We start from the raw sequence: 121,988 nt of genomic DNA, 5'->3' as shown, positions 1-121,988 counted from the left end.
TTTTCATGCTAATGTTTTGGTTGATTTACCATGTGCCACTGATGATCTCAATTTTTGTAAGCATGCTATATTTGTTCTGACCTTACTGAAGAGGCCCTACGATTAGCAAGCAGAACGAAGTCATCTACCAAAGCAAAATGGTTTGTTTCATTGACTTTTAATTTCCATGATGGTTTATGGTATTTTGGTTGATATATATTCGGGTTGATCCCTGAAAGCTTAAATTGGTAATAAGATAAAGATATAATTGCATGAGTGATGTGCTAATTATTGTAGAGTATGTAAATACATTGATTACCATGTATCGGTTAAGTATGTCATGAATATGGATCCAATTATTATATATTTTGGCAATATGTATCTAAATGGGCATATGCTTATTGAATAAGAACTAATATTGTTTGCCATGAATTGCAATTGCATAAGTGCCAGCAATTGTTTGATCAAGCTAAGTATACGTAATTTTCTAAAGCCAATTATGCATATAGAAGTTCGCATTGCATGCGTAAAATTATCATGACACCAGTATCTAAATGGTATGTATATGATAGACATGCGGAGAAGCATATGTAAAAATGCATAAATTCAATTATTGTTTGAGACTATATTTTGTAAAAATAGTTTGGGTGTTTCGGCATTAGTACAAGAATAAGTCTATTGCTCTGTTTTTCATGGGTAATAAGCAAAATGGACATATGGCGTGTTTTTTATACAAGGATTGGGTGGTCATATATCGCTTTAAGCGTGAGATGATCCCATACAAGACACAAATATATGTATACTATGGCAGATAAGCAATAGTTATTTAGTACTTTTGTTGCTTATGGTCATAGTGATATTAACACGTAAGGAATATATACAATTTTGCTTTCATATCTCAGTATAGTCAATTGTATATGACTAGTTAATTTATGTAATTGATGCATAACCTGTGAATTGACTGAGAATGGCAGAAAGCATCCTGTGGCAAGAGCAAGAACAATATACAAATAAAATGAGGTTTGTAGTAATTATGTGACAATTCTCATTTGTATTTTATCTATTTATTTGAGAATTGTGGTTGGTCATGTGATTATAAATATGTTTATAAAGAAGTGGTGAACATATGAAGGCATAAGGTATGTATTTCATTCAGAGCATGTGACTAAATTGATAAGCATAAGTCTTCAAACTTGTATATAGTTTATTAGTTTTTCCCATGCCTAAAGAATTTAAACAATGCTTTAATCAGTCAATTTTTATGTGCCGTAAGGGGAGAAGAAAATAAATTATTCAAGGCTAATGTATGGCATGTATTGGAGATGTTTCTTTTGGAAGAAAAGAATTTTGGTAGTTCCTTTATTTAATTTGGTATTTACAAGGCTAATGCACGATTTTGATGCTAATGTTTTAGGAGCCTTGTACTACGGAAAGAAAGGTACAAAAGAAAAGGAACCCGTTTGACTTAAGAAAACGTTTGAGCAATTTAGTTTTTAAATTAAAGGAATGTATTGTTCTTTTGCATTACATAAAGTATTTCTATTTCAAGCAATTGACTCCATAATGATAAGTATTGACATTCTTGTGGTGGAATAAAACTTGTTCTATATGTGATTAATCTCTTTCAAGTATGCTGTCAGGTTTCTTGAGATTAATTTAATGTCAAAGGGAGTCATGAAGAAATTGGTGCCATTTGTTGGCAAGACTCGAAGCTCGAATCAGGTTATCATAATTTTGTCACTTACAATTAATTAATTCATGTGACATCTTGTATCGTTTCAGGGCGGAGTTGATCAATGCCATTTCAACTAAGCAAGCCGCAATGGCCTAGTTGACGATGAGACTATGTTTTTGAGTTACTTCGGTCAACTTTGCATCTTAATTAGAATAAAAGGAATAATCTTCTTGCCTACAGGTGTGGATTACTTCTTTTAGTTTAATTAAGATGGCATAGTATGGGTTTGATTTCACAGAAGTTGTGAAAACCTTCATCTTGCCTATAGGTGTTGAAGTTTTTCATGAAGGGACTTTTGTGACATAAAATCTAGTACTAGAAACTAGTTAATTTTCTTGCCTACAGGTGTAAATTAATTTAGTTTCATGAAGTTTATTGGGATAAAGTTCCATGCCATTAGTGACAAATATTTCCACAATGAGCCCCATAAAAGGTTGTGGTTTGAAGGCATGGAAATCGGTTGCATCATGATGTATTTTGTATCTCTTTATGAGACTTGTTGATGCAAAGTATTGGACCCATGAAGGTTAATCAATGATTGCTAAGGTACGCATTGTTTAAGTCTTATGCTTGTAAATCTTTTCAATTTGAATTATGATGTCGGTTTAGAGGATGAAATTTGACTACTAAATTTTCCTTTGGACATCGAAATTGAAATGATGTGAAATTGAATTTGTTATGGATGCATAAATTCATGATAGATGCACATAATTGTTTCTGGCAGATTGCGTGTCTTGATTTAAATCGAGTGAATGACACGTCTAATGGTCACCAAATGACCTGAATTTTGGATATGTTCAACATATAAATGTCTACTATGTGTCTGCAAATTTTCGTAATTTTTTGCCATGTATGTTAATTATGGTGAATTTACTAGTAACCCATGCTCGTATAGACAGTTTTTACTGGCAGATTGTGATGTTTTTTGAGACGTGACTTTAGACTACTATTTTGACCTAAAATGGCTTTGTATTTCTATTTTATGAAGATTAGTATGTCTATTTTGATCAATATAAATTTGGTAGCAATCAAGCGTATAAATTAATTATGATAAATTCTAAAGTAAGTGTAACTCATTGCTGAAATTCTGTTTTGACAACTTTATGTTGGTTGAGATGTCTATTTTATTATGTCTAAAATATAGAGAAATTTTCTTTAGGTACATCTTTGAAAGAGTGTTTGCCCAAGTGGGAGAATTAGTGAACGAAAATTGGGCTTCACACTCATTAACTTATTTGTAAGTATAAACTCTGAAAACTTAGTGGGAGTTGTTCTAAAATTTTGAGCACTAAGTGGACTTGCATGAATCTATTAAAGCATTATTCTATCTTCCATGAATTTGTGTTACTTGAATGTCTATAATATGTTTAAGTTGCACAAATGAATACTTGGTATATGCGTACATTTTCTATTACTTGCAATCATTTAGATTTCTCGATTGATCATATTGTTTTGGGGCTCATAAGGACTTAGCATAAATGTGGACTTATTAATACATATAAGATGGTTGTTGGATGCACATTTTTTGTGTAAACAGCAGTGAATGCTTTCATGCTTAGTTGTACCTTTCATTGGGGTAATATGCGTTCATTGACTAAGTAAGGCTATTCCCAAAGGCAGTATGATTTAAGTGACTTTTGATTTGCAAATTAAGTAACGATGTTGCAGATCAGTGGGAGTTTGAGTTTCGTGTTAGTAATGCCTTACATTTGCAGATGACCTATAAAGTATGTATAGAATCCATGTATTCATATTAATCTCCAGTTGGATTCATTAAGTCACATTTTTCGTGTGCTAGTCAATTATCTGATGAAATATATATCGGATATCAAGTTGTTATCAAATTGCATATTAAATGGCATGGCATGGTTTGTGCACTGCCTCAGTTGTGAGGATTTCCATCTTGCCCGCAGGTGTTGGAAATCACTATGAAAGTAACTGGTATGGTGCATAGATCAATGTCAAAACATATTAATTCATCTTGCTCACAAGTGTTGAATTAATTTGTTTTATGAAGTTTTGGGATATTTTACTTGGACATGTGCCTATTTGGTATTTTCAGTTGTGTTCGTTGGCTACAAACATTGTTTGTATTGTTACTTATCTAATGAAAGTAATGCATGACTGTTTTGGAGATGTATTCACACCTGCAGGTTATGGTTGTTTCATTAGATGAAGGATATTTGCATTGGCAAACTAAAGGCTTTGAAGAAGCATAAAGTGTAACCTGTGTGTTACAATAAGGTGGACCTGAGATGATATAAAGTAAGACATTTTGGTTAATTTAAAGTTTCATCTCTTGATCATAATTTGTGTTTCATGTAAATGTGGATCTTAGCATGAGTGATTATGAAGGTTCTGGGTTGTGTCAACCCTACAACCTTGTTAATTCCATGTTAAGAAATGCATTTGACAGAAACTGCATTAAGGACGAGATGTAATCACTGTTACATGGCCACTAAAGTGACATTAGTCTCCAATCTCAAGTATAAACGTGAATATTACATTTTGTAGACCAAGTGGGAGAATGTTGGATTTATCCAATATAAATCAACCTTTAAGTGGTCTACTACATGTAATAGGAATGTAATATTGGAGAATAATGTTAATTGTGATTTGATCTCTTAAAGATATCAATTCTATATAAGGTGTCTTATATTGGAAATAGGATTGATGGAATCCTTAATAATATATGATTATGATATTTTACTTGAGAGCCAAGAAAGGAGAGTTTTAGCTTTCCCTTATGGATGGAATCTAAGACTTTTTGGCTGATATATAAACACCGGTCCCTGCTAACCCTAGACACGACAACTAAGGCTTCCCATAGAGCATTGTCATAAAGCTAGGAGTTTACAGAAGAGTTGGTGTTTTCTGTTTGTCACGGCAAACATAAAGATTGGAGTTTTATCGATCACGTCTTACTTGCATGGCTACTGCATCTTCGATAACTACCATTGGAATCAGGTCAGTCACTCCTTCGTTTGTGTTTTAATTGTATAACCTAATAAGGCTAACATAAACGTCAGCAAAACTTCATTTTACTGCCAATACTGCAGCCGATGGACGACGTTGCTCCTCCAACGTTTTATCTCAGGTCACTGCTCCTCATAAGGAAAAAAGAGCTGTGTTAGCAACAAACGTCGGCGAGTGTGAATTGTTGTCAACCGTTTAACTCATTTCTATTTACTCATGGGATATTGCTCTACTTTAAAATGATCATCATACCTTTAGCTTTAGGTATATAATTTATCAGATTGGTATCCTTAAAAATAGAGATTTTTCCAAGTTACTAATAGTTTAGTCACTTCATTAACTATTTTGATGAGAAAGAAGACCCTGACCTAAAGGGGTCATTCTCTTATGAGTATTACTGATTCAGCGGCTATATTGTCAAGTTTTCTTGTAGTGTTGCAAGACTGCAGATATGATCGATAGTCTAGTGGCATGTGAATTAATTAATGAGTTGCTTACTAAAGAAAGAATATATATATATATATATATATATATATATATATATATTGTTGATGGTACTGCACAAATTCAAAACAAAGAACGAGGTTACCAGGAAAACAAATAGCGCAGACTTCTCTTGGGTGGAGTTGCGGACAATGTCGCTTTCTTTAAGACGTTTCGCAGCTCTGCCCAAGTTGTGCAAGTAGTCAAAAGGACCACAACGTCTCCAAGATAAAACAGCCCAGAAAACGCATATGTATAGACCTTCCTTTGCACTAAGGAAGATCCAAAGCTTTCACCACTCTTATACTCAAAGTGCTTCTAGTTTTTCTTAGAGTGGTTTACATAGCAGAAAACCCTAGTATTTATACACAATTGCAAGACTTTAACGTTGAAGTAGTTGAGCAGATGACGCTCACAAAATCCGGCCACAAAACAAGGGAGTAAAGCCCCTTTGTTGAGAAAGAATAGGTCTCCCAAATAAAAATAAAACCTTGCAGTTTAAGAAAAGATTTTCTCCTTAAAAATAGGAAACCAAAGTTAATAAAAAAACTAACTCTAATAAATTTAAATAAACATAAAATCCCAACAATCCCCCACTTGGTTATTTAAAGCTTGATCCTTGAGTATATCATCATAGAGTCGTGCATAAATAATGGTGTTATGTAACTTGAACCATTACATAGTGCCTAAGTTTCAGATCAACATGAGTAACACTTAGTTTTGGATTCAAACTCTGATAACAACGCACATACAACCCTTCTTAGGTGAAGCTCGAAGCCAGCACGATTCAGCCATGTGCTTGTATCCCAGTTTAGTGATAGTGCTAGAAGTTAGCCCCATAACTTCATGGTAGGAGGTGAAACTATCAAAGATACTCCTATAGCTAGGTATCCCACTTAACTAGAGTATAGTTTTCATTAAGAGTATTATAACTCATCATTTACATATGCTACAGGATTTCATGTCTCCACTCGAGTCTAACGACAACTTCTGTAATAAGTATGGCATGAATTCATATCACTCCATGACTTGTTATTACCTATTGAACCAATTTCTTGGAATCTCCAGTCCAAAGGTTAAGTTACCATCACAAGTGACTCAACTTAACAAGGGCTTTAACCCCATTCCATTAGAGGTTTTCCAAACTTTCTCTCGAGCTAATCCTTTCATCAAGGGATCAGCCAAGTTATCTTCACACCTTAAATGGTTTATTCTGGCAGTTTTTGTGGAAAGAAACCCTCTCATTGTGCTATGCTTTCAACGAATTTGTCGTCTCTTCCCATTATATTATTGATTTTCAACCTTTGCCATTGTTGATGTGCTATCATAATGAATAAGCAATGCATGAGTGGTTTTTCCCACAAAGGAATATCATATAAGAGATCTCTCAACCATCCTGCTTCTTCACTAGCTGTTGCTAATGCTATTATGTCATATTCCATCGTTGACTGAGCAAGAATGGTTTGTTTCTTAGACTTCCACGAAACTGCAGCCCTAGGTATGTTAAAAACATGGCCACTTGTAGCTTTAGAGTCCTCTGAAAGTGTATTCCAGTTTGCATCGCTATATCCTTCAAGAACAACGAGAAACTTTTCATAGCATAGACCAAAGTTAATGGTCCTCTTAAGGTATCTCATTACCTTTTCAATAGCACGCCAGTGCTCAACACTTGGATTGCTCATGAACCTGCACAAGACCCTCACTGCATAGGCTATGTCTGGCCTAGTGCAATTAGTTGCATGCCTTAGACTTCCGATGATGCTTGCATATTTAGTTTGTCTAACACTGTCTCCATCGTTCTTGAATAATTTCACACTAGGATCATATGGTGTACATGCAGGCTTACAATCAAAATAACTAAATCTTTTTCAAAATTTTCTCTATGTAATGTGATTGATCTAAAGAAAACCCTTTCTTAGTTTTATTAACCTTAATACCAAGAATAACACTTGCCTCTCCAAAGTCCTTCATATCAAAATTAACACATAACAGTGACTTGATTTCATTTACCACATGAATGTTAGAGCCTGTTGATGCACAAAATCGGAGGTCTTGGAACAACGTAAATCCGACCGTGAATCTGCAAGAAATGTAAATAACACAAGATGTATCGTGGTTCACCCTAAGGTTTGGGCTACGTCCACACTGATTAAGTATTTATCTAAGGGAGAGAGAGCTCTGAGAGTGAAAGCTTTGAGAGGGGGTGAGAGGGCCTAGGAATTGGCCTCTGAAAATGGCTTCCCCTAATTGTGAGGGTGAGGGGTCCTTTTATAGAATAAAGTCTCCTCACTTATTACATATTTGCTCATTCCTTTATCACATAATTACATTTAAGTCTCCCGAGTATTTGTACGAGGTCTAAATACGAGGCCCTAAATATGGTATAAACAGTAGTCCCCCAAGTCTTCAGTCAAGAAAGTCTTTTGGCTGGAGACTTGAAATTCGGTCCATGTGTGGGCCGAAGTAACTAGATGTTGTCTTGAACTGATGCTCGATATGAGGAGGTGCTCAATCTAAAATGATGCTCAACTAGAAGTAGCACACGCTGCGAGGCTGCTCGGCTCGTGGCTTATGTTGCCTTGGTTGGCTCGGCTTGTGGCGTTTGAAGGTGAAGGAGTCCCTTTTATAGAATAAGGGCTCACTCCTCAATACATGGATGATGGGCTAGAGTTGATGGTCTCTAATGATGGTAAGGGAGTCATTTTTATAGAATAAGGGCTCGCTCCTCAATACATAAGTGATGGGTTAGAAGTGATGCTTGCGGCGATGCGGTTGCTCAGCTGGCGGCGTTGCTCTCTAATGAAGGTGAGGGAGTCCCTTTTATAAAATAAGGGCTCATCCTCAGTACATGAATAATGGGTGCTCTCTAATGAAAGTGAGGGAGTCCCTTTTATAGAATAAAGGCTCGTTCCTTAGTACATAAATAATGGGCTAAGTCCCCCAAGTATTTTTCATAAGGCCCAGTTGAGGCCCAATATATGGTACATAATGTAGTCCCCCAAGTCTTCGGTCAATAGAGTCTGTTGGCTGGAGACTTCAAATTGAATCCATGTATGGGCCAAAGTGGCGGTTGTTCGGAGGCGGTATTTGTATACCCTGCACTGAAGCTTTGTAGGTGAAGCTTTGCAAGTGAAGTTTTGCAAGTGAAGCTTTGAAGCTAGAGCTCTGTAAATGAAGCTTTCGAAGCTGGAGCTTTGTAAATGAAGCTTTTGAAGCTAGGGCTTTTGTAAATGAAGCTTTTGAAGCTGATTGACATGAGTGATGCTCATGAATATTTATGTTGATTGATATGAGTGATGTTCATAGATGTTTTCATGAGTGATGGTCATGAATGTTAACATGAGTGATGGTCATGAATGTTGACATGAATGATGGTCATGAATGTTAATGTATGATTGTCATGAGTGATGCTCATGAATGTTTATGTATGAATGACATGAGTAATGCTCATGTATAATTTGGAGTACTGGGCGTACTTTTGATCACCTGGTTGGTGACATGAAGGAGAGTACGTGTTGTACATTTCATCACCTGGTTGGTGGCATGAATGGCTAGTTGCCAAATGATATTAGAGTATGGGTTGTACATTTCATCACCTGGTTGGTGGTAATAGCGGCAGGTTGCCGAATAATTTTGGAGTATTGGGTGTACTTTTGATCACTTGGTTGGTGATAATAGAAGCGGGTTGCCGAATAATTTTGGAGTACTAGGCGTACTTTTGATCACCTGGTTGGTGATAATAGAGGGTATGGCTCTTTTGGGCATATGGGCATTCGCACTCCACATAACATTGCAGCCCATTATTTTGGGCTTGCAGTTTTTTTTTTACTATTACCCTCTAATGGGGTTTATACAGATGTCTCCAAAAGATAAGAAAAATAATTTACATCATTCAAAAAATAAATCCGACCCTCTGCTCAATGGGTCACGCCTATAATGCCATCACCACCGCAATCAGTAAAAATCGAGTGCTCTTTGCTGGGACTCCTTGTTCTTGATAGGCCAATCGTCTCCCATCTAGAAGTAGTACCTCACTGGCACTAGGAGGATGTATTTGTACTTTCGTCACTGACCGGACCCAGCTGTCATTCTTGGTATTAACATTCACAGCTGTTAGTGCTTTCGGTGCACCTGACTGGCACCATTATTACTTGGGTAGGCATTGCTTTTTGCTTTCTCTCCTTTCCATTATTCTCATCCCTGGAAACTCATACTGCTTCGGTGAGGCCACGTGACCAGCTCCGTTCCCCGAGGCGATTATTCTTATACCGGTGCAAGTATGATACCGTCAGTTCTTCGCAGAGCTGCTTCAATGGTTATGGTCAGGAAAATCAGCAAACTTGTAGAAGGAGACCACCACGAGAATATGTGAATCCTAGTTACTCGACTCGGGTGAGTTTGGAATCGGTACCAGACTGGTGGGCCCGGAGAAGTTGTGTTGGCCGTGGATCAGCTCTCCTTACGAAAGGGACGATTGAGATGGAAGTGAGAGAGAGATACGCAGAAGTACTGCGAGAGTAGTGAAAAGCAGCAGCCATGGCGGTTGCAGCTTCACCTTCTTCATAGTTCTTAGTTCTTAAACATCTTTCCAGGACAGTGACTGAAAAGCTGCAACCATGTTACATCCCAAGTGGACCAAGATAGGAGAACAATGATGGTTATATTCAGATGACCCCAAACAGCTATGTTAATTCTTCCCTGAGGTCCATTGAGTATCAGAGCCGATTCATCAATTTGATCTTCAGGATCTCCGACGATACGCTTGACGTGACTCGCCGACGTAACGTCCATGAAAGGGTCGGTGGTGATGACGGGGAGCTTATCATCGACGGAGAAGTCGACATCCCTCGTCGGCGAGTCAAAATTGAACGTGAAAAGCTGTTGACCAGTCTAAACGTTCCACAGCTTGGCGGTCTGGTCGGCGCTGCCGATAATGAGGCAGGTGGAGTCTCTGGACAGTCTGGCGAGTCAGATCTCGGAGCAGCCGACGACCAACTTCATGTCGAACAGGTACGAGAAGTGCAAAAGATTTGGAAGTGCAACGGCTTCTCCTTCATCCACAACTTCTTTCTCTTCATCAGCCTCCGAAGCCTCAAGAACATCATTTGGCTCTCTTTCAACCACAAGTTCTTTGGGATTTTCCTCCAATCGAAGAAAATGGTTCACCGCTCGAATCTGGGGATGAAGGTGATGTAGAAGATGATGAAGAAGATGAATTTTATGAGAAGACGCCGGATGGTAATTTGATAAGTGGAATGTTCTCGAAGTTGGTTAACCTTAGCCCTAGTAGATCTCATGGTGAGAAAGTTGGCTTTAGAAGTGTGTCTGATGTGGGAAGGGAGGGGAATAAAAAGTTTGATCGCCAATCTTCATTTTGGTACTGATGAAGTAACATAGAGGGAAGGTTTTTTTTGTCTGAATCGGTAAGTATGGAGCGAGTTGGCTTGGCGTTTGGCGGCGGAGGCTGCTGCTGCTCTGAGTTCGTCGACAGCTAAATCGGTGAGTTCCATTTATCTGAGTCGTGGTTCGGAGCTCCAGGTCAGTGCTCGTACCATTTGATCGGACGACGGAGATTTATATGTGTACCCGGCTGCCTGACACTTGTACAACATCAAAACCATTGATGAAAACACAAGCAACAGTTTCAATCTTAGTGGTGGCTTCATGATTTGGTTCTCTGATTACATGGTTCTTGAGTTTCTGCAGATTCACAGTAGAGGTGAAAAAAAGAAAGAGAATCGACATAACTTTTCGTGTCGATTCCCACAAACGGCGCCAAATGTTGATGCACAAAACCGGAGGTCTTGGAACAATGTAAATCCGATCGTGAATCTGCAAGCAATGTAAATAACATAAGATGTATCATGGTTCACCCTAAGGTTTGGGCTACGTCCACACTGATTATGTATTTATCTGAGGGAGAGAGAGCTCTGAGAGTGAGAGCTTTGAGAGGGGGTGAGAGGGCCTAGGAATTGGCCTCTGAAAATGGCCTCCCCTAATTGTGAGGGTGAGGGGTCCTTTTATAGAATAAGGACTCCTCACTTATTACATATTAGCCCATTCCTTTATCACATAATTACATTTAAGTCCCCCAAGTATTTGTACGAGGCCTAAATACGAGGCCCTAAATATGGTATAAACAGAGCCAAAGATAAGTATGTCATCAATATATAAGCAAATTATAAAGAACAGATTATTCACAGATTTGGCATACATGCATTTATCACTTTCATTAATTTTGAAACCATTATTTATGAGTAAACTATCAAACTTAGCATGCCATTGTTTTGGTGCTTGTTTTAAGCCATAAAGTGACTTGTCTAATTTACAAACCTTATGCTTTTGGCCAGTTATTATAAAGCCATCAAGTTGATCCATATAAATCTTTTCCTCAAAACCATTATAAAAAAAACAGTTTTAACGTCCATTTGATGCACAACTAAATCAAATAATGAGGCTAATATAAACAAAACACGTATGGAAGTAATTCTAGTAACTGGTGAGAATGAATCAAAGATATCAACTTGTCTTGTTGTCTAAACCCTTTAGCTACTAACATAGCTTTAAACATGTCCACAATTCTATCAGCTTTTAGCTTCTTATTTAGTATCCATTTGCACCAAATGGTCTTGCATCGAGGGGGAAGATCAACCAAGTGCCAGGTTCTGTTGGATTCCAATGAATCCAATTCATCGTTTAAGGTTTCTTGCCATGAATCTGCATCCAAAGAAGTCAAGGCTTCTTTGAGTGATTTAGGATCTTCTTCCAGCATGTAAGCTTGAAGTTAGTCTCAAAATCTTTGGCCACTTTGGGCCTCTTACTCTTTCTTGGTTCAACGCTAGTTTCAACAGAATCATTAAAAGCATGGTTGCTCATTCCAGATAACCCAAAATTAGTGGAGGTTGAACCCCTACTATTGCTTGGCTTAAAAGGAAATTTATTTATATAAAAAAAAAAGTCAGCATCATTTGATTCAATAATAACATGATTTTTCAAGTCATAGAACCTATATGTTTTACTATTGAATGCATAGCCAATAAAACACATTCAAAAGCCCTAGTTGCTAACCTTGATCTCTTAATGTCAAGTTTGCATACATACGCTAAACAACCCCATGTTCTTAAGTAGGACACATTAGGTTTCTTATTCCTCCAAATTTCATGTGGTGAAGTTTTTGTTTTTGAAGAAGGAACCTTATCGAGAACATAACAGACAGTTAATAAGATTTCACCCCACCAATACGAAGCATTACCAGAATTAAGAAGCATAGCCATTGTTAATTCACAAATTGTCCTATTTTTTCTTTCGGCCTTACCATTCATCTGTGGAGTATAAGGTGCAATTGTTTCATGTATTATACCTAGATTTTTACAGTGTTCTATGAAAGCCACAGATTCATATTCGTCCCCTATCATTACGTAACCTTTTTATTCTTTTATTGAATTGATTCTCTATTTCAGCTAAGAACAGTTTGAACATGTCAAAAACTTCACTCTTATTTTTCATCAGGTAAACATAACAATAATTAGAGTGATCATCTATAAAAGTAATGAAATACTGTTTCCCATTTCTAGTAATTACCCCATCAAATTCACAAATATCAGTGTGGATTAGTTCAAGTAACTCTGTTTCTCTAAGTACTGAGTGACAAAACCCCTCTATCTTTAGCTTCAATGTTGGACTTAAAAAGCCCACGATCATAATAGACATGGCATGTATTACCAATGTCTACCCACCACCCCTCGGATCCATCAACTAGGTTGATCTAAAACACCATTGCAATGAGTTGACCCTCAATAAGGTTGGCTTGAGGAGCAACTCTTCGTTTGTTACGACAGTTGCAAGCAAGATGTTCAAGTTTGTCACAGTTGTAGCACAAAAATGGCTTAGTAGTTTCATCTATTGAAATGGGTACTTTTCTGGAGTTGTTTTGATAAGTGTTATGTACCTTCATAGGGTTTTTGTTACTAGAGCGATTCTTGGTAGCATTCTTCATATTCTAGTTGTTTGGTTTGAGTACAACAGTTGCATAGTTCTTCAACTGTGGTTTTTTATTGGTGTTGGAGATAACCAGAACTTCCTCTTTCATGTCCTGCTTCCTTGCCTCTTCCTCGATTCGAAGATGCATAATCAAGCTCTCTAGTGAAAACTCTTTTGTCTTGTGTTATAGATTCTTCTTGAATTCTTTCCAGCTTGGTGGCAGTTTGTCAATGATCACAGCAACCTGAAATTGTTCATCCAAGTTCATTCCCTCATACATGATCTCATGGGTAATCTTCTACAGCTCATGTGATTGGGCATCCACAGATTTGTCATCCATTATTTGGAACTTGAGATAACTGCTGACTGCAAACTTCTTTGCTCCAACATCTTTAGTATCATACTTATTTTAGAGAGCATTCCACAGTTCATTAGCAGAATTACAAGAATAATAGTAGTCATGAAGATCATCACATAAGCCATTTAATATGTAGTTTTTGCACAGAAAGTCATTTTCAGTCCAGGTTTGAAACAATTTAAATTGTTCAACAATTGGATGTTCAGGTAGTTGTGGCATCTTAGAGGTGCAGTTTGAGGCAATCTTCTTGGTGGTCAGGAAAAACATCTTTTGCCTCTAACGTTTGAAGCGAAGTCTTTCAAACTTGGTGGGTTTGTTCAAATCAGCAACAAAGGGATTGATTTTAGTGCCCATGGCAGATAAGTAACGTCTTAAAAATATTTATGGTACTACACATATTCAAAACAAATAACAAGGTTACCAGGAAAACAAATATTGCAGACTTCTCTTGGGTTGAGTCGCGGACAATGTCGCTTTCTTTAAGATGTTTCATGGCTCTGCCCAAGTTATGTAAGTAGTTAAAAGTACCACGACGTCCCTAGGATAAAACAACCCAGAAAACACCTATGTATAGGCCTTCCTTTGTTGTGACAACTTGTCCCGGGATTTACAGAACGAAAGGGTCAATTGGTAATTTCACTTGGGTTTTGGGATTTTTTTTTTGTTTAAAATATTATTTTTGGGTCTTATTTGGTGTGCCCAAGTGGGACCCATCGTTGATTTTGTCCCCCTAGCCCAACTCCTCATTTTCTCCCCTTCCCGTGCACACCATCTCTCTTTCTCGCGAATCCCTTAGCTCTTTTTTTCCCCCGAGCACCTACACATACACACACACACACACACACCAACTCATTATGGGACCTCCCTCACCTCTCTTGTCCATCTCCCTCATCTGGACACCCCAAGGACCGGTACAAATGCATGAGGGAGCTTCGGCAAGTTTTCATCACCCTTGACATGGGTAGGTCTTGAAAAACACTTCAAAGCTTTCCATTTTGGTTCTTATATTTCACTTCTAATCATATGTGTGTATTGTGGATGTTGAAACATCGAGAAATCAACTCAAACAAACTAAACCCAGTTTTCGACGAGTACCTGTGGCTTCCAGGGCATTTTTCGGCCAACTCCGACCACCACACGCCTTGAAATTGGTATAGATCTCTTCCTCTTCCCCTGGGCTTCATTTTGGTATATTGCATGACTATTTTTAGTTGAGTTTTAGGGTTGAACGGAGCTTGGGAAGTTCCGACTTTCTTCCCCTTCGAAACCGGTTGACTCGGCCTGAAACTGGGTCAAACCCGACCCGGGAGCACTAGTCCGACCCAAAGAATTAGGCCATGGAAGCTGGCTTAATTAACCAGCCTAACCCATTAACTCAAGAACCCTAACCAGGCCTACTTTTTAATTTAGCCCAAGCCCAAGAACCCTTGAACCCAAAGTCTAGGACCAAAGACCACCGGTCTACACCCAGGCCTCGCCCTTTGACCCAGCCCAGTTGACCGAACGGAATATTCTTGTGTTGACTTTTTGTTGACTTTTTCGAAATTTGCTTGGGACCCTTCTCAGGGTAATTCGACGTCCTGAATTCGTTTTTGATGTTCGTTTTCCCAAATTCAATCGTTTTAATAGAGTTTTATTAATTGGACCCTTTATGTGTTTATGGGCAATTATTTGTGGCGTTTCCATCTTCGCTAGTTTGCGTGGCTCTTCAGTAGCAAAGTATCTGTGAGTGGACCCCTTCTAAAATGCATGTTTTAATAGTACAAATGCATACATTAAAAGCGTGAATTTAATGATTACGTTTTATGAAATGTTTTATGAGGTTTTATGCTTACTGAGAATATTTTGGAATACCATATTTTATCGAAATGATGTTCTTTGTAGTATATATGATGGATGACTATATACTATTTATGAACATGCTTTTACACACTTATTTGTAGTATATATGATGAATGATTATATGCTATGAAGATGTTTTGAGATATATGTATCTATGTTTGGAAATACTATGTGCAATGATTTTGTGCGTATCTAGTGATCATTGTTCTGCCTACGGGCAAAAGAGATATATGGCTTAGGGAGACATACGTAGATTGTCACATCCCGGCCCGGGGTGGATCACTTCCCAGGCCTGCTCCACCACCGTAGCATGATATTGTCCGCTTTGGGCCCCGACTACGTCCTCACGGTTTTGTTTCTGGGAACTCACACGAGAACTTCCCAGTGGGTCACCCATCATGGGATTGCTCTCGCGCACTACTTGCTTAACTTCGGAGTTTCGATGGAACCCGAAGCCAGTGAACTCCTAAAAGGCCTAACTCTAGGTAAAGATGAGAATATACATATAAGGCTTACAGGATCCACTCCCCTGGACGATGTGGGATGTCACATAGATGGCTTCGGGCCGAGAGATATATGCACTGGCTTTAGGCCGAGAAATGTAGTGCCTGCGGGCAACTTGATACCACTAGTTAGCACACTATATAAGAGATATGTTTTATGAAGGTTTTATGGCATGCTAGGGTTTTCAGAAAAACCTATTACATATTATGCTATTGAGTTTTCATAAAACTTTGAGGGTTAGTATATTGATAATTGTTTTAGTATTATATATATCAACTTGGTCCACTCATGTTTGTTTTGCTTCCCCTTAAGACTTAGAATCAAGGCGTATAATCCGGGCGTCCAGGCACTTCCACATCGGCATCTTCAAGTCCTCTCGGTGTAAGACCCATCCTTTGTCCATTCAATTTTATATTATTTCTTTTTAGTATTCTCGATTAGTTGTATGCTCTAAACACGTTCCTTAATTGCATAATCATTGTATTTATTATTTCTTATGCATCCTAATATAGCTTCGTCACCTTCGATTGTCGGCTAGCATGTGCCTACCCTGGTGTTCGAGGAATATCAGGGTCAGGCGTGTCATTTGCACTAAGGAAGATCCAAATCTTTCACCACTCTTATCCTCAAAGTTCTTCTAGTTTTTCTCAGTGTGTTTTACATAGCAGAAAACCCTAGTATTTATCCATAATTGCAAGACTTTAACATTGAAGTAGTTGAGCAGATCACGCTCACAAAATCCAGCCACAAAACAAGGGAGTAAAGCCACTTTGTTGAGAAAGAATAGGTCTCCCAAATCAAAATAAAACCTTGCAGTTTAAGAAAAGATTTTCTCCATAAAAATAAGAAACCAAAGTTAATAAAAAAGTTAACTTTGATAAATTTAAATATGTTGTAGGCATAATTTACTGAACAATTATGGAGGCCAGAGAAAGAGGGAAGGTGCGGCATAGAGAGAAGAAGAGAGAGATGTGTGTAATTGTGGGTGTGTTCTATTCCACCTACTTAAGTAAATGGCGCATCAGGTCGTCAATGATGAAGCAAGTATAGTTGATGAAGTCTTCGGCACAATGAGCGAATGCGAGTCTCAAATCAAAGGAAGAATGCATAAAAAGTAAAACTCATAAAACCTCGCTATGGTAAAACCCAAGGTAGGAGAAAAACCCATAGTCTAAGGAGAAAAGTGAGAAGTTGTATTAAGTCAAAACTATACGTTTTTTTTACGCAAGTAGAAGAGCTCACAAGGGTATGATCAGCCCATGATGGGTGCCTCGCTAAAACCTAGTTAGGTAGCAAAAACCTAGTAGGAAAAATACTCCTAATCGTAGGTTAAGATCACGTAAGTATTCTTCTGGATACTCCCCTTGAGTTTGGCATAACTTCCAAATGAGAACTACAATCATTGCATATGAATAGTTAGGCATACCAATTCCTCGGATAAGCTTTTGAAAGGTTAACTTCGACAGTCACATCGTATAGAGGTCGGCAAGGTTGTATGGGATTAGCTTGCATGACTTCAATTTCCTGATGCTTTGCTGATGTAGATGTAGACACAATATGTCTTGGTGTTGACTTCGTTGATGTATCATGGCTTGGTCTGGTTAATACATGCGACATAATCTTCATGGATTGTCGTAGGGACTCAACGATGGATGAAAACACAGCAAGTACTTTGAATATGCTCAACAAGAACTTCTAACCATGTCTTACTTGTGGCATAGTGAAGTGAGGCGAGTCTTGGAACGATTCAAAGATTTTGCAACTAAGGTCATACCATGGACCTCCAAGATATTGCGATATCCCTAACAGTAAAGACATAACCATTTTAGGGATTTTGCCTTGTGCGGGTTTGATAAGTAACCTGTGTCAGCATAACAAACAAGGCAAACATCATTCCGAGGAACAGGGGGGTTGGATCCACTCGAGATATGTTAAGATTTGCCTATGTAGTACCTTCAAGGTACGTTTTTAATACCAATTCAGTGGTTGCGTGTAGGCGCGGTGCTGCATCTTTACCAAGATCAACAACGAATGATATGTCATGTCTAAATACAATGAGCTAAGTACAACGAGGCGCAAAGTTGAACTTTAGATATGGAATTTCAGATTCCAAAACCTCTTCAAGGGTCTCATTTGCATATAATGTATGGACGATCATAGGTATACACAAAGGTAACACATTCAGGGTGGCGTTCGACTGGTAGACCAAAATATCGTCAGAACAATGCTTCAACTTCGGGTTATCACATAAACGAGTTTTCCCAAGATCCTTCATCTCAAATTCCATCTTCAGGTGCGAGGCAGTTTTCTCAAGCTTTTCTGGAGTCTTAGTGAGATTCATATCAACGACATAAACTGTAACTCTAGCAATTTGGAAGAAGACTTAATAGTTTAACACGCAAGGGTATAATTCATGAGAAAAACTAACGAAAAGTCCAAAAAAAACTTCTCTTTTAACGAAAAACCATTTTTAAAGGTATAGTGAATAGTGCCAGTTAAAGGTTAAAATGTGGTTTTTCATTAAAAGTGAACAGTACCGGGAGTGTTTTGTTAAAAAATCCCTAATTCATATCCCTAACTGATCAAATAATCACTTAAATAAGTATACCACATCCATCGGATTGTAAGTGAACGCCTCAAACAAGTTAAGAGGGTGTTCTGTGGTTTTGGAACTATTTGAACCAGCCCATGTAATTCTTCGGCAACTTACATGTAAATCTCCGTATCTATATCCCTATGGAGAAACACTAACAACATTTCATAATGTTGCTATCAATCACAGGACGTTTTGAGAGAAACCTTGCACCGTAAGACATGCATCATATCGCATTATTTCATTCATCTTAATACGTTTCCTTTCCCACTTGTAACACAACAGGGTTATCTTAGGCAGTGTAGGGACAACAGGTCCAATACACACTTTGGTAAGGAATTTGATCTGGATTGTAACTTTAGTTGTCCAATCAGTTCTACGTTGTCACTTAATCAATGGAACACAGTTCGATATCGTCGCTTTTCAATTATGGCAGTAGCTACCATATAAGTGAAAACATCATCGATGATAATCTCATTTCAATTCCATTTTCTCATCCAAACTAGTATACTGGACCAAGAGCTTTTAAGTCTCGAGAGAAATCCAAATTAATCTCATGAAATGGAAATGATTTGAGACATCGATCAAGTTTAGATTCATTGTTGTGCCGTATCTTCCTTTTCTATGAAAGTGAATCATACGAACCGAATGATCTGTGTTGCTCCAGGCCAAGACAGATTGATTGGCTATCCATCGATGTACCAGACCGTCCAACAGGGGCGGCACACCCTCCAGGGATGTTGACTCGACATCTGTTAAGTACATTTATCCTTGCAGGCATGTTTGCCGCTGGTATATGATCTCGTCACTTTAGCTAGATCAGAGGAATGCGTGTAGAGCAACATTCTGAAAGCTAGAATTTATCGCACTTGCTTATCACACTTGTACGGTATGGGGATCGAGATGAGACATAGTGGGTAACGTCCACCTAAATTCGCGCTGTTCTACAGGAACGTTAACGTTCTTATCTCCCCCTAATAGTGGGAAGATTATCTCAATAAAATGACAACTTGCAAATGAGTGGTAAAAAGATCGCATGCAAGGGCTTGAAGAGAGCTAGTGTGAAGGAGAATCATGATCGACAAAAGATACACATCATTCGTTGAGGACCCATATTGGTACGTTGCGACAGCGCAACTTGGCACATGGAATGCTCACCCAAATGCGTAAATACGAAAATCGTCAGGTTCGTACCCAGTAACCAACTGTAACGTCATATAGGTTGGGTGGCAATGGGCCTCAAGGCAGACCAACATAACTGCGTACAAGGATTGCATAGCCCTAGGCATAAACCGAAAACTTGGTACGTTTACCAAAATTCGGACGATCATTTAAATTGCGTTTTATGATCACTAGGCGAGGCTCTTTGGGGTGAACATGGGAATTCAATGTTCAATTATAAACCCAAAATACATGCAATATTTATTGAAAACCGTCGATATAAACTCTCCGGCATTATCTAGTCTCTCGGACCTTAAAGGATAAGTAGGGTGGTGAACCCTTTATCGGCCATGAGGTTTAGCAGTAATGTTTGTGGACAAACATGTGACCAGTTTGTCGATCCATCAACCAAAACCATAAGTATTTATATGGTCCGCATTTTGGTTGGATTAGTCCATATATATTCCCTTGAATCCACTGTGAAAAAGTGGTGATTTCGTATCTTTGTGAGGCATAGAAAAGACAACCCATTGGCCCCAAATCAAAGCTTCAAGCCCATTTTTGGAGGTGGTGCAAAGATATTTCACTCTATTTTCTTCAGTGGTTTCATTTATGATCATTGTCATTGTTAAAGATGTGATTTAGGTGTAAAGTTAGTGTGCATAGTACACATTCATCCAGACAACTAACTTTCCCACATTCCTACCTAATCACATGTTTAATTGAATCGGTCACATGTATTAAGAAACATGATTCAATTCACTCATATTCGAGGACAATATCAATAAGATTATCCATAAGTATAACATACACCAAACTTGAATCTAGGAATATGGAAAAATGTTCACAAAGTAAATGGTTTACTAAGGGGATTTGGCTAACAAGGCCATCCATGTCAAAATTTTGCTTTTCCAACGATGTTTGGTGGAGCAAAATTAATCTCACATATTGACTACTAGAATGGTACTCCTCAACAACATTGGTAGGGGCATGAACAGGTGCATAACCAATGATCTATTTCATCGAGACGGAAATAGATCACGCTTCGGGCATGATGCCACACCTTGGCAGGCCCTGATTCTACCATATGTTTGTGGTAGTAATCAGATCCGAGAATTTGGTAACTTCCACTTTCTACACTACTGCTTCATGAGCAAGTTAGAAACATGGAAGGACGAGAAAAGTATTCTCCAATCAAAATTTGATCAGATTTATAAACTTCAGAATTGTACTCATTCATGAACGTAATCATGGTGTACTTCAAGCAATGTCTTTCATGATTAGACAGTCCGTAGAAGCGAGCCAAAGAGCCATGGAATCCTCAATCCAGAGGTATGTTCATTTGTAATGCTTTGAGCATAAGTCTTCGAATGAAGATCATGGTGGAGGCTTATTCAGCTCTTTTATGTCATTGTTGGCTTCAATGGTTTCTCAGCTTCTTGATAGTCAAATGGAGATTCATGTCTTATACCACACATAAAGTGGTTTCTATTAGAAATGTCTAAATAAGAGAAATCGAACTTATGACTATTCGACAATCCATTGAATTTGGAGGGAACGGGATTGTGATTGGTGTTATAGGAATGGATCATCCAGAAGCATCAAAGTTAGAACATTCAAGTTCTAAGACATGGTTTTCATGAAAAAACATCAGGTTTTCATGGGTGTATTGTTTTATGAAATCTTCGGGTTTCAAAGGCACTAAATTTGAAACTACATGTTCAATTTAGTTTATGAACGTTTAGTTCATAAAAGAGAGGTTCCTGCAAGAACACAGAATGCAATATACAACTAAGTGTAGTGGATTTGGGTTGCTTCAGGAACTCAAGTGTAAGTGCTTCGGGACTATGAAAGTATGTCAACAGTTCAAAGTATAAAAATAAATTATTGAATCGTTAATGTCCAAAGGTGATCTTCAGGTCAATAATTTTGGATTCATTATCAGATTAATGGAATGTATGTCACTTTTAATTAATTCAATAAATCAGGCCATACAGAGTCGATTGTAGAAGCAAAATAATATTAACATACATGTTAAAATTATTTAGGATGCTAAAATAATAGCTTTAGGTTGAAAAAAATTGCCCCAAAAATAATTGGGCTTGGGTTGGGTGCCTTGAGTAAAAGGCAGGGCCCTAAATGGCCTCGGGAGTGGGCTGCAGGCCACGGGGGTGAGAGAGAAACCCCAGCCGCAACTGGGTTTCAAGGTTAGGCCAAGGGGATGGCATGGGACAAGGCCCAGCAGATTTGTTGGCCTGTTAATGCACGGGGGCCAGCCACAGTGGGCTGGCATTATGCAGGGACCAAACCCATGTATATGGGTTGATACCGGAGCAGGCTATAAGCCTTGGTGGTGCGGGACAGTGGCCCAGCAAGCATGACAGCTTGCTGGCATAGGCCAAGAGCTAATGGGGGTCCAAAAAGGAAAGCTGCATGCTTCCTTGATGATTGGGGACTACGGGCCCGAGACAACCCAACCAGGCCAAAGGCCTAGGATGACCATCTGCTCTCAGCAAAGCTATTGTCAAGGTCCATGTGCATGCAGCAAATCCCAGAGGGCTGCTGCCCAGTTTGTGCTACAAGGGGTGGTGCCATACCATATCCAAATTCCCAAAAAAATTTCAACATAGGTAGGGTTTAAGAAACCCTAGAATTGCTTCTAATTTAAATTGATACTTTGACTCACATATTCCACATAACAATTTAATTGTGCGATGTATGAAACAAATATATATATTGACAAATATATAAACATATACAATATATATATCGGAAGGAAAATATAAACATAGGGGGGTTCATGCATCATGGGGAATGTTTTCATGCTTCAAGGTCGTTTCAAATATCTTACTTTATTTTAAGCGTACCTAATTGGCAGAAAACAACAAAATCCTTTGAATTTATAAAAAAATCTTTCTCGAAAAGCCGAAATTGCATCTCCAATGCGTTGTATCACGTTCAACATAGAAAAAAAATTAAATTGAATCAATAGCATGTAGATCAATTCAATAAAATAATTAAATTAATCACAAAAAGAATGATTAAAACGTAATACTCCCCTGATTGAAGATCAAACTCTCTTGTTAGCGCAACGTCAAGAGCGTGCTGATAACGTGTTGTATGCATAATTTACTGAACAATTATGGAGGCAAGAGAGAGAGGGAAGGTGCGGGAGAGAATAAGAAAGAGATGTGTAATTGTGGGTGTGTTCTATTCCACCCCATTGTGTCTTTATTTATAGTAGTAGGATAGGTAAAAACCTTTCCCTTTAGGAATATAAGAGATATTCCAAGATATACAAGGATTTACACAATCACATTCCTAATCTAATAGGATTGCAAGATATACAAGGATTTACACAATCACATTCCTAATCTAATAGGAATGCAACAAAATAAACATAAAATCCCAACAATATATGCATATGTATATAAGCATATAGTTACAAGCTAGGTCAAAGGGTTTGTGAGGTTTGTGAGGTTTGTGAGGTTGAAAGGCAAATTATACGTGCGTGATGGTCCTGATGGATGGGGGCCGGGAGACGTATAGCACATGAGCACCTCGCTGGGTTTCCACAAACGTATACAGACGGAAGGAAGGAGACAGAGACGCCTTCAATGATCAATGACCGAAAGTGCATGCATTGTTATTGCTATATATATTAATTTACTTTAATTTCCAAAAAATATAAGCCTGTTACCTCTGTGTTGTGCATGCAACTCTCTCTCTCTCTCTCTCTCTCTCTCTCTCTCTCTCTCTCTGTAGCTTTCACTCACTGTCTTGTTGAGTGGGCGCGATTGACTAGCGTATTGTCTTTTTCCACGAATGCATTTGCGTTTATGTTTATTAATAAATCTTGAAGATATATAGGTATATATATCAGGGCCATTATGCAAAAAAAAAAAGAAAAGAGAATAGGTGTGAAGCCTATTTCACATCGAATTTTAACGATTCGAGCTATTTATTTTGTAAGTCTCGATTCATAGATCATCTTTACAAAATCTCATTTCAATCTGAAATCATTTGCTTATTTAATTATCAAGATAAAATTTCATTGTTTTTTATATAACAAAGTATTTTTTAATTTCTTTGAACTTAATTAGATGCATGTCTTAAACATTTCCAATTTGGCTAATATTTTGCAAGAATGATCTATGAGGTGCAACTTGAAAAATAGATAGTTCGGAATTTCGGATCGTTAAAATTTGATGTGATGTGAACCCTACAACTAATCTTCATTTCAAAAAAAATATAAAGATCCATTTACATAAAAGGCCTATATATATATATATATGGAGCAGAAAAATAGGATAAACAGTAATGAAAGTGGGGTGTGCTGGGTGGGTGGCTCAGAATCAGATGATGAGAGATCAATAAATAACTATATATATATACATGGAGCAGGAAAATAGGATAAACAGTAATGAAGGTGGGGTGTGCTGGGTGGGTGGCTCAGAATCAGATGATGAGAGATCAATATATATATGGAGCAGGAAAATAGGAGAAACAGTGTTCTGGGTGGGTGGCTCAGAATCAGATGATGAGAGATCAAGAGAGAGCTAGTTAGAGATAGCCACCTTGTTGTGCCTTATACTGAATTTGACACACACATTTCCAACCCTATTATCTGACACCATCTTCCCCCTGTTCGGTGCACCACTTCTTTCCAACAGACAAATTTTGTGTGCTCCCTCAATCGTTCGCCGTTCTTCTATTTTAAATCAATTTATAGTATATAATTCTTTTTAAGTGGCTTATATTTAACGAGTTTGGATGTTTGAGCTCAAATTCAACTGTTAAATTTAACAATGTACGTTATATGTTGTTGTCCATCTTCATGGGCCATAATATATATGAGCAATTAATTTACTTTTTAAAAAGTAAAATAATAATTAATAAATATAAGACGTATTATAATATAAGTAGATTGAAAGCATACATCATGCTAGTGATTCATCATACAATTTTAAGAAATCAATTTTATTTAGGGTTTAATTTAGAAAATTTAAACAATCTATATATCAAAACCTTTGTTTACACATGGTGTTGGTAAGTACTGATCCATGGCTTGATGAGAATGAACTTCGTTGTCAATGATGCTGTAAGGCATACGAGAATATATTAGATATAATTCTTAGAGTTACAATTAATTATAGTACAAACCCAATTGCACAAAGCATGTGGGTTTCTTTCTGCCTAGATTTGCATTAAAGAAAGACTGAAGATCGTAGAGGATTAATAAATTAACCTCTTTTCCAAAGGATTAATTAAAAACTAATAACTAGAAAGTAAAAAGGGGATACAGAAATGAGGGAAACTGGGAAAGGCACAGGTGTTGAACCGAGACAGTAGAAGCCTTTGTGCTAGGGAACTTCTTGGTTCTTATTTGGTGGATTGTGAGTAGGTCTCCCGTCACACGCAGTAGAAACCCTAGTGGGGCATCTTTATTGGGTGATGGGCAGCAGCTACCTATAGTGTGTAAGCAATATAACATATATATCATAGCCACTTGATATAAATTTATATTTGTACATATGTGTGTGTGTGTACATCGATCATGGAGGCACATGACCAGTATACTGTTTCAGTAGCATCAAATTTAAAATACTCTGCTTTGCATGAGTTGGTAAAAACCCTAGCGCGCAGTACGTACGTATACTTAGCTAGACTGCTGCTTCTTGTTTAAATAACTAGTAAAAAAAACACTTTGCGCGACGTACGTATATTCGTCGTGCAAAGTCAAAAATCGTTGCGCAAGGGTTTGCGCGACGTAACCTTCGTCGCGCGCTAACCGTCGCGCCAAGGCAGTGACGCTAGGGTTTGCGCGACGAAGAAATAATATGCGTCGCGCAAAGTGACTTTGCGCAACGCACGGACTACATCGCGCAAAGTCACTTTGCGCGACGCACATCTACGTCGTGCAAAGTCACTTTGCGCGACGCAGACCTACGTCGTGCAAAGCTTCTTTGCGCGACGCACATCCTAGGGCGTGCGTCGCGCAAACCCTTTTTTTTATTTAGTGAAAAATATTCATTTTTTAATTTTTCTGAAAAATACTTTTTTTTAAATTTTTGATAAATATTGTAATTAAATTCTAAAGAACAATTAATTAACCAAGCAAATGTATTTAATTATAAAATATATGAAAATGTACATACAAGATGTCCGAACAAAAAGAAAAAAAAACTACAAGTGAACTAGGTTTAATACTTCAAGCTACTGGGTCTCGACAGGGCGAGGTGGCTCTGAGGTCAAAGGTGGAGCAAGATAAGGTGCTGGTAGCGAGATTTGGAGGCCGGACATCTATATGGCTTGTACAAGTTCTTGCACCCTCCCGCTGAAAAGGACAATTATCTCGAATAACAGCACCACAGCTACTAGCAACGCCACTATGCTGCTGTGAGGTAGCCGCTCCATAATGTCGCGGGTCATACGCAATCTTGATCTTGGAGTTGGTCTAACATACGCCCTGTAACTCCTTCAGCATTCGACTAAGCCCCCTGGTGTTTTTTTTAGTTGGCCAAAAATACTTAAATTGTGAAAACCCTAAGCTTAAATTTGTACAAAAAATTCGACTCTGGATGCCGAGGAAGTCTGATCAGAAGGCTCCGGGTCACGGCGACGTCGATGAGGCCGCCGTGCACTGAGCGACTCAACGGACACTGATGACGTCAATGAGACGGGCACCTGAGACGCCGTAGAAGTAGCCTCAACAAGGGGTGTAGGCTCCCTAATCAATGCAGCACTCACAGGTGGAGCAGTAGATGTTGATAATGCGGGAGGCACATTGGTCACACTCCAACGACGAGTGATCAACTGCGACATCTATACACTTTTTGAACCATAAAACTATAACATTAGAAACTATTCATTTCTTGACAAAGAAATAACATGAATATAAAAATAATAATAAAATAAAACTAACATGAGGAAATTAAAGTTACTTTTGCATATCCATGAGCCATTACAAAGAAATAATTGCAGCATTATGAAGTAATAGCTTTTGCTAAATTTGATCATTTACCCTTTAAGGAAAAACAAGTTAAATTTGCTATTTGCAAGCTAAATCCTTCATCTCATGCTCACGGAATTAATGATAGAATAAGCTTATGTACTCTTGGAAGAGAAAGTGAAATGAAAGACCTCTGTGTTTTTCTTTTTCCTAACATGAATTGCCAACAGACAACGACATAAACCATGAACAAATTATTCAACATACAACCTAATATTCTACAACCGGCCAATCACTCTTACCATACTATCCTTCCATCTGCAAGCATTTACATCTCCAATCACTCTTACCATACTTGTAAAAATGCCAAGAGGGCAAATGGGTCCGGAATTATAATCACATCAGCTAGGGTTTTGAAACAATAAAAGTGAATATATTCTTGCGCCAGGAAAACCAAATGTACAGAAACACATGTTGGACTTCATTACTCTTATCGTCCCTACCAATATCAGATCACTATCCAATGCTCAATTCACATCCAAATGTCCAATTTCCTCAAACAAAAAAAATATACGATTTAAGCAAATAACCTGCAAACAAGATTCACTTTAATCAATACCGAATTTCCTCAATCACCTAAACCTTCCTTCCTCCCTAGTCCAGCAAATATTTGTTAATTAAATATCTTTTGCAGTTTTCGGTTGAAGGGTTTTCGTTTTTTAGCCAGTAACAGATTAAGATTTACTGTCGCTGATTTACCTTTTATCACTTTGAAGTTCAAGTATGAGAGCTACATCAAGTCATCTAAAAAACTTTACAAAAACTGTGTAAAATGCAGAGAAACCCATGCTCCTGAATTCATACTTTTTACAGAGTAAAATGCCAGAGTCTAGAGTCTCAAACCTTTAAGCAGAAGACTGTTCCGACTTTGAATTGCTAACAAAGCAATCTGTTGAATCATTTGGACGAGGAAAGTGTTGGTAAATTGATCGAGAAACTACCATTTGAAAGAAAAACTACCATGTTGATTCAAAACCTACCCAATTAGTTAACATGTTGATTCAAAACCCACATATATAATCAACATAAGCAGACATGTATCGCTAAGCGGAAGCTGAATTAAAAAGGAAACAACCAGAGTAAAATTCCAAGAGGTATTTGGAACAAGAAGCAGAGATTGAAAATAGATATGCCACTAGGTCACCCAACAAAAAAATACGAACCACATAGAATCCTAATACATTATTATAACTACTGTATAGATACGCTAACATATGTGTGGATTTAGAACAAGAAGCAGGTTTTTGTGATTACATGCCTCTAAAAACAGTTTCACTCACTAGACATGCAAATTGACTAAAACTAGTTATCTATATATGTGTGCTCAGGTGTGCTCACATCACATAACAGCTGCAATGCAAACCAACTCATGGAGGCATGAAATTTCTCATGTATGACAGTAGAAGATGAATGATGCCAAGTTTATGATATGCAAGACAATCGACAATTTGTAGTTGAATGATTAGAAAGCTAAGTGAAAGAAGCATGTTTCTTACCGGTCTTCTTGGTAAACTTATAGCCTTTGCACTGACATAGGTACGTGGGGTGGGCACCAAGCGGTTCCTCAGGCATTCCATGTGTCTCCTGAGCCAACAAAAATGTACAAAAAAATTTGTATCAACACGAAATTAATACTCTATTTTTCCCATTGAAACAACAAACCTTAATTAGTTATCACACAACCATCAACAATGCTTACAATTCCCAAGTCATTGAAAATTCTTACATAGCATATTGCTTCTGTTACAAGCTTTATGCCTTCATCCCCTCTGCATCAAAGTAAATACCCAGAAAACTAAATGGGGACGTCACTGACTCAACCATATAAAAGAATACTATTATAGGCATAAAATATGCAAACGCTATGAAAATGCTATTAAAGGCATAAAATACTATTTGATAGCATTTTTAAGAAAAAAATGCTACAAATGAATGCTATTACCTATTAAAGAGGGTTCGTGGTGTAGTGATAAACACACAGTGGCTCAATTCGAACTCCCCAACGATGTCCCCGCCACCAATTCATTGGTGCCACGATGAGGGAAGTCATAACACCTACTCCTAAACTGTAGAAAACTTTCCAAAAATTCATGCAACGATTTATCACTAGCCACTGACAAGAATGGGGCAGCAGCAACACAAAAACAGTGAAAATATTATCAAGAAATTGATTATTCAGTGTGAAGTTTCTAGCTTTTGCAAGTCAAGATGTAAATGACATAGCAGTAATTTTACCTTGTCGCAGAAACCTTAGGTTTAACTTCAGCATGCCAGAGAGCTCTCTGTTAAGAAGATCCACCACTCTCCGTAACTCCAGGGCGTTCAATCCGCCTTCGTCGACGCCGAGCCCAGCCACCATCGCCTCATCCTGAGGCAAGTAATTTACAAAATTGCCACCATGAGCTCTACAGCGGGATAAGTTTCAGCATTGGATTGTGGCTTGGAGATTCGCGTGGCGGCCCGTCGTTTAGAACGAGAGGGAGAGAGACAACCGACAGAGTAGCGGTGGTGGTTGGATTCGAGATTGTGAAGAGGAAAGAGAGAGGGAGAGGATGAGCGAGAGGGAAGATTTGGGGTTCAAGATTTGGGGTTCACAGGAAAGAGAGAGGGAGAGATGAGCGAGAGGGAAGAGAAAGAGGGGGTTCAAGATTTGGGGTCCAAACATACTTTGCACGACGAAATTGTCTCCGTCGCGCAAGATTTCGTCGCGCAAACGTGTTTTTCTACTAGTGTAAACAAGCCATTCTAATTGATAGCTTGTTTGCAGTTTGACTTCCCACTTGAGGCAAAGGTTATTAGTAGCCAATTACGACATCTGTAATCTATCCTTTTCTTAATCACAAAGTTTCGCATCATAGAATGAAAAGTGCTCAATCGAATAACTAACCCATCAAGTTACTGTAAACATATTTACTGTTGCTATCTTATAGAACAAGAAAATTTAGGTTGCACAGCTTCATCGATTTATACGTCTTATTCTTACAACTATCAATCACAAACATATTGCTCATAAGATCAGTGATTACGGGAAATATGTGTATACATCCTACTCACTAAAGAGTGAAAGATGAGACTAATTGAGGGTTTATTCTCTGTAAGCTAATGAAGAGACTAAGATTTTATGCCTTGTTCAAAAACCAAGCATTGGATATAAGCCAAATTCATTGTCGTTCAACTCCTTAATCCTACAAGAAAATGCTATTTTATAAGTGAATTCTTTCTTCCTCCAACTACTGTATAATAGGTCCATTATGTTTTTTTTTTTTTTTTTTTTTTTGCATTATTTTTCTGACATATATCATTCAGAAGATAACATATAAAATTGTTGAAAGTTTTTTAGATTGACTTTTTCTTTATGGATGGCTTTGAAAAGTGCATATGGCAATAGCATTTTGTGGTAGTACTATTAACTTTTTTCATGTATTTTAAGATTTCAAATATACATATCGCCCACCCAACAACCAATATGTGAGAACCATCGCATTACGAGGAATAAAAGTGATATTTTCAATCCCATGATCACGAAAGGGCAACGAAACCAAAAAGGAAAAAATTACACAGAAGAAAAGAGGACAAAAACATCAACGCTATGGTACTCGTGGCAACACCCCAAATATGGGAAAGGAGCACAGAAAGCATTCAAAACTGTCACTTTTGCATATCACAAACTAATATGACCTTTCCTTTTGCCAAAAAGCCCTGCCAAAGATCACACTGAATTTCTAAAAAGGTATAAGCGACCGCAAAGCATTTCCTTTCCACCTACATGGTATTCATACCCTCGATCTTTTCTTTCCAATATAAACTGTGTAAGTTTACCTTTTAGTTTATATTATCATGCATTTTCCACCGCCAAAAAAATTCTAAATGAGCAGAAACAAGAACTATATCATTTTAAAAAACCCAAAATATAACATGGAGATAAAGAAGAAAGTTGGGGTTGGGTGAATAGATGGTCGGAAACAGACTGTAAGGGGGTGTATACCGGTTTGTGCCAATATTTTCCTTACGTAATACATTAAGGTTTAGGCAGGTAAGTTTAATTTAGCTAGATTTTTTCCTCTGTCCTAACGTAATATATCGTGGGATCGAAGAGACCATTAACGGAGTGTATACTCATTCGTGCTTCTGTCGTAAACCTTAAACTCTTATACATCACATGAAGAGAAAAATACATATACAAAAACATATACATACACACCGTTGCAGTAAGTTTTGGCTAGATTTGGCAGCTGAAACTTCAAATCATGAATAAGTATTATAAGTAGCGGCCAATCTTTGCACAATCGTTAGCTTGTTGTACATATACTATAAGTTTGCCAGAAAGGGAAAACATTAGTGCATGCCCATGTAGGATGTAACTCATCTCACTCTCAAAGAAATCGAAAAAGGGACAGAAAGAAGGAAAACCATATAATGTATATGAAGGAGTTGCAGATGGGTCTTTGTAAAGGCCAGCTACTTGTCTCACACGCACAGCTCACCTCCCATCTCTATGTATATGCATGTATTTAAAATCCATCTAAATTCTATAGCAACCATCTTTTTTTTTTATTTTTATTTTTTTTAAGTAGAAGAAGATAGATGAAGAAGACTATTTTATCATCTGCAAAAAGGAGCTAAATATAATTAAAAAAAATATGAATATTTTCAATTAGTTCATAAATTATATAGTTTGAACTTTCCATGCTTGGAAATTTTGTGGGATCGTAGTGTGCTGTAGTTTACCAAAATTGTCACACAAAAGATGCAAAAAACAGAACCACTTGGAAGAGACCCACACGCATGCCAAACCCCACGTGGGGGCATTTGTGCACATGGTCGTGAGACATTCTTGTCCAAAATCCACACCATTGCTGACCTTGCATACATTAAGCATTACTCATTCAAAAATGTGAACCGTACCCCTCAATCCTCATGGCCTTTTAATGAATTATTAAAGAGTGTTACAAAGATTAGTCGTCTACGTGCTCATAAGGGTAATCTAACAGTTAATAAGATGCTAGTGCACAAATATAACAGTTAAAAATGAACGACGGACGATAACACAACTCAATATATCTATATCTTATTCCATCAGCAAAACCGAGCACAACTCCTGCAAGACTGCTTATTTCAGCGTATAAGTTGGACTTGGACTGCTTTTAACAATCAAGGTCAAGACTGAAAGTCCATTTTGGAAGGAGGAAACAAGTGAACAAAAACTCCAATCTCTTTGGGACCCTCTACAATACTGTTTGTGTTTGACCTAATAAAACGGTCTCTGCATGAGGATTGTGCCATATTGTTGAGAATAATTAACCAGTTCTAAAAAGCCATATTGCAATATGGAGATACACATGGCAAATGGGGCCCTAGCCACGTGGAAAACTGGGTAGGCCAGAGGAAGAGCAAGGTTAATGATCTGCTTTCTTTTAAACACAGATATATGCTCTTTACTGAGTTCGGTTTTGTATAATTTCCTTGATTGATGCAAGAATGAAAGGCGTGCACTGAGCAACATTTAATTTCAAACCCTATTCGCATCAGTATAGATTGCTCTTGAGACTTAACTCGATTTAGTACCCCACAAACCGTATTGGTGGTCCAACTTAATTGGCATTGTGATTAACCTGTCTATTTAGGAGAATGTTCCACATCTTAATCATGAATAATCAAGCTATTATTTACTTTGATCAGATAGATTAAATAACTATAACCTTGAATAATTGTTGTGTACTAAATCGAATTGGTGTCAAATATAAAGTAATTAGTCAACTCAATCACTTCAATAATCTGTAATTAAGAAAAGAAAACATTATCTTAGGTTGACAAAATGGAAACAGAAATCCGAAAAGTTGATTTTCGAAACATGTAGGCGTACATCCACAAAGAATTGCAGAATGATGAGAATAGATTTGGTTCGATATGGGGGGTCAAGTTTTCTTGCACCAGTGACTTTGGAGGGAGATTTATATTTGATTGGACTGTTTTTAAGGAGAACTAATTAACTATATTAGTGCGTCCAAATCAATATTATTTTGGTTGAATTAATTAAAATCCCACCAATGCAAAAGGGTCGCCACTATCACCTCCATCAGAACATGGGAAATTAACAAAGTCAAAAACATGTTTCTTCACCTTTTTGAGTGACACTCGGTTTTACTTGTACAGGTTCTTCAACAAAGATCCTGCATGCTAATTTGTTTAGTTGTTAAACAGATGTTTTGTTTTTGTTACAAAGGAGGGTTTTGAACACTGAATTTTTAGCCTAGCTACGCTCATCACTGAGCTAACCCCAATGGCTGGAAAAACAGATGTTTTATTTGGTCTGAGGGCAGCACTTCAAAACCCCAGACTACAAATATCACATGGATGAAAGTTCAGAAGATTAAAAAAACAAATAACTTCACTCTATTTCATCACACCAGCACGAATGCTGATTCTTTTGGCCTGCAAAATGCCAGAAAGCTGCTTGAAAACCCCTTTCATTTGTATTAGAATTGAAATGCATAACCAGTACACTAGTATATGTCATAAGTCATCACGTCATAGAACAAGTACATATCGAGAAGTGGTCAAGATAAAATAACTCACGAGATACATTTGTGAATACTACATAGCAGTAGTTGATCAACAATAGTTACTTGAAGAGCAGCACCTTACAGGATTCTGCTATATAACCGGAGATATAATGTCCTATATCTTAGAATATCTTATGACCTAAAACACGACCTGTCTACATACGGTTCAAGAGTTAGACTATATAGCAAGTTAAAGTTAATGATAGCTAGGTTAAATGCTATGGAAAAAGAAATAGCAACTAAGGTCAATGGTGCTTGAGAGAAATGATTGCTAAATCCTCAAAAGTGATACTTAACATCAAATATACAGAGCGTGTGCGGCATCATCCCAAATTTTCAAGAGTGATTAGTGCTTAAGGAGCAGAATTAGGGGTGGGGTTATCATTATATGGAGAATCTAATCATGTCTAATCCATGTTTTTTTTATAAGAAACCCCAATTTTCCCCCACCCCAAGGACATTCCTAAGCTTAACTACCTGCACAGAGTGATGTGTTCCATGGTCTGGGCCCACAACTAAGTACAAAAACCCAGCCCATTCAATACAGAGCTCCTTTTGTTAGAAGACCCGGTCCGGTCCATAGGCCCATAACTTCAAAGTTGTGCGGTCTAAAATCGATTCTTTCATTAAACCCGTAAGTCCTTCGTTGTTCTTGGTCAGAGAGAAGGCTGGAACCTGGAAGCTGAGCGGCCATCAATGGCGGCCCAACCCAGGAGGAGGAAACCTGACGAACCATCGTCCTTCAGGTAATCAAATCAAACCCACATGCTGATTTATTCAATTCACATGTTTTAGTATTTTAAAATTTTGTTGTTTTATTGCTTCATTTATTTCTTGAATAGAGCTAGCTGGGGGCGGTGGGTGTAAATTAATCTGGTGGGATAATTTTGGTTCGGTGAAAAGATACAAAATTTAGAATTTTTTGCTGTCAAATAGTTGAAAGTAAGAAGGAAAGATATTATCTTTCTCAGAGATTAAGGCAAGAGGTTGATGACAATCCAGTGTAGCAGTAGGCAGTAGCGTCCTGTTCTTTGCAATTTGGATGTCTTTTTGTGAAACGACAACTAAAGAGGCGCCGTCTCCCTCAGCAAAACGGCAAAACCAACCGTTTTTACATCTTGAATTAGTTAACTAACTTAACTTTTAAGTTAGCAAGGCAATGCAGTTGCGGGTTAGGTCAGTTGATGGGCAGTCCGCCTGACTCAATTCATTCACTACCAAATTTTCTTCCTAGGTTAAAATAATTTCGAATGTTGCATTTTAAAAAAATAAAAATACTTATTCTATAACTACAAGCCTTTTTTTTTTTTAAACAAATAATTGAGCAATGAAAATGATGAATGCCCTTTGTGTTGAGATGAATGTCCATTAGTTATTTATTGGATAGTGATTTTCACTGCCGTTTTCTCCTCCTACGCTTTTTCCGTTGATTCTTCGTCTTGATTCTCCTTTGGTTTATTGAATCCAACTACTAGAAAAGAAACAATGGAGTGCATGGGGGAGAAAAGGGGAGTGATTTCATAAGTTTTAGACTAGTGGGGAAGAAATTGTTTACTTCTTAATTGGACTGACTGGTGTTGTGTATTCAAATATACAGTGGGATTAAAGTGCCTGCACCGGTCGAGAACAAGAGCAGAGTTGGAACGTCGGTAACAACAGTAAGAAAATTTTCCTCATAAATCTCATTTCCCATGTTTTTCCATAACTAGTCGATTTGAGGGGGAAAGGCTATATTGCTGTACGTATGTAGGTTCCAGAGTCTCAAAGTACAAGTGCCGGATTGAATTTGAGGATTGTGCAGGCCAAAAATGCGGCAGTTGCACAAGCGCAGAAAGATGGTGCGACCGGAAGCTATAGGATCTTTGATTCGCCCTTCAGGAATTATCTTGTTCGTGTAAAATCCCCACTGCCAAGGAACTAGCTGACTAGCTAGTTTCTTATGAAACCATAGGCACCCTAACTAATCGACTGATTGATTTTCTATGGGAAATGTGATCGCAATACATGTAGAATCTGTCACTATGATTCATGCATTTTGCAGGGTTTCATCACCAATTAAATATCATACTTTTGAGAGAATTTGCCCCGTAATCGGTTGTCTATACCTGATTGTGTCTATCTCTCTCATCGAGTCAGAGTTTCCTTGTCGTTTTTGCTCCTCCTGTTGCATTGTTTGTTCTTGTTCTCGAGGATAAGGGTGGTGCTGTCTTGCTTTTTCCACTGTTGCTTGTGCCTGTAACAAGAACCTTCCCAAAAGTAATTCATACTTACAAAACAAGGGTAGCTTTTGATTAACGACACATCACACATTTTGTTTTACGTGTTCTATTTTATAACAAATATGTATACGGTATACCAATTTGGTACAACTGGGGCATCCTATCGGGTCCTAAAAAGTGAAATATATTCGTTATAAAGAAGACAGTAAAAAAAATTAAGCTCTTTGGATAACATCAACGTAACATTCTATCGAATCGATCGAATCGAATAAAAAAATTATAAAAATCACTTCCCGTAAACGAAAAAAATACCCTACGTGCAGGCCTGTCCATGTGTCAGCTTGAATTTTGTCTTTGTTCTTCAATTGTAACAAATATTTTATTTGGTTAGGAACAAGTTGCGTATAAATGTAGGATAGGACCACTTTTTGGGATTCCATCTATTGATGGAACTCAAATGGAACCTCCAGATGAGGGACAGGACCAAATAGGGGTGGGGATCCAGTCACGAATTTTGGCCGGACCTAATAATCTGGCTATTGTTGTTCGCGGATTTGGATCCCATCAGGATTCAAATTGTGAAGTTCTTAGGGATATTTACATTTTAGCAATTCATCGTGTATTATGCGGTTAAAAATAATTTGATTTTTTTATTTAAAATTAAATACAAATAGTATATGACGAAAATTAGTCGCACGATGTGAACAGCTAGAACATGGATCCTCACAAAGTAGATCTGGAAAGAATCATCTTCCGTTCTTCGCAACCTTTTGCCCTAGACCTGAACTGGCTTAAAACTTAACGAGGGGCACTTGAATCTTAATGCTTTATTAACACCAACCCTTGTATTCTTGAGTAGGGTCACAAGATTTTTTTTCCTCCGCTTGCCATAGTTTGAAGATAATCTTAAATTCAATCTTATGTTTGTGAACGGAAAAAAACCTACCTCAATCATGATATCAAATATCTGGTTTCGTTTGATGTTTAAAATTGGATTAATATGACTAATTTGTGAATTCAATGCGTAATGAAGGTAGATGTGAATGAATTTTTCAACCTGAGAGAAGTAGAAGAAAGTTAAATGTGAAGGAAACCTATCCCTCTAATCCAACCGTTTTTTAAAGGAATTGAAATATAAGTTTTATCAACAAGTAATCAATCTTTTGCATTCAAGTTGGATACGTTTTTTTTATTCCTTTACATATCTTGAATCACTTCGTTTAATTGGTCGTGTTAATTAACAGAAAGAAAATCACTTATTATTACGATCTAATGCTATTCATCTTCACTTGTAAGTGAGAGCTTTGAGGTTTGATTATCGTCAAAAACGAATTTGAACCATATTATTGTTAACTTATTGTGATACTTTGGCCCATTTCTCTACTATAAAAATATCGTTTGTTCAAAAAGAAAAAAATTAGCAAAGAAGAGAATAGATCATCTAATCTAAAAATCAACTCAAAATATCAGATGTATGATTATGCTTTATACTTTAGGAAAACTAATGAAAAGGGTTTGAAAACTTTGAGTTTTAATGATAATGACAAAATAAAGGGTAAAGTGAATAGTACCAGGATTGACTTTTTAGTGTAAAAATGTGATTTTTCGTTAAAGTTAACAATACCGGGTGCTTTTCGTTAAAGTTTCCTTATACTTTACGTGGGGGTTATCAAATTTAATCCCTCAAGTTGAAGACAATAGACCCACGTAATGAGATGGCAGATCCTTACTTCATAAATATCTTCTTCTTTTTTCTTTTGGGTGCAGGTTTTTATTAGCGGTTGATTTCGTTGTAAGGTAAAGGGAAAGTCTACTTTCCTTATCTCTTAAACTCTTCCACCCTTTTTATAATCCCACACTTGTAAATATTTTCATTTCATAAAATTTAATATTTTGCAATAAAGATTTGATTCGAAAAAACTATATTCAAAGAGGAAGAGTCGAAGATAATATCTCTTTACTCAAAACAACTGTTAGGAAGTGATTTGTAGCGAAAACTATTTGTGAGAAGCACATGTATTTCAACCCTTAAAGATTATGGCCTTTTTATAATCACTTAAGAGGGGACAATTTAGAATCACTTTTAGAGAGAAACCACTCGTCAAAAACACATGTATTTCAACTCGTAAGTGATTTTGGCATCTCATAATCACTCAAGACGAGACAGAATATAATCACTCATTGAAAGAAAACAACTTGTCAAACACACATGTACTTCCACCTGTAAGTGATTATGTATTCTCAAAATCACTCGAGAGAAAATTATTTATTAAACACACATGTACTTCAATCTATAAGTGATTATAACATTATTAGAATCAAAGACATAAAAAATTGGGATACTTTGGATGCGGTCCCTAATCCTTAATATTCTTTGACTAAAACCTTAATGGTATTCAAAGTTTGATCAAAGTCCCTTGACTTTGTACATCTCATTATATTACAATTAATATTTATATTTTTATAGTTTTGACATTAATTGTTTGATATTTTATGAGATTTATAATCCTATAAATTTAAAATCCCTCATTATAATACTATTAAAAATGGTTACAATAAAAAATTCAAACATTTTAATTGAATAAATGGATAAAAAAACTATGCAAAAAATAAGAAATAATAAATGGCAAAAGAATGTATCCATAGTGTTAAAAAAAATTGGTACATTTTACAAAAAAATTGGTACAATTCACATAGAACAAAGTGGTACATTAATAAAGAAGAATGGGTACATTATAAATAAATTAGGGTACATATAAAAGATTAAAAAATTATGAGTACAAATGAATTTTTAAAAAATATAGGTGCTAAAAGAAATTAATACATGGGTACAAAATAAAACTAAAAAGAATATACTACAAATTTAAAAAAATGTTGCAAATTAAAAGTGGGTACAAACTAAAAATATAAATATATGATACAAAGTTTAGGCATAAAACATAAATATATATATGTAATTTTTCTATCATTGATTACATATACAATGTTACGTGACGGTATACATATGGGTACAAACACAAATAAAACTTTAAAAAATATGGGCAAAAAAAGAAACTAATATATGGGTACAAATTAAAAATGAAAAAAAAATTGGTACAAACTAAAAATAAAAATATATGATAAAAATTTAGCCATAAATATAAATATACTAATTGTAACATTTTTAACACTAAAGGAATCTATTTAAAAATAAAAATATTTTATTATTCAAATAATTAATGATGTTATTAATACCCAAAGATCTTGATAAAAAATTGAAAATGAATAGGATTTTAATCAATAAAGTAGAAAAAAGAAGGATGTGAACCTAATTTCTCCTAAAAAATTATTCTAGACGAGAAAACCATATTAACTCTAAAATTTAAACGATACAACTGAGCTACAAACCTCGAAGCTAGCATACTAATTTTTGTTTGGAGGAACAACATGTACATATATGCTTGAAGCATATTAGATTTTGGTTGGAAGGTAATAAAATCCCAACTTTAGGCATCGGAATCAGGGAGAACCTCACACTTAGCCTTCCCTAAACTGAGAACTCCAAAATCCCAAATCACATCAAGGAATCATGTTCGTCCATACAACACATCACCTTCGCACTCGACGCTGACAGGTCAATCTCGTAATTTTAACGCAAAACTATGCCCACTTTCCCTCCATTTCACTCCAAAAAAGACCGAAATTCATTTTTTACGCCGAAAATATCTTCTTATTTTCCGAGAAAGTGTGAGAAAAATATTACACAAAAGGCTAATTTTCCGAGAAAACAAACAGGGCCAAGAAAATCATAAAAGCATGCACGCACACTCTTTCTCATACAGCTTTGTTTTCCGAGAAATTAGGCTGCAGATTGGCATTCCTTGATTTGACAAATTTCCCTTCGTATCCCTCCCCGAAAGTCCGATCTAAAATTGTACTTTTAATTTTTCACTTCTTACTCTCTCTCTCTCTCACTACCCAAACTTTCTCACTCATGCAAGCACGAGAATTTCATTCGGCCCATCGATTCCTGACCTCAAAGTCGGATTCGGGAGACTTCGGATTGAAAAACCCATCAAAGATTTGGTAATTTGAGCGGCGGTGGTGATGGGGAAAGTGGCGGTGGGGGCGGCTGTGGTGTGCGCGGCGGCGGTATGTGCTGCGGCGGCGCTGATCGTGCGGCACCGCATGAAGAGCTCGGGAAGGTGGGCCCGGGCGATGGCGATTCTGAGGGAGTTGGAGGATAAGTGCGGGACCCCCATTGGGAAGCTGAGACAGGTGGCTGACGCCATGACTGTGGAAATGCACGCTGGCCTCGCATCCGAGGGCGGCAGCAAGCTGAAGATGCTCATCAGCTACGTCGATAACCTCCCCACTGGGTATTTTAGTCTATCTCACCCGCCCTTAATTTCTTATTTTTCGATTGGGATTGGAAAGACTCGTAATTTGAACTTCGATTGGATTGAAAAAAAATGTTTGGGTTCAATAATTTTGTTCTGTGGCAATTAGTCCTTTGTTCTGACTGGTTTACTTGTCCTTTTTTCTGTTAATTTTCTGATTAAAAGGGATAAAGATGGAATTTTTATCTCTGTTGTTTATGAGATGGGAACTCATTTATTGGGTTTGATTAATAAAATAAATACGAGTTGGTTATGTTGATGTTGAGTTAGTTTGGTTATTTGGTGGAAGTTATTAGTTGGTGTGTGTTTCTGAATTGGGTATAATCTTTCCTTGCGATGGTTATTTCTTATTTGTTGATGTTGTGCTCTTTTGATTTATTGTGGCAAAAAATTTTCTATCTTTAGTTGATTGTAGGAATTTTGCTTTTCCATGCAGCTCCCATTGATTTTTCGCTTCGAAATAATATTTGATCTAACTGTAGAGATTAAAGTTTGATTTGCTAAAAGCCTAAAATTGGCGGTTGTCCTTATCCCGTGTGTCCTTCAGATGGAGCTTTTATGGCTCTCTTATTAGTTTCCGTCTTTGGTATGTTCTTCACGGTATGTGGTGTGGGCTGCGCTATTTTAGTGGATTATAATGTTCTATATACTCAACGGATTAATGTGCTTCTAATCTTTTTAGAGTGTCATCTTATTGAAAAGAAATTGAGATACTATATTGCAAATGGAAAAAGAAGGGCAATTTAAAGTCGACAAGCTTAGAAAGAGTGTTATAAATGGGTAGATTATGTTCGTGATTTGGGTTCATAAACTGAGCTGAGCTGTATTTGGTGCCTTCCCCCCCCCCCCCCCCCCTCTCCTTATTTACCTTTTGGATTCATGGTAAACTCCCATTACTTTCATTCTTATCATTTCAGGGATGAGAATGGGCTGTTTTATGCACTGGACCTTGGTGGGACAAACTTCCGTGTTCTGCGTGTACGGCTTGGTGGGAAAGAAAAACGTGTTGTTAAACAAGAATTTGACGAAGTTTCCATTCCACCGCATTTGATGACTGGAACTTCAGAAGTTAGTATTTCTTCAAGCAATCTTACAAAACCTGCTTAGATTTGTTCAAACATGGCCGTAATTTATCATGACTTGGTTTCAGGGATTATTTGATTTTATTGCCGAAGCACTTGCAAAATTTGTTGCTACGGAAGGAGAAGGTTTGCATCCTGCACCCAGTAGACAAAGGGAGCTGGGTTTTACCTTTTCATTTCCCGTGTGGCAAACTTCAATTGCCTCAGGGACCCTTATTAAGTGGACAAAAGGCTTCAATATTGAGGATGCGGTACTTTTACATCTCTTGCTATATTGATTTTTATTTTGATAGTTAGTCATGTAAATCATGTCTGGAGGATACTGCGCCTGATACAATGGGCATTGGAGCTTTCGTTATGTTATCTTTTCTTGACATATGTTCTACAGATTACTTTATTTTCTGCCTACAGGTTACCCAATCAATGTGTTCCAATAATAACTTAATTTAGCAGCGCTGGAGTAATCTTTATCGTAGGGTGCCCCTTGTGACATTTTTTTACTGATATTTGTGCAGGTTGAGCAAGATGTGGTAGGAGAGCTGACCAAATCAATGGAAAAAATTGGACTTGATATGCGTGTTACAGCTTTGGTCAGTCCAGTTTGGTTTTTAATATCAGCAATTTGGATTTTCATGTTACGCTGCAAGGAGCTGAATTAAACCTTGGTTATTTATTATTGCTTATCATTTTGGACAATCCTAATTTGTCAGGCTGATGCAGGTAAATGATACAATTGGTACATTAGCAGGAGGTAGGTACCACAATCAGGATGTCATTGCTGCTGTGATATTGGGCACTGGAACAAATGCTGCTTATGTTGAAAGAGCGCATGCCATTCCAAAATGGCATGGTCTTCTACCTAAATCAGGAGAAATGGTTAGTATGTTATGAAAAATTCCTATCAAATTGTGGAACTATGGTTTGTTGCCTGGTTCTAAGGTTTGGTTCTATAGTTAGAACATACTAATTCTTTGTTTGTTTTCTTGAATAGGTTATCAACATGGAGTGGGGTAACTTTCGCTCATCACACCTTCCGCTGACAGAATACGATCAAGCACTTGATGCTGAGAGTTTAAACCCTGGAGAGCAAGTAACAACATTTTCCTTTACTTGTTTTTGCATATGTAGATGGCTTGATGGATATATCATATGGATTTAATTTTTGTTTGCAGATCTTCGAGAAGATCATTTCTGGCATGTATTTAGGGGAAATTGTGCGCAGAGTATTGCTCAAGATGGCTGAAGAAGCTGACTTTTTTGGTGATGTTGTCCCACCAAAACTGAAAATTCCATTCGTACTAAGGTATATTCTAACATCTTTTGTAGACTGACTGGTTTAAACCTTGTTAGCTCGAGGTATATCTATTGGATGTGTTTGTGTGTTGCCGAATTTTAAGAGGGTTTGCTTCTCAATGGTGCCTAGATTAAAACTTATTGCTACTGCCATTGTGGATTACATGCGAATGGTCGGTTTTTTTTTTATTCAAAACGAAATCTGTGTATGAAACAGTCTATCAAAAGGTTGATAATGCTAAATAAATTGTTTCACCTCTATATAGTTCCTACCACATTGTTTTTGCTTGGGTTGGCATTAATTTCGGAATAGTGTAGAGTTTTCTGAGTCTTTATGGTGTGGTTGTAATAATTGCAGGACTCCTGAAATGTCTGCCATACATCATGACTCATCTCCAGATCTGAAAGTGGTCGGGAGCAAACTCAAGGACATCCTCGAGGTACATTGCTCATGCTATATGATAACATGATCATTTTGTTATCCGGCTGTGCAAATTACTTTAATTTTTTCTTTTCCTCCTCATAATTCTTTTGGGTGGGTGGTTAGAAAAGTAAAAACAAGGAATGGTTGAAAGCATGATACCTTTCATTGAATCACATTTTCATAGAGTGAACGTGGTGCCATCATCTGTTTCTTTGTGGCGTCCTTAAACATGCACTCTTAAAAAAGAACGTTCATATTTTTCTCTATAAAATTTCAAGCCAATCTCTAGACAGGTGACATGAGTTTATGGCTGATTTTTCAATATTGTAGATCTCCAACACCTCTTTGAAAATGAGAAAGGTTGTTGTGGCGGTCTGCGACATAGTTGCCACTCGTGCGGCCCGCTTATCTGCTGCTGGGATGTTGGGAGTGCTTAAGAAGTTAGGTAGAGACACAGTTAAGGACGGAGAGAAGCAAAAATCGATGATTGCAATGGATGGTGGTTTGTATGAGCACTACACCGAATTCCGCACCAGCATGGAATGTACTCTCAAAGAGTTGTTGGGTGACGAAGTTGCTGAGCACATTTCTGTCGAGCACTCAAACGATGGCTCTGGAATTGGAGCTGCCCTCCTGGCAGCCTCTCACTCCCAGTACCTTGAGGTAGAGGAGTCATAAAATGGTCAAGACCAGGTAGATGAATGAAGTGTGACATTCTCAATTTTTGTATATTTTCGTTTACCCTATCTTCTTACTATTTCCTTCGGATCAATTTCAAGCTGTTCTCAGCTTATAGGTCGAGAGATCTTGCATCCCATCCATAATTTATGATCCTTTAGAGCTGGTAATTAGCTTAGGATCATAATAGGCAGTTGGAGTAGACAATCGGCTAAGCGTTCTCGCTGCAGCCCGTTGTTTCGCGCTGTGGAAGTTTAGGCGCGTTGTGTTGTTAATCAGTGTATAAGCTCATTTCTCCTGGATTACTTAAAAATAGGGGATGTAAACTGTGAGTAGTTACGTTTTGCGCAACATTCTCTCGTTCTCTATTGCAAATAAAACGTGTTTTACGGTTTCGTTTTTCAGTTCGAAACTTTCTACTATTTAAGATTTGAGATCATTCTACTGATAAATTGTCAAGTAGATTGGTCACCATTAATGAAATTTTGACTTCATATGATTGTTCTTACTGATTTTCGAGAATTTTCGCCACTCGTTATTATGCCCTTCTTGATGTTATGCATATGCAAATATACAGGGTAGTTTCGCCGCCTAGAGTATACTAGAGTGCAGCTCAGCATCCTTAACGATGCAGTGCTGCACTCTAGTATACATCTGATCAGTATGTCTATCTAATTCCTCTTATAGTATACATTCGATCAGCTTAAGACCGACGCGAAATGAAAGTTTTATTTCCCCTTTATTGGTTCCTCTTCGTGAATTCGACGAGGCATCAGACATTGGTCGCCAAACTACCATCATCATCTTCCAAGGTCCTCTCGCGCTTCGAGTTTTGGAGCAGAGGAGAGGCAACGTGCTCGGTCTTTTCTCTGCTGAGTACTGGACGGCTGCATAGGAGCAAGATTTGCAGAACCTCCTTCATGGAAGGCCTATCATCTGGAAGTCTCTCAGTGCAAATGAGGCCGAGTTTGAAAACGGAGCACATTTCGTCCAAGTGACAAGGTTCTTTGATGTCCTTGTCCAAAGCATCAGCGATAGCTTTGTTTTCTTGAACGTGACACCGTGCCCATTCAGCGAGGGCAGTGTGTTCATCGCCGTCATTGGCTTCCCTGCCGGTTGTCAACTCCAGAAGGATGACCCCGAAGCTATACACGTCGATCTTTTCATTCAATCGCATTGTGTGAGCATATTCTGCATTTAGGGTAAGGAAAACCAGTTTACTGCTAATGGAAATGAAGAAAAATAACACATACTTCTTTAGGCACTAAGGGCATGCTCCTTTTTGACAACCCAAAGAACTTCTAACTGCGTTCGGCAGAAAACTTGGAAGTTCTTCTGGGAAGCATTTTTTGGTCACGTGCTTCTTCAAAGCACTAGGGTTTTAGTAGAATTTTATGAGCAGAAGAGAAAACCACTTCTTGCAAAAGCACTTATAATAGAAGTGATTTCTAAAAGCGGTCTCAGACATGCCCTAACTTTAGCATTTGTGGGGTATAAGGTTTACCTGGAGCAATGTAGCCAAAGGAGCCAGCGACAGATGACATTATAGCAAGTTCTCCTTGCTTGACCAACATCTTGGCCAGACCAAAGTCTGCTATTTTTGCTTTGAAATCAGAGTCCAACAAAATGTTGCTTGATTTCACGTCGCGATGCACCACGGGCGGCACACAGTCGTGGTGCATATAGCTGAGGCCCTGAGCAGCGCCCACTGCAATCTGCAACCTCTCAGGCCAGTCGAGCGCGACATGATGGACTGACCTCGAGAGATTGGATGGCCTATTTCTCCTGTGCAGCCATAGATCCAGGCTCCGATTTTCTGAGTACTCGTAGACGAGAAGTTTTGAAGACTCGCTGGAAATGCAGCACATCAACTTCACTATGTTGGCATGTCGAATTGAGCTCAAGATATTGACTTCTGCAAGAAACTCTTTCTCAAGCTTCTTTTCTAAATTCTCATTCTTCCAAATCTTTTTCACAGCAACAACATCACCATTGCGATTCACAGGAACGCGATAAACTTTTCCTGACCCGCCACTTCCAATCAGATTACTTTCTGTGAGCTCCGATAGAATTTTTGACGCTGTGAAATTCAACCTCTGAAATGAGTTGAGCTTCCACTTAGAATCCAATCCACCGTTTCTCTTCCAGTAACTTCGGACCATGAAGAACGAGATGGAAATAGCCAACAAGCACAACAGTATGCCAAAAGATAAGATTAGCGCAAGAGATTTCGACATAAGTTTGCTGGACTTTTGGGATTCAGAATTGCACATGGGGAGCTTTGCTGAAGAGCTAGTTGTGCAGAGGCCTCGATTGTCCAAGAAGTTTGCTTCATACGCAGCATTTTCAAACTCAGTAGGGATCTTCCCGTAGAGGTGATTGGAAGAGAGATTGAATTGGTTGAGCTTCAGATGCCCGAGTTGAACTGGAATTTCGCCAGAAAGTTGGTTTGCTGAAAGGTCTAATACAGTAAGTCCCGGCAGAAGACCAAGTTTCTCAGGAATTGTTCCGGTGAGCTGATTTTGACTGAAATTAAGACTAGTGAGTGACTCCCACGATACAATATCCGATGGAAGGAAGCCGGTGAGCTGATTCTGATCAAGAGAAAGTGTCAATAAGCTAGAAAGCGCGGTTAATTCCTGAGGAATAGCACCACTAAAGCGGTTATTACCGCCGTCAAAAACCATCAAACCCCTCCAGGAAGACACCCCGATTGGAATGTTGCCCGAAAATCTGTTGTCTCTCATTTCCAACCGCGAAAGATTTGATGAAAGCTTCTCAGGAAGCTCACCAGTAAGCGAGTTGTTGCTTATCAGTATAGAAGTCAAGTTTGGTGCCGTCCACATGCCACTAGGAATGTTTCCAGACAGTAAATTATCATGAACCTTGACAGTCTTCAAACTGCTGCAATTTCCAAGAGAGCTTGGCAATTCTCCACTGAGATGATTCTCATAAGCTATAAGTGTTTCCAGCTTACCCCAATAGCACAAATTGTCTGGCAGTTTTCCGGTTAGCCTATTGGCACAAACTTCAAAAGCTTCAAGTTTTGAGTGCCTCCCAAACTCTGGAGGCAATATTCCTGACAAATTATTGTTGAAGATTTTGAAATGTACGAGGTTTGGCAGGCGGGCAATGCTCTTCGGAACTTCACCCGAAAAACCATTGAAAAACAAAGCCAATTCTGTTAATTTGGTAAGATTTCCATACTCTTCTGGTATTGTCCCTGTTAAATTGTTGTTAGAGAGATCAAGAATGCTCAAATTCAATGATTCGATCACTCGAGGAACCTCCCCAGAAAGCCCGTTCATGAAGAGATAGATTATACTTAAATTCTTCAACGAAAACAAACCGCTCGGAATCTCCCCACTCAAATTGTTGACTGCCAAATCCAGTTGTTCAAGTGCCTCCATCTCCCCGAGTGTCCCATGAAGCTCTCCGATCAAATTCGATTGCCGTATCCATAAAGTCTTGAGCTTTTTCAACTTGGTAAAATTGGAAGGCAAGTTCCAAGGCACAAGTTTTATATTGAAAGACATGTTCAGGTCTTTGAGATTTGACAAGTTACCTATTTCTGGTGGGACAGAGCCATTGAAGTGGTTCATGTACAGCTGAAGATTCTCGAGCTCTTGCAACCGCCCTATGGCGGGAGGAATATCACCGGAGAAGTTGTTTGCGGCGAGGATAAGTTGTTGAAGCCGGGGCAGGCTGTCGATGTCATCAGGAATGGGGCCTACAAAGCAGTTCTGAGACAGGTCCAAGTACTCTAGCTTGGAACACTTGTAGACAGCTTTTGGGAATGCTCCGGGGAGGTAGTTGTAGCTGAGATCAATGACTGTGAGGTTTTTGAGATCACAGATGAAGGATGGCACCGGTAGGGTTATGTTCTTGTTGTCAAGAAACAATTTGGTGACGGAGTTGTTGGTGCAGGAAATTTCAGGCCAGGAGCAGTGGGAAGAAGTGTTTGATTTTGATAGGATCCAATGGCTGAGAAATGGCGGAGAGTTTAAGTAGGACTTGAGTTTTAGGAGGACTGCTTGTTCTTGGTCTTGGAGGGATTGGGAGTTGGCATGGGGGGGGAGGAGGAGGAGAAGGAGGAGGAGGAAGTGGAGGTGGGTTTGGAGAGAAGACGTTGGGGTGTTTTGTTTAGTCATTTGGAGGGAGAGGGATTTCAGAAGTTCGGTTGTTCCCGCGGTTGTGTTGATGGCAAGTTAGTTAGAGCTCAGAGGATGTGATCATTTCCTTTTTAGGAGATACGAAACCCAATAGACATGTTAGAAATTGTGGATTTTTCAGACTGACTGCCGGGTCGCAAATGGTTTGGAATTCAAGCGGGGGACTTGGAAAACGATGGTCAATGAGAAAGTGTAGAAAACCCACCAATTCTTTTGGGGCAGGGGTGGTTGCAGTCTGACACGTAAGTTAATAGTATCTTAAGTAGTTCCTATTACTATTTTATAAAAAGAACACATTAAAACTATAAAAAAAAAAAAAAGTTTATGCTCACATGTCAAGCTGTAATTTGTCTGTAAAGAGAAATGATATTTTATATAAAAAGAACTCATTAAAACCACAAAGAGAAAAGTCTACGTGCACATATCAAATTGTAATTTATCCGTAAAGAGGAATGACTCTTACGTATAAATTAAGAAGTCGAATATTTTAGTTCCTGAATTAGGTTTTAGTTGTTTGACAAAAAAAAAAAAAATTAGGTTTTAGTTTTACAGTCGAGGGATCTGAGATATGAAGATAAGAAGCCCAACAAGTTGACTATTAGACATGGTATTACACCAAAGATGGACAAGAAGAACAAAAACCACATGCTTGCAATTTGCCGAAGTTTTAGACTGCAAGAAATTTTATTGTATAAATTGAATTCCCCTTGGTCCATTTGCCCAACGTGACGTACGTGAAAGGCAAGGAAAGAAGGCGGTGAAGTTTCCTGGCATCTGAATTCTGAAGCGTGAACGAACGCCTTTTGTTGAATGAAGACTTTATATATGAAATATATCTATTTCCTTGTGGAAGATTTGACCTATAAGTTAGAATTTTGATCCCATATTTCCTTCAGAAATTTATGACTAGGAAGGACAAAAACAGCACGTCTGGATTTCATTGATACAGAGCAAAGAGAAAAGAAAAAAAAAAAGTCAAATTCCACACAAAGAATAAGAAAAAAAAAGTTTTTATTACAAATAATCTCTGAAATTGACCCATCCAATCAAGATAGTCCATAAAATTGAAAATCAATCAATGTAATCTATAAACATCATTGCACAAATCAATGTGGTCATTCTGTCATAATTCGGTTAAAAATTCTGTTAAATAATGATGTAGCACATAAATGGATCAATTAAATTTAATTAAATATTATTATATGAATAAAGAATATTTAAATAATAATAAACAATTGTTATTTTTTATAATTAAAATCTTAAAAAATACAAAATAAAAAAAAGGAGGGGAGATGATTGAACACTGTTCATAATCTTCTTCCCCCCTCCCACCCTCCCACTATAGCCCCCATCCCACCCCCTCCCTCTCTCCCATGAAGTTGTGGGTATCTTTGGAGTGCTTGTTTCGGGCTTGCCGCCATCGTGAGGGAAGGCGGTAGCAGACTGTTCAAGCTCTCCAAGATCTGCAAAACGTGTTTGGTTTCGGTCACTGTCGTCTTCCCCGTTTTTTCACACCGCAGAAGAAAACATAGCAGCTGGGTTATTTTGTACCGCTGAAAATCTGTACACTTTCATATATTTCAAGACTTTATGTTTTTTTTTTTCCCACAACCCATTTCTCATACGCCTTAAACCAAAAACCCAGAAGAAAAAAATATAAACAGTAAACAAGGAGAGAATGAGAGAGATACCTGAAATAGAAGGACAACTGGGTTTGTTGAAGCAGCTTTGGAGCTCTCCATTTTTTTACTAATTGGGTGGTGGTTCTTCTTTTTTTTTAATTAAATTTTTTTGTTTTTATTATTTAAATATTTTTAATTCACATGATAATATTTAATTAAATTTGTGGGACTCATATATGTGCCAAATTAGCACATAATAGAATTTCTGATGGAATTGTGACGGAAGGATTACATTGATATGCGACACTCAATTTCAGGGATTACATTGATCGATTTTCAATTTTAGAGACCATTTTGATGAAGTTGGTCAATTTCAGGGATCATTAATGATAAAAATCCTAGGAAAAATTATATCCATCAACATTTCATTGATATAAACATGTGTCATCTGCAGGAAAACCCAAGGGTCTCAAGAGACCGCAATAAATAATCTAGGAATCACTTAATCACGAGCAACGAAGTTCACTCAATGTTGCTAATTGCGGATTCACTCACAAACCAAGCAAATGCTTGATTTTAGAATGAGGAAACACTCACTCACTTCAATTGCACAAAACAAAATATATTTTCATTCAATCAAGTCCACCTTAAACATACATGTGAAGTCCTTTAAATAGAGAGATTACAATATATATTGGTAGAATAAATACTTAATACTAAGATTATAGTTATTAGTCACCTGAAAAACATAACTTTGACAAATGAGAAGTCACAAACAATCTAATTTAATATAGGAACTATATGTATTATCGTGCACTGCATCATACTCCTCTTCAAAAAAAAGAAAAAAAAAACTTGTCCTCAAGTTTCCTTTGATTTTTTTTTTCTCGATCTTTTGGATGACCTTTCAAATCTTTCTACAACAGCCACATCAAAACGAGATCAGATAGGACTAATAATACGGATCCACTCGTTTGGCGCCCTCTCGTATTAAATTGGACCAAATTAATTTAGTTTGATCCACTTATTTCATACTGCATAAATCTGCCTAATAAAACCGTCCAAAAGGACGTATTATTAGTCGGTTCTCTTTCGTCTCTATCTTGTGTGAACTAGGTTCTCTCTCACCTTCCTTGCCATCCCATGTCGTCGCCATTCTCCTCGTCTCTTTCTCTCGCCGGCTCTGTTGTGCCCGTCTCATTCTCTCACCAATGTTTTTTTCCCTGTCACCTTCACTCTCCGTCTGGTTCCTTAGCTTCTTCTCCAACCCAACAACCTTTTTCTAGTAATCTCTCTCTCTCTTCTCGATCTGGAAATTTCAACAAATTTAATGCCCATTTTTATGAATCCTCTCGAACCATAATCTCTCTCTCCTCCCTCTCAATCTGGAAAATTCAATACATTTGGAAATCCTCAACAACTATAATTTAATAATCAAGTTATTCCGCATATGCTTCTTTTCCATATGAAGATTGGTAACGAACCAAATTGAGTGATTTCGTTTCCCTCTTTTGCTATGTGGTAATTAAACTCAAAATTAGTAGAGATTTCATCTGATTTTTTGGTTTCAAAGGATTAGAAGCCATAGAGATGATGGTGTGTAGTCAGTGGTGAGAAGCCCAATGGTGGCGGTGCTATTCAGTTTCTCTTTTTGTTTTGTTGTTGTTTTGTTTTTTGTTTTGATAATTATATTTGAATTCATATATGATATAATACCAAACATAATATAAATAATACAATAATTAGTCTGATACTGCACCAAACGCCTGATTAATTTAGTCAGTACTATCCGATGACTATTTATCATATTCGACTGAAATAGTGAGTACAGTCTGACTTGACAAACGAGGCCTTAAATTGCACTTCCACGTTATTCCCAAAGCAAGTAACCTTAATCCAACCTTGTTAATAGAAATTGACTTCAAATCGTGCACATGTGATTTCCAACTTATTTTCTGAGATGAGTAGTCTTGGAAGGATAATACAAACTCACAGGCAAATGAAGCAACTTTATTCTCCGAAGGTTTTCTTTTGATGTCCCGAGCAACAACATCTTCTAAGACCTACTCTCATTTTTGGAGTAAAACTCAAATTTTAGGTTCTAAACTTACCCCAACTTGCTCCAACTCTTAGGGCAAATATAAGTTAAAACTCATTTTTTGGTCAAATTTACCCCAGGATTCCCTCTGGGTTAGTGGGGCTAGCCCACTATATATGTATATTTTTTTTTAGTTTTATATTTATAAATTCATTAAATCCAACAGTTAAAATTTAATTTGATCAAATCCAACGGTAAAAAATATATATCTAATGGTCCAAATTTACATCTAATGGTTGAAGTAATTTAAAAAAATTATATTATGTGTTTCATATTCTTTCGTAGTGTTTTATGAGTTTCATGGTGTCAGTTTAGTGATTTTTCAATATTTATCAGAATCTAAATATTTTTAGGTTAAAATGTTCATAAAATTAAGTTAGAATAGTCTACATAATTTTTTTTTTAAAGTTACTTTAAGAAAAAAAAAATTATCCTAAATTAATTATTTAATAATCTCAGGCTAAAAATTTAGCTCATGGAGGAGAAAATCTGTTTCTGAGTTAAAACCTAAATTTTCTGGGACCCAAAGGTTGAAGATGATCTAAACATAATCGTCATACAAGTGCAAAGCTTTTACCTCTTTATGAAGTTGTACATGAAGACCTTCAACCACTGCAGTAATATCCTCGTCACTATCGTAAACCCCAAAGATTGGGGTGGAATCCCAATTGGCAAAATTATCGATTTCATCAATGCACTCAATATGTTCCATTTTCGTGCCAAACTCCATGCTCGAACATTCTTCAACCTCAAAACATATATCACAACAATTCACAAGAACCATTTGAACAAAGATCAAATTTTGGAAGATCAAGATTTAGGAAGTTGTTCCCTGAAAAATCCAAAGTAACCATGTCGTCTACTTCAGTTTGTAGTACATACCCAGACAACAACGACATGTTTTAGCAAAATGAGGATATTGTATTGTAGAAATAACAGATTGAAGAACCACTTGGAGATATGGAACTATACTAGAAGGGATTTTATATGATATATGACTTCAAGGTAATTGAATATTACTTACTGAACTCAAAATTTAGCCCAAAATAAAACTGACCAGATTCCGCACAGCGCTACCGCTCTGTGGTGTTTTGCTGATACTTGTTCACACAAAACTCCATTTGACACGTCGTTTATTGCGCTGAAAACAAAACTACCAAATCTTCTCAGTAATGTGAAACAGTCTAGATTATAAGTCACCAGAACTGACTTAGTTTTGATGACCAACATTGATGATGTGCGCAACCTCCACCAGGATTTCAGATAAAAATCCGAAAAACCCCACTATGATGCCCCTTGATGCAGGAAAACCCAAGGGTTTCAAGGAGAAGGGGATAAATACCCTGGGAATCAGTCAACCAGAGGCAACGGAGCTCGCTCGATGTTGCTAATCGTGGATTCACTCACACAACCATGTTAAATGCTTGATTTTTTTTAAGAAGGAAACACTCACTCATTGGAATATTATTTTAAGAAGGAAACGCTTGATTTCTTCACACTTACAATTAAATGTATGGACCCTTATATATAGTAATTACATTACTTACACACTAAGCAACTGACACTTAACAATCTTTAACAACCCTAACTGATTCTCAACAACCCTAACACCACTTATCAACTAATCTACTGCCAAGTGTCACCTTCCTGATTGTTGATAGACTGATCTCAACTGTCTATATCTTTACAAATTCCACACCAAAGTAAATTGCATTAGTGAATTAGCTGTTTATTGGAGTTTATGCCTTTATTTTGAAGTTGCCGGAGAAACTAATTGATCTTGTTAATGAGATGAAATCTGATGAGAAGAATTTTTGGGTGGCAAGACCAAATAAGACAGAAGAATTTTGCAATCCAATAACAAGCAAATATTTCAAATATCTTTTTTGTTTGGAGTGAACGATGCCAATTTCAAATGAAAAGGATCATGAAACAAATTTTGCGTAACCTAAGACACCTGGGCTTATCTTCGACCCACAACTTGAATTCGAGGACGAATTCTTTCCAAGCAAGGGAGCATGATGCAGTGCATTAAGGAAGTTGATTAATTAGGGCTCTTGATATTCGGGGATGGTCCCTTAAGTTTTTAAATCTAGTTAATAGTTAATACTCCTAGTAATCAAATGTTTGGAATATTGTTTTTAGTTATGTGGTTCGGTTGGGACTTGGTGATTATTATTTCCTATGTTGTTTTTAGCTAAGAGAATTCTTATAGCATCAAAGAATCCGAACCTTTGGCCGGTGTTCGGATTCTTACAGTATTTCCTAATTCGTGATTTCCTTATCCTTAGAGGATTTCTTTTACTGTAAACCACTTGTTTTCAATTATAATAATTACTTAATGCAAATCCTTGTTTGTATTGGGTAATACGTAGATATGGCAAATCAACCCATCGGGTTGTTAACGGGTACCCATTAAGCACCCTATCATCACGAATTAACAAATTACGGGGTTTCAAATTGTGAAATCACCTGACGTAGAGGAGAACTTCTAGAGTTCGGAGTCCGGACCACTAATTTCCTACATACCAAAACTTCGAAAAAAACTCTCATGGCTCATCTCCCCTGATTTGAGACCCAAGCCTACCTCATTTTTTAACCCAACGTCACTCTTTTCGTCTTGTCCGGCGTCTGAACCGAAGACTCTCTCGACATAAAGGGTCAAACCAACACTGTCTATTTAGCTTTACTTAAGAATTTTATATTAAGTTTAGAGTAAATTGTAGTTATGATCCTTTAATTTTAACTCAATTGGAGCAATGGTCCCTCAACTAAAAATACATTTCCAGTGGTCCCTCAACATCAAAACGTGCAGCTATGGTCCCTCAACTAAAAATTCATTACCATTGGTCCCTTAACTTTAATTTAACTGAAGAAATTGTCCCTTAACTTTAACTCAATTGTAGCAATAGTCATTCCAACATAGCTCGTTTTGACAAAATTTTTGACGTAGTTGACGAAAATGACTATAATTACACATTTTGATGAGTTGAGGGACCCTAATTATATAAATGGTTATTCCAACATAACTTATTTTGACAAAATTTTGACGAAATTGATGAAATTGATGAAAATGACTATAGCTACACATTTTGATAAGTTGAGGGACCAATGGTAATGGATTTTTAGTTGAGGGATCATTGCTCCAATTTGATTAAAGTTGAGGGACCATTGTTACAATTAACTCTTAAGTTTAAGATGTTATTTTAGTTTGTTTTTTCTTTTCTGAAAGTTTTAGATTTTGTTTATTCGTTTGATTTTATTTTCAGGTTTCCAAGTGAAATGAGGTTTCCTATTTCTCAAAGGATTCTGTTTTTGACTTGTATAAGGGCACCGGACACACTTGTTTTCACACCACGCATCATTTACTCTCACACCCTGAAGATTACCTACTTAATTATCAGATTGCGAAAAGTCCTAAAAGGATTACGAACGGCTACGATTAGAAGATTAGTTACCAAGTAAGGATTGTAGACGGACAAGATTAAAAGTTTTATTCTGTACGTTCTTCAAATATTAGGTTTTCCAGTGAGATTACGGTTTCCTTATCCTTATAGGATTTGGTTTTGAATTGTGTACTATAAATACAAGGGAGGCCGCTTTGGTTTCACACATTTCATCAATTAGTATCTGAGAAAGCAACATTCTTTGCACTCACTGTTTAGAGTCTCAGTTCCTTGGGTTGCAAGAAACTCGGAATTTCCTCCGTCAATTCATCCATTACAAGCACAAGGAGACGATACATCAGTAACTTCTTGCATGCAGTAGATATGGTTTCTGAAGACTGCATCAGCGATTCATCCAATGAAGAGTATGTCAGTGAATCCTCTGCAGATGATAGCAGTTCTTCTGAAGACCATAGCAGCAATCTTTCTGAAGACCATGTCAGTGATTCCGAATTCTATGGCGGAATTTATGAAGAACCTGGCAGTAATTTTAATTCCTTTGAGCAGCTTTACCGTTGTTATCCTGTTTCCTTCATCAACAAGGAACATCTGGAAAAGGGTGATAAAATCGTAATGCCGCCCTCAGCCCTCGACCGCCTAGTGTCAAATTTACAGGTCGATTACCCCATGTTGTTTGAACTCAGCAATCCTGGTAATTCTGGACGAGTTGCTCACTGTGGGGTGTCGGAATTTGTCGCTGATGAGGGCCTAATGTATTTACCATACTGGATGATGAAGAAGCTGCTTTTGCAAGAAGGCGATATTGTTCGGGTGAAAAACAAGAGCCTTGTGAAGGGAACATACATGAAGTTGCAGCCTCACGCCATGAATTTTCTTGACATATCAGACCCGAAAGCTGTTTTGGAGACTGCTTTGAGGAGATACTCGTGTTTAGCCACTGGTGACATTATCATGGTTCCTTATAACAATAAGGAGTACTACATTGACGTAATCGAGACAAATCCTTCCCCTGCAATCTGTATAATTGATACCGACTGCGAGGTTGATTTTGCCCCTCCACTTGATTATGTGGAGCCTCAAAAGCCAGCAGTGCCATCTACTCAGTCTAAGAAGAGACCGAGAGAAGCCGAAAGGGAAGAAGAACCACCTGAGAAGATTCCAAAATTCAGCCCCTTTACTGGTTCAGTAAGAAGATTGGATGGAAAACCGGCATTGGACCAACCAGTTGCACCGGTTTCCTCTCCCGGCATTCTCAAGCAGAACCAACTGGAGAGTGAGAATGGAACCAAAGGCTCTATGTTATCAACTTCTGTGTCAGCGCATCGACCTAAAGGAAAGCTTGTGTTTGGTACAAATGGTTTAAGTGCCAACCATCCCACGATTGAAACCCCAAAATTTGTCCCACAGAAGAGCAGCCAAGAGCAGTCTCAGAAGGCCGAAAAGCCAAAGTTGCAAGCATTCACAGGAAAGAAGTATACACTGCAAGGATGAAGTTTAGGAAGATGGCTATGGCTGAAAGCTTATGTAACAAGTAACATCCAGATAAAATTTGTTTCCCTTATTGTTTCTCTGTTTTTTTTTTTTTTTTTTTTGGTTGATTTTGATACGTAATATATAGTTTGGAAATTAATATAATTCAATCTACTTTATGAACATGTTTTATCGTATATACTTCGCTTTGGTGAAACACTGCAACTCATTGGCTAGTCTGAAATTCTATGCTTTGTAATAAACAAAAAGTTCTGCAAAAACGATAACGAAACAAACACACAAACGTTTCAATTTTGAAGGCTAAGCCCTTGATTCCAATCCTTGAATTTTACCATTGATAGACAACTATTTTCAGTTTAGGGAAAAAAAACACATAACCACAATCCAAAACAGAGTATTGATAACAGACGCCACCAGTACTATGGTCTTTTAGTACTAGTGGCGTTCCTCTTTACAAGCAGTATTACTCTTCGCTTGCAACTTTGTAAGGGAAAATATCTCAGATTCAACTACCTTGAAAGACGTGTTGAATACCAAATTATAGCCCGGACATTATGTGGCTTATAGGGAAGACAAGGAGTGCATTTTTGCTCAAACAACCCTCCATTAGTTACCGTTATATTAGTTTGGTTTAATTGATCTAAGACACGAATCTCAAAATTTAAACTAATGACAATCGGCCCGGGGGGGTCCCAGACTATACTAGGTTTTCAATCTTATTCCTTAAAACTCATTCAATGGTTCAGATTATGCCAACATGTATGTTTAGTAACTCAGATTGTGCTAACAAGTAACTTCTTTGTTTTAAACTCTGTACATCAAAAGACACTAGTCGCAATCCTTACACGTTATAACCGATTAAAGCATTCCTCATCACCATATTAGAACGGAACTGTGTAAAAGTCAAGACAAAGGATCTAAAAAGGGAGTGCAAAATTTTTCTTCCCCGTAATCAATAGCTAATTACCAACATTCCTTCAACAAATACCCAAATCCTTCTCAAAGTGGTTTATGCATAGAACCCCATGAGATTAGAATTTCATGTGAGATATGATTGTGATCACATGTATATGGATAAAAGTCTAGGTAAAATGTAACACCTAGAGAGAATTTTTTGCTTTCTCATTCCCCTAAGGATTTGAGTTTCCTTGTTCCCCAAGAAACTCTTTGTTTAATTATGCCTCGCGACAGGAGTAAAACCCATTAAAGCACTCTTCTCTTGTTTTTCAGGTAGTCCTTGTTCTCTCTCGTTTTTTCTTTGCATAAATTGCCATATCTTTTCTACTGTTTCATCAATATGGCCAGTACCTTAACCTCGACCAGTACTAGTTGCCCATCTGATCATTTAGGATGCGCAAGTGTTCCTCTAGATGTTCTCTTTGTGATTCTGAATAAGCTGTCAGAATACGTGGATCATGTTCGTGTTGCCGGCGTTTGCAAGGGATGGCGGTCTATTGCTAAACTCTATAACAACTCAACGCAGCGTTGGCATAGGGTGCTTCCTCCCATGCTACTGTTCCCTGAAAACTCCAAAGGAAAGAGTCGTAACATTCATAGCCGAACAAAGATGAGAGGAGTATTGTATGGCGTTTCGGAAGGAAAAACCTACGAGAATATTCAATTGTCGTTGCCTAGTCTTATTAGTAGGACGAAGACCAAGAGGTACTTTTTTGGCTGTGGTCATGGTTGGTTGGCCCAAGTAGAACATCGTCCTCAATGCCATATTACTCTCCTCAACCCTTTCAGAAAATTTGAGAGCGTTTCTCTCCCTCCCTTGGATATCGATGCTGGCAGTTTTGCGCCGCAAAAAGTAAAAAACATAAAGGTTATCTTGTCCGCAGTTCCCAACTTGAATCGAGACAATTATGTGGTTGTAGCATTCTCCATGTATGGGAAAAACAGGATTGCTTTCTTTGAAGGGGGACAAAAGGATTGGATACACGTTTGGGCCGTATAGGTTTATTGATGCTATCTTTTGCAAAGGTGATCTCTACGCAGTTGAATGTAGTGGAAGTACACGTCGTGTGTCAGTATTCAATGTCCAAAGCATCTTTGCTAAAAAGGCCAATTCGTGGCAAAAACCAATGGCACGCCTTGTAATTGAAACGCCAAGATTTTCTCACTTCGGATATCTTGTGGAATCAACCTTAGGAAACCTGTTCTATATTCAGAAACGTTGGCGTCCAGAAAATGGTAGGATTCCTCGCAATGACAACCGGCCGCCGGCCAAAGTGATGTCTAGGAAACAAGTATCGGTGACGAAGTTTTGTTCGTTGGTGACAACAAGACATCGGCATCTGTTTTAGCTTCAGATTTTCCTGGGTGTCAGCGGAACTCCACATACGATGCGGATGCTGTATTAAATTTTGCAGCAGGGCCCTTTCGTCGATATTCAGTAGTACCGTTTGATATGGGTATCTTCAAATTAGACGAGAAAGAGACCACTCTGGAATATAACTATAAAAAAAATCGTTGGAAGCCATACATACTTTGGTTAACCCCACCAGTTGAGGGACTCTGATATCTAATCAAGCTTCCAGTTTATCTTAATTGCAAGGATTAATTATAAACTTAGATTAAGGGGTGATTAAGTATTCTATTCTTTTTTATAGTTTATGTACTTTATGTTTCACATGTTTAACGTCTCTCAATAATTTGTAGTGTCAAAGGCAATATTTCTTTATTTTCTAGTTTATCTTATTTCAATTTTTATATGATTTCATTCATTATGTCAAAAGCTATGCTGCTCAGAGAAGCGTAAATGGAGGGGGAGGTTGGGAGCCAGAACTATATTGAACTCAACTTAAATATTATACATCCTTGTCATTCATGTGAGTCGAATTTGAGATGTCTTACTGACCAGTGAAGAGACTTATCACTAGACGTAGTTGTGATGTTGTATATGTAAAAAGGTACTTCTTATCCAACCACCAATTACAGCATTCTCTGATTATAGAACTGGACTGTGTAACAGTCAATATGGAAGATCAAATTGAAAAACAAATTTTACCTTCAAATCATTCAGAAAGTGGTTCAAATAGAATCCCATGAGATTAGGATTTCGTGTGATACGACTGTGTGAACGCCTAGGATTAAATCTTAGGTTACAAGTAACAGTTATAGACCATCTTTTGCTTTCATATTCCCCTGGGATTTAACTTCCCTTGTTCCCCAAGAAACTCTTTCGTTAAACACAATCTGCCCTGTGACTTGAGTACAATGCATTAAAAAGCATTATTCTCTTGTTTTTTTGGTTTTCTCTGGTTTTTTTTCTTTTCGTAAATTCTTTTTTATTTCATACTGTTTTAATCCACATGGCTGGTACATTGACCTCGAGCAGACTAGTTACCTTTCTGATTATGCAGACTGGGCAAGCCTTCCTCAAGAAGTTGTCTTTTTGATTCCGGATAAGGTGTTGGAACCCCCTCGACCAAGTTTATGTTGCTGCAGTTTGTAAGTAGTGGTGGTCTGTTGCAAAAGACCATAACAACTCAATGCAGCGTTGGCAGCCCAAGTTTGAAGTCGTTTCTCTCCCTCCCCTCCCTCGCTTGGGCAGCTTTCTGTCGAGAAAAAACGATAACACAAAGATAAAGGTTGTCTTGTCCGCTGTTCCCAATTTGGATCGAGACAATTTTGTGGTTGTAGCATTCTACATAAACGAGAAATCGAAGATTGCTTTCTTTAAGGGGGGGGGGGGGGCAAAAACATTGGAGTTGCAGCACTCTTAAGACTAGGTATATTGATGCTATATTTTACAAAGGTAAAGTCTACACCGTTGAATGTATTGGAGAGAGACATGTGGAAATTTTCCATGTCCAAAGTCATTATTTTGCAGGAGCAGATTCAATCTTAATAAGGAAATGAAAACCTAATTCTAAAGGACTAGGTCTAAAACCCAACCAATAAAAATAATTAACTATTTTCCCAACAGTCTAACCCACGTCTGCAGAATTACCAAGCATATATCTAAAGACACACAATTGCTTAATTTGTTATTAGAGAACCATTTCATACTATAAGCATTAGAGCAACTGAGCAAGAAATAAAAAACCAAAATTTCGACACAAAATCGAAGAAACATTTCATACTATATGCATTTGCAGAGTCATTATTTTGCAGGAGCAAATTCAAGTGACACATTATTCAGCCGCTCCACCGCCACAACAATCGCCTGAAATCCAAATTGCCCACGCCGTGAGCCTTCAGCGACAGATACAGCCGCTGAGCCAGGGCTAATCCGGGCAGAGCAAGTCCCACCTTCTGGCACTGCTTTAAGCAAATGCCCAAATCCTTCACGAAGCGGTTCACATAGAATCCCGGCTCAAAATCCCTCTTCAGAATCTGGCCGCCGTTCAAATCCAGTGACCTCGTGATCGCGCCAAGGAAAAGACCCACGTCGAGGCCGGACTTGTGGGCGGATTTGAAACAAAACGATTAATGTACCACAATAAAAATTTGAGCAGAAGACAAAGATGAATGTACCACACCATACAACCTGTTCCGAAACCAAGTCATTCGCATTCGAGTTTATATTAAGGCTAAGTAATTTCACATTAATGCAAACATGATCCTTAATTCTAACACAGGAACACCTAACTGTTTGAGTTTTCCCAACTTCTTTCGACGTTATGGTTGTGGCGAGCTTCGTGTCTCTACTATGTACTGCTCCTCAAGCACCTCAAAGCAAAAATGAAAAATCCATACCAGTCTTAGGCTGTTCATCCACTGAAAGAATGAAAAGACAGAACCACCAATTAATCAATGGCCAAAATTAAAGAATCATAGACTGCTGCCCTAATCATAGCATTGTCCAATGAAACATGCATCGGCAACTGGCAATGCCATGGGTAAAAAATACAAGTTCGAGCAGAACTCCAAATATTTGCACAACCATAGACCACAACGCAATACCAATTCAGCAACGTTGTATTCCAAATACAATCATGGACTACAATGCATACGAATTCAGCATTGTTCTATTCCAAATATTTGCACAATCATAGACTACAATGCATACTAATATGGCACGCACAACATTCAAATGTATCTGGCTTAGATTACGGAATAACACTAATGCTTGGAACAACGAAGCATAAACTATTTGGCTTAGTTCTCAAAGGAAGGGGATTTTCTTCTCTAAATTTGAATGATGCTATTCCCATCTACACTGTGAACCTTACGAACCTCAACGCAACAACTGGTTCCCAAAGCGTTCAATATCCATATAACGAGGGCAAATTTGTGTAAAATAGTCAAGTCTCAACGCATGAACACAAGAAATACAGAAAAGTGATGATCAAGCAGGCAAGCACCAAGGCTAGCATGCAAATCCTAAACATGAAAATTAGGTGAAAACAATCCAATGTATGCAAATTCTGAGCACTCCTAATCCACGAAATTATTACAAAAAATTATTTTGCATATCAAAAGCATCTCCAATACACAACCTAATCGGCAATTCAAGCAAGAAATCAAATTTGAATTTGAAAAGCATTATAATACAATCTAATCATCGTCCTCCCTAAATACCTTAACTTACCCGAATCCCTCAGTTCAATACCAACCACTCCTCCCTAAATACAATCTAATCATCATCCTTCTAATCCAAACCCCCTCCTTAATCCTTACCATAATCAGTAGATCAATCACTTAAACTCGAAGGTCGGCACTGGCGGTGCATCGAAACTCTCCAAAATCTTCGTCTCACTTCCACTTCTCTTAGCCTCAGGCTCCTTCCCCTTTTCGAACCATCCTCCAAACCAGGATCCTGAGCTCGAATTCGCCTCAGCGCCGCTGCCGACGGACGTTGCCATCTCCGGTGGGCCAGTCTGACCCGGAGCCCGGCCCATAGGAGGAAGCCCAGGCATACCGGCCATATTCGCCGGCTCTTCAATCACAACCGGCATCTGCTGCTGCTGGCTCATAAACTTATTAAGCATGATCCCAGCTCCTTCAATCAGCGCCAGGAGAACGCCACCGAAGGCAGCCGATCGGGCCGAGGCGCCAAGCCCCTGGCGCATCTGGAGGAAGCCACCGGTGGCGGCGCCGGCGATGATGGAGTTCCAGGGGTCCTCCTTCTGGCGGACGTAGACCATGGTGCAGTCGAAGGCGGAGAACAGGCCTCCCCAGACGGCGAAGCTTCCGCCGACGCGCGGCGCGTTCATCCGGACGGCCTGGGAGCCGCCTATGAACCGGGCGCCGGAGGGGGAGTTGTAGACGCCCTTGATGAAGTGGAAGGCGGAACCGCCGACAGCGCCCATGCCGAAGGCGCCGCCTATGTCGTCGAGGATGCGGTCGGGGCACGGTTCCCGGGATGTTTCTGGAGTTCCCATGATTGTGTCTAAAGGCGGTGGTGGGTTTTTCTCTGCTTCGAGCCTTCCAAGGGTTTTTGTTTGGAGAAGTCGAGAGATAGAGATCGAATTAAGAGGGCCTGTTTTCCTTATGGTTCTAGGTTTTTGTTTGGCTGTTTTGACGGAAATATCCTTGTGGAATATCGCGGGTCGTTTGGCTCGGTCGGGTTTTGGCTACGGGTGCAAGAAAATGTCAATCTGCCACGCAATGACTCATTTGGCCCTATGTTTCCATTTTTTTCATTTGCAAATTATTTATTTTCTCTTTGCTTCATAAAAAAAATAAAAAAATAAAAAAAAACATTACTCCCAACAAAAAAAACAAAAAAAACTGTTATTTGATTTATTTCTCTCCCAATAAATTAAATAAACCAAACGTAACAAAACCAAAAGAAAATGGTAAAAAATAACAGCTTAAGGGGCATTATAGTCCATCAAAATCCATGTCAGTCGGGTTCACTCGTAGGTCTAGGGCTACGACGTCGTTTGACAGCTTAAAGTATCTTATCTTCCAAGGCTGCCGTTTAACCTCCCCGCCATCCTCACTCTTCAGCAAAGCTTCACGGTGGTGGCTGGAACCGTTCAGCGATACGAAGTCGTTTGAACTGCGGAGAAGCTTCACAGTGAACCAAAAGGCTTCGACACTCTTCAGAAATCGTTTTTGAATCAGGTTTTTGCTCTTTCTCTGCATCCCCCTTTATGTTTTCGGATCGAGTTTTCTGAGTTTTTGAAATAAGAGAATACAATGTATGCGAATTTAGCAAAAGGCCAAGCATTTCCCTTGGCAATTAGGGTTTGTTCGTGGCCCAAATCGTTTCACACCTCAAAGTTTCAATCTTTACAAATCGGGTCTCGTCCAAAACCCCCAATAAACCTAAGGTCGATCAAACTCACAAAACCAACATGCGGGTTTGGTGAAAAAAATTGTGGGTTGTCACAATTGGTTCGTTTTTCAACCGGTTCGTATTGTGAGATTCCGGAAACTGGGCTTGTTACAAAACCCAGAAGTGTTTCTGGTGGGTTTAGGATTAGAAGTGGTACACAGAGTTGGTGTTTTGTAAGAGGTAGAGATTTTTCGAGTTGCTCGGGTCAGGGAGTTGATGGAGGGAGTGGTGTGGGTAGAGCTGGGAAAAGACTGCCATGGTTGCCGGCAGCAAAGGCTAGGGGAGCAAAAGGGTTGGAGAGAGGAACTACGGCGAAGACATCTGCTTCGTCTTGGGAGGAATCTGCTAAGAGGTTAGAGGAAGTTAGTGATAATGGTTCTTGGGGAGAAGCGGCAAAGAGATTAGATGGAGATAGTAGTGAGTCGTCTTGGGGAAAATCGGGAAATAGGTTAGAGGAAGAAACAAATTCGAAAACTGGCCGTGCTTCTTGGGATGTGTCAAGAAAAAATTACGTTCGGAAAAGTGGTCCATTGCAGTATGGGAGCAGAGAAGGTAGAACTGAAAGGGGAACTTCGGTAAAGGATCGTCAGAGTGATTACCGTGGGAGGGACAAAAGATTGGACGAAGCCAATACAGCAAAAAGTTATGTTAGGAAAAGTGGTACATCGGAGCAATGGGGTAGAGAAAGTAGGACTGGAAGGGGAAGTGTAGTAAAGGATCGTCAGAGTGATTACCGAGGGAGGGACAGAAGATTTGAGAAAGCTGATACAGAAGGAGATGTAGAAGAAGAAGGAGACGAACAAGAAGAAGAAATGGAGGCTGTTGATGATCCAAGGTGGGATCGTATTCAAAACAAGTTCAGTGGAATGGAAGATGTAAAACCTGGACGTGAGAGACCTGAGTTTCGAAGGTGGAATAGGCAGGAAGATTGGGGTAAGAAGACATGGAAAGAGGCTACTGAATCGTCCGTGCCTAGGATGATTGGCCAAAGTGTTTATGGCGTTGGTCCAGTTTTGGCTGCTTTGTCAGCTGGAAGAAGAGAATTTTATGCATTGTATGTTCAAGAAGGGATGGATTTGAGCAACAATAATAGGAAGAAGAAGGACAAGAAGGGCTTTGAGAGAATTTTAATGATGGCTGACAAGATTGGGTTAAACGTAAAGGATGTGTCCAAGCATGATCTTAATATGGCTACTGATAATCGACCTCATCAGGGTCTGGTTCTAGATGCTTCTCCGTTGGAGATGGTGAAAATTAACGAATTGGACCCCGTTTCAGTTGAGGAAGATAAGGGCTCTCTTTGGGTTGCTTTGGATGAGGTTACGGATCCTCAGAATGTGGGAGCAATCATCAGGTCCGCTTATTTCTTTGGAGCTTCTGGGGTGGTGTTATGTGCCAAGAATTCAGCTCCACTGAGTGGAGTGGTGAGCAAAGCAAGTGCAGGCTCACTTGAGTTAATGGAGTTGAGATACTGCAAAAATATGATGCAGTTCCTAACATCCTCAGCCGAAAATGGTTGGCGAGTTCTTGGAGGTTCTGTTTCTGCCAAGGCTATACCTTTGAACGAGGTTGCACCTAGTGTACCAACAATTCTTGTTCTGGGAAGTGAGGGCACTGGGTTGAGACCTTTGGTGGAAAGATCTTGCACTGATTTGATTAGAATCCCAGGGAATATTCCCGTGGAAATTACTGCTGGTGGATTTGATGATACTGAAACCGTGAAAGGGAATCATGTGTGCTCAGCTGAAGAGTTTCGATCATTTTTGGCCGTGGAGAGCTTAAATGTCAGCGTTGCAGCTGGTGTGCTGCTTCATCACTTAACGGGAAACAATAACAATGAGGATGTCCATGCGGTTAATCAGCAGACTGACGAACTTGACTGAGGTTCGTCATACACGTTGTAATTCATATTGGCACTTTTAAAGCTTTATCTAAAGTTGGGAGTAGGTTTACAGTTTTTATTTCCTTATCGCCTCTTAATCAGAAATGTGTGCCATAACAACTCTAATTTTTGGTGTTAAAATGAGTATCTTAAACGATTTGAGATCATTAAATTGTGCATCACAGTTCATACTACTGACATATGTGTGAAGTTTGGACGCTATTATTCACATTCGTTCATAGAAACTAGAAACAGCAACTAATTGTCTTCAAAGACTGCTGTCATGTTTTCTGCAACTTACCCTTATTCCCTTATCACAAAACACATACATTTCCCTCTAATCTGTGAGCGTGGTGTTCCAATGTTAATGAATGATTACCACAAATCTCACGATGATATGAATTATGGTTAGCTTGCAATTGTTACTCACTGCACTGCAGAATTGCCTGCATTTATAGCTACGTTTTTCTGCAACTACACGTGCGGTTCCGGACCTGCTCTGTAGGTTCTACATATGATATAGTGATGATGTCAAATGCTGATGAGTTTTTGTTTATTTCTTGTCCGCCTATGCATTAGTTGTTTTCGAACATGTGGTTTGAAAATGGCATGGCACCCATCTTTTGTGCGTTTCAGTTGCTGAATCTGTCTGACTTGACTCTTATACGATGCGTGTGATCAAAAGAACTTTTGCAAAATTCGCCAACCTGAATCTCCGTTGCAATTGTGTTACATTCCGTCCATTATTTTCAATCCCAAAAGCTCATCCAATCTTGAAGTCTGCATCAGAGAAGTCATGAATGAGAATGATACCCGTTGTTCAAGTCATAAACAATTCCCCAGGTGATCTCATCTCGTACCTAGTTGTTCAGGTACGAGTCATGACATACCGAATTTCAACGTGAGACCTACTTTTGCATTTTGTGTTTGTTCAGGTTGAAGAATGAGACTGATACACATACCTTGCGTGCGGATTCTTAATAAGTAAACATGCCTTGAAAGTCCGGAAGCGAAACCCATGGTGAAAATCTCAGAAAGCTAACAGTCCTCTTCCCACTAAGAATTGTAGGTACAACTTACAAGTCAGAAGGATTTGTTTGTAGGACCCCATATCATTTCATAATTCTAACTATTCCAACTATCCCATGTATAAAAATAATAAGAACAAAAATTAATATAAAAAGTTGCCATGTTAATTGTATGATCAATCAACATGTTCCATCGGCTGCAAAACTGGCAAGACCATGTGATTCATGAAGAGGATGCCAAATGTACAATTGAAGATGCCTCCTCCTCCTCATGCCTTTCCCATCGACAGCCCACTTTAGTCAAAAGCACTTTCCGCGCGACAACTTACATGGAAATTGAATATGACTTCCGTCGCGCGGTGTTACAGATTCAATAATGTTATATAGAATGAAACTTAAGCATGGCATTATATTATTTAATCGAGAAACTACGGTGGCACTAACTCTATTCCATGTAAAGTCAGTATTTCTCAGGACTCATTTGAAAATTACTTATGTATAAAAACACTTATGTTCATAAGCGCTTCTGTTAAAAGTGTTTTTATTATAAATATGTAGAAATTTTTATAACAAATTCAAGTGCTTATTAGAAAATTCATCATGAAGAAATATAAAGTTAGTGTTTCTCCATAATATAAGGATCAAAAGCATTTTTAGTTGGCAGAAAACACTTCTAACATTTCAATAAGCATTTCTAAACATACACTTAATTAAATTTGGAAAAATACTTGGCTCCTTGTTATGCTCCTTACAGACAAATCGTTGTTTTACATGTTTGCATATATATATTTTATCTTTTACTAGTCTCAATTATACGTGTCAAATTATAATGTGCATGTAACGAACTATACTAAGATCCTTGTCCTTACGCCGAAGGTTGAGACAATTTATTCTCCTCCGGTTACAAACGCTGTCAGTCCCTACCCATATATCCCGGGACCCAAAGTCGTCTCTGCACGTAGCTCAAGATGTTGCATGAAACATTGAAACATAGTTTCTATGAATGCTACTTGTACCTGCCATGCATATGACCACCACAAGACGATGTGTTTGTACGGGTCTCTATACTTATCCAATCGATCAAATCTCAACTTAATTGTGTGAGCTTATGAATTAGACGTATAATATTTCGAACATAGAATATACTTTTAGCATCCTATACATGTTTTTGTCATGTCCAATTGGCCAGTATCTTTTAGGTCATGATAAATTCGGAAAATTCCTTCTTATTCATGAACATATACGAAGAATTAATTGTCATTACTTAAAGTTGGATAACATAAAAAAAGTATGTTTATACATACATGAACGATTATTAATTGTTGATAGATAAAACTTGGATTTTTAATACAAAACCGAACTACGCTCATAAACGGACAAATATTAAATCAAGTTTTTCTTCGTTCTACCGAATTCCAAAGTTGTGGTTTTGGTATTGTTTTTTTTGTTGGTGTGGGAGTGTTGCTATCAATATCGACAATTCTACCATTGTTATTTTAGTTTTGATACAACTGAATAACAATGGTCTACACCACGTAGAGGAGAAATCACCTTTATAGCCAACTGATTAAGAACTCGTTGGAAGTACTTTTAAAATGATTGAAAGCGTTTTTGGTGACAATGTTTTTGAAATCAATTCTTACTAAAAATCTAAGTGAATCTTGAAAAAACACTTTAAATGCTTCATGCGAGAAACACATATCTAATGTTTTTTTTAATCATTTTAAAAAGTATTTTCAAACAAGCCTTAGTCCAGATTTAAAGCCTACCATTGTTATTTGATCAAATAAATCAAAACAAGTATTTTAATAAAACTCAATTAGCGTACACGAATCGTCTTGATTCATGGTCAATAAACAAAAGAATGAAACACAGAAGCTTATAGATTGAGCCGTGTAGTTAGCATAAACAAATGGGATTAGGGGAGTTAATTAATCAATCAATTAAGGATACGCAAGTGTAGCTTATAGATTCGGATCATAAATGAGCATCTTCCTTTTATGGCAAGATGACACCTCACGTGTCCTGATTCCCCGTCTTTATTTCTCTATACTTTTTTCCTCAAATTATTTGGTAGAACACGTGCTTTATTTATCAATGCTATAACCGAAAATATAAACTCATCGTCTATGTATGTTACAATACATAAAAATATGGGTGTGAAATTCGTCTATGTATGTTACAATACATAAAAATATGGGTGTGAAATTTTTTCACAATTTCACACCCTCATTCTGTCTCTACACATCATTTTTTTTCATCGATACCGATATTGATATTTGAATTGAATAAACAAGATGAAAATCAAAGTGTAAAAGAGAAAAACATGTGAAAATCATAAAACAATAAACTCCCGCATCTCCAGAGTCTATACTATACAAAAAATGCTTAGCTTCATACATGTAGAGAGTCATTATTTTCTTAAAACAAAATCAGATTTTGACGCTAATGTGTGCGGAAAAACTCTTTGATATGGAAAAGTTTATTTTTTTTACGCCCAAAATTGTTCGTACAACATAAAAATTGATAACATCATGCTACTTAATACTACGATTTTGTTCTAAAAATCTTAAATTTGAATCTACAAATAGTTGGATATGACTATACTAATTTATCCTTCCCATTGCCACTGTTCTAAAAATCCTCCCTAGCGCCGCCTAGGCATTAGGCGACTGGTCACCGCCCGATTAATGCCTAGGCATTTGAAAATTAAGAAATTGTGTCTAGACCTACTGAGGCGCCCACCTAGCTTGCCAAGACCCGTCTAGGTTGCGAATCACTTAGACAGAAAATAAATAACTTTCATTTTGCATTTTATTTTTTTCAATAAATTGTAAAAGACTTGTTGAATACTTAAATGAACACACATTATATGCTTGTTTCCCATATTTTCATTATGTTCCAATAACTCATAATATATATATCATTCTATTTTGTAGTTTATGATGAAATTATATATATTGTAAGTATAAATATACACTTAGTTACACAAAATATAATAGATTTAATTAAATCTGCTTAGTCCACCTAGGTGTCTGACTAGCCATCTAGACGCTAAGCCCCCACCAACCCATTCCCAACTAGCGGCTAACATCTTTTAGAAACTGCCCATTGCTTAATGTAAATAATATCGTTGACATGAGGCGGTGTCGGACCAAGCAACCAATGAAAAACCAGGAATTACTGTTAAGGGGATCGCTCTCCGTCTTTTTTTCGACCCTTACTCTTCCTTAAAAACAAAGAAAGCCAGCAAAAGTGCACAGACGACAGGATTGCTCTCCTCTGTTTATATTATTCTTGTTCTTGTTGCTGCTCGCGTGCTGTGTTGTGTGGCCAGCGAGCCAATTACTAATTTCCCCTTCTCCTTCGAATTATAAATTACGCGCTCTCTCACTCTAACCCCCTTTTTTCCCTCTCTCTCTCTCTCTCCTCCCTATCTCCGTCGTGATTATCAACGCTGTTCATTGGCCATGGCGATCTGAGGGAAAGTCTGCGGCTTCTCTCCTCGCCATAATCTTCATCTCCTCCTCCCTCTAACAAGAAATCCGAGAGAAACCAAGAAAGAGAAGGACTTCCGTGAATTGTATATTATAATATATATTACAATTACACGAGCGTAATAATAAAAATGTCTGCATTGGATCCTCTCGATTCGCTCCTCTTTTCTCTCAGCAGAGCGTTCTGCAGCCCGCTAGCAGTTTTCGTTCAGATCCAGGTTTGTTTTTTTCCTTAAAATTTAGATTTTTTTTCGCCATTTTATGTTTCGTTCAGATCCGGGTCCGTTTGGTTGCCGAGAAATTCACTTGAAAATTTTCTTTTCATTGGGTTTTAATTTTTTATTTGGGGTCGGGTTTGGGATGAATTGCTTGCCGGCATTTGAATTCGGCTTCTGGGATTGCGAAATTCTTCGATTCGAAGTTTGAATTCTTCAATTTTGATTTATGGCGGCAGTTTTTATTTTCGATTATTAAAAAAATTAAAATTAAAGCTTCATGCTTTCTGGCTTAAAAGTCATTTTCGTTATAGTTGTACAATGGAGGTCAAATATATGATTTCTGGGTGAGAGAAGTCAAAAATCCAGAAAATGAGGTTTGAACTGAAAATTTTAGACTGCTTTGGGATTGGGAGCTGTTATTGTCACTTCAAAAATCGGCTTACATTTCTCCTCGAGTTCGCATTTTCTTAGGCGATTCTTTGTGTTATTTTCGAGTTGAATGATTAAGTTTTTCTTCATAAGAAGTTCAAATTACACTATTGGGTCTGAGATTTGGAAGCTCAATATCTCTGTGATATTAGATTAACGTAGTTAAACTATATTGTCTTTTGGTGGGCATGTCTAAATTTCCGTATTTGCGCTGTAGGGATGTCTAATCTGTTTGCTTCTTGCTTTCGGATGGGCTTGTGCGGCTTATGTCAGGTACTTGAGTTTATATTCCGACTTCAATGTAATATCAACTACTAGCATGGCCTCCGTGCTTGTTCAATGTTAAATTTCCTTTCTTTGCTTGATATTCAATGTTTTTCTTCCCGTTCTGTTTCCCCCCCTCAGGAATAGAGAGATTAATCGGATGAAGGATAGTATGCAACGAGGCAATAGCTTTGCTTTCCTTTGCCATGATATCACTGAACTTGAGCACTCAAATCAGCTCAAACTGCCAAGAGTAACAGTTGTTATGCCTTTGAAGGGATTTGGAGAACACAACTTACACAACTGGAGAACCCAGGTTAGAGGGACACTTTGCTTTGGGCCTGTCAATAAAAACAACATAAATTTACATATAAAATTATAAATCTTTCGATGGGGATGCTAAGAGTCTTCTTTGGTTTAGAGGGTCCGCTCTTGTGTGTTTATATTCTCTTGTTTGGGGAAAAAGGGAGTTGTTGAAACCATCAACACCTTTTAAATGATTAGATTATCTGGTGAAGTGTTCAAAATCCATGTGCTAACTGATTTAATAGGTTGAATCTGTATCCAAGGTTTTTTTTCCATATGGTCTGAGCTGTTTTGTTTCATTAACGAACGCAGGTCACTTCTCTCTATGGTGGTCACTTAGAATTTATGTTTATCGTGGAAAGCACAGAAGACCCTGCTTATCGTGCTGTATCTATGCTACTATCAGAGCTTAAGGTATATGCAACAATAATCATGGTTTCTTTAATATAAGAACATCCAGGACAAGTTATATAATATATGATTGGAAGCATAAGTTTAATGGTAACATTTTTATGGTTGCATGTGTGCCCAGAATGATATGTTTTAAGTTTAACTTCATTTCCTTGCAGGATGAGGTTGATGCTAAGATTGTTGTGGCTGGTATTTCAACAACCTGTAGTCAGAAAATTCACAACCAATTGGTATGTACCTGATTAAAATAATTTACGGTTTGCTACTGTGCTGGTGCAATAGCAAGGTCTTGCACGGTTTATGTGTTATCTTATCAAATCATTATGTACCTATAATTGTTCTTTATGACAAGGTTCTTTTCTTTATGGAATACAGGAATATAAACTTATTACCAAGTCTTAGTAGTGTAGGGTATATGTCTACACTATCTAAGGCATCAGACTCGTTGTTGTGTAAGGTTTCTTTTGAGGATTCATGTAGAATAAAAGGCAAAGGAAAGCTGCACTTAGAATTATATATGGAAATATGAGCTTTAGCCTTGTGGCCTACTCTGTTTAAATCTTTTTGCATACATGGTTTGAACTTTAAAGCATGACATTCTGTAGTGACTAATTATATCAATTACTAGATCGAAATGTCTTTTTGCAGATTGGAGTGGAGAAAATGCACAAGGCCAGCAAGTATGTATTGTTTTTGGATGACGATGTTAGGCTTCACCCTGGATCGATTGGAGCCCTAACCACGGAGATGGAGAAAAATCCTGATGTAAGATTTTTGTACGTTGATCCTATTTTATATGTGGTATGTTAGCTGTGGGTTCTGTTATGGTGTTAATTCTGTTTTAAATAATGTGCAGATATTTATCCAAACCGGATACCCCCTTGATTTGCCTTCGGGAAGCTTAGGGAGTTACTGCATTTATGAATACCATATGGTACCCACTTGTTCTTCAAAATGCACGTGTATATAATATTAGTGGTTATTTCTTGTATTTTATCTTAAGCTTCCTCCTATATGTTAATTGAAGTCTGACTCCTAGTCATATGCAATTTGTTTTGTACAGCCTTGCTCAATGGGCTTTGCTACTGGTGGAAGGACATTCTTTCTGTGGGGAGGATGCATGATGGTAGTAACCTTCTATAAGTCCTGCGTGCACTAAATCGTCATGCTGCTTTAGTTGTTTTAAATTTCTTGCTGTTTTAACTGTTTTAAATTCTATGCAGATGCATGCAGATGATTTTAGACTCAACCGCTATGGAGTGGTCACAGGACTTAAAAATGGTGGTTACTCTGATGATATGACTCTTGCAGCTATAGCCGGTAATATACCCATTGAAGTTTTCTGTACTACCTGAAGGCTTAGATGCATTCATCTTGTCAATCTGATATAACTATCCTGCCAACTTATACCATGTCTTGTGCATACCATTTCTTTTGGCTGTTCGAGTGTTAAATTAGTGCTCTCCCATTGTTTTTTTTTTTTCGTGTTTTTTAATCGTCTTTGGGGGGATATGTTTACAAGGGAAGGGAGACATTACATCAAGGATTTTTGCATGATTTGGTTCAGTGTGGTTTAAAGTGGCTATGTATTGTTGCTGATGTTATTGACCTTTTCCAGGTGCTCATAAAAGGCTCATCACATCACCTCCAGTTGCCGTTTTCCCCCATCCGCTTGCAAGTGATCTTACTTTTCCAAGGTTTGTAATGTACACTTGTTTTCTCAAAAAACAAAAAAAATGCAGTCATACTTCATGCTTACATCTTTTGACTTGTCCTGTAGGTATTGGAATTACTTGAGGAAGCAGACATTTGTGTTGGAATCATATACAACAACAGTTAACTGGATTATGAACCGTGCATTGTTTACCGTCCACTGCTATCTCTCATGGGGATTTGTAGCACCATTCTTAATGGCCATTATTCATATCACCGCAGCCCTACGAATGTATATTAAGGGGTATTCAATCGAGGAAACAACCTTCACTTTTCGTGGTGAGCACTCTAGTTTTCTCTTTTCGCCATTAATTTGATGCTTATTTTTATGCTCTTAAACGTTCATCCACCCTTTCTCAGGATTGAAACTGGTAGGCTGCCTAGCGACATGCACAATTATCGAACTTCTTTCGATGTGGAACTTGACCAGGATAGAAGTTCATCTATGCAACATGTTATCACCGGAGGCGACTAAACTCTCACTTGCTACTTACAACTGGAGCCTTGTAAGTGTCCATCTCTATACCCTCAGAAGAATTTTGAAACTCATTGCCTGTATCTTGAATGCTGTATATTATACGTACCAAAATATCCTGATCGAAGGTTTATATCAAAGTACCATAGAAAAATCAGAGTTTCATGAGCTCTATCTTTTTATGTATGAAAATCCAAACTCCATATCTAGTTGGAGCTCTGGGGCGCCTTGATGATGGCTACTGAGTATTCTCTAATGTTCATGTACTGTTTTTTTATTTGGCAGGTATTTATTGCACTCATTGTAGATAATTTTTTGTACCCCATCTCTGCCTTCCGTTCTCATTTCTCTCAGTCGATAAATTGGTCTGGTATTCGATATCACTTAAAGGATGGGAAGATATTCAAGGTATGCTGTCTAAGGCCTTTCTGCTTATAGCTTTAAGAACATTACAACTTCTGAGCTATATTTTCTGAAATATTTTGTATATTTTCACTGAAGATCGAACGAAGCAAGGATATGGGTCCAGTATATACGGATTTGGGAGGAAAGCATTTAGGGAAGAAAGGAGCTCCTCCGAAATTGTCATTCCTGAGCTCTTTGGCCAGAAGTTTGGCACAATGGCGCCAGCCGAAGAAATACGATATCTAGTGAATGCGATTGGAGAAAACACCTTTTGATTGGTTTGCCCAGCGTTTCAAGATCGGATGGGCGACGAGATTGTTAGAAGTAAAAAATATGTTGGGGTTAGATTAGTTGGCCATTCAATTATTGATTTATTGAAGTGTTTTTAGAAATTTTTGTCTCATTTTTTCGATACCCGTTCAATCCATTTGATTCTTCAGCCTCAAACCCTACCTGCCTCGGTTGATTTGTAATCTGCACCTTTTTGTTTTTAGTTATGTAATTTAAATTCTTATACATTTGAGATTTAAAGGATAGCAAGTAGAGATTTGATTCCATCTCCAGTGTTGCACCGTCGGCTCCTCCCCTTCATTTGCATCTTTAGTGAAAAACTTTGCGAGTTTGAATCGGAGTGCAAAATATAAGTGTTTTTTTCCTATGAAATACGAGTTTTGAAGGGCTTTCTTACAGATACAGTGTTGCATGAAAAGAAAATGCAAAGAGAAGAATGGAATCTCAAAGTAATGACTCGAAGTTGGTCACAGCACCAGATCCCCGATACGAAGTCGTCGATCATGTCAGAGACTCGGGTAGTATGCTGCGGCCTAGAACACGAAAAGTATAGATAACAAGCAAATGTCAGGAGCATCATTGCTACAACCTTGCAAATGCAAAGAATGTGCCAATTTTAATAACCAGGAAAGATTTAAGGAAGAAGAAGAAAGTACCATATTTTGGGCCTCGTGGGATCACAAAGAAAGCTACCAGAAGGATAACCGCCACCAGCACCGCTGCGGCGATCATCATATCTCAAAGTTGAGCTCTTTACACCGCCGAGTCGAAATCCTAAAACCAAGCAATGAAAACAGATAAGAAAATGTGGTAAATGTCACATAATCTCAAGTTTTTGTTCAATTAAGTTAGACAAACACAGACGGTCGGATACGACAGGCATTGTTTGATTTGACATTTTTTTGCAATCAAGCAGTTTGCTAGGTTTCTAAGTGAGTTCAAGTGACTCGAAAGACAGACTGGGTAAGTATGAGTTAACAGAATGTATTTGGAATTTCCCAGGCTTTTGGAGATCCTAGATTTTGATGCAGACAGAGAGAGAGAGAGAGAGAGAGAGAGAGAGAGAGAGAGAGAGAGAGAGAGAGAGAGAGAGACCTGCAGATTGGAGTGGATTTTCCGGCGATGGCGACTGAGACATGGATGGCGGATTTCGGCATTGGAGAAGTTAAGGAGGAGAACTGTCTATAACTGCATTCAATTGGAAGGAATTTTGATTTTAATTATTTTAATGAATTTAGAGGTATTCAATTAGGATTTTAAGTGATTATCTGAAAGTTAAGGTGTATTCAATTAGAATTTTAAGATAATTTATTAAAATCCTTAGAAATCCGGGTGTATTTAATTAGGATTTTAAAGAAGTTTATAACATTGCATGTGTATTCAATTAGAAATTGATTTTAAAGGATTTGAAAAAGTTGAGGAATTAGAGAGAATTAGAAAGATTTTGTAGTGTATTTTAAGCATCTACAAATCTTACATCTTCCTATGAGATTTCAAGAGAATTAAATCAAAATTTTATATGGAATATTTACAAATCAATTAAACTCCATAAAAATCCATTAAAGTCTCTCAAATTTTCAATGCAGTCTGTGTTGGTTTAGGGTGTAGGCAGTAAAGATTTGGGCCTAATGGGCCTAAATGGGCCCAGGCAAGAGATAAGTTTTCTGTACATGAGATGGAAGTTTTGAACGAGGATATTTGATCATTCCATTTGGGTAGAGAACGAAAGTTACTAGCAACTGCAAGTTTTACATATATAAGTTATGTTATGTTGTCATAATATGAATTTCAATCATTGATATCTCACAACGTAAGTCTGATAAATGAAAATCTAATCATATTAAACACATCAACTAAGATATAGCCTATTATATGCACCATTATGATCCATAAGAGAGCATTTTAGTGTCAAATGAACTGAATGGTGGAAGAGTCAGTTGGCTAGTCACTCACATCCGCACCTACCCTTAATACGCACTATTAGGGTTTATACACGAGAATTTGCATATCAACTAATACAATAAACTACTTGGCAGAAGATGAGACTACAAAATCAAGTGAATTTGATATTTTAATATATTAATATAATGTCATGTGATGAAAACTAGCACATGACAATATTTTGTCCAAAGTGACACCATCATTACAATAAACTCAGTTACTAAGTATGCCGATAAGAGAAATGCTAATAACGTTCTCACTTACCTTCTCATTTCATCATTCTCACTTCTACTCATGTCACATGCATTCTATTAGCATGCAAAACAAAAAATTTAATTACTGTTTGGTTGACAAACTCAAATTGTAATCATACTAACAAAAAAATAGTGAGATGTTAATATAATTAAAATTTTAGTTTTTAGTGCTAGTGGAGTATGCGTGGTATAAAAAAAAAGTGCAAAGTTAAAATGAAAAGATATTGAGAAGGTTGCCAGCATTCCAATATCGATTATATGAGATAAAACAAATGCTAAGAAAACCCTCAAAAAATGAGACTTTTTATGAACTATTTGCTAGTTCAAATTTTTAACTAATGTTTTATAATGTTAATAAGAAAATTGACGTTAAATTATAAGACATTAGAAAGCGAATAATAAGTCTTCTTTTGCTGAAAATCTCCACAGCATTTCTCACTTGGGTTCACACTTCAGACTTTCTTTGGAAAGTGCAATGTGTCTGTACTTTTATACTGATTATCCAGCATCATGCAGACAGTTGTCATCCTCCAAATTCTCCACTGAAAGCCGCACACAACTTTATTCTGATTCTTTGGGGTTAATGTAATTATTCTGATTCTTTGGGGTTAATGTAATTAATGCGTGTGGCTTTCAGTGGAGAATTTGGAGGACGACAAGGCATCAAATCCGCCTACAACTTTTCCTCTTAACCCATTACCTTTTCCCGATCATCTTCTTTCCAAGCCCTCGGTGAAACAAATACAGACAATTTCCTTCCCGGCATAGAAATGGGTTGCTTCAGTCGGTCACGCAGTCCTAAGCCCAAAACCTCCCCTCCCACCTCACCTCCGCCGCAGTACCAAACACAGAACCCTATTCAGCAATACCAACAACCCAAAAACCTCCAGCAGCAAGTCCTCTTCCGAATCCCAGGATGCAAAGTCCACCTCATGGACGAAGGAGAAACCCTAGAGCTCGCAAACGGCGACTTCGTCCTCGAAAACATCTTGGAAAACAACGTCTCGCTCGCCACCATAATCAAAGTCGGCGAAGAAATTCAGTGGCCGTTGACAAATGACGAGCCGGTTGTGAAGCTCGACGCTTTGCACTATCTCTTCTCCCTCCCCATGAAAGACGGCGATCCTCTGAGCTACGGCGTGACATTTCCCGACCAATACGAAAGTAACTTGGGGTTTCTGGATTCGTATTTGAAAGAACACTCTTGCTTTAGTACCACATCGACCAAGAATAATAATAAGGGGGTTGATTGGAAGGAGTATGCTCCAAGGATTGAAGATTATAATACTGTGTTGGCCAAAGCAATTGCAGGAGGGACTGGTCAGATTGTGAGGGGAATCTTTATGTGTAGCAATGCTTACACCAATCAGGTTTTTTTTTTTTTTTTTTTTGAACAAGTGAAATAATTTTAGTATTTTACACAATATTGTTTGAATGAGAAAATTTAAAGCTGCTAAGAAATTTTAAAATGATGAAATTTTATTTTTAGAATTCGTGAATTTTCTTTTTTGATTAACTTAAAAAAATGAAATTTAAATATAAAATTTAATGTGTGTATAGAGTCATTAGTATGTAAATGAGTGATAATGGTTAGGAAATGTGCTAGTAATGGTGGTGGCAACGACGGTGATAATGGCAATAGTGATGAAGGTGGGTGTCAACGGCGGGGGTGATAACGGTATGTGGTGGCGTGCGGCGGCAACCGCTATGGTGAGGATGATGGTGGGTGGTGGAGGTGGCCACTCATATTTGAGTTTTGTTGTATTTTTATTTTTATTTTTAAACTCTCTGAAAATTTTGAAATGACACTATTAACAATAATCTAAACATAGGAATTGGATGTCCTAAAAATTTCAAGTTTTTTTTTTTAGGCAAAATTTTTAAATTTCTACCTTTATGAATCCAAAAAGAAATTTATGCATGTCAATTTATAAATTATAACTTTTTTTCTAAATTTCAAGTTTATTTCCCTCATCCAAAATTTAGGAGCCAAGAATTCAAACTTTGCTTTGTATGGAAAGCACGCCACTCTAGTCAATTTGGCCAAGCCAATAATTCTTTTTACCTTGAAAACAGTACGACGTGTAACCCAAGTTATAATCCCAATTTTACAAAGTTTCAATGATCATAGATTTTACAAATTGAGGAACTGCACAACGTGCGAAACTGTAAAAATATGCCTTGAACCCTCCCCATTCTTTCAGCCCGTTCATTCACTTGTTTCTTAATCATGATTGAGGGAGTGTTTAAGTTTGACATACATTGTTGCAACACTTATATGGTTTGCATGTATGTCTGGGACGGTGTATGCTTGATACATGTTAGCTTATTCTGTGACAACTTAATCTAGCTTTGGGGTCTAATGATTATCTAACAAAATGAATCAATGAAATCTTTTTTTTTTCTTTTCTCAAATGATCAGTTTCATCTCAATATTTCCGCAATTTGTTAAATACATGGTAAAATGTATAAGAAACATCATCTGGGTTGATTTCTTTTGAAGATCTAACAATAATTTGTATGATGGGAGAAGAAAACAGGTCCAAAAAGGAGGGGAAACGACATTGGCTCGTCCCGTGGAGGGGAAAAGTTATGTCAAAGAACAAGGAAGTAATAGCAGCGAAAGTTCTGCTGCGAAAAAGAAGAGTGGAATCAACGTGAACTTAAAACGGTTAAACACATTTTCCTTGCATTATTTTGTGAGCGTGTATTGAAAAGTTCTCAAGTGAATGGATCTTTTGTGTTGCCATGATTCAGTGTGAAAAATTTGTCAAAGATGACATCAGAGCTGAGCAAATCTATGCTTGATGGGGTTGGTATTGTGACCGGATCGGTGATGGGTCCGGTGGTTAATTCCCAAGCAGGGAAGGCATTCTTTGCCATGGTTCCGGGAGAGGTCCTCTTGGCTTCACTTGATGGCATCAGTAAGTTCAAATTCATACATTCTTCACGTCGAAATTCTGCAATACATTGCGTTTTAGGATTTAGTAGACCGTCATATATGATGATTTCTTTCATCTAAAACATATAAATCTAGCCGTCATTTGAATGCATAGTTGAAAATTCTCTTCACATTGCCAAGGCTATATAAGAATCTACATATTGAAATATGGTTCATCCTGCAAACTGCAGATAAGATTTTGGATGCAGCTGAAGTTGCTGAGAAACAAGCTCTTTCTGCCACCTCAGGTGCTGCAACTAGAATGGTCAGCAACAGGTAATAATGGCCAATTATACAAACATGAACGCAAAATGTTAGACTTTACATTTGAAGAGTTTCGATTATTAGAACATGTACCCGTTACAAACTTTTAATCAAAAATAGAACTGGAGAGACACTATCCTACATGACAAAGCACTAAATTGGGCTTATATACGACTTACAGTCTGAATAGTGTATTTCTGATTCTATTTTTTATTAAAAGATAATAACCAGTTCTACTTGTACATGTTTCCCGTTACTATATATATATACACAGTTGATTCTTGCATGTTAGTTGAATTGCTATTAATGTTGAGAAACTGCAGGTTTGGGGAGAGTGCAGGGGAGACAACCGAGGATGTGTTTGCAACGACAGGGCATATTGCTAACACTGCTTGGAACATCTTCAAAATTAGAAAGGCCATCAATCCAGCCTCATCTGTCAAAACAGGAGTACTCAAGAATGCTGCCAAAAGTAGAAACCAATATTCTTAAAAGCCATCAGTGATTCGTTAATTAGTGTTGGATATTTGATGGAGGTTGGGATAGCAATTAATATCTAAAGTTTGCTACTATGGATTGACTCTAATCTTGCTATTGTACTTATGCTTAACAAAAAACTGCTATTGGATGTGGGAATTTCAAGTTGAAACGCTCGTTCTTCTCCATCATTTCTTTCTTCCTTCCTTTTAAGAATATATAAGAAAATTTGATGCCTGATATCTCGCACTTGCCGGCATATATGTGAGAGCAAAAATAGATATGTGTCTGCTAGTTACAGTTAAAATTAGTAATCTAATACTTGAAAAAAGGTGGAACTATAATGATTTCATTATTTATCTCCCTTAATTTATCATTTGTCATGTCAAGGATTGAAAACTATAGGAGGGCTGATATTTTGTTTTATGTTATTTTATTAAGGTCTAAGTTTTCTTGTCTTCGAGGAATTAGGTTTGCTTATTCAATTACGTTTACTTATTTGATTAGGCTTGTATTTCTATTTAACTTCATATGGAAAAAATACAACATTCAAGTTGTGTGAATTATCCGAGATTCTTGAAATTTGTAATAAATTCTTTATTTTTAACTTCAATTAAGTAATGATTATATTTCTTTTTAGCGATATTCTAGAAAAAAATAATTCAAACTTATATTGCTGTAGGCAGCTACATTCATGTTTGTTTGTTTTTGTTTTTTTAGTACAATCCATGTTTGTTAAATATGGACAAGGATTGTCTGTCCTCCTAGTTGTGGTGCCATTCCATGCCCTTCTATTTTGTACGGTCACGGTTAAGCCACGTCAATGTTTTATATTAAATTTTTAATGAGATAATAAGACAAAAAACAATAAAAATATAAAATATTAACGTTGCTTAACCGTGACCGCATAAAATAGGAGGGCATAGAAGGGCACCACAACTAGGAGGGCAGACAATCCTTGTCCGTTAAATATAGGATATTTTTGACGTGAGCGTACTTGAGTACTAATCATGTTAATCTGTAAGACATGGCGTGGTTGCAAATAACCAAAGCACGCTCAAATTGCGTTATGTCACGTTGTGTTGTGTTGTGTTAGATTCTACAGTACAATCTCGAACTAATGTCATTTGTACATCAATCATTAATTGGACTAAGATCCTCTTCCTTTCTCTTTGCATTCTCTTTCATCTTCTTCTCTCATATTTTTTATTTTGTCTTTCTTTTTCTATAAAAAATTAATATAAAATATTAACGTAACATAACTGTAACTGGGAGGGAAATGAAGGGAATGGAAGGAAAAAAAAGAAGGGAGGAATCCTACTCCTCATTAATTTGAGCCGCTGCAGTTCTAACTCTCATAACTCCCAACCGCCGCCGCTATTTTCGACGAAATTAAGAAACAGAGTCTCCCAGAAGGGCCTGAACTCCAAATTCCGATTTCAATGGAAGACGACAACAGCACAAAACAGCTTAGCATATGCAGGGCGGCGAGGACAATAAAACGACGGCAGAATACCCTTTTCAACGCTCTTAAATCAATCTACGACGACTCAATCTTTGTCGGCGAAATCTCCCATCTCTGGTCGGACCTCCCTCTCCTCGCCAACCTCCGCTCCGGCCTCTGGTATTCTCCTACTGCCAACTTCCACTCCACCTGTTACTTCAAATCCACCGACGGCCACACAAACAACTGGCCCTTCAACACCTCCCGAGTCCCGCCTCAACCTCCACGTCGCCCAACTTGCCGGTAACGTGCACCGTAGCTCCTTGCACCTCCCCACGTTCAATATTTTTTAGGGGTTGTATTATTGAGATTTTGAATGATTTTTTTAATTCTTTTAATGAATTGAGAGTTATTCAATCAGGATTTGAAGGGATTCTTCGAAATTCAATGCGTATTCAATCAAGATTTTAAGATAGTTTATTAAAATTCATAGAAATCCGGGAATATTCAATTAGAATTTTAAAGAAGTTTATAACATTCCAATTGTATTCAATTAGAATTAGAATTGAGAGAATTTGGAAAAGTTGAGAAATTAGAGGGAATTGGAGATATTTTGAAGTGTATTTTAAACACTCACAAATCTCACATCTTCTCATGAGATTTCAAGAGAATTGAATCAAAATTTTAAATAGAATATCTACAAATCAATTAAACTCCGTAAAAATCTATGGATTTATAAATTTATTAAAATCTCTCAAATTCTCAATTGAATACAGAGGTGGATTGTCTGTCTTTCCATTTCTATTTTTGTGTAGTCACGATTAAATCACGTCAACATTTTATATTGATTTTTTTATAAAAATAATAAAACATTTTTTTATAAAAATAATAAACAAAAATAATAAGAATATAAAATATTGACGTGACTTAACGTGATCACACAAACAGAAGATAATGAGAAGAGTATGAAAATAGAAAGGCAGACAATTCATCTCCATTTAGGGCTGGTTTGGTATTGCTGTGCTTTGAAAAAAATCTGTTGTGAGAATAAGCGGCTGTGCTGTGAGAATAAGCGGCTGTGAAATAAAGCCAGTAGAGTGTTTGGTAAACTTTTTTGTGAAAGTGCTTTTGGAAAAAAAAAAGCAGGATGATAGTGTGTCTTTTCATTAAAGGAGCACTGTAGCTCCATGTGCTTTGAAAAAACTGGCTTTTTTTCAAAGCAGCAAATAGCAGCTTCAGCTTTTCCTTTGATTTTCAGCTTATTCTCACAGCAGCTTCCAAAATAAGCTCTTTTTTTTCAGTTTACCAAACACAAAAATGACCCTCAGCTTTTTTTCACAGTGGCTTTTTTTAAAATCACCTCAATCCCAAACGGGGCCTTAATACACCCCCTTTGTTTACTTTCTCTTAGTTTTTTAATTTTTAAATTTTTTTTGTTTGAACTGGGTAGGACAGAAAATAGGGTGCTTTATTGTGGATGCGACTCGGAAGGGGAAGCGATTTCCAGACAGCGTGTCGAAGACGATACCGATTTGGACATGTGTTTTGAATCGGGCGATTTATAAGGTTTGAAGAAAGATCGTCAGAGTGATTTGTTCAATGATGGGGTGAGTTGAAATTGAAAACAAAGAGAAAAAATGTAGTAATTTGGCGTAGTTTTGAATTATGCATTAGTCTAGACAGTTAGAGAATTTGATGTGTTTTGTGAGTTTATCTTGTCCTAGTTGGATTGTAGTGTGATAAACATGTTTGGGACGGCTTTTGAAGGAAGCACATATGTTTAGAAGTGTTTTACATGTTGAAGTTTTTAAATATACTTGAAAAAGCATTGGAAGTGCTTTCCGAAGAAGCAACTAATAAAACTAAAAAGTGCATTTAAAACGCATTCTGTCATACTGTGTCTTAAGCAGTTTTTGTTGTCTAAAACTGCACTTGGCCATTTCCGATGTAGTACCAAACATGCCCTTAATTGGGTCAGTTTGCTTGCTTTGTTTCTTTGAGCAATTCCGATGTTTTACCATCTTTGCCCAAATTCTATAGTTTTCAAAATATTGACCTTTTATTCTTAAAATTTACTTGCTTTTGAACAGGAGTTAAGTACTTCTGGTGAACATTCTGAAGATAATGGACAGATCAATTTGGATTGGGATTGTTCCTTGCATCTTCCTCTTTGGCTTTCAGAAAAAGAGAAGGCTTCTATCGAGGATCGATTAGACGAATGGACCCATCGGTCAGTAGCTAGCGGAGCTGACGTTGCCTCCCTTGCTTCTTTATTGAAAAAGCCGTTGCGCCCTCTATGGATATCACAAAAGACTGATTTGGTTGAACGAACTTCCGGACCATGAATCATGGGATTTCACACCCATCATTCTTGTTTCTACCTCTGCCTCCGATGGTGTTGTACGACACAGGACTAGTTCAGAATTTAGCTGGAATTACGTAGCAGGAGCCGGCGATGATGGAAGAAAGCTGGGCAAGGGGTTTAACACCCACCCTCTTCTGGAATCATGCCTATGATATTATAAATGCCTGGCCTGTTTTGTGTAACCAGATGGTAGCTGATATAGTTGAGAAGGATCGAGTTTATCGTGCTCGAAGGGGACAAATTGCCCCTCAGGTTTCTGTCAACACTCCGAATTTGGTAGAAAACTCGGTTCATTGTTTGCACATCACTTGACGTTGCCTTTGGATATTTCAAACACAAATATGGATTTCTTCAACCGGTATGTTCAAAACTACTTATGGTTTGTTAGCATCCAAATTCAACCAGATCCTTAATTTTTGGCTCTATTTATCAGTGCCTGTGAATGTTATGTGTTCATATTTTATCTGCCTTCCAAAACTCTTTTGTTACTCATTGCTATCTAGCTTATGTCAACAACATTATGTATTTGTTAATTCATTTGGCTTACCCTTCGGTCTACCTTATTCGTTGCAGCTGCAGTATGTAAAGTTAATTGCATACTAAATTGGGACCAAGAGTCGATCTCTGCTTCTCATCAAAATGCTAAAGCATATATGCATCTTCCTATGGTGGTGAGTTCAAAAGAATATTAGGATAACATTCTTGTTTTCATTTTCATTGTGTAATTGTTCGACTAACTTTTCACTTTCCTTGGCAGACATCAAAGTTTGATCGGTTTTCCTTGTTTAATAATCTCCCTTCTGCTCTGAACTTTGCAAAGTTGAATCTAAGTGAAGGGAAGACCCTCCTAATTTGGTGCCATAACGGTATAAGACTTCACATCTCTTTGCTTAGTTAATTCCATTAAACAATTCCACAGTACATAACATCGCATTTGGATGGAGCTCTTTTTTTCATATATGGAATCTCAAGAACTTTTAGTTTCTCTGAAGTGATTGTGCTTAAGTACAAATGCAGGCTTAAGAGTCGATATAGCCATGTTGATCTGTTACTAGCCCTTGCTGAACTTAGTTGAAAACGATATACATTCTTATAAATATACTTTATGAAACTTATACGACATATATATAGAGAGAGAGAGAGAGAGAGAGAATAAATAATGTTCTTCAATGTTTGATTATTACTTTTCTTTGTTCTTGGATTACCATTAGGGTCTTCTAATATTTTCCAATATCCTCAATATCCTCATTATTCCAGGGAAGATATCAGCTTATGTGTATGTCTTGCAATCTTGACTTCATTATTTGATGATAGAGGTATGCCTTCTTATACTGCTAGAAATATCTTCGACTTCGAATTTGATGGGTTTTATTGTTTTCTCGTTGAGTGTAAACCATTGAGCGTATCTTCTTATTTCATAAATAAACTTGTTCTCTATCAAAACAAGGGATGATGTTCTTGTGCTTCTTATTTCCTGAAGAGGTGTTTAGATTAGACGTAGTGCATGATCCCCGCCCCCTCATCCCTTTTCAATTACACATATTTGTCTAAGCTAGCTGGTAGTAGTAAATGACTCGTTCTCTCTGTGTCTGTGGTTTAAATATTTGTTTATTGTCCTGGATCTTCAATATTGATTCATGTTTTACTGCTGCACTACCAGCATTTATTCTTTTCCAGGAAAGTTGTAATGACACTTTGTTCGAGCATTTTCTGACATTATGACAATTTCATTAGGAACCTTTGATGGTGGAAGATTCTTCAGTGATACATGCATTACAAAATTGGAAATGCGGAGAAGACTCGTAACTATCTGTAAATATGTAGTAAATGCCAGGCCTTCAAGAGGAAACCTGAAGCAGGTTTTCGGTTTTCTTAATGGCTGAAAAGAGCTGGTGCAACGAGACTGCTTAGACCTTAACTCGCAGAATTAGTTCGACTAGATTTTCAAAGCATCTGTGCCGAAAATATACAAGTTGCATCCTTTTCTGGCTATACCTGCAAAGCTGTGATATGTTGCGATTTTGAGAGGGAGGCATGGAGTTCGTATAAATGAGTAAGAATTGTGACAAAGAAATGGGAACGTGCGTTGGAGAATAAAGAATTGGCGGCTCCCGTTGCGAAGAGTAGAGTTAGATTCATTCACATTCATTCGTTTTGCACTCTCGTGCATTCTTCAGTAGGAGAGATTTTTCAATGTGATCGGTATACGGGATGGTACACTATGTGTCATCATACAAATGATGAAATATGTGTGCTAAAAAGTTAATAACTTAAAAAATAAAATTTCCCATCACTTCTATTAAAACATGTGGTGTACCACTTGTGTTCCCGTCACAATTAAAAAGTTCTCCAAAAAGTAGCTGCTAACTTCATGGCAGAACATGTTTGTTGTAAGTCTTCACTAACAACTCTTGGATTTCATTACGCCACTTTGAGGTTGAGCTGTTTATGACTAAAATGTTGTGTGTAAACTGTAAAGCCTAGTTCTTTTGACATGACACAACATATTGTAAGTTGTTGAAGCTCAACTGGTTAAAAGATTTACTCCTTCACCCGAGGTCATATGTTTGATTCCACCCTCTCACAATAACTCTTGTAACAAACCACGGAAAGGTCAAAAAAATTTGGTTTGTACACTTCCGTGGAATAGGTACTAGAATTATTTTTATTTTTTCGTATGTTCACGAATTTCTAACTGCTTGTGCTCTTATACCAAGTGTTGAATTAAAAAAAAAAGGTGTAGATATCACGTTAAATTCGTAATCTAATACATGAAAAGTTAAGAATAAAATCTTAGAATCAATTACAATGGCTATTGGTTCCAGACCCTTTTTTTTTTCTCTATGACTAACATATCCTAAACCTAAAGATCAAGAATGCGGAGTTGGTATCATGGGCCCAATAAAAAGGTTAAGAAATTATGATATGTGCACTTACGCGGAGGAGGTACTTGAATTATTTCGATTTTTCCCTATGTTTACTACTATGGCTATTGGTTCCATACCCATTTTCTTTCTCTTTCTCGATTTATGACTAACATATCCTAAAACCTAAAGATCAAAAATATAATATTATGATCAAGAATGTGGAGTTGGTATCATGGGCCCAATAAAAAGGCTCTACTTTAGTGATATTTTTTTTTGCTTTGCCATGATTAGACGACACAGAGAATGATGGTGGATGGTTTGAAGTAGCATATAAACAGAGCAATCCAGTATTTTTTGCCCCCTTCAAAGCCAAACCTAACCCGCACCACAAATGATGGTGCTCCCTTAATCCCACCTTGGCCCATTAATCATACCCTTAACTACTTTTACTTAAGCTACAACTAGCTTCTTGCCACACGCTCATGCATGTAACAATTTACTCTTTTACATCTTATTCTTTACTTATTTTTGTTTAAAATATATTTTTTTACTCAAAAATTAAAGAAATAAGGGGTAAAAAATGCCCACTGCGTGGATAGTTTTGTTATGTTGGCTTGAATAATTTTTTAAAAAAAAATTAAAATGTTTTATCCCATAGAATATTCCCTGTATTGCTCGTGAGTCGTGACAAAGAAAAAGGAGTGCTAAGTTCTTTTTTATATCTATATTTTTTTTTGTCAAGTATTTTATATCTCTATATGATGCGATGGAAAGGTCTCACTCACATTTTCAGATTGGAAATAATCGTCATCTTTGCATCTTTCTTTTTCTTTCTGTGTCGTCATCTTTGTATTTTCATGGAGGTCCCTACTCCGTACTCACGTAAAATTAATATTTCATGCTTATATTTATTTTATGGAACTATTTATATATAAAAAGCTATAAAATCCTAACATTTCTTTGTCAACTTTTACTTTACTGTATATAATCATAGGTGGGCGAACATTGAACAGTCCCGACCAGAGAAACTTGCGGACTGCGATTAAAGAGAGTAGGACCAACCTCTTTCTTTTCATTTTTCTTGTCATCAGTAGGCTATTAGTTCATGACGTTGATGTCTTAATAATTAGGATATGTTTGATCGAATACCAAATAAATCCATACGTATGCATCTCTAGGTTAAATTTTGATCCGTATCATGCACATAATCTTTTTGGTTTCGTAAAAAAAATATATAAAAACTTTTCAATAATTTTTCCAGTTTTGCCATGTCTAGGTTAAATTTTGACATATATAATTTTAAGATTTGTCGTGGATTTTTGTGGTAATTTATTTTAATTATTTAAAAAATTATATTAATTAAGACCATGCCATAGTCCATTTCAAGTTAAAAAGATTTTCTAGTTCATTTAGAAAAAAAGGGTTGTTGTCAATCTCAAAATTTTTATTTTCAATATCAAAATATATGGAATAATTGTCCCTATTACTATCCTTAACGAAAAAAAGTGTTAAAGTGTCATCAGATATGCAATTTCAAAGGTATCTATCGCCAACTAAATGATCAACGTTACTTTAATTAGACTTGTCGCTAAAATTTAAAATGTCTTTATCCATTTCATTTAAAATTGGATCTTCACTTACATTGTTGTACAATACACCCAGTAGATCCAGTTCATTATGCTTGCGCTCATGGTAGGGATTCAGTTTATGGTGTGACGTTCAGTTCCTTATCTAGAAGCATACCTGGATATATACTCATAATGGCTTCCATACCTATCCCCGGTAGAGTTAACCGCATATCAACCTGTGACTAGTAAACCCATACCAAGATCCAGCAGTATACTTTAACATTTACAAATAACTTTCATTATCCTATTATCTGGTTGACTCAGTCATGTACATACACCACCAAGTTAATGTATGTAGTAATTGTGAATCAAAATTTAACCCAACGAGAGAAGGGCCTTTCATAGTAGCCCAGAAAAAGTGGTTGTGATACCAATATGTATTGAACTCATATGTGAATCACACTTCAGCATCGGGCAGGAAAATTTTAGTGTGGTACCAATTTATTGAACTCTTGAGTTCAAAGTATCAAACTCAAAGATGCGGTACCAATAAATTAAACTCATACTAGTGTAATAGTAGTGTTATAGAAATCAAACTCAAGATGCCTAATTCCTATATATAAGTATCACACTCACCTAAACTACAATGGAAGACCTTATGAATGAGATATTCTTAAGTATAACCGGAATATATTCATGTGATAAGAGATCCTATATATGTATATCATCCACATCAAAGAATTTGATTTTCTTCAAAAAAACAAAGGAACTTATATATATACATATATTTTTCTTTAAAAAATTAAATTTCTTTTATAGCTTTAATGTTTAATGTCTACAATCTTTAAAAGAAAATGTAATTTTTTTTACTTTTGCATCAAAAAAAAAAAAAAAAGATTACATTTTCATTGAAAGATTCTAGACCTTAACATTAAAGCTATAAAAGAAGTTTAATTTTTTAAAGAAAAATATATGTCTATATATAAGTTCCTTTTTTTTTTTTTGATGCAAAAGAAAATGTAATCACTGCCTTAATATATTGTTGTTTAAGCAAAGAAAATATGTAATCTTTCAGAGGTCTAGAATCTTTGGTCTAATGCAACGAAGACAAAGTACACGAAGTATCTGTTGTTTAAGCAAAGCCACCAGGAAGGCAGAAGCACACCTAGCTAGGTTTTATACCAAACTTGACTGCTAGAAAAATCACGTTTACATTTGATTTGATTAAATACTTTAAAATTAGAACTAATTGCGCAGTTCAATGTTTACGATGACCTTTTAACGAACCCACTAAACATATTACGTACATAAACAAACTCGGAATCGCAAAACATTCTTAGGGATTGCATAAAAAGCAGCAAATGATGAACAATTATTTTGTACCAAATTTAGCCTACCTTGGCTATTATACATATTAAAATTAGCTAAACAACCTTTTTATCATGGGATGTCTACTAGATTAGACATAAAATTAACCACTCCATTCTCAAGTCTCAATTGTGGCACGTGATTCTTATGAAAAATGCATTAAGATTAGTAATATTCTGATTCAAAGCAAAGAAGTGTAGAATGTTGGTAACTTGCCGCTGGGTTGACTGTTTTTTACACGTTTATTGAAAGACGATCAAGCATTCTCTTGATTCGAAGGAAATGATGATACCCTCCACAATCCCACATTTTCTCACAAATTAGTATTTTTAGGCTTATTCTTAACACCCCACATATTGTTGATTAAATCTCATATACTTAATACACCATACATTTGCTTTTTCAATTAAAATTTATCTTAATACACCCCTCATACTTTCTCATAATACCCTTACACCTCACATTTTCATACACCTAATATTTTCCACATACACCCCCACATTCTTTAAATCTTATAATACTCATTTTCATTTTTTATAAATTAAATTGACTTAGGATTAAAACCCTAACATTCTCTAAAAAGAGAAGTCTACAATCCGGTCTGTTGAGCTTGAATTTCATTGGGTCATCACAACCAATCTCCTTTTCTTTGTCTCTTAAGCCTTTTGCTAACAAAAAAGAGGATTTCTGCTAAAAAATAGCAACCGGGAGGAACCTAACAGAGCCAAAGTAAACCCCATAAGATGAATAAGAATGGAAAAGGTGTTGTTGGGTTGGCCTCCTATGGAATTGGGTAGTATGGAAAGCAAAAGCAAGCTTAAATAATTACCGATGTCATTAAATAAGTAAAACAATAACAAATATGAAATTTTATCTCATGTGAAGTTTCCAAAATATTGATATCGTGTTCCATTCGTTAAATTTTTTTCTCAATCAACGTGTTTATAGTTTCAATAGTTAGAATTTTATTCAACAATGGAGTGGAGGGTGAGATGGGTTTTGATGGTGGAAGAAGATAAATAATACGTTAAAAGTAATTTAGGATGTATTTAGAAATTTCTTATTTTCTTTAAACCTTGTAAGGTCGAAATTGTTATTGCATAGTAGGTTACATAAGTAACTTTATATTAAATTTTAATGTGGGGTGCATTCAGCAATATATAAGGTGCTAATAAAAAAAAGCCTATTTTTATTGTTAAGTCCGCATCTAATAGAAGTTAATTAATTATTTAATTACTAATTTGCCCAGTTTCTGCCGAGAAAACCGGTTCCTTAGGGTTTTGTTGATTTCGATGGCTTAATTATCATGCATTCTCCAATTATTAAAGAGAAAACCGGGACCTTAGGGTTTTGTTAAGCAGAAGTGTGATCACAAAAAAATTAAATTATTAGGGCAAAGTACTACACATGCACATGAGACCCTAATTATTTTTTATTTTTTAATTACAAAAATCATAAAGATTGCGATTGAGTTATCACAAATTAAAAAAATCAAACTTGTATTATAATATAATATGCATAGATGACGAATTTGACAATAGGGTTTCGCTATAGAAATATATTTACGTGTTATAATATATGTAATTCAGTTGTAGATTATAACTGTGTTCCAATATTTTGAATTTTTTTTTCTCATATAGTTACTTTTACTTTAAAATTCACCATATATTTTTATACTTTTTTTTATTCACAACATTTTTAAAAATATAATATTTTAAATACATCTACTTTATTTTACGGTTGGTTATTACTTAGGCGAAAAGATTCTTGATTTTGCTCGTGTGAAAGCTAACGTGTTGTGTTCCTGCAAAAACAACAGGATACAGGGAATCAGAGGTGGTTTTCAAACAGAATCAACCCAATCCCACGTGTCGATTAAAAGTTGGTTTCTTATGATCCATGGAAGATTATATTTTGGTTAGAAAACCTGTGAAAAGGTTATAAGATGCGGTTTAAGAATCAGATCAATATTCCCAAATATTCTTCCTTTGCAAAAGAAAATAAATTAATAATTCGTAATCTATTACAGATTACAGATTTCATAATACATATGTCATTGTACATGTGTACTCAATAGCTTACTGCGTTTAGTTAAGTGAAAAATAAGTATATCGGTAATCGGTGTCCTTAAAAACAAAGGAAACAATTACAATAGGTTAGAGAAATACAATCGAAGAGCCAAAAGTAACCCATATATAATGCCACCCTTCCATATATGTCCATCTGTTAATTGTTATGTCCAGCATGCATGTGTGCGGAAAGCCAAATCACATAATTAAAGTGGATTTATAGCTAAACTAAGTATATATGCATTCTTTGAATAAAGAGCTTGCTTTTGAGTTTTGAAACCACCGCTCTAATACTAGTAAAGTCTTACAACATACATTGAAAAATCACCCTTAGCACACCAACTCTATAATTCCAAATATATATATGCAAAATATTTTTTGTTTTTGTTAAATAATTATAAGAAAGCACCTTTAATTGATTGCTAGATTACTAATGATAATATAGTATGATAAAAATGAAAACTAATGAAAATGGCTTGAAAACTTTGAGTTTTAAGAATAAAAACAAAATAAAGGGTAAAATGAATAGTACTAGGTTTGACTTTTTAGTGTAAAAATATGAGTTTTCATTAAAGTGAACAGTAACACGGGCTTTTCGTTAAAACTCCCATGATAAAATGGGGAGCTTTCTTTCGGGTGAGCTGCAAGCCGACATCGTGAGGGGACAAGGATCATCTCCGGATCCTTTTGGTGGAGATCAGGTGATCAATCAATCGTGTTCGTTCATCGTACAAAGTGCGGTTAATTTTCGTTAGGTACTATTTATATTTAATTTTAAATTAAAATTTTAAAATGATTTCTAATCGTACAATGTACGATGAACTGACACGATTGATTGATTATCTGGATCCTCACAAATCGTGATATATCTTGTCATGTCTAACTGTTTTTAGAATATTTCCTTTAGTTTTAAACGAATTGTCAACTTGTAATGTATATGAATTACCCATGCATATTCAAGGGCATGCATGTCTGCTTAATGTATCAATGGTTTTAAGGTTTTATATGATTTGCCACATAACATGTTCCAAGTTCAACTCATGATATAACATAAAACATAAATGTATGGACTCATAATATGTTTTACAAAAAAAATTTATAGTGTTCCACCACTGAGTGAGACCAGTAATGTAATTTTTGGTTGAATAGAAATTTAAAAACTTATAGTCGTAATTATTTTTAGCCGTCTTGGTTTGGAAACAATATTAAATCTCTAAATTTAATATACATTTGAATGTACCTTGCAATGCCGAAACTAGTGTGTTGTGGAACATAAAAGACCTAGTTCTCGACTCTGAATTACATTCTGTGGAGAGTATGAAGCCCACATCAAAGAAGAAAGGGACTTTACATGTGTTTAAAAGCAATTAGATTACTACTCATATCATCAATTGGTTTTATGGTATAATATAATATTTCTTCATATTCCCTTAAAAGAACCCAAGGCCATCTTCATGGTTGCGCCTGTCCATGACATATGACTTAACATTAAGTATAGGAAGTTTGAAATTAAAAAAAAAAGATATACAACAACAACAACAACAACAACAACAAAGCCTTTTCCCACTAAGTGGGGTCGGCTATATGAATCCTAGAACGTCATTGCGCTCAGTTTTGTGTCATGTCCTCCGTTAGATCCAAGTACTCTAAGTCTTTTCTTAGGGTTTCTTCCAAAGTTTTCCTAGGTCTTCCTCTACCCCTTCGGCCCTGAACCTCTGTCCCGTAGTCACATCTTCGAACCGGAGCGTCAGTAGGCCTTCTTTGCACATGTCCAAACCACCGTAACCGATTTTCTCTCCTCTTTCCTTCAATTTCGGCTACTCCTACTTTACCTCGGATATCCTCATTCCTAATCTTATCATTTCTCGTGTGCCCACACATCCAATGAAGCATCCTCATCTCCACTACACCTACGTGTTGATGTTTCACCGCCCAACATTCTGTGCTATACAGCATCGCCGGCCTTATTGCTGTCCTATAAAATTTTTCCTTGAGCTTCAGTGGCCTACGACGGTCACACAACACGCCGGATGCACTCTTCCACTTCATCCATCCAGCTTGTATTCTATGGGTGAGATCTCCATCAAATTCTCCGTTCTTTTGCAAGATAGATCCTAGGTAGCGAAAACGGTCGCTCTTTGGTATTTCCTAATCTCCGATCCTCACCCCTAACTCATTTTGGCCTCCGTTTGCACTGAACTTGCACTCCATATATTATGTCTTTGATCGGCTTAGGCGAAGACCTTTAGATTCCAACTCTCTCCAAAGGTTAAACTTCGCGTTTACCCCTTCCTGCGTTTCATCTATCAACATTATATCGTTTGCGAAAAACATACACCAAAGAATATCATCTTAAATATTAAGTTTGTGATCTTCGCTAGATTGCTCCGGTCATTAGTGTGGATAAGTATGTAAATGGATAGAGACAGGAAGCAAACACAAGATGTACGTGGTTCACCCAGATTGGCTACGTCTACGGAGTAAAGGAGTTCTCATTAATTGTGAAGGGTTTACACAGTACATAGGTTCAAGCTCTCCTTTAGTGAGTACAAGTGAATGATTTAGTAAAAATGACATTAGGAAATATTATGGGAGAATGATCTCGTAATCACGAAACTTTTAAGTACCGAAGTGTGGTATCGTCTTCACTTGCCTTATCTGTCTCATAGGTAGATGTGGCATCTTCTTTGGAAGTACTCTTCCTCCCTCCAGGGGTGGTATCTTTAACTGGTGGAGATGCACAAGGTAATGTATCAATTTCACTTGACGCTTACTTGTAGTTTCAGGCTTGGTCAAGCGCGATACAAACCATGTAGTAGGAGTCTCCCAAGTCGCCGAGCTAGGGGATCTGCTGAAAGAGGTGATAGACAAGGTAAGCAATCAGAGCTCCAAGCAATCAGTCCCAGATCAGAAGTTTGATTTCGAGTTTTGGCTGATTGTTATCCTTCTCCTTATCTTGCAGGCAGCATGAAGGATAAAGAGAAGAAAATGAGAAAATGTGATATGAGATACTTTTGCTTTTGAAGAAGTAACTTTCCACAGGCTTATTCTTGAACTGGGTTGGAGGGTTTTTTGGTTTCCGCCAGAGTATAAGGCCAACTGAAGAATTTGAGGGTCAAAACAAGTCCATCAAATCTAGAGTACGTTCAACCCTGCTGATATGTGATACTTTTGCTGTTGACAAAGTAGTGGATGTATCGGCACGTGTTCTGTTGCGCTTGTCTCCACATGCTTCCTTGTATCCTTTTCACTTGCCCTATTTGTTCCTCAGGCAGATGTGGTATCTTCTTGGGAAGCATAAGATGTTGAAGATGAGTACTCGAGAGCAATGCCAGGTAAGTAATCAGGTAAGGGGTTCCAGGCAGTCAGTTTCGGACTGGAAGCTTGATTCCAAGTGCTGACTGATTGCTCTCTTTCTCCTTGTCTTGCAGGTAAGAACAAGGCCAAAGGAAAAGACAGGGAAAAAGCATGATATGAGATACTCTTGCTTTTAACCTTAATGATATGAGATATTCTTGCTCTGGTGTAGCTTGTTTGCAGAGGTATTCTCGGGGGGAAAGAAAGTTGAGTATTTCGAGAGGCTTCGTTGGGAGTGCCCTGTCAGATATGAGGAAGGGTTGAGCATTTTTGCAGGTCTGCCTGTCCGTTGAGGATGAAGGTCGACATATATAGGAGTCTTCCTAACAACAAGGAGTAATGGTATTCCTTTACCCTGCTTGGTCATAGCACGGTAGTGGGAGCTGCCAGCTTCACGTGTTTTAACTCTGTCAGAGCACTTTGAAAAAGTGGTCTGTGGTATCTGGAAAGCTGATGTTACGTGTGAAGATTACAGACAAGCTTTATCCAAGAAGATTTGGCTCTCAAAGTTGAGAAAGCGGTGTGAGGATTACAGACAAGCTTTATCTAAGGGGCTATCGAAGTTGAGAAAGCGGTGCCTCTTCGGTTTTCGAACAAGCAATCTGTCGGGGATCTGTCTCTCGAGATTCGGAGAACAGTGCCTCTTCGATGTTTGAGAAAGCAATCCTGCTAGGAGTCTGGCTCTCGAGATTAGGAGAGCGGTGTCTTGTCGCTTTTTGATAAAGTAATCATGTTGGGAGTCTGGCTCTCGAGATTCGAAGGGCGGTGCCTCTTCGATCTTGAAGCAAGCAATCTTGTTAGGAGTGTTTTCTCGAATGTGAGTAAAGGTTAGGCCTGTTTGCTAGTCTACCTTGCCACGGAGCATAGAGGTTGACCACAGGGACTTTCCAATTATCCAGCAGTGGTCCTGTTCCTTTACCCTTGTGGGTAATAATATGGTAGCTAGACCTTCAAAATTTATGTGTCTAAACTTTGTTAGTGCTGTTTCTTTGCTATTCTTTTACCCTTATTGCTCATAGCGATGTAATGGGAGCTGCAAGCTTCACGTGTCTAAACTTTGTCAGAGAGTTTTGGCAAAGTTATCTGTGGTACATGTGAGCTGATGTTGCGTGTGGAAAGTGGATGATTGAACAGTAACATTCACGTGCTTTCTACTTCACCAGAAATCTTCGACAGAATGCTCGTAATTTCCGCAAAGTTGAGTGTGCATATGACAGGTGCTGACAAGGCTGAAAAAGCAGGTGCCTCTTCGATTTCTGAGATCGGCCCTCGTGGTCTCTGAGCAGCCCAGCTTTTGAGAAAGCAAGCGCCTCTTCGATTTCTGCGATCGACCTTCATGGTCTTTGAGCAGCCCAGCTTTTGAGAAAGCAAACGTCTCTTCGTTTCCTGAGATCGGCCTTCGTGGTCTCTGAGCAGCCCAGCTTTTGAGAAAGCAAACGCCTTTTCGATTTCTGAGCAGGCGCCTCTTCGATTTCTGAAGCTCCATCGAGTGTAGATTTTTATAGAGGCTGGTATTAAGTTCCAAAGCACACTTGAATCTCCACCAGTAGAAGCTCCCTTCTTGCATTTCTAAGATCTTGATTTATCCGACCTCTTCTCTCTTCAACACCTTTGAAAATGTCTGCCTTCTTGCATTTCTAAGATCTTGATTTATCCGACCTCTTCATCACGCATCTTCTAACCGGAGCATCAGTAGGCCTTCTTTGCACATGTCCAAACCACCGTAACCGATTTTCTCTCAGCTTTCCTTCAATTTCGGCTACTCCTACTTTACCTCGGATATCCTCATTCCTAATCTTATCATTTCTCGTGTGCCCACACATCCAACGAAGCATCTTCATCTCCGCTACACCCATTTTGTGTACGTGTTGATGCTTCACCGCCCAACATTCTATGCCATACAGCATCGCCGGCCTTATTACCGTCTTATAGAATTTTCCCTTAAGCTTCAGTGGCATACGACGATCACACAACACGCCGGATGCACTCTTCCACTTCATCCATCCAGCTTGTATTCTATGGTTGAGATCTCCATCTAATTCTCCGTTCTTTTGCAAGATAGATCCTAGGTAGCGAAAACGGTCGCTCTTTGGTATTTCTTGATCTCCGATCCTCACCCCTAACTCATTTTGGCCTCCATTTACACTGAACTTGCACTCCATATATTCTGTCTTTGATCGGCTTAGGCGAAGACCTTTAGATTCCAACACTTCTCTCCAAAGGTTAAGCTTCGCATTGACCCCTTCCTGAGTTTCATCTATCAACACTATATCGTCTACGAAAAGCATACACCAAGGAATATCATCTTGAATATGTCTTGTTAACTCATCCATTACCAACGCAAAAAGGTAAGGACTTAAGGATGAGCCTTGATGTAATCCTATAGTTATGGGGAAGCTTTCGGTTTGTCCTTCACGAGTTCTTACGGCAGTCTTTGCTCCTTCATACATATCCTTTATAGCTTGGATATATGCTACTCGTACTCCTTTCTTCTCTAAAATCCTCCAAAGAATGTCTCTTGGGACCCTATCATACGCTTTTTCCAAATCTATAAAGACCATGTGTAAATCCTTTTTCCCATCTCTATATCTTTCCATCAATCTTCGTAAGAGATAGATTGCCTCCATGGTTGAGCGCCCTGGCATGAACCTGAATTGGTTGTCCGAAACCCGTGTCTCTTGCCTCAATCTATGCTCAATGACTCTCTCCCAGAGCTTCATTGTATGACTCATTAGCTTAATACCTTTATAGTTCATGCAATTTTGTACGTCGCCCTTATTCTTATAAATAGGCACCAAGGTGCTCTTTCGCCACTCGTTTGGCATCTTCTTCGTTTTCAAAATCCTATTGAAAAGGTTAGTGAGCCATGTTATACCTGTCTCTCCTAAGGCTTTCCACACTTCAATCGGTATATCGTCTGGGCCCACTGCTTTTCTATGCTTCATCTTCTTCAAAGCTATAATCACTTCTTCCTTCCTGATTCGACGATAAAAGGAGTAGTTTCTACACTCTTCTGAGTTACTCAACTCCCCTAAAGAAGTACTCCTTTCATGTCCTTCATTGAAAAGATTATGAAAATAACCTCTCCATCTGTCTTTGACCGCGTTCTTTGTAGCAAGAACCTTTCCATCCTCATCCTTGATGCACCTTACTTGGTTTAGGTCCCTTGTCTTCTTTTCCCTTGCTCTAGCTAGTTTATAGATATCCAACTCTCCTTCTTTGGTATCTAGTCGCTCATACATATCGTCATAAGCCGCTAACTTAGCTTCTCTCACAGCTTTCTTCGCCTCTTGCTTCGCTCTTCTATACCTTTCACCATTTTCATCGGTCTTATCCTTGTATAAGGCTTTACAACATTCTTTCTTAGCCTTCACCTTTGTTTGTACCTCCTCATTCCACCACCAAGATTCCTTTTGGTGTGGAGTAAAGCCCTTGGACTCTCCTAATACCTCTTTTGCTACTTTTCGGATACAGCTAGCCATGGAATCCCACCTTTGGCTAGCTTCCCCCTCTCTATCCCACACACACTGGGTGATTACTTTCTCTTTAAAAATGACTTGTTTTTCTCCTTTTAGATTCCACCATCTAGTCCTTGGCACTTCCAAGTCTTGTTCTTTTTTCTCACTCTTTTGATATGTACATCCATCACCAACAAGCGATGTTGATTAGCCAAGCTCTCCCCCGGTATAACTTTGCAATCCTTACAAGTTATACGATCCCCTTTCCTCATTAGAAGAAAATCTATTTGAGTTTTTGACGACCCACTCTTGTAGGTGATCACATGTTCTTCTCTCTTCTTAAAGAAGGTGTTGGCTAAGAAGAGATCATATGCATTGCAAAATCCAAGATAGCTTCCCCATCCTCGTTTCTTCACCATCCCCCGTCTAATAGGATCAAAGTACTTCTTTTGTGTGTCCTGTGTAAAGTTGATAGGAGCATATGCTCTCAAACAACTTTGAGTGGAGTCGTTCGAAAAAAAGTTTCTATGGCCCCCTTACTCATTTAACACTGCATCCGGGTACCGATGGAGATACAGTGACCCTTGCTCACTTATCACTGTGCTCGGGCCACACAGCGCGCCACTTACGGGTGACGTCCTAGCTTTAACGCAATTTCGTTCTGGATTCATTGTCATAAGGATTCGACGTAACTGTGGAGTGCCGGCTGTCAACTACCTGACGCCCTCCCCCTCCTCCTTTATCCGGGCTTGGGACCGGCAATGTAAGATAAACTTACACAGGCGGAGTTAAAAAAAAAACAAAAAGATATAAAAAAAATTAAAAAAAAAAGATGAGCAAATGGGGAGTAAGAGAAAGTTCAAACAAATAGTGAGCGGCTCAATTACCTTCTCTGTGTGGGTATTGGTCTGTCAATTCTTAATTTGTAGAATGAGCCTGGGAATTCTTGAAATATCTCACATCGACCATATATCTGAGGAAAAAAAGAGTTTAAATATCATAATCCCACTCTAACTAACCGATGCCTTTTGTGATCAAAATCCACACATGTTGGACTGTGCAGGTGGTACCAAGTTAGGGACAATATCAGTAATGCTTCTCGTCTCTTTGATAATTCTACATAATATCAAAGTAAGGAACGGGCTTGTACTGCCACGTGAAGGGTGGGTCCTTTTGGCCACGCATGATGATGGTGGGTCCCCTGGCCCCGCATGTAGGGAGAGTCCCCTTGGCTCCACATGGTTGTCAATTAATGGATCTCCCACGTAGGACCCACTAATTGGGTCCCAGTTGAGGGGGCATGTTGAAACATCTAACAATGGCCTTATCTCTAAGAAAAAAAAGAGTTTAAATATCCTAGCTACATTACAACTAATATCAAGATCTTTTGTGATAAAACTCCACATTTGTTGGACTGTGTACGTGGTAACACATCTGTTGGACTGTGTAAGTGGTAATTATCAAATTAGAAACAATATTGGTATTGATGGAAGTGAACTTTTTGGCCATTCTCTCTGATAATTCTACAAGAACTCTTTCTGCTAAACTCCTCCAACTACAGGATAGAAAATAAACACTTCTGCATCAAAAGAGCAAAGAAAAATGGTTGAATATTTCAATTAGACCAAATTGATTTATTAGTAAATAAAAGAAACGAACATGACCAGAACTAATCGAAAAGTAAAATAAAAAACGTAATGGTGATGAAAGATAGAGGATGTTTAGGCGATTATGCCTACATGGGAGATAATTGAGTGTGCATTTTCTTTGATTCTTTTACCTTATTACCCCTATTATTTAGAACAAGTCAAAAGGCCTAAATTTGGAAATAAGCATAACAAAGCTTTGGGGATTTTTCCGGCCAAACTTAATCGCTTAGGGTCCATTTGTTTGCATTCGTTAGCCTTCATTGGACTAGACTGGATTAAAGATTAGTCTCATACTGTGTTTGTTACTCGCGTCGACTAAGGGCCTTGCTAGAAAGTCTTAGCGAGACCCTATAAAACCACGAGACTGCTAAGACCTTCATCTGCTCGCGTCTGTTCGCTGCACTTTGCTTCCTCTTTCTCTCTCATTTTCTCTATCTATTTGCACCAACAGCCTAGACTCAGAATGATGTCAGTGTCACCCATTCCTCTTTGCCAAGGTGACAAAATGTTTCTTAGGTGGATTAATTAGACAAAGGAAAGTTTATTTGAATATCACGATCGACTAAGGGCTGGGGTCAATGACGGCGTCCTGAAGGTTGGGTTCGAAGATTAAGGTTTGAAATTGGTACCAGGCGGATATCCTGCGATTAAGAACTAAAATATGCAACGTAGACTAGACACAAGAACTAGTCGACTAAGTACAAATTTGTCAGAACTACAAACCCAGATTCAGGAAACGAACTTAGTATACTAGTATATTAGTCTAGTCAACAACAACACAGTTATGTCTCACAATGCAACAACGTATAGTTAAACACCTTCAAATATCAATTCATTAACGAAGTAGTTCATACAACATACCATAAACATATCTAGATATGTAAGCAAGTTTAAGTACGAAGGAACACAAGAAGTTTACCTAGAAAAACCCACCTTCGGGTTAAAAAACGTAGGACTCTAAGGTTCATAAAAAGTACCACGCAAGCTCAATTCCTAGATTTAATCTATGGAGCAGCTTTACCTTTGTGCAACCTTACTTTGCAAGAGATGGAGATGTCTTCAACCTTTACAAGATGACAGTTCATTTCCTTGAGCTCTTCACCTATGGCACCGAGACTAACACGAAGAATGCAAATGATATGAAGATGATGATAATGTGAAATTTGGATCCAAAGACTAGTCAGTTTCTCCAATCAAACAATTCAAGGAAGAAACCAACGTGAATCCGAAAACTAGGTCTAAATGACGATTTAAAACTTAAAGCTAGACCATGAAAATAGTGCAAACCTATTTCTTAATGATTTGGAGTTTCATGCATGAAAAGTAGTTTTGTAGCTAGGGTTCCATAAATAAGAAAGAGGCAAGCTCAAGAACTTTGAATGCACTTTATCTCTCTAAAATTTAATCTAGACAACCTAAAACAGATGAGCTTCTAAGAAGATTTAAGCAAGTTTTTTCATTGATAGTTTTATGAATATTAAGTGAAGAACTTCACCTAGAAAAAATGCTTGATGCTCATAGGGGATCTGAGTTGAAAAAGAAACAAAGACACTCTTTTTAAAAAATAATCTCTCTCATTCAAGAAGGAAATGAAATCCTCGAACCCTATTAAACAAAACATTTGATTGTTGCAAACAAAATATAAAAAGACACTTGTCAAATGTAAAAGCAATCTAAGCAGATCAATGGTGAAAAGCTTAATCTCATATAAAAGGTGTCAGTCAGCCTATGTAGGTTGCCTTAAATTGCGTGCCTAACTTGCATGAAAACAATGAGCAATTCTGACGAAACAACTAAGCTAGTTAGATTGTAACATGAATTTAGACATGTAATGCGTATGTATAAACAAACCTTTATGGTGGTGTGTCACAGCCTTGAACACTTGTTTCCAACAACACAAGACCTTAATGGAATATTCTAAAACTTAATTAGAGAAAATATAGTACAATTACAATATTGACAAGGAAAGCCAAACACATAAGTCTAGACTTCACAAAGTTCGAAGGCGGGGTTTGAAGACTGAGGTGATCAAAGGTTGGGTTTGAAGATGGCGATTCGAAGGCTACGGTCAACCACAGCTGCACGAAGGTGATGAAGATGGATTTGTGGCGCCGTCAATTGGAAGATGACATCAATTGGATTTGTGGCGTCATCGTCGTTCCAATTTGTGGATCAATACAATTTCTGGGGCTTAATTTCAGAACCTTAGATAGTGGTGGACAAAATGACATTGCAATACAATTTTCTTCTTCTTTTTTTTGGTGGATTTGTGGGAAATTTATTAACATGTTTTAATTCTGAGAAATTGTTTGCGTTTGGTTTGAATTGGGTGTTGTTGGCAGAGAAAAGTGGATTGAGTTAATTTGAAAATTTCCTTCTGTAATTAGGATTTGATTGTAGGTTAGTTAGTTTATGATGTCGTAGTATCAAATTTCTTTGTTGTGAATATTCAAATTCGGTCTATGTTTTCTTGATTTTCATTATTCTGCTTCTTAGTCCAGCACTGCAGCAAATGCTTCACTAAGTCAATCCAGCTTAGTCTATTCTAAGTTTGTCCAGTTTAGTCCCTAAAGTTAGTCCAATTTGAGATTGTCCGGTGAAACAAACACATCCTTACAATGTTGTAAGATTCTAAATTTGTATAGGACAATGTTTAAAAAAAAAAAGTATGTATTGGACACTTTCGATATTTTATTATTTGTTGCGTTTTTTTCTATTTGAACTCCTAGAGAAAGTTTAGGGCTAAGAGTAAGGCTCTAAAAGACACTATGCGCTAGTCAGGTGACGAGTTGGGGCCTAGGCGAATTAGGGGGATTTAAGTAAATTTATAATATATTGCATAAATAAGTGATCATTTATAATTAAAAAATCACATAATTGTATTGGAAATTTGGAATACATAAATTGATAAATAAAATGACATGTAGATTATAAAGTATTAGACCATATTAAAAATATAAGGAACAAGCATATAATGAGCGTCCATTCAAGTATTTAACAAGTCTCTTACATTTTCATTTTATTGACAAAATGGAATGCAAAATGAAATTACCGATTTTTAGTCTAAGTGAGAGTTGCGACCTATACGGGTGCCTAGGCGGGTTTAGATAGGCTAGGTGGACGCCTAAGCGCACTTTCTTAATTTTTAAATGCCTAAATACTAATCAGGCTAGTGCCCAACCGTCCACCTAAGCGGCGTTAGACGAAATTTTTTAGAACAGTTACTAAGAGACATTATGAATAGGACGTTGATGGTGTTAAGTTTGTTATCTTTCATACTTTAATCACTAAAACTTTGAAGTCTTTTCATTATTTCTAGTGAACTGCGGCTTACTTCTTTAAAGATTATCGATTGATTTCCTTCTTTATCATGATGTGTCATTTTACCTTCAAATTATATATAATCTTTTTATATTTTACTGTAACATACCTTGAAAATCAACATTAACTTATTCATTCTTATCTTTTCTTTTTTTTCATCAAACGAGACCCTAGACTTTAATGAGAAAGTAAAGTTAGTGTTGTCAAACTGGGTTGCCTCCCTTTCCAGAGTAGATATTAAATTACTATTCCTGCAATTTGCAAGGCTTGCGCAAGATGAAATGGGCACAGGCACAACCAATAAGGACAAGATTAGCTAATAATTAATAGCGACAGATAAAAAAGCACGGGGTAAACGACATGCTTTCAAAATAAACTAATCTAATTAACCTAAAGGCAATGAAAAGATGGCCAATGGGGCAGTGGTCATGGTCAACTTTGTTAAACGGTGCTAGCTAGTGCACTGGCCCAAAAATGGGTTAACCTTTGCATGTTTTGATCGCATTCATTTCATTCATGCTGTCGATAATGCAACAGCCACCACACCTAATATAATAGGTTGATGATATTTAGACAATAGTAAAAACTCATAAATTTAATAATACGTAAGATTCACTCATCTTCAAGAACGCGTTAGAAATATATTGATTTTTATGTCCAATAATTTTATTGATAATAAAGCATATGAAATTTTTTTAATAAGGCTGTTTTATAGAAGCACTTTAATTTGCTTATATATAAAAAGGCCATAGGTGCAAAACATTCTTCGAGCATACTCTCTCTTTTATGAATCAACCTTTTGCTCTTCTTTTCAGGCCCTCCAATTCCATATGCAATAATATTTTCACCATTTTGATTAGTTTTTGAGAATGAGTAAAATGAACTCTCCTGAGAAGAATAATGAGAATATGGTTGCAGAGAAAGGAGATGAGAGCAGCAAAGGAGTTATAACTAAAGGAAGAAAATATTCAGTAGTGAAAATATTCAGATATGGTGATTGGGTTGATGTGGTGCTGATGGTGCTGGGTACAGTGGGAGCAATAGGAGATGGGATGTCTACAAATTGCTTGCTGTTGTTCGTTAGCCGTCTTATGAACAATTTGGGGTATGGTCAGACCCAGCCGAAAAATCATGGGAATAATTGGATGGACGAGGTTGAAAAGGTTAGTTGCTAATTTTCAGTCAAACATATTAGCTCTCGGTGCTTTTGGTTAATATTCCTTTTTCAACAACAAACTCATTTCCTCATGTCTCACATTTTCCATGTTTTAATTGTGTCTCTGTTTTTCTTGACAGTGCAGCTTAGACTTTGTATACTTGGGATTAGCAGTAATGCTGGTGGCTTTTTTGGGTAATTTCAAACTTCTCTCTTTTAATTTTTTTTTCCCTCATTTGCTTTGATTTCCAAGAACAAAGGGGTTCCGATCGATGTGAAACCGCGATTAACCCAGTTCATATGTTCCTAATAGCATCGATCTGACAAAACAAGTTGGTAACTTGGCATAATAAATTATGAGAAAAAGGAGGAAGAATGAATAAAAAGGAAGTATCTTTGTGGAACCCTAAAAGCCCTAGTGGCTTAAAAGTTAAACCCTCTAAGCATATGGAATCACCGACCGTGTCTATGCGGGACACAGATCCAAAACCCTACGAAATTTGAAAGGTTGAGGTGTATGCTTATAATTAAAATCCAGACTAATTGAAGTGATTAATGGCAATTTGTAGAGGGTTATTGTTGGAGCAAAACCAGTGAGAGGCAGGTGCTGAAGATTCGTTACAAGTACTTGGAAGCTGTTCTAAGGCAGGAGGTTGGGTTTTTCGATTCACAAGAAGCCACTACTTCGGAGGTCATCAATACTATATCAAAAGACACTTCTCTCATACAAGAAGTTCTAAGTGAAAAGGTAATTGTACTCATGATCACCATCAAATTGGTCAAAATCATAATTTTATGTAATTAGATCGGGCAATTCTTATTCACTGACAAGGATCATAGTTAAGCACTCTGAAGTTAATATTCTCCTAATTTAAAAAGTCATAGTATGACAAACTGGAAGTGTGAATAATATTTTCCTTAAATTTTATGATCTAATTCGTTTTCAATTTAGGGTATAGAATGACAAATTGGGAGTGTGAATAACATTTTTCTTACATTTTAAGGTTTAATTTGTTTTTCGTTTTTTAGGATCGATCATAAAGTGCCAATATTTGTTATGCACATGGGAGTGTAAATAGCTTTCCCTTGATTTTACTGTTTAATTTGTTTCTCATTTTTTATAATCGATCATCAGGTGCCAACATTCGTTATGCACTCCTCCGTTTTCATCTCCGGCCTGGCCTTCTCCACCTACTTGTCATGGAGACTAGCCTTGGTAGCATTCCCCACACTACTTCTCCTAATCATACCAGGAATGATATATGGGAAGTACCTCATGTACTTGTCGAAAAAATCGTACAAAGAGTACGGAAAAGCAAACACAATAGTAGAGCAAGCATTGAGCTCCATTAAAACTGTTTATTCGTTCACTGCCGAGAGGAGAATTGTGGACAGATATTCAGCAATACTGGAGAGGACGAGCAGGCTGGGGATAAAGCAAGGAATTGCAAAAGGGTTGGCTGTTGGAAGCACGGGGCTTTCTTTTGCGATATGGGGATTTCTTGCTTGGTATGGGAGCCATTTGGTCATGTATAAAGGCGAAAGTGGTGGGAGGATTTATGCGGCTGGCATCTCTTTCGTATTGAGTGGACTGTATGTTTCTTGATCCCTCTCATGCATTTTATGATATTGTTTTTGTTTTTCTAAATTTTGTCTTTAATTTGTCTCTTTTTAATTAGTTATCTTAATTGAGACTGTATGTTAATTTCTGATTGTTATGGAGATGTTCACAAGTAATATTGCAACTAGCATAATGAAAAAACTGAGCTGGACTCTAAGAAAAGTTCAAACGATTAATTTTGGTCACTTATTTAATCTGCAATTTAGTCATTCTATTCTCTGCAAAATTTGCTAATTCTTCACCATATAATTATACACTGTAATAATGTCTGTCAGATTGGAAAATTTTAATTTGTCACATTACAATCGTTCATGTTTTGCTAATTGAGATATACAATTTATATTTCAAATGTAATATGTTGATCGCACCTTATCTCAGTTATGTATTTTTATGTTTTGAGGTCAAGAAACTGGAAGACCATAATTTTTGTGGGGTTTTCATGTTAATTTAACTTTACCTTTTTCTTCCTTTATTATTATAAATGAAGTGCTCAATTGTATATTATTAATTATTCCCTCTCGATCAATGGAAGCACGTGTAAATTGTGCTAGAAAAAGTCCTCAAGGATCAAACCCGCCATTAGTTAATGGTATCTTTTAATATGACATGCTCCAATTTCATAAAATAAATCGCATGTTTTTTGGACGTCCTTGCTGCTGAGTTAGTTAATCTACTAATTGATCTTAATTAGCACATGTTAGATAGGTGTATAATGAGAAAAGTATGTATGAGAAATGGATGTAGATAGCTATCTAGTTTCTACTCGATTGATAATATGATACTAGAATATTTGGTCTCTTAATTAATTTCTATATAGACGATACTAAATGAAAATTACTAGCAATTAATTATAGTTTTTTTTTTAAATATTTAATCATAAGCAACTTATGGACATCTATGTATAGCTCATGTATATTTTAAACTAGTCAGGGGAGAAAATTCGAACTCGTCTGAATACAACATAGACATATTGTTCTGGCCTGTAAAATCTTTCATAATTTACTCTGGACATTTTTCTGACTATATTTAAAACCCATGTTCATTCTGCTGATGTGAATATATATACATTCGATATATTTTGACACAACTTGATGAATGTTAACAGATCCCTGGGAATGGCACTTCCGGATTTGAGGTACTTCACAGAAGCTGCTGTTGCCGCCACCAGAATATTCGACAGGATTGACCGGAAACCCTTGATTGATGGTGAAGACACCAAAGGAGTAGTGCTAGACAACATTAGAGGCGAGCTAGAATTCATTGATGTCAAGTTTACATACCCCTCTCGTCCCAATTCGATGGTCCTCAAAGATTTCAACCTCAAAGTTGAAGCTGGGAGGACCATTGCTCTTGTAGGTGCAAGTGGAAGTGGAAAATCCACGGCAATCGCGTTGCTGCAACGCTTTTACGATGCGGATGATGGCGTTGTTCGTGTTGATGGTGTTGATATAAGAACGCTTCAGTTAAATTGGATAAGATCCAAAATGGGACTTGTGAGCCAAGAACATGCATTGTTTGGGACATCAATAAAGGAAAATATTATGTTTGGTAAGCTTGATGCTAATATGGATGAAGTCACAGCTGCAGCTATGGCAGCCAATGCTCATAATTTCATAAGGCAACTACCAGAGGGGTACGAGACCAAGGTGAATATATGTACTAATTGAAAAAGGGTATTTATTGCTAAGCAAAATTTATTCCAATTATGATCAAATGCACACCTATGCGCAGCTAAGTTGGCTAAAGTAGATGTGCATCCCTCTGAAACCCTAGTTTGAATTTCTCTCTTTGTAGTTTAGGTTAGGTAGGATTTTGGGGATCATGCATTATAGATTAGATTAAAGTTGAAAATCGCTTTGAATAAAAAAAATAGTGATTTTTATCAGATTTGACGTAATTGTGATTAACATGGCGGAATTTATGCGACAGATTGGAGAGAGAGGAGCTCTTTTATCTGGTGGACAAAAGCAGCGGATAGCCATTGCTAGAGCAATCATCAAGAACCCTGTGATTCTCCTACTTGATGAAGCAACAAGTGCTCTTGACTCTGAATCAGAGGCTTTGGTCCAAAATGCTCTTGATCAAGCCTCCATGGGAAGAACCACATTGGTAATTAATCAAATAAATGTTATGCTAATTAAGAACCGATTTTTTGTTGGAGTAGGATTGACTTAGTGGTTCTTTACCAAAAAAATAAAAAATTAAGATTCGATTGATATTTACCTCAATTAGTACTTTAATTACCTTTCATTATCTCACATATTTTTGGACCATGATCAGGTTGTTGCACACAAGCTTTCCACAGTTCGAAATGCAGACCTAATTGCAGTGGTGGGTGGTGGTTGCATCATCGAAATAGGCTCCCACAACGACCTCATCAACCGCCAAAACGGGCACTATGCAAAGCTAGCAAAGCTGCAGAGGCAGCTCAGTGCTTTTGACAACGTTGAGCAAGAACAAATTTCGGTGTCTTCAGTCAGTAGAAGCAGCGCTGGCCGGCTAAGCACGCCAAGATCAAGCCCTGCACCAGCGTTTGCAAAATCGCCATTACCTAATGAGACCCTACAACTTGTGTCACATCCTCCGACTTCCTTTTACCGGCTTCTCTCTTTAAATTCCCCGGAATGGAAGCAAGGCCTAATAGGAAGCCTCTCTGCCATAGCGTTCGGGTCAGTTCAACCTATCTATGCCCTAACCATAGGTGGCATGATATCCGCTTTCTTTGTGCAAAGCCATGAGGAAATGCGCGCTAGAATTCGCACATACTCCTTGATTTTCTGTGCACTTTCCTTAATTTCCATGACTTTGAATCTCTTCCAACACTACAATTTTGCTTACATGGGTGAGCAGCTCACGAAAAGAATCCGATTACGAATGCTTCAAAAGATCTTGACTTTTGAAACGGCTTGGTTTGATGAGGAGCAGAACTCGAGCGGGGCCTTGTGTTCGAGATTGAGCAATGAGGCTTCCATGGTTAAGTCCCTCGTTGCAGACAGGGTATCCTTATTAGTCCAAACCACTTCAGCTGTCACAATAGCCATGATCCTGGGGCTCATCGTGGCATGGAAGCTAGCACTCGTTATGATCGCAGTCCAACCACTCGCGATCCTTTGCTTCTACACCAAGAAAGTCCTGCTCTCTAGTCTCTCAGCCAACTTCATCAAAGCACAAAACCACAGCACTCAAATTGCAGTTGAATCAGTGTACAACCATAGAATTGTGACATCATTCGGAAGCGTGGGAAAAGTACTTCAACTGTTCGATGAGGCTCAGGAGGCACCGCGGAAAGAAGCAAGTAAGAAGGCATGGCTAGCTGGGATTGGAATGGGGTCAGCTCAGTGCCTAACATTTATGTCATGGGCATTGGACTTCTGGTATGGTGGTACATTAGTGAAAAAAGGGCAAATATCAGCTGGGGATGTGTTCAAAACATTTTTCATATTGGTCAGCACTGGTAAAGTTATAGCTGAAGCTGGAAGCATGACTTCTGATTTGGCCAAGGGTTCGACTGCAGTTGCATCCGTGTTTGAGATTCTTGACCGGCATTCACTAATTTCAGGCTCTAATAATGTAAGTCACAAATCGGAAAACCTACACCCTAAATTGAAGTTGGTTTTTAACTTATGGCTATTGTATTAATTTTGATCTTTCTTAGGCTGGGGACGAAGATAGTAATAATGGAAACGGGATCAAATTGGAGAAAGTGACTGGAAAGATTGAATTGAAGAAGGTTGATTTTGCATACCCCAGCAGGCCAGAGACATTAGTGCTGCGCCAATTTAGCTTAGAGGTGAAGCCAGGCACAAGCACTGGACTTGTTGGGACAAGTGGATGTGGAAAATCAACTGTGATTGGCTTGATACAAAGATTTTATGATGTAGAGAGGGGATCAGTGAAGGTAGATGGGGTTGACATAAGGGATCTAGATATTCAATGGTACCGGAGGCACACGGCCCTTGTTAGTCAAGAGCCGGTGATATACTCTGGTACCATCCGAGACAACATCGTGTTTGGGAAACTTGATGTGCCAGAAAATGAGGTCACAGTAGCTGCCAGAGCCGCCAATGCGCACGAATTTATCTCGTAAGTATAGACATTGTCAACATTGCTTCTTAAACGAAAATATTTAGCCATAGGATTATCATCGCGATCATTTCAAAACATTGTGTTTGCTTATCTACTTGATTTAGTTCATTGAAAATCGTTTAGCCATTTGATTGTCATCCTGATCATTTTGAAACACTGTGTTCATCTTTTTATCGGATTCAGGTCACTTAAGGATGGGTATGACACTGAGTGCGGCGAAAGAGGGGTGCAGCTATCAGGAGGACAAAAGCAAAGGATTGCAATTGCAAGAGCAATACTTAGGAATCCAACCGTATTGTTGCTAGATGAGGCAACAAGTGCACTTGATGTGCAATCAGAGCAACTTGTGCAGGAAGCATTAGATCGCATTATGGTTGGAAGGACAACAATTGTGATAGCACACAGGCTCAACACCGTAAAAAACCTAGATATGATTGCATTTGTTGCAGATGGGAAGGTGGTGGAAAAAGGCACATATGCTCAGCTCAAGCAAAAGCGTGGTGCGTTTTTTAACCTTGCCACGTGCCAGAGATAGGTAAATGTAATTAAGTTTTAACTCTGCAAGTGCAATGGTGCAAAATGTTGGCCTCAACTCAGCTCAAGTGGTTATGGAAGAACCTTGTTTATGTAAGGGTTTGTTCATCAGTGAGGAATTGTTGGCTCTTAGATAGGAAGTTGTTCCTAAGGCCAAATGTAATAGCTTTGGTGCCAAATAAATAATAAACAATATATGCTAATTTTATTATTGGATTTTTCTTTTTTGCAGGTTATAAAATGCAAATATGTGGTCAATTGTCCATATTATTGATATTGAAGATACATTAACCTTAGAATTATCGATATACAATCAATATAATGACGTCGTTGATAACGTCATTAACCTTAGAATTTTCCTTTTATGCATATGCGCAAACTTCTTTGCTTGGAAATGGAAAACAACTAGGATTTGGTTTGAAACAAGACCCGAAATTAAAGCACTGAATCAAAGGTATAAATCGAAATTATACTTCATGAAACTTGAAGTTCATGATTTGCATTCTCTGCTACACCATCATAAAAGGTTCAGGATACCCTTAGTCATTTTTTTATGATTCCCCTAATTCATAAACAAAACAACAACAACAAGAGCAACCTTGCTTATTTATTCCCACATTAAACTAAATTACTCTAGTTAATTATATAGATAGACTTCATGCATGGTTGCATTGCTTCACCATTTCATTTACTCTGGGGGCTGAGCAGCATCTGCAGGTCCGGCTTGTCGCAGCAGATGAAAGTAGGGTTCCAGTTTTCCTTTGAGAGTCTTGTGCGCCCTTTTAACCAGCTGAAACTGACTCTTGATCCTGCACACATGCATTCATGAACAAGTTTATAATCACTAATTGGCAAAAACAGCTTCTCCCAAAAGTGATTCCAACTTTCCATAATCACTCCAAAAACCGACCCTAGTCTAATACGCTTTAATTTTCTTTTGAATATTCATAAATAAAACTTGAACAGTACATAAGAAAACGTGCACAAGATACTAATCTCAACATGACTGCAAAAACGACAATTTAAAGAGGCAAAACTAAATCAGCCACAACGGCTAAAATAACTTTTACTTAATGATTTTAAAGGAAGAAAAATATAAAAGTTAGGAATTAACGTGGTAGCATCTCATCACCCTTCAACGTCTTCTGCCTTGAGAGCCTCCCTCATCTTGTTGGTCTCAATCCATACTTTGTTAGCTCCAACGCTGTATGACAAAACAGTCTAGTTAATTGCACAAATTATACAAAAATATGTTAGATTTTTATCAAATATATGAGCTCAAATGCTAGCCTGAAAATAATTATTATATTTATTGTAATATACAGAAAAATGCCCTCTTGCTAAATATGTCAGATTTACCTGGCGCTGCTACCTTTGAGCTGGTGGAGAAACTTATCAAGTTTGTTAGCGTCGTACGGGGGTCTCTCCCTACGAAAACAGGGTAACCGATGTCGTCATCATCATCAATGGCAAACCTTAAGTAGAAAGACCAACTAGCACATGTTCCGGTAACATTTTTTTTTCCAGTGTCTGGAAAATGTCTCAAGTTCAATTTTCTCCCCCTCCCGTCAACGAGGATGAAAAAGTGAAAATAGAAAGAAATTAATGTTATAGAAGTAGTAAATGAACTCACAGTGCTTTCTCCACAGAAACTAACAGTTTGGAGGAGTCCCTGAAATACAAGGTCATAAGCTCCTCAGCAAAGTTGGGGTTGTGTACATCTTCCAATTCCTCCATCTGCACAAACTGTTTGTCCAAAATTTCCTGCAAAACCAGTCCTACATATTCAGAAAAATCCAACGTAAAAAAACAACCGAAAACTGAGAAAACGAAATGGTTATCAAAAAGAAAGAGAGAAAAGAGGACCTCATCAAAGAGAGATTGCCTCATGGCTGCAACTTGTTCACGCAAGGAATTGCCCTCCATTTTCTTGATCTCTGCAGACATTGAAAATATTGAATTGAGTACAACAATGACAAGCCGAGAAGGCGATTTATATACCGGGGAAAAGAAATCGGGGATATGCCACGTTTATAGGCATGCATTTACTCCTCAAAGAGTGCAGATTATGCAGAATCCAAACAGCAGAAATGGCTGATTGTGTTGGCATGCAAAGAAATGATGTGCAGTGGAGCCACGTTCCAAAAGTTGTTTCTAGAGCCGCTTAATTTGCTTAGAACACTCGCCCGGCCAGTGCGTGCGTGGCTCTCAACTGTTAATATGAGCGAGTGGCTGTCAGTTGTTAATGTGCGCGTGAGACGCTTGTCTGAGCAATGGTTCTTAGCACCTTGTTTCTATATATCATCATATCTAGTCCCTAGATTGCAAAATAAATGCATAGAGATTTTGTTTGTTTATTTGTAACAGCTATGGATTCTCTGGAGTAAATTCATTAACAGTCATTGTTGAGGATCTGGTACTCTGGATTGCATACCAAGTCAACTATTTGAAACTATTTTTTCATTACTTAAGCAAAGATTATACCACTTATTTCTAAAGGTGTTCAAAATCCAATCCAAAACCCTAATTCGGTTGATTTCATAACTTTGCCGGATTGGATTCGAGCTCTAAATTCAAAATTCGACACGTTTGAATGTAATATGATGTTGGCTTTCTCTATAAAAAAATATTCCAATCTAAATTTGCTTAATTCAAACACTTATTCTTATATGCATTTGAAGCATGACGCCTAACCCTTCAAGAAAAGTGATTTTTAGACTCTTTTTCTCTAGCCATTGAATTGGGTAAATCGTCAAAGGAAAATCAAAGAACAGAAACAGCGGGAATGAGTGCAAAATAAGAAAACAAGAGCTCGTAAGTCATATCCCATATTTAGAATTTGGTTTTAAATTTGAGAGCTATAAACAGGAATAGAAAGAATCCACTCATGTATAGAGCAATATTTATATGCATTAGATGAACTTGAACGCAGAGCAAAATGGACATAATTGCACCTTCTTCCTAGCTAGGAAACTTGGTCCCAATAGTTTTTGCCAAAATCATAAGAATAACTTCACTCCTTTGATGTTCAGTGGAAAAATAAAAGAAAAAAAAGTTGGAAACGTAGAGAAAACAACATTTATAGAAGCTTATGTTTTCGATTTATAGTTCAGAATGCCGAGATTGAGTACTATTCCGCCAGGAAAATTGGGAATGTGGAAAGAAAGAATGAGCAAATAACTAAAAAGAAATCTTTCTTGCCATCGCGCTTCTTTTCTTTTCTTTTCTTCAAGCAAATATGATTGAACAATTTGCAATTTTTTCTTGGCGATCTTTTACTGTTGTCTCAACCAAACCAATTAAAATTGAGGATTGATCTAGTGTTCTGCAGTAACAAACTGGTTTCCAGTTGTTACAGTTTGAAGTGATCGACCAAGTCAGCTCTGTACAGGTCAGATAAAGGTTGCTGAAGGCTGAAGATGCGCGACCGGTTGACGGTCACTAGATCTTTCCTGCTCTTGCCTCCTGAATTCCTTGAGAGGCTGAGATAGAATTGGATTTATAGAAAGAGAGAAAAAGATTTGTGTTATTCACTCCCCCCCTCCTCATAGCCTTTGCTGGCGTTTTCTTTTTGTTTTCAGATCAACGACGACAATGGATATGTTGTCTGAACTATTTCTTCCATATGCTATTTCAGTGAGATGATCGGCAACAACTTGTGCTGGAGAAACATCGTCAAGCGTGGAGATTGACCTTCGCCGCCTTCTTAAATGATGACGAGCCACCTCTCCAACTTCTTCATTAGTCATGACATCCCAAAGCCCATCACTTGCTAGAATCAAGCACTCATCCTCGTCAGTCCGCGTCATGAATGTCACCTCAGGAACTGGAATTATCCAAGGCCTCAGATACCTATCACCTGACATGTACCCACCATTCAAGGTTGAGTGCACTCGATCATTGAATGAATCGAATCACAAAGAACTTGGCTCTTCCATATCAATCATACAACAAACAAATGGAAAACAGGGAACGGCATATTAAGAAGACTGAGATGAAAACCTATAGCTCTGGACATGGCAAGAACTCCAAACACCCTAGCACCATTCCAGTTTATGACTTTCCCTCCCTCTCCTTCAATCCTCTCGAGTTCGTCTTCTCTATCCGGCTGTAAAAGCAGCAACACGAAACTGCGTCCTTAATATCATTACGAAAATAATGCCAATAATATTAAGAGCCAAATTAACTTGTGAACATCAGTACTTCCTGTTATTTTCTCACTGCTGTCCACGTTTTACAGGTTGAATGTTCTTAACTACACCCCGATAAGAAGGATATTATTTTAATATAAATTCAGCTTTGATTTCTATGTATCTAGAAAGGTATAAACTTTAAATCAACAATGCCTGCAAATAGGAGTAAAGCTCTAAAAAAATATACCAGAAGTAACAAAACAGAGAGTTCAAATCTATGAAAACTTTGAAAGAAGAAGAAGAAGAGTTTGTGAAGCGACCTTCTGATCAACAGTTAAGGGGATTGTTTCGGTCCCTCGGCAAAGAAGAGCCCTAGAGTCACCACAATTAGATGTGATAATCTGGCAACCAGATAGAACCGTAACAACTGCAGTTGATCCAACCATCTCCGGCGCAACTGACTCTGCCATGAGCTCATTGTCAGCTCTCTCAAAACCAATCGAGAAGGCCGCTTCCCACCTCCTTTGCCATTCATAGCCGTCAATCGTTTCTCGATCCCACTCCTGTGCAATCACTTCATGCATTCTCTCAGCGCAAAATTTAGCCACCTTTGGATGTACAGGATAGTGTCAAATATGGATAGATTGGATAAGTACACAACTGCAAGTAACTGTACCCTTAAACCTTTAGGGTAAAATACGCACATAAAGTTCCGGTACAAACTTTTAATCAACAATAAAATCAGAAGACGCTAAACAAACTTTTGTACAGTATACATTTTCAATAGAAACTTTTGTACAGAAACAAAGTTAGAAGAAGGCTATGAATTTTCAGTCCAAATCAAGGTGAGATCATGAGAAAGCACACAATTTAGATTCCAAAAGAAAATAATGGAAGGGGACCCAATATACCACCGTCCGTTTATAAACAAATCAAACACAAAGCCACAAAAAAAGAATGGTCCCACCAGGATTTTTCTTTCCAACAAAAATGGAACCGGTATGATCTTGGTGATTCGTCCCTTTCAGACAATTACACACTCAGCGCCCCACCGGCAACCCAAATAAAAATTAATAATTTTCTTCTAAACGAATCATAATACTTACAAAAACCAATCGCAACATAAAATTTTCTTTTTTTTATCGATTTCCTCAGTAGAAAAAACTTAAAAAGAGTATAAGTTTTTATCATGTCATCGTTATATTATCGTTGTGCGATTGTTATGTCATCGATATATGATCAATATGTCGTTACTAAAAACTGATCATTTATGCAACCAAATGCCAAAAACTGATCACTCCAGCTTATTACTCTAAATAAATAAACCTGTGCACTCGTGCAAATTTCTAAAATGTTTGATCAACTGCTCCAAAGAGGAGAGCAACTTGCATGAAACGTGTTCATCGTCACACTTGCTTCGATCCAATAATACGATGTCACGCGTTGCAAAACTTAAACATGTCAGTGTTTAATTGAAACAGAACGCCACGATGACAGTGGCCTCGATCCATTCAGTTTTTCCCCCCAAAAAAGATTACACACTACACTTCGTACATTATTGTAACATTTCAATCTAATAACACAGTATCGTCAAAAAGTTAAAACATATGATATATAATTATTCATTTAAATGATACATAAGCCCTAGTCCAAAAGCTTAGGTCTTTTTCTTTTGTACAACTTTATTATACCCTAGCAGAAATTCGTCTAAACCACCTAATAGACTAATATTAATTCGTATCAAATTTGTTATTTATATAAACCTAAAATAAAATCTCCCACCTACTAGTATTGCTGATAATACAGTTATGTCATAAGTCTGGTAACCTAGTAACAGCCTGGGTTTTCACAATTACCAAGTGGGCCCACCGGGTCCTGCTGTTACTACATGATGCGACTGTGACGAAATGCAACGCGCATGCAGGTGACGGTAGCATTAACCCCACAATCCAAGGCACCCCCTAAAAAAATTTCGCCAAACAGGGAGGGAATAGGCGCGCCCCAGCTCACTGAGACCGAAATTGCACAGATTCCAAAGACACGTGTCCCGGTTGAGAACGAAACGCGCCCCAAAAATCCATTAATGTGGACCACTCCTTGCAGGGCGCGTGTCGTCCTTCATCGGAAACAATGATGGCTCCAAACTAGTATTCACACTCCTCTATAGTGCTACTGTTTTACTCCCCTTTTTTTATTTTCTTCCTCTCAAATTATAATTAAAATATTAATTAATAATTAATTTATCTGATTTTTGAAGCGGCCGCGCGTCCAACCGGATTCTTCCACTCAATTGGAAAAAAAACTAAAAAAAAACTATCATTAACGGAGAAATGGATTAATGAGGAAACCTGATTGCCGCCATGGCCGTCGTAGACGCCGAAGAAATGAACGGGTGAGATCTCGGAGGAGGATCTGGAACCGGGAGCCGTACAACCGCCCACGTGATCGCACGAGCGAGACATGAAGCTCGGAATCACAGCGACGGCGTCCTCCATCTCTCGCCTCCTCCCAATCACCGAAGTGAAACCCCAGGTCACTCCCTTGTTGTTCCTCCCCACGCACTTGGGCCGCGCAACCGCTACTCTCACTTCTTCGGCGGTCGAGAGCGCTGGGTCGACCAGACTTGGGACCAGCAGCGCCGGAATCTCGCCAGAGCTGCTCGTCGTCGTCCGCGAGACCTCGCCGGAGCTCGTCGCGCTTCTGTTGTCCTCGGAGGTGAGTACCGAGGACAGGCTCACGCTCGAGCTCGTCGATGCCAGTTCAACGTAGGGGAGTGAGTTGACTCGCTCGAGTTGCTCGACCTCTGTGGAGTCCATGTTCCGAAGCAAGCGAGAGAGAGAGAGGGAGAGAAAGAGAGAGGGAAGGATGGGGATAAAATAAGAGAGAAGGGACTGCTAGGAAGGCGACACGTGTGCGGAGATATAAGTTCGGTGACACACGCATCCGTGGTGAATGAGGGAAAAAAAGAGGGCATTGATTGTTGTAGTCGTATTCATTTGCTTTTCGCTGCACCGTTACGTGTCCTCATTTCAGATGGCCCTGCCACGCTGGAGCGCTGCTTGTCTGCTGCAGCATGTTTACACCGGTCTATGCACCCGCAATAAACGTTGACAAAGTTAGACTTAGGATAGGCGACATGATTGATATAGATTCGTCGTAGAACAGACTTACAAAAACATTTAAAACATGAACAGATTTGTAACATTGTGTATCAGTATCACGATATGACAGATGTTACTTTAGATTATATTTCATATGTCCCTTCTATGCATGCTTCCACATTGGAGAACGATGTTTGTCGGCTACGACTTCTTGTATTCCATTATTTGCACTCGCAAATGCATAATATGTGCTTTCTAACAAAAAAAACCATTTTCTAAAAGAATTTGGCTAAAGAGGATTAGTAATTTTTGTGGATCGTATAAGCTCTTTCTAGTGAATGCCTACTAGATGTTTTTTAAGAAGCACTTTTAAGTGTCTTTGTAAGGAGCACTTGAATCTGTAATCAAGATTTAAACCTATTTCCAATAAAGCGCTTATCCATAAAAGTGTTTTTATAAAAAAATGAAAAAAATCTAAAACAAGCTTTAGTGTCATTGAAAAACATTGATGACATAATATGAGCTTAAGGTATTATTGTATTAATGAAACACGTACGTGTATATATAGCAGGATTATATTTGTAACACTACTTAACAGTATAACAACTATAAGAATAATTGATCGAATGGGGTCCCATTTGATGACGTGTCAGATGCTTATTCGGCATTCCAACGTTGGTGTAGCCTACACGAGATGCAGCGGATGTTTGCTACTCTATCTTTGAGGAATCTATTATACGCATTTGGTGGACCCAGGCAATGGGTACGCCATCTCTATATAATAGGAATAGGTGGCACGTTGGCAAGATGGTGGGGCCCAGTCCATTAGGTAGAATTTGACATTTATTTACAGAAAAGTGTTAACCAGTTAATGAAATTTATGGGGTTACGGCGGTGGGAAACATCCTAACGATGGAAAACATGGGGTGTCACGTGGACGGTTGTCTTTTCTCCGACCAATCGTAGATGGGATCGGACGGTGTTCGTTGAATTTTTGTACAGTAGAGAAAAAGAGATGGCTATGCGCGGGTAGAGAGTGGAGCCCACTTGGAATCCCCACAGAGAACTGGCGAAGGTGGGAGGTGGGACCAGTGGATCGGATAAAGTCAAGTCGACCGGACGTGATTTGGATGGTGATCAGATCAAACGGCACTCAGGTAACATCACTATTGATATATTAACACGTTGCCAGGATGGACTAAAGTCCGGTATGCGTTATGGCAAATATACATACAATCATTCATGTATATAGTTTGACCAAGTAGACGTATGTTTTTATATAACTTTGAAAAGAACCGTGAGCACAACAAGACTCATGCCAGCTGAACCATGAGTTGGTCGTTTTTAAGGTAAAAAACGATTGTTTAACCTTCCAAAACAACGTTTTAATTTCTGTAATAAAAATCTGATTTTTCGTTTGTCCCAATTAATATCATTTTACTTTTGTCTTAATTTCTTAATACTTTGGAATTGTCACAAGGTATTATAAACGGCTTATTTAAGTCATGATTGTTTTCCATTGCATAAAATAATACTTAATCAAATTATCATGTTGAATTTCTCTCTAAACTGGTGAACTCCGTAATCTTGTCCTTTAAAATATTAAAGCAGTTTAGATGTTTCATTGTGAACAAAATATAAGTTTATGCAAAAGGAAGAGTTTCATAAGTAGGATCATCATATTCGGTTTCATTGCTGCCGTCACCATATATTTTGTGATACTCATGTAGCAGGAGATCGATCAAATTAAACTTATGTAAGAATAAAGAAATATTTAGTACGATTGTCGCACTATACCAACATATATAAAGGATAGAGACCACAAGCAATTGTGTGTGTGGGCGCAGAGTGATCCATATGCCCGAACTGAAGTTTTTCTCTGAAAAGCACATATAAGGTGCAATACTCAAGATAGTCATCAAATTTGTTTGTTAGAAATAGTATATGGCTCTTTTGAAACTGCTTTTAAAATGACTTAAAACGCTTTTAAAGAAAATGATTTGTGGTTCTGAAAACACTTAATGTGCTTCGCACCAGTTATGTGCTTCTTATAGGAAGCACTTCATGTGTTTTTCTAGAATTCATTTGCATTTTTACTAAAATTGATTCCAAAAATATTTTCATCCAAAACACTTTAAATTATTTTAAAAGTACTTAAATGAGCACATAATTATATGGACCCAATTAGGACTTAAGAAAAAAAAACTCAAGCAACCAAATTTGGGTTCGCAGATTAGGACAACAAATTTTATTTTTACATGCATGAACACATTCGTGGAAACGTGGCACCTCTTGCATGGAATAAAGCATTTCTATCTCCTACGCAAGACAAATTAATTATAAAAAACAAACAGATTATCATCTCTAAAGAATAGATTCCTCTATAAAAAGCCAGGAAGACGGCAATTTCACCAAAACGAACTTTAATGGCCATAAAAGATGTTGAAAAGGGGAATTTGATTGCACTAAATAGAGAGAGCTTAGTGATTAAGATTGTTAATTAAGTATCATATTAGTTGGAATGTGTTTGTTTAGTAAAGAAAGCGATTTGGTAGAGCTACTTACATTAGGAAATTGCCACGTGTTGATCCCTTTGCGTGTTCAAAATATTAATCAAATCTAATACGACCAAATTTTATATCAGATTTGTACCGACAATTCATCAACGCAGAAAGAAGCACCACTAAAAGTTGGAGGAGGAGACGACAGTAAAGGAAAAGAAAAAGGGAGTGGTTGTCATAATCCCATTCCTATGTACATAAGAATGAATCATCAATCATACAAAAATGTCACTAAGAGGGATTGCCAGAGCGATACTCAAATCCAAAATTTGGTCTAGTTAAAAGAACAATTATTACCAACTCAACCAATCTTTATTCACGGCCACATATGACTTTAAAACTATATGTAGCCATTTTGATTTGGATGTAACTCTAGAGTTAAATGTAGCTATCCACATTTAAAAGACTCAACAGTTATATTTTCACTCTAAAATTGACTTAATCTCTCTCTAATGCATAAGTCATAAAAGTTAAAAGTCAATTTTTACTCCATATGCATGAGAAATATTATATATACTGTTTGTACCATGCTTAGGGCCTCCGTATTTAGACCTCGTATAAATACTCGGGAGACTCAAATGCAATTATGTAATAAATGAAGGGGCAAAGATGTAATAAGTAAGGAGCCCTTAGTCTATAAAAGGGACTTCTCACCCTCACAAACCTCAAGCCTCTCATATTCAGAGCAAAGCTCTCAAGCTCTCTCCCCCTCACAATCTTATCACAAACAGAGAAATACAATATCAGTGTGGACGTAGCCCAAACATTGAGGTGAACCACGATATATCTTGTGTTCTTTACTTTCTTACAGATTCACAGTCGGATTTACGTTGTTTCAAGACCCCTCCGGTTTTGTGCATCAACATTTGGCACCATCTGTGGGAAACGATACAAAAAGTTGTGTCAGTTCTCTTTCATTTTTTCGCCTCCACCGTGAATTTGCAAAACCCACACAGAAACACAAACTTTGCACACTCCATTACTTTACTCTACACACCTATTCGATATCTTCACCGACGAGATCATCTACGCCGTCTTTAACCACCTAGACGACGACCCATTTACCAGAAAGTCCTTCTCTCTCGTTTGTAAGTCCTTCTATTTCCTCGAGCGCCTCCACCGCAAATCCCTCAAGCCCCTCCGCTCCGAGCTCCTCCACAGAGTTCTCCATTGGTACTCTTCGATTTCCCACCTCGATTTCTCCTGCTGTCCACGCGCCAATGACCCATTACTTGCCTCACTCTCTGCT

The 121,988-nt window shown here is 37.6% G+C and overlaps 10 protein-coding genes, 1 long non-coding RNA gene, 1 other non-coding gene and 2 pseudogenes across 13 annotated transcripts; 7 read left to right on the top strand and 7 right to left on the bottom strand.

Annotated features, from left to right (window-relative positions):
* Positions 1-25,837: 25,837 nt before the first annotated feature.
* Positions 25,838-29,350, bottom strand: LOC139192442 (uncharacterized). The gene is made up of 4 exons (XR_011576612.1): positions 28,566-29,350; positions 28,120-28,207; positions 27,467-27,512; positions 25,838-26,436 (listed from the first exon to the last, which is right to left on the bottom strand). It is a non-coding gene; the product is annotated as an uncharacterized lncRNA (long non-coding RNA).
* A 10,141-nt stretch (positions 29,351-39,491) lies between these two features.
* LOC103400721 (hexokinase-1-like) lies at positions 39,492-43,261 on the top strand. The gene is given in 9 exon segments (NM_001328717.1): positions 39,492-39,763; positions 40,702-40,852; positions 40,935-41,117; positions 41,382-41,456; positions 41,587-41,742; positions 41,858-41,956; positions 42,039-42,169; positions 42,518-42,599; positions 42,914-43,261. Coding segments are annotated over 9 exon segments (1,497 nt in total).
* A 474-nt stretch (positions 43,262-43,735) lies between these two features.
* On the bottom strand, positions 43,736-47,532 carry LOC103400775 (receptor-like protein kinase HSL1). The gene is made up of 2 exons (XM_008339445.4): positions 44,766-47,532; positions 43,736-44,452 (listed from the first exon to the last, which is right to left on the bottom strand). Exons 1-2 carry the CDS (start codon positions 47,410-47,412, stop codon positions 44,034-44,036), a joined length of 3,066 nt encoding a protein of 1,021 aa, XP_008337667.4. The 5' UTR covers positions 47,413-47,532; the 3' UTR covers positions 43,736-44,033.
* A 7,511-nt stretch (positions 47,533-55,043) lies between these two features.
* Positions 55,044-56,051, top strand: LOC103400720 (uncharacterized; annotated as a pseudogene).
* A 4,056-nt stretch (positions 56,052-60,107) lies between these two features.
* On the bottom strand, positions 60,108-62,498 carry LOC103415832 (mitochondrial import inner membrane translocase subunit TIM17-2-like). Its single transcript, XM_008354113.4, has 2 exons — positions 61,680-62,498; positions 60,108-60,776 (listed from the first exon to the last, which is right to left on the bottom strand). Exon 1 carries the CDS (start codon positions 62,381-62,383, stop codon positions 61,697-61,699), a length of 687 nt encoding a protein of 228 aa, XP_008352335.3. The 5' UTR covers positions 62,384-62,498; the 3' UTR covers positions 60,108-60,776; positions 61,680-61,696.
* A 397-nt stretch (positions 62,499-62,895) lies between these two features.
* Positions 62,896-65,339, top strand: LOC103400717 (uncharacterized). Its single transcript, XM_070813678.1, has one exon. It carries the CDS (start codon positions 63,147-63,149, stop codon positions 65,166-65,168), a length of 2,022 nt encoding a protein of 673 aa, XP_070669779.1. The 5' UTR covers positions 62,896-63,146; the 3' UTR covers positions 65,169-65,339.
* Positions 65,340-69,351: 4,012 nt separating this feature from the next.
* Positions 69,352-74,470, top strand: LOC103400774 (uncharacterized). Its single transcript, XM_029094508.2, has 14 exons — positions 69,352-69,910; positions 70,557-70,612; positions 70,745-70,919; positions 71,222-71,323; positions 71,479-71,550; positions 71,969-72,085; positions 72,177-72,254; positions 72,384-72,446; positions 72,544-72,640; positions 72,939-73,017; positions 73,101-73,312; positions 73,394-73,539; positions 73,794-73,916; positions 74,010-74,470. The coding sequence occupies exons 1-14, from the start codon at positions 69,824-69,826 to the stop codon at positions 74,157-74,159; spliced, it is 1,557 nt and encodes a 518-aa protein (XP_028950341.2). The 5' UTR covers positions 69,352-69,823; the 3' UTR covers positions 74,160-74,470.
* Positions 74,471-74,545: 75 nt separating this feature from the next.
* On the bottom strand, positions 74,546-75,408 carry LOC103400716 (uncharacterized). The gene is made up of 3 exons (XM_008339377.4): positions 75,300-75,408; positions 74,861-74,978; positions 74,546-74,737 (listed from the first exon to the last, which is right to left on the bottom strand). The coding sequence occupies exons 1-3, from the start codon at positions 75,340-75,342 to the stop codon at positions 74,569-74,571; spliced, it is 330 nt and encodes a 109-aa protein (XP_008337599.3). The 5' UTR covers positions 75,343-75,408; the 3' UTR covers positions 74,546-74,568.
* A 1,595-nt stretch (positions 75,409-77,003) lies between these two features.
* Positions 77,004-80,253, top strand: LOC103424998 (senescence/dehydration-associated protein At4g35985, chloroplastic-like). The gene is made up of 5 exons (XM_008363083.4): positions 77,004-77,769; positions 78,940-79,070; positions 79,157-79,323; positions 79,532-79,616; positions 79,928-80,253. The coding sequence occupies exons 1-5, from the start codon at positions 77,170-77,172 to the stop codon at positions 80,094-80,096; spliced, it is 1,152 nt and encodes a 383-aa protein (XP_008361305.3). The 5' UTR covers positions 77,004-77,169; the 3' UTR covers positions 80,097-80,253.
* A 1,143-nt stretch (positions 80,254-81,396) lies between these two features.
* LOC103400773 (uncharacterized) lies at positions 81,397-86,452 on the top strand (annotated as a pseudogene).
* A 3,786-nt stretch (positions 86,453-90,238) lies between these two features.
* Positions 90,239-90,332, bottom strand: LOC114821891 (small nucleolar RNA Z107/R87). Its single transcript, XR_003769728.1, has one exon. It is a non-coding gene; the product is annotated as a small nucleolar RNA Z107/R87 (small nucleolar RNA).
* Positions 90,333-104,295: 13,963 nt separating this feature from the next.
* On the top strand, positions 104,296-111,155 carry LOC103431532 (putative ABC transporter B family member 8). 2 transcript variants are annotated; one of them, XM_029093667.2, is made up of 9 exons: positions 104,296-104,710; positions 104,844-104,898; positions 105,273-105,451; positions 105,839-106,296; positions 107,430-107,970; positions 108,254-108,433; positions 108,605-109,894; positions 109,980-110,407; positions 110,594-111,155. In XM_029093667.2, exons 1-9 carry the CDS (start codon positions 104,417-104,419, stop codon positions 110,943-110,945), a joined length of 3,777 nt encoding a protein of 1,258 aa, XP_028949500.2. In that variant the 5' UTR covers positions 104,296-104,416; the 3' UTR covers positions 110,946-111,155. The 2 variants fall into 2 exon arrangements, with proteins under 2 accessions (XP_028949500.2, XP_028949501.2); XM_029093668.2 differs by having other exon boundaries at positions 104,316-104,710; positions 104,849-104,898.
* A 224-nt stretch (positions 111,156-111,379) lies between these two features.
* Positions 111,380-113,029, bottom strand: LOC103400771 (histidine-containing phosphotransfer protein 4). Its single transcript, XM_008339442.4, has 5 exons — positions 112,811-113,029; positions 112,578-112,708; positions 112,304-112,372; positions 112,077-112,148; positions 111,380-111,753 (listed from the first exon to the last, which is right to left on the bottom strand). The coding sequence occupies exons 1-5, from the start codon at positions 112,889-112,891 to the stop codon at positions 111,633-111,635; spliced, it is 474 nt and encodes a 157-aa protein (XP_008337664.4). The 5' UTR covers positions 112,892-113,029; the 3' UTR covers positions 111,380-111,632.
* Positions 113,030-114,008: 979 nt separating this feature from the next.
* Positions 114,009-118,028, bottom strand: LOC103400712 (protein phosphatase 2C 56-like). The gene is made up of 4 exons (XM_008339375.4): positions 117,426-118,028; positions 115,398-115,685; positions 114,947-115,052; positions 114,009-114,803 (listed from the first exon to the last, which is right to left on the bottom strand). Exons 1-4 carry the CDS (start codon positions 117,891-117,893, stop codon positions 114,490-114,492), a joined length of 1,176 nt encoding a protein of 391 aa, XP_008337597.3. The 5' UTR covers positions 117,894-118,028; the 3' UTR covers positions 114,009-114,489.
* Between the last annotated feature and the right edge of the window lie 3,960 nt (positions 118,029-121,988).

This window comes from Malus domestica, chromosome 15 (assembly GCF_042453785.1).
Source record: "Malus domestica chromosome 15, GDT2T_hap1".
Lineage (NCBI taxonomy): Eukaryota > Viridiplantae > Streptophyta > Magnoliopsida > Rosales > Rosaceae > Malus > Malus domestica.
Note: the sequence above shows the minus strand (reverse complement) of the source record. Positions and strands in the feature narration are given on the sequence as shown.

Excerpts from the sequence above, each read along its gene's own strand:
- LOC103400775 (XM_008339445.4), bottom strand. The coding sequence starts at position 47,412 with ATGACTAAACAAAACACCCCAACGTCTTCTCTCCAAACCCACCTCCAC. Across the intron at positions 44,453-44,765 it reads CTTTGGCTACATTGCTCCAG|AATATGCTCACACAATGCGA; the intron begins GTAAACCTTATA and ends CCCTAAATGCAG.
- LOC103415832 (XM_008354113.4), bottom strand. The coding sequence starts at position 62,383 with ATGGGAACTCCAGAAACATCCCGGGAACCGTGCCCCGACCGCATCCTC.
- LOC103400717 (XM_070813678.1), top strand. The coding sequence starts at position 63,147 with ATGTATGCGAATTTAGCAAAAGGCCAAGCATTTCCCTTGGCAATTAGG.
- LOC103400774 (XM_029094508.2), top strand. The coding sequence starts at position 69,824 with ATGTCTGCATTGGATCCTCTCGATTCGCTCCTCTTTTCTCTCAGCAGA. Across the intron at positions 73,018-73,100 it reads AGTGATCTTACTTTTCCAAG|GTATTGGAATTACTTGAGGA; the intron begins GTTTGTAATGTA and ends CTTGTCCTGTAG. Across the intron at positions 73,917-74,009 it reads AGGATGGGAAGATATTCAAG|ATCGAACGAAGCAAGGATAT; the intron begins GTATGCTGTCTA and ends TTTTCACTGAAG.
- LOC103400716 (XM_008339377.4), bottom strand. The coding sequence starts at position 75,342 with ATGTCTCAGTCGCCATCGCCGGAAAATCCACTCCAATCTGCAG. Across the intron at positions 74,979-75,299 it reads AAATCCACTCCAATCTGCAG|GATTTCGACTCGGCGGTGTA; the intron begins GTCTCTCTCTCT and ends GCTTGGTTTTAG. Across the intron at positions 74,738-74,860 it reads CCCACGAGGCCCAAAATATG|GCCGCAGCATACTACCCGAG; the intron begins GTACTTTCTTCT and ends TTCGTGTTCTAG.
- LOC103424998 (XM_008363083.4), top strand. The coding sequence starts at position 77,170 with ATGGGTTGCTTCAGTCGGTCACGCAGTCCTAAGCCCAAAACCTCCCCT. Across the intron at positions 77,770-78,939 it reads GCAATGCTTACACCAATCAG|GTCCAAAAAGGAGGGGAAAC; the intron begins GTTTTTTTTTTT and ends AGAAGAAAACAG. Across the intron at positions 79,071-79,156 it reads ATCAACGTGAACTTAAAACG|TGTGAAAAATTTGTCAAAGA; the intron begins GTTAAACACATT and ends GCCATGATTCAG.
- LOC103431532 (XM_029093667.2), top strand. The coding sequence starts at position 104,417 with ATGAGTAAAATGAACTCTCCTGAGAAGAATAATGAGAATATGGTTGCA. Across the intron at positions 105,452-105,838 it reads AAGAAGTTCTAAGTGAAAAG|GTGCCAACATTCGTTATGCA; the intron begins GTAATTGTACTC and ends ATCGATCATCAG. Across the intron at positions 107,971-108,253 it reads CAGAGGGGTACGAGACCAAG|ATTGGAGAGAGAGGAGCTCT; the intron begins GTGAATATATGT and ends TTTATGCGACAG.
- LOC103400771 (XM_008339442.4), bottom strand. The coding sequence starts at position 112,891 with ATGTCTGCAGAGATCAAGAAAATGGAGGGCAATTCCTTGCGTGAACAA. Across the intron at positions 112,149-112,303 it reads CTCAAAGGTAGCAGCGCCAG|CGTTGGAGCTAACAAAGTAT; the intron begins GTAAATCTGACA and ends TTTGTCATACAG. Across the intron at positions 111,754-112,076 it reads AAGGCAGAAGACGTTGAAGG|GATCAAGAGTCAGTTTCAGC; the intron begins GTGATGAGATGC and ends GCATGTGTGCAG.
- LOC103400712 (XM_008339375.4), bottom strand. The coding sequence starts at position 117,893 with ATGGACTCCACAGAGGTCGAGCAACTCGAGCGAGTCAACTCACTCCCC. Across the intron at positions 115,686-117,425 it reads ACGGCCATGGCGGCAATCAG|GTGGCTAAATTTTGCGCTGA; the intron begins GTTTCCTCATTA and ends GTACATCCAAAG. Across the intron at positions 114,804-114,946 it reads TGCCATGTCCAGAGCTATAG|GTGATAGGTATCTGAGGCCT; the intron begins GTTTTCATCTCA and ends GGTACATGTCAG.